The 134366-nt window shown below is 41.1% G+C and overlaps 3 protein-coding genes and 1 long non-coding RNA gene across 10 annotated transcripts in view; 3 read left to right on the top strand and 1 right to left on the bottom strand.

Moving 5' to 3' along the window:
* The window catches only part of LOC113961950 (24-hydroxycholesterol 7-alpha-hydroxylase), a 23400-nt gene extending 4761 nt beyond the window's left edge, over positions 1-18639 (top strand). The window contains exons 2-12 of one of the 3 annotated variants that reach the window (XM_027672678.1): positions 477-612; positions 1904-2078; positions 4165-4314; positions 4994-5087; positions 6492-6590; positions 8474-8564; positions 9567-9700; positions 10509-10604; positions 12529-12617; positions 16195-16282; positions 17018-18639. In XM_027672678.1, coding sequence (XP_027528479.1) covers positions 477-612; positions 1904-2078; positions 4165-4314; positions 4994-5087; positions 6492-6590; positions 8474-8564; positions 9567-9700; positions 10509-10604; positions 12529-12617; positions 16195-16282; positions 17018-17089 — 1224 coding nt within the window. In that variant the 3' untranslated portion in view covers positions 17090-18639. The remainder of the gene's footprint in view (positions 1-476; positions 613-1903; positions 2079-4164; positions 4315-4993; positions 5088-6491; positions 6591-8473; positions 8565-9566; positions 9701-10508; positions 10605-12528; positions 12618-16194; positions 16283-17017) is intronic. The other 2 variants (XM_027672681.1, XM_027672680.1) reach the window with 2 other exon arrangements.
* Positions 18640-32020: 13381 nt separating this feature from the next.
* On the top strand, positions 32021-113675 carry RCAN2 (regulator of calcineurin 2). 3 transcript variants are annotated; one of them, XM_027672652.1, is made up of 5 exons: positions 32021-32117; positions 40617-40843; positions 102379-102552; positions 105234-105405; positions 113023-113675. In XM_027672652.1, exons 2-5 carry the CDS (start codon positions 40619-40621, stop codon positions 113181-113183), a joined length of 732 nt encoding a protein of 243 aa, XP_027528453.1. In that variant the 5' UTR covers positions 32021-32117; positions 40617-40618; the 3' UTR covers positions 113184-113675. The 3 variants fall into 3 exon arrangements, with proteins under 3 accessions (XP_027528453.1, XP_027528454.1, XP_027528455.1); XM_027672653.1 differs by lacking the exon at positions 32021-32117 and adding an exon at positions 36469-36789; XM_027672654.1 differs by lacking the exons at positions 32021-32117; positions 40617-40843 and adding an exon at positions 75821-76273.
* A 6101-nt stretch (positions 113676-119776) lies between these two features.
* Positions 119777-121379, bottom strand: LOC113961944. The gene is made up of 2 exons (XR_003532410.1): positions 121249-121379; positions 119777-119976 (listed from the first exon to the last, which is right to left on the bottom strand). It is a non-coding gene; the product is annotated as an uncharacterized LOC113961944 (long non-coding RNA).
* Positions 121380-121835: 456 nt separating this feature from the next.
* Positions 121836-132892, top strand: ENPP5 (ectonucleotide pyrophosphatase/phosphodiesterase 5 (putative)). Of its 3 annotated transcripts, none has more exons than XM_027672643.1 (4): positions 121836-121893; positions 123892-124743; positions 127985-128161; positions 129502-132892. In XM_027672643.1, the coding sequence occupies exons 2-4, from the start codon at positions 123897-123899 to the stop codon at positions 129870-129872; spliced, it is 1395 nt and encodes a 464-aa protein (XP_027528444.1). In that variant the 5' UTR covers positions 121836-121893; positions 123892-123896; the 3' UTR covers positions 129873-132892. The 3 variants fall into 3 exon arrangements, with proteins under 3 accessions (XP_027528444.1, XP_027528445.1, XP_027528446.1); XM_027672644.1 differs by having other exon boundaries at positions 121838-121893; positions 123889-124743; XM_027672645.1 differs by having other exon boundaries at positions 121846-121889; positions 123889-124743.
* Positions 132893-134366: the final 1474 nt, after the last annotated feature.

The following is a 134366-nucleotide window of genomic DNA, read 5'->3' as shown; positions in this document are numbered from 1 at the left end:
AGAAAAGAGCAAGGGAGGGGAGAGGAAGGAAGGGGAAGGGAGGGGAGAGGAGAGGGACAGGAATAAAAAGATGTAGGAATGGGGATTTTTTGCTAAAAAATCGTAGACCAAAATAGTCACTATTATGGATTTTTACACTGTAGGTACTTTGCTGTGGCAGCCAAGGGATGCAGTAGATAATCCATCCCTTGGATTCTCTAAATCCAGGTAGGTTGTATTGTTTGAAATGTAATGTAATTCAAATATAAAGTGTTACTCTCAGAGAAGGAATCCCTTCTACTCTGCAAAAGGTCAGGCAGCCACAGATTGCATTCCCTTCTGGTCCCTAAGTCTACAAATTTTGGTCTGATTTGTGTTCCTCTTTGTGCAGTCCTGAGCCAAGGTGTACAGAGAGCAGAAATGATGAGCTCCTCCCCCCAACCTCTCAGCAGCACTGAGTTAACAGTGCAGTAATATAAAATCTTTGTTTGTTCCAGTATGGACCCGTGTTCACAATATTCGCTCTGGGAAAACGATTTACTTTTGTGACTGAGGAAGAAGGAACTGAAGTATTTTTTAAATCTGAAGACTTAAACTTCGAACAGGCAGTACAACAAGCTGTCAAGAATGCAGGTAACTGAGACCTGGCTCTTTTTTAAAGGAAATCAAATCTAGTTACCCAGGAACTTTAAAGTAAACTGGAAGCCCACTGGCTCTTTGATCACACCTTAAATGCTTATTGTAACCCATGACCATGCTGTGAAATGAAGGTGAAACTCAATTTCTCCATGTGGATCCAGCACTGTAAACCTGCAAAGTGATTTGGATTCAGTCACAAGGAAGCAGAGGTTTCTGATCCAAGGGCTGTTATTACTTTCATCATCAAGCAACCCAAGTTTGAGATCAGGTCCTCTTCTGTGGCTGGACACTGTACCGTGTTTGGAGTGAGTGTAGTCCTGTCACTTCATTTGCAAATCAGGTTGTAGCAGTAATTAGTTGTTACCCTGTGGTACAACAGGCATTAAAAATGGGCGAGGTATATATCCCATCCAGAGTGGCATGCTCTGTCAGCTCATGTGCTTATATCCTCACAGAATAGCACAGACAGGAATTCTTTGAGTAGTTTGGCAATTTTAGACTGTGAAATAAGAGAGAAGCAAATTGTCAGAGAGATTAAATCACAGAATCTCTGTGGCTGGAAGGCACTGTTGGAGATTGCCTGGTCCAAGTCCCTGCTCAGAGCAAAGTCAGTGACAGCAGATTGCTCAGGGCTGTGTCTAGTTGGATTTTGAATATCTCCAGGGCTGGAGACTCCTCAACCTGTTTGGGCAACCTGTTCCTGTGTTTGATCATCCTCACAATAAAAACTTCCCTGAGTCTCAGTGGAGTCTCCTTTGTTGCCATTTGTGCCTATTGCCTCCTGCCCTGAGAACAGCCTGGCCTCATCTTTCTTCCACCACCAGATATTTATCCACAGTGACAAGACCCCCCTGAGCCTTCTCCTCTCCAGACTGAAGAGTCCCAGCTCTCTCAGCCTCTCCTGAGAGGATGTGCCACTGTAGAAAGGTGACACAAACTTTTTTCTTAGGATAATTTATTTTTCATTACAGTCAGTTCTGTGGATGTGCATGCACATCTCTCTATATTCCACTGGGGGGAAATCTCTGGATTGTTGATTCTGGCATTGAAGCTTCATAAGGCACGAAGATGTTACACAGACTGGTAGAAGCAGAGGGCTCAACAAAATCTTCACTGTAAGAAGCTTCTTTAGAAAGAAGCTTACAGAGTATTTCACTCTAGGAAAATGAGGGTTAAGGCACTTAAATTACAGTCAAAAGTTAAGTGTAAAAGTTTTCACTCTATCTTTCAGTGAAAATCTACTTTGTCTACTTTCCAAAACGTTTTTGTTTCTTTTTGTATTTAGTTTCTGTTCCTGCAGAAGCATTTTATCAGAATCACGGTAACCTGTACAGCATGATGAAGGGAAAAATGAGTCCTTCCAATCTGCACATGTTCACGGGCACTTTGTGTAAGGAGCTACAAGAGCACATGGCTCAGCTGGGCATGGAGGGCACAGGCGACCTCAATGACCTGGTAAGGTAAGGGAGTTTTGCAGCACATCTCCAATGCAGGGGTGTCCTTCATGGGAGCAGAGATGTCTCTGTAAAGCAGGTGGAGCTCAGGCTCTCAAGTGTTACAAACGTTTTGTCAGGATGCTCATCACAGATTCACTGTTTCAGGTGGCTCACAGAGCAGGCAGGGTTTCATCTAAAGGTGTTTTTTCCCAGCTAGGAGAAGCATCTGAATTACCTGTTCGAAAGAAAAAGAAAACACGGCGTCTTCCAACAAACCCTGTTTCCCAGAAGATGGGATAAAAACTTCACATGTTTATAAAGAACTTAAGAACAGACAAAATGCTTGATCTTCAGCAGGTTGAAAACTTTTCATGTTTGGGCCAAGCCTAGGCCAAAACTTAACTAAATCCTCTGCAACTGACTTTGCTGCCAGAACTTCATGTAAAAAAAAAATCCCTTCACTGACAGTTTCATGTGACAACAACAGAGCTCTTAACTTCTCCTTTTTCCTGGTCATCTGGGACAACACCTATATCTTGTCTGTCCATCAGTACTAGAAGTTGAATATTCATAGAATCATAGAATAGTTTGAGTTGGAAAGGACCTTAAAGGTCATCTCATTCCAACCTCCTGCCATGGGCAGGGACACCTTCCACTAGACCAGGTTTCTCAAAGCCCCATCCAACCTGACCTTGAAGACTTCCGAGGGATAGGGCAAATATTGCCTTTGGCTTAGACCTGTTTCTAACACCAGGTTGTCTTTTGCTGACTTTTCTCCATAATACAGCTTTTACTGCAGCTAAAACACTCAGCACCTGTCACTGCAATTGCTGCAATATGGATTAACTGGGGGAAAATGTGGGGGAAAGGGGCTTTGAAACCTCCCATCCCTCCCTTTGAAACCCTCCCATTATCCCACTTGTCTCGATAATGGGGTGCAAACCCTCACATCCCATGGTGTTTCCCCACCTGTCTTCTGAGATCAAAGTCACATCTGCTTCTTGTGAAAAAATGGGCATCATTGAATTGGTGGCGACCCACACCGCTGCCTGGTGTGCTAATATTGGCTCACATTTTCCTGTAATTCCCCTCTTGAATCCATCTGTGGTCTTTTAACCTGGGATCAAGTTTCTGTGGACAGGGATAGACCTGTTGCTCTGTGCTGTACTGGCACCAGCACAGACTGTGGTCCACAAGAGTCAGCGGTGCCATGGGCCTACAAATTATACATGGAGCATCCCATCCTACTGCATCCCTGATGGGTTCTTTCCACTTCCATGGCTGTCCTGGCATTCAAATCAGCTGTTATTTGTTTAAAATTTAAAAACCCGAGTTATTTGCCAGATGATAAAATACAGAATCCATAAAAGTGATCCACAGGAAATCTGGGGGTGGGGGGTGATCTGTTCTTACAAGGCAGAGTAAAAGAATTGGAATGCAATGCTCAGGATAGCTGTTATTTAGCTGCCTCAAAACTAAATCCACAGAGCCACTAGATGGCCCCAGTTTCCTTATGATCTTTAGAAAAGCAGGACAGAGAGCTCTATTCCCCGTTTAGCAGAGGCTGGAACCCTGCAAAGACCGAACAAGGGTTTCTTGGAGCTAAGGAGTACAGGAGAAGGGTCTGAGAATGGAGCTCAGAGTTTGCAGGATAACGGAGGAACAAGCAGGGAAGGAGTAAGATGAAAACAAAAGAACATTGTCCAGCAAAGCTGCAGCCAGAGGAACGAAGTTTTGGGTGTCGGGTCCAGAAGGGTTTGTGCAATGCCTGGAAGGTTCACGTAGGCTGACCTGAAATGAGAGGGGATGTTAATGGGGAGAAGGGGACCTTGGGGCCCAGAGCTTTTCTGCCACTGCTCAAGTGACCAAAAGATAACTGATGAAGTTCAGCCACATGCAGAGGAGTAGCCTGAGGTTTATGTATCTCCAAGTCTCTGCTTAAAATCCTAAAAAAGTGTGTGAGTGTGGTGTGAGCCTTGTGCCAGCCCTTCCATACTGGCATGATGCTTGAGTCCCACCAGTGCTGGCAATTTATCATGCTGCATCCTGACCTAAAACTGCTGCCATGGCTTCCTATGGCCCCTAAGTCTTGGGGATCTTGTCCTTGCAGGCATGTCATGTATCCAGCAGTGGTGAACACTTTGTTTGGGAAAGGCATCTGCCCGACAAGTCAGAGCAAAATCAAGGAGTTTGAAGAACATTTTCAGAAGTACGATGAGGACTTTGAATACGCTTCTCAGATGCCTGAGTGCTTCCTGAGGTAACAACCTTGCTTAGGTAGGCAGGGTTCAGCTTGGACCTGCCAGGGAGCAGCAGAACAGGGCAAAGGGCAAAGGTCTGACCCTAAATGTGAGTCCCAAGCTCAGGGGGTCTCCAATGAGGTGTCCCTCTGATTTTTTCCATACCTTAGTTGTTTTCCCAGCAGACCAATCTCAGATTATGTGGCTGCACTGTTGCAGAGTTGACCTTGGGTAGAGAGACCCAATTTCTGAGGGAGGGAAGTGCTTGTAGAGCCTGTCAGTGCTCCCAGGGCCATGATATTGCCTTAAGCACCCCAAAATAGCCTTCAGAAAGAATTGAGGGTACTCTAAAAATGTGGCCTTGATTTTCTTCAGGAGGATCATACTTGAAAAGATTGGCCTAAGCAATCTGTCCAAAGCCACAATGAAAACCTGTGGTGGAAAGGTAGGAAAATGCAGGAGTCTTGCAGTCACAGGTCCTGGCTCTAGGATGAGGTCTGGCCAAGGTGAAGGTCTTGGATGTGCTGTTCTTCATGTCAGTCATCACATCAATCAGTCAGAATGACACTTGGCTATCCATCAACTGACTGCTGCCCAGGGCCTTTTGGAAAACAAACAAGGAGTCCTTCTCATGGAAAAGGAAATGCTGGTTTGTGCTGCCTCGGTTAAGTGCTTCTTGTTTGTTGCTTTTCTTTACAGGAACTGGTCTAAATCCAAAAAATGGCTTCTAAAATTATTTGAGAAAGTAGTGTTGGATGCTGAAAGGACCAACCCTTCAGACACCACATCCAAGGTAAACATCCCAGGCTAGGAAATAAGATGACTTTGTTGTATATTCTGACTGAAGCAATGGAGGGCAGGAATTATTTCAGTACTGGAAAAAATAAATCAAATATATCAACTTTTATAGCTATGCCTTCATTGTCTAGTATTGCTGTCACCTGCAGTAGGACAGATCCAGATCCACAACTTTGACTTCTACTGCTCCATTTAGTTTATTTCCAACAATTCTGAGGATTAACATCTTCCTCTGGGGAATTTTAAGCCAAGAGTTCAGAGCTATGATCCATTGCCAGCCTCCAGTATCACACTGCAGTGAGCAGTTGAAAGAGGTGAGAGAAAGACCCTTCAGTTGTTTCTCTGAGGGCACCATGCTGTGAAATCTCAAAACCTTACATGTACTATTTTTAAACCCTGGTGTAGAGTGAGTAGGTCGTCCAACAGCCAGACTAGTAGAAAATAGCAGATTACTGGATTGGAAGCCAAGTACCCTAAATATTGATTGTGTCAAAGCTGTGATAAGTTGTTCCCCTGGTTATTCTCCTCAGCTCTGGCAGGAATTCTGTCGATACAGCTGACAAATGTGACGGCAGACTGGCCTGGGAATTTTGATCTACCAAATGGTTGTAGAACAGGTCATTAAACAAAACAAGTTTTATTTAGACTTTAAAAGCTTTACATACCGCATTTTCTTTCATAAAATAAACCAGATTAATGGAAAGAAAGAGAAGGGTGGAGAGGGGATGGTGGGATGTAAGAAGGTGCACAAAGTAGGAGGCACAAACTTGGTGTCTTAGATTGGGTGGGAATCTGGAAAAAAGATCACTAATTTTTTATTTAAAGTCACCTTTTTCACCTTGTATTTAAGGAAATACTGTAAACAAAACCTGATCCTAGAACATTACACAGTTGCTATAGTTTCAAAGAATATCCACCCATTGAGGTCACTGCTTAGGTCACCAACAAAGTGCCTGAAACCAGGGAGTTTACTGATATATCAGACCATGTCTTCATAACAAGCATGAACAGAGAGAACATTTTCTTCATTTGCATTCATTCAACTGGTTCATTCCCATTTTCAGGTTCTTTAGAGGAGTAGAGCAGGAGTTAGAATAGAATTCTTCCATGTACAAGCAACAATAAGGATTGAGGGTGCCCAATTCCCTAAAAACATTAAGGAAATTGAGACCAGTGCAAGAATTCAGTAGGGATTCACGTGGTGCACTGAGTGCTTCTTGCTCTCTGCCTATGCGTGAGTCTCACTTTCTCTTAACAGCTGTCATCTCTACTTTGTGGTTGCAAAAGAACCATAACTAATATTACTTCTCTTTGATAAACTAATCCTTGAATTCTAGTAAGCCCTACCCTAAACACTTTTAATATTTTGGAAATAGCCATTATCTTTTATTTATAACAGACACTACTGCAACATCTCCTGGACAACTTGCAAGGAAAACATTTAGCTCCCAATTATGGTCTCCTCATGCTCTGGGCTGCCCAAGCAAATGCTGTCCCCGTAAGTACATCAGCTACAGAAACATCTTCTGTCTATCCTGTTCAAAAGCCTGTATTTGGGAAGCAAAGACTTTGAAGCAGAGGTCACACACACACTGCATGGATTCCAAAGAAGGGATTATCACACCCACATGCATCACTACAAATATACCCAGGCTGCAATGTCACAGAAGCAATGACAAGAAAAGCTCTTCTTGTATTTTTCCTAAATTATGTTGTTCCCTATCATAACATTTCAGGAACATAAGCCTCATAGCTATTAAGATCACAGTCTTAAGCTGTGAAGAGCATTTAACTCTGTTTTGAAGCACTGTGGCTGTGTTATAGTAAAGACTCTATTTTAGATATCCTGGTGTTACCGATTGTAAAGAATATCAAAAGCATAATATAGAGTAACTTCATCCATGTGTAAATCCTTGAGTGAATTTGTCTCTTTCATTTTGGGGGATCTGCTGTAAAAATGCCAGTGGAAGAAACGCAATGGTTTGATTCTACTTCTGTTAAGTTTTGTCCATGTTAGAAAAGGATTTGCTGGATTAATGATCCTGATATAAGTATGCTAACAAACCCAATATATCTAACACAGCTTAGGCTGACCAAAGACATTTATAGGAATTTCTCAGATGAAAAATCCGTAGCAGCAAAACCATCCTTTATTTACCATGACTACTAAGCCCTTTCCAGCACAGTTACGTCCATTACAGATGTGATGTAGAAAAACATGACAGTGAGTTATTTTTGTATGTACCCCTAATGGATATATCTATGTTTTTTGTAGATTGGATATCACTGAAATTTAGCCTAAGGGAAATTCATCCATTTCAGTGAAGTTTCTGTGGATTCATGTGTTGGTATAAGTGGGAGGCATAGCCTGCTGTCTGTTATCAGGATAACTGACATTCCTTCCACAACACTTACTCCTGTAATATTCAGCTGTAAATAGACATACAGATATTTCGCTGTTTCTCAGAATAGGCACAACCACTGTACTGGGGAATGGAATGATGGAAAAAAAGGTCTTTCACCTTCCAAGGGCATTTTTTTAAAAGCACTTTAAACTCTTTTATCTGAAACAATTCAGTTATCCCTCCTTAGCCCGTGGAGTGAAGCCACAATGTCCAAGTGCTGTACAAGAAAACTAAGCTACCAGAGTTGTTTTGCAGAAGGAGGACCTGCATCCACATCGGGCTATTTGGGAAATAACAGTAAGAGTTCTCATCCCTCACCAGCACAGATGGCCCATGACCAGATCTGTGTGCAGGCTGCATCTCCCGCTAGCTCAGCAAGAGGAGAGAGACTCCTGGCACTGCTGCCAGTCCTTCTGGTTTCATCCTACTTAAGAGGATTTTCTCCTTTCCTAAATTTCTTGATTTTCAACTTCATTGCATAATCAGTTAGCAAATTATTTCTAAAGGGGATATACTACTCCCTGTTTTGCCGTTAATTAAAACTTTTCCTGCCCGTTTTAGTGTGACTCACTATGACAATGCCCTGCAAATTATTTAACCTCATTTCTGCTAATATTAGTAGGAATTTTATTTCCATTCATGAAGCTGAAACTAATCACACACAATGATTTCGTAGTTCATTTTAACACCTAGTTATTTGAAAATAAAGAAAGGATTCTGTGCCTCAAAGCTCAAGGCCAAAGCTATATAATGTTCACTAAAGATAAGCACACAGCAGATGACTAGACATAATCTTCCAGGAGCTGAGCCCTTAGATATGGATTTACCCAGAAAGCACAGCTCCTTGTGCATCCCAACTACAACAGGCACACGTAAAAAAAAGTGAAATTTTTTTCACCTGCCTCCGTGATTTGCTACAAAGATACTGTCATTCTGTTCTGTATTCCTAAATTCAAGGGTTTCCATCTCTGTTTAGGTTGCATTTTGGACCCTTGCTTTCATACTGTCTCATCCTTCCATTTACAAGAAAGTCATGGAAGACCTGGCTTCTGTTTTTGGCAAAGCAGGTAATAAATCTGATCATGTCCTGGAGGTTAGAAATGATTTATTCTGTGTCAGCCCAGCACACAGCACACTTGGTCAGTGGCTGGGAACAATGAGTGTTGCTGCTAAGAGTGCTACTGATAATGTCGAGTCCAGCTCTTAGTTCTTTACTCAGCATATGCTCAAGAACTATTTTTAGGCAAGAACACCTTTGATGTTATCAAAAGAAGGAGGTAGAAAAAGAACTGTATGTGGTTCCTCATTCCTATCATTTAAACTTAGATTTGTATTAACCAGTGTTGTGATTTTTCCATGTACTTATGATAGCGTCAGATGAGGTTTTTCAGTTCAGCTGCTTTTCATGGTGTGATGTTCACCAGTTCCAGCTATTCTGTGGAAAAAAGCAGGCCAGGAACTGTTTTCTGTCATCAGAGGCCAATTTATCCAGCACGATTCACACCCCATGGCTAATCTCTTTCCCTCAAAAAGCAGTTACCTACTGGGAGCAGTGATTCCCATATGCAGTGCCCTGAACCATGCTTGGAGTTTCATGGAAGGCTCTTTGTTGACGTGGGTCAAAACCATATCAAGAAACATGTTAATAATTAGCCAACAAAGAAAATCACGAAGCAGTGCTTAAGCCTTTCTCCTGGCCCTGTTTCATTTGCTTGCGTTAACACAGCCCAGGAGCTCAGCCATGGCTTCTTGTCTTGGCACCTACAATCCCTGCAACTTCCATGCAGTGTCCTACCAAAGCACTGAAAAAGTCCAGAGACTCTTACCTTCCAAAATGACCTTTCTTTGGCTTCTCTTGGCCAATACCATATCTAATACAGCACCTTAGAGTTGCTACATTCTCTTCAATGGCTTTTCTTAAAACTTTGAAATATAAAGAAAAATTTTGGATGTAAAATATGTCTTGAAGTATTTTACCAACAGTTCTAAAGCAAGACATGTCAGCCTCTATCAAAACAATTATGAAATCTCATTTTTCACACTGAGTCTTCTTTCTCATGTCACAACAGGTAAAGATAAACTGGAAGTCTCTGAAGAGGACCTGAAGAAGCTCCCTTTTATTAAATGGTGCACTTTGGAAGCCATACGGCTGAGGTCTCCAGGTGCAATCACCAAGAAAGTAATAAACCCAATTAAAATTAAGGTGAGATTTGGTTGTGGGTTTTTTTCCCCAAAGGATGGTATATGACTTGTCTGGAAAGGGTTCTCCCAACAGATCTGGATAAAATTAAAGTACCAGAAATATTTCCCAGTCTCACAGATGGAGTTATTCACCATCATTAATTTATGAGTGGCTTTGCTTCTCTTGCTCACTTCAATTTTTAGTTGATTTTAGATTGAATTGAATTGAGATGGACATACTGTGCTGATGGTATGTAAAATAGTAATCAGACACAACAAATGTAGTAGAAAGGACCACAATTTAGTGACTGATAAAACTAATTTTCTGTTTGTCCTCCTCGCTGACATTCAGAAGGTGTCAGCATTCAGGAATCTGGCAAAGAAATGTTTGGGAAAAACCCACTCCCTTAAGGAAGCAGTGCTCCTGACACTTAAGAAATAACTAATGTCTGCTGTCATATAAGACCTTCTATGAATTTCTTTACATTGAATGAAATGTTCAACAAAAGATTTAGAAAAAAACCGAACAGCTCACATGCTACATCAAGAATCAGAAAAGATAGAAATAATGCTTCTTGTCTTTTGATACCTGAAAAAAACAAATTAGAACACAAACAGTCTTTTCATGGTCTCCTACTGTTTAGGTTTTATGGAAGAAAACAGCAACAGCAAGAAGAAACTTCAAACATATAATATGGCCATCAAGGATTTATCACCTCCACTTGTTCTCTCTTAGGATTTTCTGTGATGGAAGAGAAGTACCAAGGAGAGACTGTTTTGGGAGTTGACTTGTGATTTTCTCCTTTCTTAGAGTTTTTCCTTCTTTTCAGAATTTCACCATCCCTGCAGGTGACATGCTGATGTTGTCGCCCTATTGGTTGCACCGGAATCCAAAATATTTTCCAGACCCAGAAATGTTCAAACCTGTAAGTTGTCACTTCTTGGTGTGTGTATTTTGCTGTCTTTTCTCCTCTTCACTTATTTCATAACAAAAGCACACAGACAAATTTGCCCAAAGTTGAGTATGCCCCATTGACTGGAGGATGGCCTTGTACACAGAAAAGATGGGCCCACGAAGGAGGAGCCTATAAGAATAAGCAAGACTGTAAATTCAGTGACATGTTCCAGGTAATATGGTACTCCTTCATATCACTGTGATCTTGACCTCATCACTCTCTGCAACTCCCTGACAGGAGGTTGTAACCAGGTGGGGATTGGTCTTTTCTCCCAAGTAACAGCTCATAGGATAAGAGGAGATGGCCTCAAGGCATGCCAGGGCAGGTTTAGGTTGGATATTAGGAAAAATTTCTTCACTGAAAGGGTTGTCAGGCACTGGAACAGGCTGCTCAGGGAAGTAATGGAGTCACCATCCCTGGAGGGGTTAAAAGATGTGTAGATGTGGCATTTGGGGACATGGTTTAGTGTGGCCTTGGCAGTGCTGGGTTAATGGCTGGACTCAATGATGTTAAAGGTTTTTTCCAATCAAACTAATTCTATGATTCCATGATTCCAAGTACTCTCCTCTCCCTGTCAGATGATTTCTGGTAGGTATTAGCTTTACTAATTTAGTAGTTAATCTAGTTTCTTGATTATTATTCCACTGCAGGTGGCTGTGTGGGCAGGCTTGTAACTGCTCTTTTTAGCACCATCTGATATAGAACAGTTTGTCTTTTTTATAGAAATACATCAAGGAGTAATTTAAACAAAACTTCCTTTCTAGCAAACTCTTCCCAGTTTGAAATCTCTCATAACAATTCCTGCCTGTTTGAAATCTGAAGCTGAAACTCTGATGCAGCAGCTTATTTCTTTAGTAACTTTATTCCTAAAAAGCAAGCTAGCTTGTTTTTTAGAAACTCACACTTTTTTTTCCTGATGATTTCTCATCCTGAGAATAGATGAGTGCTCCTTGGCATTTGAATGACATTGTCATTCTAAATGTGTCACCTCCTTCCTCATCCCTTAGATTTTTTTCTTTCTTTTATTGAATTTTGATGCTAACAGGTTTCCTCTTCAGAAAGCTCTAAACAGCCCTAGCTGAAAAAAGAAAACCAATCTAAATCAAAGAAAGACAAAATTACATCTTCTCTGGGACAGCTTCATCAGAGTAGTTCACCACCAGAACCTTGACAGGGTGTTACTTGGCAGAGTTGTGCTGAGTTTGTGGAGGCTGGTTTGTCACTCAGCAGTCAAGAGATTTGCTTCTCTCAGTGTCACCCACCAAAACTTCAGCCTTGTCCCTTGTGTTGTTCCTTTTCTCTCAAAACAACTCAGGATGGACAAGGATCCCTCTGGGTACAGACAGAGCTGTTTTTGTTCAAAATAGTTCATTTTCTCACACACTGGCTTACACTAGATACAGCTCACGGACCTTGCATTTGTCTGTACACAGCATCTTAGAAATGTTTTTTGTGCAAGATATGCATGAGCCACTTGTGTGTCATGACACAATTTTGTGGCTGAGGCTTTCCCCAGTACTGGTTGAACATTTGCTTGGCATTTGTGTATATTTAAAAGGACAAGGTCGCATTTTTTATAGGCATTCCAATAGCTCAAGATGTAGGATTTAGGAAATGGGGATGTATAGGAAGAATGCTTTAGGGGTGATTTTGAAAACCTCACCAGCATCTTGAGGCACCTAAATATGTTTCAGATGGGACCCTCATTTCTTTCCCCGAGTCGGTGCTGACTTTTGAATGCAGACTTTAACACTAACAGGTTGAATGCAAAAAAATGGCATTAGTGCAACTTTGTATTGAGGATTAGCTGTCCAAGGTCATTTTTAGCCTGGAGAAATAAAGTTAAGCTTTATTTATATAAGGCTGATTTGGAAAAAAAAGTTTCTTCCCACAGGATCGTTGGAAAGAGGCAAATTTAGAGAAGAATGCTTTCTTGGACAGCTTTGTGGCATTTGGAGGAGGGAAGCATCAGTGTCCAGGAAGGTCAGTGAAACAGCTGGGGTTTATTTATTCCCAAATCCTGCAGAGAACAACTCTCTTGAACTGGGCTCCTCTTACACTTGGAGATAAAGTGTTTGCTTTGCTCTTTGTCAGTCTCCTAATATTTGGCATCATCTGGACCTTGTTTAAACTGATTTGAAAGTGGTTTCATTCCTGGAAAAGACAGGTTAAGTCACACTGTAAAAGCAGAATCTGAGACTAGTGTATCAAGGGATATTGCCCCTCCACCCCCTGGAAGGAAAGTCAGCCCAGCTCTGCCTCTGCTGAGGCATCTTTTCATCAAGGGAGAGTTGTCCCACTTTCAAACTTGCCAGTTTACAGACAGAGGTATTTAAGCTGCCATAAACCAGTTCTAAACAAACCAAAAGAACATTTCTCTGGTCTGAGATTCTCATTCCATCCTCTACAATGCCATTGACATCTTTGCTGATCTTGAAATATTTTAACTGGCCCCTCTGTGTTTGAATCCTGTCTTTGCATTAAGGCCCACACAATTGTATAATGGCTTAAACTGCAGATCCTGTCTCACTTCACTCCTCCAGCAATGCCAGCCTTGATGCTTCCTGCATTCCTTCTGCTGTTTTCTCTGCTGTCCCTCTTTCTGGAACAAGTCCCAGGGAGCCAGCTGCTCCTTGTTTCTGTGTTCAAACATCTCTATGCTCAATCCTCTGCCTCCAAAACCTGGTCTCCTCTAAGAAGCAAGTAACCAAGAATCCTTAAAACTAGTCATTTTATCTTGAGTCCCACGTGGAGCAAGGAATCTGGAGAGAGTTGCAGAGGATCTGCATTCTGGAATCTGCTCCCTGTAGCAGGCTGGACATGAGTGTCAGATAAACTTTGTGAAGGCATTAAAGTGGGCAGAGTGAATAAAACTGCATTCATTATTTAGGCTTACCAGAGGAAGGTGCTCACTCACTGCTGTACCTCCGTGGCTTGTACCATATTCCTGAGCTAAATATGAGCACAGCCTCATTACAGGAAGGGTGACAGCAAAATTCACAAGAGGCACCTGCAGGTACAGGGAGAGCTGCAAAACAATGTTTCTGAAAGCTGCTTGTTTGTATATCCTGACCTATTTGTTCAGGCTGTTCTCTGGACTCTGATAACATCTTTAAAATAAGTTTGTGGTTAGGAAGAAAATCATAACATTTCTACATAGACAACAGATGGAGAATATTTTTCTTGCTGACAGACAAAAAAACTCTTTAAAACCATTTGGCAGTTCACATGGTAACATACAACTTCAAGTTTTTCAGCAATAATTGTAAAAGAATAATGTGGTGGTCTTGAAAAAAAGAAAATTAAATCAACAGTTGTATCTAGATTCCAGGCTGCAGATTTCCTTGATGTGACTGAATGAAAAAATGATATTTCAACTTTAAGATGCATTTTCCTTTAATCCATTATTGAGATTTATAAATTAAATGCATGAAACATTTAATTTCTCCATTGCAAAAGTTCAACATGAAATGAAAAGTTAATGAAACTGAAAGCTAGTAAATAACTTACTTGTCAAATATTCTAGCAAACTGACATGGGAAGGGCTCCCACAAAGCCATTTCTGTGCCATCTTTTTTACCTAAAAGAAAAATGTGATGTCAGTTTGACTACTTTGGTCTAACCAGGTGATTATTGCCTGTGTGACTCTGCTTATCTTGCATGGCTCTGTCTGTTGTCTCCTGTCTTGTGGTGACTTTGTAAAACCAGTGCAACAGCTGTGATTTCCTTCTTGGGCTCCATTTACTGCAGCATCTTAATCCACAGCTGGGATCCCGGGTTCCAGCACCACCCAAATATGTAGCAGTGCACCGGGGGCAAGATTTCAGAAAGCACATCTTGGTCCAGGCCCTTTGTCACTAAATTAAATGGGAAGGCATCAGTGACTCAGGGTTTTTACAGGAAAACTGCTCTAGGACTCAGTCGTGAACATGAAAGACAGGTGGGAACTAAGGGGCTGCATTTTGCTGCAAGAGAGCTCATGGTTTCTGCTCAGTACAACAAGCCATGGAAGAGGACATGCTGGAATGCTGCAGTCTGGCATTTCACTCCTGGATTGTCCTTCTGACCACCCTCAGACACATGTGTTGCTTATTATCCTTGTATCTTAGCATCTCTGTGTGCAGAGCAGAGTAACCACAGCAGCCTGTTGGGAAAAGCACTTCAGGATCTGGTGGTAGGAAGTGCTGTGGTCAGTTGCTGGTTATATCCATGGGACAGCCTCCAGAGGGTACAGAGGTGTCAGGGCTGCGCAGTCCACCTCCGGCTGTGCTGGTGTTTGAAGGACTCTGTCCACACAGCCTTTCTACTTTCTGGGAAATCCAGATGCATTTGGGTGAATCATGGTTCACCCCTGCCAGACCAGTGAGGGGGCTCAGAGGCAGGACCTCAAGCACCAGGGGTCCAGGGCCCCGCTGTGCAAACAGGGCTGGGACTGGAAGGATCCCACCGTTGTACAGTGCTGCAGGCATGGAGTTTGGGCTAGTACATCCCACCTGATCTGGGCTAATATCCACTGAAATATCCCTGCACTGCTTTCCCCAGAGCTCAAGGTCACCAAAAGCTCACAGAGATAATTTGGGTCTGAAGCTGTGCTAAAACAAACAACCATCCTCCCACTCCAGAGCCCAGGGCAGCTTCATGTGCAGATCCTGATGGTTCTGCAGGAGTTAGCCTGGGTCTCCTGGGGCTTCTTAGCTTCTTCACACCTCCCAGGCCAACTCCAGGCTGATGCCATGCACAGTCACATGGCCTCCTCCCCTGCGAATTCCCCAATAGATGTTTCATCCAGGTTTTCCAGCATCTCTCAGATAACAGAAAATAAACTGTAGAAGAGGAAGGTAGTATTACTATTTTAACTGGGTATTTAAGACTTATGTCTAAATTCTGCAAGTGAGTAATCCCATGACCGGCCATAGGTGTATGCTGCTTAATGCAGAAAGCTTTTGTATGTATCAACCTTAAAAAGCAATAGCCTGGAGGAGTTCACCTGCAGTTATCCGAAACCTTCTCCGGCCTGACTAAGAAGGACCTTTCTGAGAGTGTTACAGAAAAAAGAAATCCTGCCCTTGGGTCTCCTACTGCATCCTAATGCTGATGCATTAAATAATAACTCCCACTGTCACCGCTCTCTGATGTCATCAGGCTCCCAGCTGTATTATATAACTTTATATAGCATGATTAGTCATATGGCCTTTTCTGTGTTTGACTGCCTTCTCACTCCTAGGAAGTTATTTCAAGTCAGGAAGCGTTAGGAGAACATAAATGTTTATACAGTGGAAAAATCCATAATGATAAGGGTCTGGTTTAAAATAGGGTGTCAGAAGGATACCGTTGGTCTAATGTTTCACCAGAAAGAAGGGGCAGCCACTACATTCGTGTTCTTTGCTGAGGAACAAAGCTGAACAAAGCTACAGCAGATTTCCCTATGGAAGACAAACTTTCAAGGAGAACTAAACCATGGAGTGTAAAATGTGTCAAAGACACCCTGTTTGTTACCTGATGATAACATATGTGTTATAGTCAGGCTGGATGGCAAATGTTTTCCTCCCTTTTCTTGCAGGTGGTTTGCAATCATGGAAATCCAGTTGTTTGTTGTTCTGTTCCTGTACAAGTATGAATTTGTGGTGTTGGATGCAGTACCAAAGGAGGTAAGAGTTCCATGCAATCATATAGCATTCCCCATCTTTATATCCTCCAGTCATCAGGCTCAGCTGAATAGCCACGATCAACTGTGGTTATGTATAATGAAATGAAATTTTGAGAGGAGTGTTATAAAACATGTAATGCATAGCTCAGTCTTTGTTTGAACTTAAAAAACCCAGAATAACTTCAGCAATTCCAGTTAGTGGAGCTGCACTGACCATACAAGAGTATTCTGTCTCATTGTTGCCTAAACATCACCAGAAATTTGATAATTGCTTTCTGCCACTCACAAAAACAGTGAATATGGAACTGGATCATTAATACTCTAAAAATGTGAAATCAGATGCAGCACTCATAGTGCTCTTCCACTCCATTTTCAGTGGTGGAAGGTAAATCATTAGGGTAAGACTGAAGGAGTAACTGTGACACGGAGAGGTTTTACCATTAAGCCAGAATGGCACAGTCTCCACTTTATTATTCTAATATTTTGAAAATATTCAAAACTATGAGAGTTTCTTAAGAGCTCATGTGTCATCCTGGCAGAGTGACTGGAATGAAAACTAATCATGAAGGCCTTCCTCAATGGCTTTGGCAAAGCCAAGAAATACTCTTGGTATTTGGTTTTGGTTCTCTAAGACCAAAGCTCCAAGAATATGTTTATATCTTAATACTAAAGCAAGATAATAAGTCCAATGACTGAACTAACTTAAATGTTCCTACTGATATTCTTCTCTCTGCAGAGCCCTTTACACTTGGTGGGGACACAGCAACCCATGGCACCATTCCGGGTCCAGTATAAATGCCGGGAATAAAAGCTGCCCAGCACTAACCTTCCTTTGCCATTCCCCCCCCACCCCGCATGGATGAACCACTGAGCTGCTTCCCTATCCTACACCTTCAGATAAGTTCTCTGCCTGAAGAGTTCTTAATTTCAACTTTCAATGCTGCACATACTCAATATTCACATATTCAATGCTGAACTGTGCTGTGCCATACCAGAATAGTGGTACCTGTGCTCTGCACCTGGTTGCCCACCTCCTAGTGCTTAAAACCCAAGCTCTCCTGCTGCATTCATAATTTGGGGGGCAGTTATTCACAGATTTTGCAAATCTGATATGCTAAGCTTGCCAACCAAACATTCAGGACAAAAAGCTGCAGTGTTTGGAAATCCTGCGTGGAAGCTGTGCTAGAATGTGCAGGTTGCTTCAAACCAAGGCCAAAGTGGTGCCTCATGCTAAGAAATCAGATTGGTAACACTGTACATCTCCCTGGTGTTGGTGTGCACAATATCCAGGACAGTCTGAGCAGAGACCACCAGATCAGATCCACAGCCTGATAAAATATCATGACTTCTGTGCCACTGCCTCTGTGGGTAGGTGAAGATCTGGCCTGCTCTGCCTGCAACAGGTGCCAACTTTTTGCAAATAAAATGCATTTGTAATGGAAAAATTGCAAGCACTTGGGTCTTGTTCCACTGGAGCCCCTAAAATTTCTACTGAGCATTACTTGTTCCACAGGATTCAGAATTGGTCCTTGCATGAATATACAATGAAAGTTTGACTGGGATGTTCAGCTCTCAGTAAAAAGTGATTGCAAAAAAAGACTGGTTGTCTAATATCTAGAACACTTTTGCTTTCCCTTTCACGTGACTTATAGAACAAATTGCACAAATCTAAGAATATTCAATCCTATAAAGAATACCTAGTAAAAGTTGTTTGATGGAGCTGTCAAGTAAGTTCAGATAACACTTTCACTGCTGTCAGATTTCATATACAATAATAGCTGGCATGTATTTTTAGTCTATTAAGTAAAGATTATTCATCATTTTAAAAGTATTTGCAAAAAAAAATCCCACACAAATAGACTTTCAACAACAGTAAAACTATGGGAATAACAAGCATAGGAAAATAACACATTGTATAATTCATTACGTAGTTGGCTTACCTTCGTTATGGATAGAACAACTTCAGTGATTTATACGGTTGGAAAATGATTCATCCGACTTCTAATTTAGCTCATTATAGTCAACTCTGCAAGAGTTGCACTCTTAACTGCTATTTCAGTGTCTCTTCCAAAACTGAAATCTATTCCCTTGGTTTTCATGCACAGTATTACCCAGAAGTGTATATATTAATTTTAAAATTTGGCAATCACCGCAATATCTGTAAGGCCAGGTGGGACAGGGCTTTGAGCAACCTGGTTTAGTGGAAGGTGTTCCTGCTCATGGCGTGGGGTTGAAATCAGATAATCTTTTTAAGGTCATTTCCAACCCAAACCGTTCTGTGATTCTATGGTTTTATGTATTTTCCAGTTTTGCAAAGTTATTTTTTTTTCCCAAATGCGCATTGTTTTTTATTTTTCTGTTTAATTGATTTTGAGGTTTGGGGGTTGGTGGGGTTTTTTTGTGGTTTGTTTTGTTTGGGGGGTTTTCGGAGATTTTTTGGTGCGTGGGTTTTTTTTGTTTGTGTTGTTTTGTTTGGTTTTGTCCCTGTGATTTGGGATTCCCCCCCCCACGAGAGATAAATCAAAAAAGCAAAATTCTATAATGGCAAACTTGACTCTAAAGGTAAAAGGTCCCAAAAGGAAGGTCAACATCGAATTGGTTAGAAGGTATCCCTGCCTATGGCAAGGGTTTGGAATGAGATGATCTTTGAGGTCCCTTCCAACCCAAACCATTCTGTGATTCTGTGATGATTTTTCTATATATTTTGCTCTCCTTTTGCACAGACCTTCACCTCGATGTGCCAGAGCAGGGAGCAGGATGAGGCCGTTGGTGCTGCTTCTGTGAGTGCTGAGTGTTTCTGAGTTGGCCAGTGGGGCCACCAGTACATACACGTTTTACACATGTGTTTGTGTATGTGCCTGCTGGGAATCCATGTGCAGCCTCACTACAGGCTGGGCCCAGAGCTGCAGCAGCCTCACTTCTGTGAGGATACAGGATTTAGCAACTCCCTAAGCAGCTGAGAATCAGACATGAAAATATCTGTCCTGAAAGGCATGACTTATTTTTATTAGAAATGTAGGCATTTGGCAGGAAAGAAATACCTATTTGTGGCAGAGAAATACCAAACAAGCAGGTAAAGAAAAGCGGGCTTGGCTCTGGGATCCCATCAGTGCCCTGTGGTGGATGACAGCTCCAGGCACTTGCTGTACTTTCCTAGGTGGAAAAAACAAGGGAGATGGATTAGTAAAGCAATGTAGTGGTCAAGTGATAGAGCTAAATGAGGTCTTCTGCCTGGAAATAATTCAGAAGCTTCTGGGGGAGGGAGAGACTTTCCCATGGGACAGGGTTAAATGGGAATTAAAAGGTCATCACGATACCCTATGCAGGAGTGGATTAACAGTATCTAAATTATTCTTCTTCAAGTGTTCATCCAATCTGCTTTTAAATACAGCAGTGCCGAAATTCCATAGGGGATCTGTCCTCTTACCCTCTCTACTGTTAGAAAGCTGTTCTACGTATCAGAAGCAGGAGTCAGAAACAGGTTTTATCCATGCCAGTACCAAAAGTGGATGAAGCAGGAGATTTTTAAGCCCACGGAGGAAAAAAAAAATACTGTATTTTGACTTATCTTTGTATTTCTACCTTCTGTATGAAGTATGGATGTTAAAGGGAATGCAGTGGGACATCCGTCAAAAAACATCTTAGAAAATGCAATTGTTTCTCCTCCAGATATGCCATAGGCCAAATCTACCTGATAAATAATTCCAACATCTAAGCCAGTGAAACAATAGTAGGAGTTGTCTTAAAGAGAGAGGAAATCTAGAATTATGAGAAATGAGCAATAAAACTCTGTTAATTCAAATTTCCTTTAACAATTTTTGAATTTTATTGTATATTAATGAAGAGTTTCAGAAAAAAAAGAAAAAAAAAACAAGGAAAAAAAAGGGAAACTATCACGTTGCAGCCAAACCTTTTTTGGCACTTTTGAAGAAAGTATAAATATTTGCCCTGAAATCATAAATTTCCCTTGGAAACATAAAACTCATGAAAACATTTTGAGTTAAAATTGTTCACCTACTGCAAGTGAATTTTCTCCAGTCAGTGCAGTGAAAAGATGACGTGCCGTATCAGCAACCACCTCTCAGAATAATCACAACTTCTTTCATGTCTTCCCTCTAATGAGCCTCCCTGAAGGCCCCTCTCATCTGCACTGAGCAGTCAAGTATTTCAAGTGGTCTCTTTCTCTTTTCTTTGCCACTGATTGCCACAGAACCCAGAAGTTTAGGCTTAGCACGTATACCTCCTCGAAATAGATGTCTGGGGACTAAAAGATAGGGCTGTGGCCATTGAGAGGTGAGCTAAAAATAATTACTTCCTGCCCAAAAGAAATTAATTCTAAGGCCCTCACTCTGTGCTGGGCTTAAGCACTGTGCCAAGCAAAACTCGACTTAAGCATGTGCTTTGCTTTAAACAAACACTTAAAATGGATTTGCAGAATAAGAATGGATTTCAATTTAAGCACAGGCTTAAGTGCTTTGCTGAGCCAGGGTCCAAATGCCTCAGTCCCTAACCTGTTGTTTACAGTTAGTCTTGGCATCTGTGCTGTAATTTTAAAGCCATATGGGGGTTAGTGGAAACGCTGAAGTGGCTTTGCTCATTTTAGGTGAAACTGGCAAACATTAAAGGATTTTAGGAAGCATTTATAGCACAAACCAGTGGGCTTTGTTGGCAGCAAGCATCTTTCCCAGTTATTTGGTATATTCTAAATGTGTGGCTCATCATATGGCAGAAAAATATTTCCTCTCAGCCAGTATGTGGTGGAAGGGGAATTAGACACAAGAAAGGCATTCAGAAGATAGCAAGCACTTAATTGCAACAACCAAGGCGAGTCTTTCATCATGTGGCCATTCTGAATGACATTGGACATGCAGCTGATTGTCACAGCGTTATTTGTTTTCTTCACTTTGATCATAAAATTACCAGGAAAGGCTTAATGGAGTTATAAATATCTTGTTTCCATGAGAGTCCTGGGAGGATAATTATAGCACTGAAGTCTTTACAAAGATAGAGCATTTATGAAATGATATTATCTGAGGACTCCAATGCATAAGGCAGGGAATTCTGCCCTCTATTCCCAACTCTCCTATTGACTCACTGGGCTCTTTGGGTGAGTCACTTCATCCCTCAGTTTCCTCACCTATACATTGGGGTAATAATGACAATTACCCGCTGCTGCAAAGCCTCTATGGCTTAAAAGTTGTAAGTATTGCTCCCACTCATCAGAGCACTCAAGCCTGGTTATGGATAGCAATGGGTGTCTGGAAGGGTTGGATAAGATATGTGCTTTCCTGAGATGTGCTCCTTGTAAGTTACATTACTTGTGGAGTTACAGTCAAAGTATTCAGGGGAAATATTTTAAATCTCTTAATTCATGCATTTTAAGAGGATGATGAACAAGCTGTACCCCCCAGTCTTTAGAAATACTTTGTTTTTAATGCAAAGCTTGGAATTTAAAGACTATGGGAAGGTTTGTTGTTGAGTAAAAATACAACGTCCTTTCATAAAACCAACCCCTGCAGAGAAGCATAACCTAGAATGTTGAGTAGCAACCACCTGTGAGTAGGTGCACCCATACTCTAACTTCCCTAGTCTGCACCAGGCTTTTACTGCTTTAGAAACTTCATACATCATCTTTCCAAGCATGCAGCTTTGAAAAAAACAAGTGAGGAAGGAGTGATGGCAAATGAGCAAACAATTGGGCCCAAGGCCCAGTGGGATACTATGTCTGAAGGGGAAAACATGGATTTTGGATATGAAAACAAAAACTTCAGTGCTGGAGAGGAGATGCTACATCCCTATTGATAGCACTGTAACTGCCCTGGCTGTGATTCCAAACGGCTGCTGATAAATTTGAGAGAGATCAGAGCTGAATCAGAAAGTTGATGGAAATGTTGCTAAGCCTGCCCAGCTTTGGAGTCCATCTGGTGAGCTTAAGAAAGAGAATGCTCAGAAATTACTTAAGCACAGCCTGAGGATACCCAAGTTCAATAATGGATGGGCCTTTGGAGCTTGCTGTGCCTTTTTTGCAGTGAACTGAAGTGAAAATGAGCAGATTCCCACCTGAAATGAGGTAAAAATGCAGATCAGGAAATTGAATTGTTTTACCAAGCACTGAAATTACATTTCTAAATTAATAGTCCTGACAACAAAATTGCCTTATTTTTCCTAAAACAGAAGCTTTTGATCTGGGGTGTGTGCATTCCTGGGGTGGAGAGAAGAGGGAAAGGCATCCTGATTACTTTTCAGGAATCTGCAAAACATAAATCAGGAAAGTCTGAAGACCTAAATTCTCTATACGGGCATTCTGCTTCCATAAAGCAACTTTTAGGTAGTCTACAAAGGCAGGAAACATCTCTTTTCTGAGGGCGTAATACTCAGATCAAATAATCACAGCTAGGCAGAGAAGCCTAAATCTAAGGAGGATCATGTTCTTTACAAAGTGTAATTAGGGAATGGAAAGATTTAGCATTCCCTTTTTCCTGGGTCCTTGCTCAGAGACAATAACCAGTGATTTCTGTGAAGATCTGACCCAAATTAAGAGCCAAGTGAGGCTCTGTGGGTCTAGTCTCAGCACTGCATGCCCAGACTCTTCTAGCTGTGGAATCTTGCACTGGTAAAGAGTGATCCAAGCTGAAGATGGGGCTCTGTCACACTTTCTCATGTCAAAGGTCTCAATTGTACACTTAACTCTTTCAAATTAAACACGAAAGTTTCACTGGGTTCCTAGTGTTGGTCTTTGTTACTGTTGACACAGATCCAGAGGCAATTTCAAGCCACTGGCCTTTTATCTGGCCTTTATTCTGAAAACCATCATTGCTCAGAAAAAGCATCATGTGTGTCTTGTTTGCTTGACACCAGAAGAAAATCAAGGGCTTTCCAGTATCACGACATGGCTCCCCAAGTGTGATTCCCAGGTTAAAATGAATAGACAAGCAGTGCAAGATACTTAGAGTTCTGCTTTTTAAATAATTCATTACAGCTGAAGATACTGCCTTTGATGCTCTTCTGTCCAAATCTTGGTATTATCATTTACTATTTTAAGCTTGTTTATAGAACTGGAATAATATACAGATAAAAAAGGATGATTACAAGGGTGTTTTCAGGCATTAAAGCTGAGGTTTGAAGTTCCTTTTTCTGAAAAAATAAACGAAAGAATGTTTTACTATCTGAAAACCTGGCAACTGGTCTTTGCTTTCTTTGCTTACCATGAACTGAAACCAAGCACCCCTTTGTTAAAAGCCAGTTTCATCCCAATGATCTGGTTTTTCCTTAAAATAATAAAAAGGCCCAAATCAGCAATAGTCTGTCCTTTGGGTGTTAAGGAACATATTCAACTGAATTTTTCTTAAAGACTCTGGCCTTGCAGCCTGGTTCAGAGGTTTGGTGGACATGCACAATTTGCACATGCGTGGGTGTGTAGGAAATGAGTTCTCTGCAGACCCACAAGCCACAAGTGATTGTTGCAATCACTAAAACATCTGCCCTGAGCTGCCACACCTGCCAGCATGGATCTGCACCTGATGAGGTACATTTATCCCTCCACATGGAGACATGCCTTTTTTGGCATCTTTGTGCAGGGGTCGAAGGTGGAAGCTGGGCAAAATGTGGGAGCTTGGGCTATCCTGCCTTCTGGACTCTGAGTATCTCAGAGCCTGGGATTGTGCTGGGCCACTGGATGTCTTGGTGGGCTGCCTGTCTGAACAGGACATCTCTAGCACAGGCCCCTTCTGCAAACAGATTTACATAATGAATTCATGGCACAGTAGTTTCTTCCCAAGGTGGCAGCCCAAGGGCACAATCTAGACTAAAGGCCATGTTTCATCTTCCCTTTCCCTTCCCCTTTCCCTTCCCACTTCCATTTACTGTTCCTGTCCTCTCTGGGAACTTCACTAGTGCCCTTTTTCCTCCCTTCTCAGCTCAGCTTACATTTTCCTTCAGGATTTTCAGGTAACCAAATATCTAAAAAGCTTAAAGCTGGAGTGCAGCACTGCGAGGCTAAGCCTGGCAGATCAGTCCCTGGGTAGGCTAAAATGCCTGGATGGACCTAGCTACTTCTTTAGGAGCCCTGTCACCCTGCTGAGAGAGCAGGAGGAAGGGGTAGAGTCTCCCCTCTGGCTGATATGGAAGAAGGACACTCTTCAGAGGTTGCTCTGCCGCAGTGACTCAGTGCTGTGGGAGCTGTGACTGCCCAAAAATATCTGTGTCACCAGGCCCGTTTCCTTTTTGCCATCTCCAGTGTTCACCTTGCACAAGGGCTGGCAGAACAAGGGCACTGGCACCATCCAGAGGCCACCTGTCAATCACTGATGTGATTTCTAGAAGATCAGGGCTATGATATATAAAAATAATAAAATAAGCATAAACCCAGATAAAGTGTGTAAGCAAAACATATCTTAATAGAAACGTTGAAGAAGTAAATTTTTACTTCTAGGCATAATTCAGGCTCAAAAATACAGTCTCAATTGTTACTTATCTGCTTGAGCTGCTTATTTTCTATTAACTGAATGTGTATGCGGTGCCATGTGCTGACTAATAACTCATCATTCACAGCCCTCTGCTTCCCATGATACTCCCATTATGCCTTCAATAGTCACCTAAAAGTGTCAGAATAATGAATGAAAATTTCAGCAACAAAGAAAAACACAAAAAGCCTCAAGATTATGGATCACACTTGAAGAGATTGAAACACATAAATTGTTTTTTTATGATCTCTCAATATAAATGAAGCTCCTTAAAATGACATTTTGGAAAGCCTTTCTGTGTCAATCTCTGTAATTGTGGATAAAGATTAATAAAAGGCAAAGAAATCTACTACAGTGGACTTCTCCATCAAATCTGTCTAGCACTGCTTCAGAACCAGGGCTCCGAAATTCTATTTCTCAACAATTAATAAACAATAATTACCACACTATTTGCTTTATAGGAGTAAATTGTGTCTTGCAGTGAATTGCACTCTGTGGTCTTCTAATTAGCACATATAAAAATAGAATTTCTAGTAGCTTTGTTTTCTTAGTTGTTTACATTCTGAAGCAAATTAATTAATATATTCATAAGCTCAGTCTGTATTTAGATACCTAAATAAGCATCTTGATTTTTTCAGAGCACCTACAACTCTGAGAGTTACACAGTGCTTCTGAAAACCAGGCCATTTATTTAGGTGTCTATATTTAGGTACATGAGTTTGAAGCGTTTGGCTGGAGGTCACATAGCTATGGCTCATTGCATTTTTTTATTTCCATTTGGGTCACAATGGGCAAGTCACTTCTAATAATTCTCATCACAAATGTAAGAAATAGCAGGATAGGTGGTAAGAATTACTTACTAAAAACTATCACCATGCTTAGCACTTCCTCAAATACATGAAGTTTCCTTCACGGTGAATTAAAGTCTGAAAAACAGAAATCAGTGCATCAGAAAAGTAAGACAGGATGTTTAGAGACTGAACTTGTGTTGTGGCTAAACTGTGCTCATATCCTGGATTTTATTTGTCTGGCATCTTTGTTATTCCCTCTATAACATTATGATCATTTGAAGAGCCAGATGTTTTAGCTTCCTGTATTGTGACTGGGTAAATCCTAGAGACCAAGTGCTTCCAGTTGCTAACACATGGCAGCAAACCACAGTTTATTCTTGAGCAATTTGAGCTGATATCATCAGTCGCACTCTTGAATTGTGGCTACACCTCCAAGACTGCTTTTGAATTTGCACAGTAGCTTGTATGGGCCTTGGCCTGAGTGAACCAGTTATGGAATAAACAGTCCAGGACTCTGCAGAGAGAAGATCACTGGGAAAAGGACACTGGGAGGAAAACACAAAATTTTAAAGAAACAAGGAAGAAACTGAAAACTTTGTCATCTCTCAGCAGCCTCACTCAAATGGGAGAATTTATACCTGGCCATAATATTTTGTATCTGAGAGAACTGTATTTGTACTTTGAGGATGTTGTTTGTAACAGAACAAAAAGTTTGCGTTCTTCTTTCTTGAACTGGAGACTGTTTTAAAAGTCAATGAATCTCATTTTCCCCCTTGATCTATCATGCATCTAGGCTGAAAAAACATCCCTCGGTTAAAAATATTCCTTAACCCGAAATGGGGACTTGTCATTTTTGTTGTGTTCAAAACTCAGGGTTGGCTGTAAGATAATAAAGTTCCGATTTGTGCGACTTCACGTTAGACAGGGAATTTTGCAATGTCAAATCCAAAAGACCTTTTTTCAGGTAACTCTCACTCTCAGAAGTGGATGGAAAATGTGAAGACTCTTTGTTCCTGTTCTCATTGCCTTAAAAGACACAAGCCTCTTGTCTGACCTCTGTCTGCCCCTGAAGACACTCAGAAACAACAGGGATATACCAGAGACAGAGTTTAGGGAGCAACAGAGCCAAATGCAGGGGTTCTCCCACTGGTTACCAGAACAGTGCCACAGGTTCTTGTAGAATCATGGCATGGTTTGGGTTGGAAGGGACCCTAAAAATCATCTTGTTCCAACCCCCCTGACACAGACAGGGACACTTTTCACTAGAACAGCTTTTTCAAAGCCCCATCCAGTTTGGCCTTGAACACTTTCAGGGATGTGGCATCCACAGCTTCTCTGGGCAACCTGTGCCAGGGCCTCACCACCCTCACAGTAAAGGATCTCTTCCCAATGTCTAATCTAAACCTGCCCTCCTTCAGCTTAAGGCCATTGTCCCTTGTCCTATCACTCCATGCCCTCATGAAAAGTCCCTCTCCAGTTCTCTTGTAGCCCTTCCAAGTTCTGGAAGCCCCCTTTAGGTACTTAATTATAGTTGCCTGACCCCAACATACTAGATTTGGAGAGGCAGCCCTGTGCACAGCTGAACCATGTGCTTCTCTGCATCTCCAAACCCCCAAAGGAAACAGCTCTGCTCCACAATCAACCTTGCTCGTGGAGTATCACATGCAAGGGCACTACAGGCACTGACATTTTACAACAAGTGAAGAATATTCTCCTTTTCTGCACCAATTTTTCATTTGTGCCATTATTACTCTTGTACCAAGAACCATGCAAAATGCTCTGTAGATAAAAAACAAAACAAAACAAAAAAACAACAAAGCAGAGAGGTGATGTTTGCTTTGCACATTTTTTTTTCTGTAGTATGATGTAGCTAAGCTGCTTTGCAGTTGCTGTACACACACAGGATGGCACTGAAGAGGTGTCGAGGCAATGTTGTCTCACTGCATTGAGTGACTGGGTGATAAATTGGCAGATGAAATTCAGCAGTGACAAGTGCAAAGTAATGTACAGGGGAAAAAATAACCCCAGCCATACATACATAGGCACTTTTTCCAGCTACCACTTTTGCTGCAGGAGATCTGGAGGCTGGAGTGGAAAGCGCTCTTAAAATGTCAGTATGGGGCTAAGAAGTGGTCAAAAAGGGGAACTGAATGTTAAGAATTAGTAGCTCCTCCCTGAGATGACAAGGAGACCACCAAAGGACTCTGTCACTCAGATGCTCAGAATTCTTCAAAGTCCCCTGGCCAGGCAGCTCTTGCCTACTCCAGATACAGCAAAATTCAAGTCATTTTAGTAGAATCAAAGTTTTAAAGAAAGCGGTGTTTTCTTGTAAAATTAGAAAGGCTAGAGAGAATGGTAATAAAGTTTCCCACTGGAAACAGAGAAAACCACATGAGCTTGAAAGAGAGACAGCTGAAGGGCAATCCAATTCAAGTCTGGAAAATAATCTTAGAATCATAGAACGGCTTGGGTTGGAAGGGACCTTAAAGATCATCCAGTTCCAACCCCCATGCCATGGATAGGGACACCTTCCACTATCCCAGGTTGCTACAAGCCTCATCCAGCCTGACCTTGAACACTTCCAGGGAAGGAGCAGCCACAGCTTCTCTGGGCAACCTGTGCCAGGGCCTCACCACCCTCACAGTAAAGAATCACTTCCTAATATCTAATCTAAACCTGCCCTCCCTCAGTTTAAGGCCATATCCCCTCATCTTATAATGATGGTGAGAAGGTCAAAATAATAAATTTACAGCCTCTATAACAAAGCAACACTTATTCAGGAATAAGACTTGAAATTGGTTTTACACAGTGAAGAATTATCCTGTCACAGCACATTGTGGAAAGAAAAACCACAAATGGGGCTCAAACTCCTAGAGAACAGGACCACTGGTAGTTACTAAGTGGAGTAGCTTGGACACAACCTTGAGTTCCAGAAATCCCTATCTCACCAGTTGCTGAAAAATTACAAGGTAAATAGGAAAAGAATACAGGGTCTATTTTTACGCTGTTTTACTAAGCATGCAGTCTTAGCTGCTGGAGACAAAACACAGAGCTAGATGGATCCAACTGAGTTTTTTATATTCTAAAAAAGTAACAGAAACAGTCAAGGGTATGATAATGCTGACAGAGTCAACATTAATTTTACTTGCTTTATCCACTCTAATCTCCAGACTGAGCCATTTGCAAAAAATCATAATCCATATCTGGCCAAAGAACGTGGGATTATCCCAGTGAGCAGAAATGTAAAAGATGAAGTATTCACTTCTTGAGCATGTACAGATGCAGATTTTGAGGCACTACTTACTTGTTTAATCTGAAAAGAAGAAACTTTGTCACCCAAGCTTCTGCAAAGGCTGCAGGACTGAAGCAGGGGGGTTGTATTTTTTGTATTTTGATGATCAGAAATCAGAGTAATATGATGGGGGGTGAAATCTTTTGGTTAGACTGCTTCAGTTGTGTTGAAATTCACCATGGCTGCTTCAGCACACTCGAGAGGCCACTTCTGCTTACAGATTAAATCTGGAGATAGGAAGCAGGTGCAGACTGAAGATAATGAGCAGCTCAGGATTTGAAGGAGATGGGCTAAGCCTGTGCTCTCAGATATCAGTAACAAACTCCCACTCAGTTCTGTGGGAGCAGGTCTGCAGCACTGCTTGCAGATCCTGTAAGTAGCAGCTGTTTCATCACCTCCTTTGGTATCCTTTCCAGCATTTCAGCTTCCTCCAGGTTTTGGCACTCTACAACTACTTGGGTTGCGGGAAGATGCCCACAGCCTTTAGGAAGCAGAGGGTGTGTGGCCCAAATAGCTCTGGGGCCCACGTGGCTAAAGGGTGAGACTCCAAGAAGGACATTGTCTCAGTTGCTCCTAATCTTTTATTTTGGCAACACCATTTTTCCATGTCTAAATAATATATTATTTTGTGACCTTTCCTAAAAGAAATTTTTAATGCTTAAAACCCTGCTATTGTTGCCATTCTCATAATTATCTAGTTTGAAGGACACTTTTCTGCAAACAGTGGAATTTAGGGTTTTTTTTCACCTTTATTTTAGCAATAATGTCTGGATGCATATAAATTCAAAGTGCTGACCTTGATATTCCTGATCTTTCCTGAACGTGGATTAGCTTGCTTTCATAACTGTAGAGATTCTTGTTTTACTGCAAGGAAAACATATGCTAGGGCAACTTAATTGTAATGAAAATACTCTTTCCAATATGAAAATTAATGAAAATTGGGGGAAGCTGCTGTGCACATGACACAGTTAAGAAGATGGGGATAAGAAGACACAAGGAAATTGTATAACATAAAATGCAGGACAGATAAAGCACAGTGGTTGCTCTTCCTACTCAGAATATTAAAATAACACATCATGCTAAGGGAATACATGTAAATGGAGACAATGTAAGATATCCTACCAGGCTTAATTCTTAAAACAAAAACTAACAAGTGGATAGTTTGATTTAAAGCCTAATTAGTTTGTATTGTTACATCTTTGGTTCCATAGCTTGCTTTCTCTTCTGCACAGTGCCTAAAGCAGTGAGATCATGGTCAGGGATTGATATTTTAGGCATAAGGACAAACCAATAAAAATAATAAAAGTTACCTATTACTATTTAAAAACAAAAGTAGAACTAAAGCAGAAAGCCTGAAAGGGGTCTACACCAGACATGCATTGAGACACAAGTCAGTCCTTAGTTAAGGGACCAGGAAGAAACTCCTCTGTTGCAAGTAGAACAATCTCCAATGCATTGCTCTTTGCTATTTGCACAGACGAGGTGGGATATGCTATTGATTTCAAACGTTACACCATTTTTTTTCTGCTATTATTGGAAAGTGCTGCTATAAATGGCACACATCTTTTTATATATTTTTAACTAATGGAGAATTATTCCTTATATAGATTTTTATTGGGTATTTAATAATTATATGGGAGTCTTCTAGTTCTCCATTACACCCTATAGATTTTCAAAGCCATCTTTACAGAAACCTCTTTCAGTTTCTGTATCACCCTATTGATTAAATCACTCTGTATTACATTCCAAAGCAAAGAGACCACAGAAAATCAGCATTAGCCTCTGACACTGAGCAGCCTCGGATGTACAGCTGGAAGAGAGAAAATAGCCCTTCCTTTAATAAAGTGTGCCTTGGGGGCATCTGAGGGCTTTCTCTTCTTTTTAAGATCATGACCAGCATCAGCTTTTTTTCCACTGTAAACATGACATTCCTTAAGAGTCCTACAAATGCACCTTCTGGCCTCGTCTGCAATGTGGAGATACAACTTAATCACCTGTTAGCCTGAAGAAGAGATGAGCAACAACTGAATCCATTCCAGATGGAGCTCACTGCAAAGGATAGCTCGTGTGTCAGTGGTCAGAGACGGGAATGTTCTGGGGAGCTCCATCCCCCAGAGCAATCAGCCCCCCTACAACATCATCCCAGGGGGCATTTGAGGGTTTGTCACTAAAACCATGGCGAGGCGTGCTGGCACTGTGCCTCCCCCACTTCTCTTTGCATCCCATCCCACCTCTCCCATCCCATCTCACCCCTCCTTGCTCCCATCCCATCCCACCCCACATCTCCCTACTCTGTCCCCCCTGACTTCACCCCATCCCACCCCACCTCACCCTCAGTGTGGAGGGGCTGACACTCTGAAGGAGGGAACCTTTGTCACGAGGACACAAATTGCTGCCTGGTTCCTACCAGTCTCTGCCCCTTTCACCTGTCCTGCACATCCCCTGTCCCCACTCACCTGTCCCTGCATAACCACTGTCCTGGCTCACTTGTCCCCTGTCCCTGCTCACCTGTCCTCTGTCCTGCTCACTGTCCCTGCACAGCCCCTGTCCTGCCTCACTTGTCCCTTGCCTCACTCACCTGTCCTCGCACATCCCTTGTCCCCGCTCACCTGTCCCCTGTCCCGCCTCACCTGTCCCTGCACAGTCCCTATGCTGGCTCCCCTGTCCTCTCTCCCCTGTCCCCGTACGGCCCCTGTCCTCGGAGGGGTCCCCTCTCACCTGTCGTCTGTTCCCAGTCCCCCCTCCCCTGTCCCCACACAGCTCCTGTTCCAACTCACCTGTCCCTTGTCCCGCTCACCTATCCCCTGTCCCCACTCGCCTGTCCCCTGTCCCGGCTCACCTGTTCCCGCACATCCCCTGTCCTTACACAGCCCCTATCCTGCCTTACCTGTCCCTTGTCCCGCTCACCTGTCCCTGCACATCCCCTGTCGCCTGCCCCTGTCCCCTCTCCCTGTCCCCTGTCCCAGTTCACTTGTCCCCGCACATCCCCTGTCCCCTGCCCCGGCTCACTTGTCCCCGCACATCCCCTGTCCCCTCACCGCCCCCTCCTCTCCCCCAGACCCGTCGCGGCGCCGCGGGACCTGAGGGGCGTAGCCGGGGCACGAAGGAGGCGGGGCCAACGCGCTCCTCGCATTCCCATTGGCGGCTCCTCCTGCCCGTCTGGGCGGGAGGCGTTGCTGATTGGGCCGGCCCGTCCTCCCCCTTGTCCCGGGCGGGCGAGCGGCGCTGTCGGCGCGGCGGGCGCGGGTCCTGTGGCAGCGACAGTGACAGCGCGGAGCGAGCGAGCCGCAGGTAAGGGCAGGGCCGCCGCCGCGGGGGCTTCCTCCTTCTCCAGCGGGGCAGCGCAGCGCTGCCCCGCCGACCTGCGTTATGCAACCGCCCCGCGGCCGCGCTCACCTCGGGGTCCCTCCACCTTCCCGCGGCTCTCGGCGCGATGCGCGGCGAGCCCGCGGTTGCCCGCGGTCGCCCCCACCTCGGGCGGTGCGTGTCCCGCTGGGATGCGGAGGAGCGCGGTGAGGAGGCAGTGGGAGCGATGGGAAGGGGGTTTGCAGCGGTGCGAACCCGGACCAGGTACTCGGGAGCTTCGAGCTGGAGCGCGCTGGGAGCCCGAATCCCTGCGGGAGACTCTGCACGGGCTGCGTTGAACTTGGCTGCGGCATCCAGGGAGGGATGACTTTCGAGTGAAAGAGGGTTGATTTAAATTAGATATTAGGAGTAAATTCTTTGCTGTGAGGGAGGTGAGGGTTAGGGTTAGGGTTAGGGTTAGGCAGAAGTTGCCCAGAGAAGTGGTGGATGCCCCATCCCTGGAAGTCCTCACGACTAGGTTGGACGGGGCTCTAAACAACCTGGTCTAGTGGAAGGGGTGCCTGCCCGTGGCAAAGGGTTGGAACTGGATGATCTTTAAAGTCCCTTCCAACCCAAACCATTCAGTGATCCCACACCAGTGTCATTTGATGCTTATATAACAGGTAGCTCTCCAAAGTTACTGGTTTGTTCAGGTTTTTTCCCCACCTCTCCTAGATTATTTTGCTACTCTTTAAAATACTGTGGTCCTTTACTGCTTGAGTTTGGAGTTTAATGAAGTTTCTTAAAAGGAAAATGTATGATAGGTTTATGCAGCTGAAAGAAATCATACAAACGAGAATTGTAGTTTAAGCAGGGATTGTGCTTTATGTCAGCTTCTGTCTTAGGCTTTCAAGTTTTGTCCTTACAAATGGTTTGCTCTTTGTTTAGCTAGTTAGGATGTCTCCTTTGTAGAAAAGGAAAACTCTTTTTCTGTGAAAATACATAATTACTGTAAAGAAACTGCTGCATTTATCCTTGCAGTAAAACTAAATTATATGGCTGCATGTCATTTCTGAACAGATGAAAGTCTGAATACTGTGAGAATATAAAACAGTGACTAAAACTGCAAACACATAACAGTAAGCAAGGACAGAAGAAGATTTTCTGTAGATGATTGGCTCTGTTGACTAGTAACTGGTGCCTTTAACAGCGAGAACTGTTCCATCCTCCTTAAAGTTCTGAGAAGTTGTCAGCTAGGTGATCTAGTTTCTGTCTTCTTCCAAATATTGTAGTGTGCATTCAGATTCAGTGGCCTGGTCTGTCATTGTGTTGAAAATGTTTGTCATTGCACTGGTGTCCTTAATGGCTTTTTTAGGTTATAAATTACTCGTGTGTGCCAGCAGGAAATCCTTTTAGAGGAAACTTTGGAATTTTATTCCAAGTCATCATGCTGCCTTGAGTCTTTTCTAGGAGTTAAAGCACTGTGAACAGCTCCTGTTGCAGGTAGTTCTGACATAGATGGGTTTTTTTCCTTTTTTTCCCCTTCTAACAGGGAAAGAGAAAGCAGGTTTTGGTAAGAATTGGGGTATGGTTATAAATTTCAGGTTACAAGCTGTTAAACGAGTGTTCCACTGACCCCTGTGTGAGGTGACAGCTCTGGCTGAAGGCCAGTGAAGCTCTAATACCCCTTATAAAACGGGCTTGCTTTAAATAGATTAGCATAGAGGCCAAGTGAAGGTAATCAGGAAGCTTGTTCTGGTTTCTTTGTGTTTGGGGAGGGCTTTTTTTGTTCTTTGAATACCTTAATGTTGCCATGGTAACGGTGGTGCCCGATTGATCGGAGCTCAGCTTCTTGGCCGTAAGAACAGCACATGAAATCTTCACACCTGGCATTGGTTGCTCCAAAGTATCACCTTCCAGTTGTGGAATGTGACTGGAGTCTTGGCTTATTTGGGCTCACCAGCATCTCCTGGCTTGTTTTCTCCAGGGTTGGAGATGCAGATGCTCAGCAAGCCCATGCCAACTGAGTCCCTTTGCTGGTCACAGGATACATCCCTGGCGTGGGAGGCACAGCTGAACCTTCTGTGCATTGTGCACATCTTGGGCTGCTTGAGCTGACCAGTCCTGCTTTAGAGGAATAAAACTGAATAGTCCCTTTGGATGTTAAAAGCTTCCAAAAATAGTTACAAAGTCTCAGCTAAATTTAATACGGCTAGAATGTCAATGGAAAGGATTAGAACATTTGGGATTTGCACCAGTTAGCATTTAGAAAAAAAAATAAATTAAAATCCTCTTCCTCATATCTGCCACTTTTGTAAGAGGAAAAGTGGAGATTGACACTGACTGTTTTTGTGTGATGCCAGCCAAATTGGAGCTAAAAGGTGAGTGGACACCTGTACTGGTGATTTTGATTCCTGGAAGGGGGATAATCGTTGCCCAGGTGGGAGACCCGGGGTGAAGGCTGAGGAGGGAAGGGGAGGGGGTGACTTTAGTCCATATTGCTTTTGAGACTGCAAAGGTTCATTAATCCTGTCATGTGAGGTCTTGTTCTGCTCTTTCTAATTAAGTAAAAAGCCTCCATTTAAGTCCATTGGAGCTTTCCACAGTAAAGAATTAGCACAATTAAAAATAATGCTCATTTCCAGTGCTCATTGTGCAGAGTGGAATGGAATTTCAGTAGGTTACTGTGTGACCTTCCCTGTTACACTCATTTCTCCTTACAAAGTCTTCAGCCTGGGTCCAGTTGACTTCAGCAGGAGTTGCATCCCTAGGCTGACACTACTGAAACTGGTGACTCTGCTGTTGTGAAGTTAGTGAATATTTTAAATAAAACCTGATTGTTTCAGTAAAATCTTACTCACTGGGTTTGATTTCCCTCTTCCCCCACTCCCCCCCACCTTTGAATTCTGGTAAAACTGGCTTTTTGGGGGTTGGGTGTTTTTTGCAGTGGGAGCCAAGATGGAATCCCTATGCTTTTCCTGGACTCTTCTAGAAGAGCAACTGCAACTTGCTTTGGGTTTTTTTTCCCAACATTTTCTTAATTCCTGCAGGTTACGGTTTCCAGGTTTGCACTCAGGACTCAATAATACTTGTAGTTTATAGCGATTATATTTAAAGCTTCTATTTGTAACATTTTGTTTGCTTTATTCTATTTTTAGTCATTTTGTTTGTCATGGCAAGCAGTGTTTAATAAAAAAAAAGTGAAGTTTCCTAGTGATTTCAAGAGATGTGTGCCTGTTTCTTGATGTCCCTCGGGGACTCTTTTTAAAAACTCTTAAGACAGGAAAATGTTCACCAAGGAAATGCCGTATTAGTTTCCATGAAAACAGTGGATAAATCTGTATGTGCTTGGTGGTATATAAGGCACTGGTCCATTCAAACACTTCATGTACTCATTTTGTTGAATGAAGATAATTTTTTTGCTGAAGAGTTTGGCTCTGCAGGGATCTAACTTCTTGGGAAGACGTACTTTCAGTTTTACACTAAGTAAGTATAATTTTTCAAATAGAAACTTCAGTGAGCTATTGCTGTTTGACAATGAATATAATTTTCTGCTGGTCTCTGCTAATTTTAATTAGAGGTGTGATGTGTCTAAAAATAGTGAGGTAACAGCATGAACACAGAGCTCCCACTTGGAATCTCTACAGATCATTTGGACACAGTGTCTACAGTGTTGAACTGACACGACCTGATCTGTTCCAGTGGTAAGGGTGTTTGCCTCACGTTTTGAGCTATCCCAAATAAGGAACCCTTGCACACCTGGACCACAGAGGAGAAATTTGAAATAACTTACATCAGTTAGGGTGTAGGGTCCTACATGTGTAGGGTCTGGAGGGGAAGGGACTGCACTCTTGGGGTTCTCTGTTCTGTGTGATGTATTTTCTGACTTGAAACTTCAGGGTCAAAACCTTACACCAAATTCAGAAATAACACAGATAATGTTTGGGTGAACTTTAAGTAAAGGGAATAAATGGATGTGGCAAGCGATCAGCATTAGCTGGAGGTTACATGAACATGGGCTCAGGCTTGATTATGCCTCAGTATCTCTGACTTCTTAAGGGATCCTGCTACAGAGTTTGCTGGTGTGATCCCAGTTCAGATCTTGGATAATTTAGCATCAGTGTTGGTGCTGGATGATGCCTTGTTGTTATTGCATTATTTTTTCATGATATTGCCTCTTCTGTTTGAAATTCTGTATGATAGCTTCTGATATCTTAAGTATTTGAAAAATTTCCTGATGTGGGAATGGAGAAGCAAATGCACAATTCAGTTTGAACTCACTGCATTTTAAAAGTAAAATAAGTATGGTTCACTCTTATGTGGATGTCTTTTTTTTTTTTTAATATAAAAGCGACCCTTAGTGGGGGAAGTTAACTTATTTTGTCAGAACCTGTTGAAAGGAGCTTTAATATAAACAGAAATGTGATCCGGTGATTGTATTACAGTTACATAAAAGATTACTTTTAATTGGGCTTATTTTATATGGAAATCCAGTTCATGGATTATAAATGATTTAGGATTAATTGTTTTAAGGGATTTGAAATGTAAATTCTTTTGTTCTAAATTAGTAGAATAATTGGAAAGAAAATATTTTTTTGCCAGAGGACTGCCTGGAGTGGCTAAGTAACTTCAAGGAAGCCACGAAACACTACTCCCAACAGAACACCTGAACCTTAAGGTGATTAACAGACAAGAAAGCATACATAGTTATGATTTTTACACACATATATATATATAAAATTTTTTGTGTGTGACATTATTAATGTGTAATATTACTTATAATGTGGAAAAAGGTAAGCTTTCTGGCTCATGACTGGCTGGGGATAACTTCTGATATGGTGATTTACGACGTTCATGCAGAGCTGTGGAAACTGGGATTATAATTTCGTGAATGCTTTAAGTAGATTTGTGCTGAAAAGTGCAATCCTGACCTTTGCTGTTGTCTGCCCATTCCCAAACTTGGCCTTGATCTTCCTGGTTGCTACAAATATTTTTGCAGTCATGGAGTGACTCAGGTCAGTTACCTACCGAATAGACCTACCTAGTGGAGTTAAACCCAAACTTTTTTTCCCTAGGCCTGGTCTTTTCTTCTGACTGAATCAGTCTGTGTGGTTGTGCCATGAATCTGAGCAGGAGATGCTTTCTCCACTAGAAAAGGCAGCATTGGGCCTTTGCCTGTGTAGGGAAGTGACTGGTGTTGGAAGTGAGCAGCCCAAGGTGTGTGACAGATGATGTTGCATCTTTTGGCAGAAGTGCTAGTTTGTCCAGTCAGAGTCTGAATTTACAGCCCTAGGGTTTAAAGTGTGCTAGCACATGTTGTTGATTCAGGTGTGTTTGTCCCCTCTGATTATTGCTGAGCTCAGGCTCATAGGCAGTTTATTTCTCTTGGGGAACATAAATGTATTTTATTAGTGAGATTTCCCTCACTAGTGGTGCTGGGCTTAATATTATGCAGTACATGGCCCTTGTATAAGACAAAGTAAACTTTCTGAAACAATTGTTATTTCATACACATGTTCTTAACTGTGCATCTCCCATCATAAATTGGGCAGAGGATATAATAATCAGTTGATTATTATATAAGTTGACTTGCTAGTGGAGGGAACACTCTCAATGTATCCGAAGTGTAGAAAAGGCATGTGCAGGAATACACACCTACCTACAAGGTGGAAAAGTGATGGTTAAAAGATGTGTGACAGTGACTTTCTTAAAAAGACTTGTCCAGTACCAAAGCCCCACCGGGTAAATCTGTCTCAATAATTGGCTGAAAAAAGAAACAGGCTTTTCCTGTTCAAGAGCTCTAGCCGAGCAAAACTACTGACATAGTATGATGTAAGTATTTACTAACTTCTAATCTTGGCTGCTGTAGTGTATGCTAATTTTGTTACTGGTTAAAAACCTGAGCTTCATGGTTGTAACTTAAAATCCTGTTCTGTTTTGTTTCTTGTCATAGTGGTTTTGCTGAATTCCTAACTTGAAAGCTTTTCTATCTAGTACCTTCCAGAAGAGGAAAAATATGGCTCTTCCAGGAGGGAAAAATAAACAACTCTTTAGTGAGGAAACCTATAGACTTTTCTGACGTCTGTTAATAGACTGAGATTATTTACTCTCTGCACACCCTAATAGCTTTGTTGTGCATTGGGAAAGGAGGTATGAAACTTGTTAGCTGCCATGAAGTTAGCTTTAGCATTCATAATCCAAATTCCTACAAGTTTTGAGTGTCAGCCTGTATGACTATCAAATAGTATCTTCCCTGACTGCAAGTCGTTTGCCTGTTGTGAATGAAATACTTCATACAGACTGACAGAAGCCTGCTCTGCCACGTAAATTATGTTTTGTAACACACTGGGTTTGAGGTTTATTTTCATAAACCTAATGACACAGGCTAGACGTGATGACAAACACACTTAGAGATGATTGTTCTTGAAGGAGATGATCTGTTATTGCTTTTTGGTAGAGAAAGTATTACATTCTGAAGTGAAATTTCTGGCTGCTGTGAGGATTTCTTTATAGTACTTCCCTGGATATGTTTACCTTGAAATGTACAGTAGTACTAGGCTTAAGAGAGTTGGTTCAAATACCAGAGGCAATGTTGTGTCATACTGAACCATCTCCTCTGTCATTTGTTTGGGTTTGGTTTTTTTCAGTTAGAATTAAGTTCCTAGACTGAGATTAGTTGGAGATAGTTGTGCTAATATCGGACTGACCTGATGAAGAAAAAATAGCATGTATTTGATAGCTGAAAAACCTGTCCTCAGGTCAACACAGTAAAAAGAGCTGGCAGTCCTGAGGCTTTCATTCTACACCTGCTTCCTCACAGCACTGCATCCTTGTTTAACCCCCTCCTTTATAATTTACATGCATGGAGTCCAGAACTAGAAAACAATTCTGGTTTTAGCTGTGTAATATACTTTACTACCTGGAGAAGGAGGACAGCTGAGATCCTGTGACCTACCAGCTCTCTGCACATCACTGTGTGCGCTATGAGTGGTGTTGGTGTCCAGCAGAGACCTCTGGAAGAGTCCTGAATTACCCTGGTGTGACCTTGTGGCTCGGACTGGATGACTTCTGCATCCCCCTTCCAGCCTTAGTGATTCTGACTAATAAATCTGTCTCTCACGTGATTTGGGAGTGTAGTGTGGACTCAGCTCCAAACTGATACTTTTAAGCATCACTTCAACTTGGTTTCTTGAGAACTTCTGTCATTAGCCCTGAGACTTCAGCAATAACAATTACTGATATTTCCATAACCTTATGTTATGGAACGATGTGCTCTGTCATCAGCCAAATATAATTTCAGAGCAGCAGCAGAGCAGGGGTGATATGAAAGACACAGCCATAGCAAATTAGCTCCATAATTTAGCTTTACTTTGCTGAGATTAAATGTAATAAGCCCATTGGGTTTAATTTTGGGCACTAGTTCTATATAGTGTGTTTGAGTTAATATTTACAGCTATTTATAGAGAATAGCAAGTATGCAAGAGAGCAAGGGCAAATCTGAAACAGATGAGCACTCTGCCTTTATGTAACTCTCTAACTCCTTGTGTTATGACAAAAAAAAAGGCAGCTAATGATTGCATATTATTATTGAAAGAAACAAATATAAGGGAATTAATTATTATCCAGTAAGCTTCTAGTCAGTTAAACAGAGCTCTATAGTGGAATTTGATGTCAAATACATAGGTACTAAGGACTGCTAAATACCTGATTTAATACTAATTAACACACTGATAATTAATTGGACTTTGACTTATTCCCCTTGGCTGGTATGTTACTTCTGTGTGTCTTAAAATTACCTTTCTATTCTGATGCATTTGGGGTAAAAGTTCCAAAAGTCAGCAAGACTTTCCTAAAAGTGCTGAGAATCATCTTAAGTCTGTGCACCCCTTAACTTTATTTGCTGCCTAATCTGATTAAGATGGGCATGGGCTAATGAGCATGGAAAAACAAGGTAAGTTCTGTACTGAAACTGCAGAAAAAATTGGCTTTATTCTTTTTTAAGAGACGTGTCTTAGTTATATTGCTTTTCGATGATTCTATTTTCATGCTGCTTTCCAACAGGGTCTTTTTTTTTTCCCCGTGAGTTGACACCTGGTATAATTTTCAAAGTTATTTTCATTTTCTTCTTGCTCAGTGCATTACACTTCCAAAGCTGGCTGCAAGCTCAAAAGCACCAGCCTGCCTTACCAGTAACAAACATGGCACTCCTAAAGCCAAATACAACATAGTATTTCCTTTGAGGGTAAAGTCTCACTTCTTGTTGTGTCCAGCAGCTTGTGCTGATATGTTCAGGTCTTTCCTGTGCTAAAAAATGAACCTAAAGCCAAGTCCCTTGGTGACACTGGTATTCAATGACCTGTGTCAGAGGTCAGTTTTTGCCTTAAAATAGTGTGAAATTTACCTTCTACAAACTAAGCCCCCAGACTAAGAATCTCTGGCTTAATTTGTAGATGTGGAACGTTTAAAAACGTAGTGTAACTGTGTGTCACTTCTCCATGCTGCCAGGGATGAGGGGAGACTCCTACTTCTTTGGAATGCGAGGCCTGGGTCACTATGGCTGCATCCCGGAGGATGGAGGACAGTTCTTACTCTACTCTATAAATGGAGACAACAGCTTGAAGAGATGTTTTGCAGAGGAAGATTTTCATGAAATAATTGATTTCAACGATCTCCCAAATTCTCTCTTCGCCTGCAACGTTCACCAGTCCGTGTTTGAAGACGAGGACAGTAAGGTACTGTGCCAGTTTCCGTGTTTTCTATGCAAGAGAAACCTATGCTTTATATTTGTTTATTGCAGTCAATGAAACAGTTTAATGGGTCTTGTGCGAAGAAACTCGATCACAAATATGACTTCTTTCTATGGTGACAGCGCCACTCTGCCATGATGTTTATTTCAAGAGCTTAAAAGCCTTTTTGTCAGCTGAGGTCAACAAAAATGTTTTTCTTTTGTTCAGATTTGCAGAATATTGCAATGCAGGTTCATGTCTTCATGGCAGCTGCAGCTGCAGTGATGGTGGTGATGGCAGAGTTAAACATGTGATGGTTGCTCCCCGTTGCTGATCACGTACCACCGTGATGGGAGGCTGCCTTTCTGTATTTATCATAGAATCAGAAAATTGTTTGGCTTGGAAAAGAGCTCTAAGATCATTGAGTCCAACCATTCTCCCAGCACTGCCAAGTCCACCACTAAACCATGTCCCCAAATGCCACATCCACACATCTTTTAAAAACCCTCAGGGATGGTGACTCAACCTCTTCCCTGGACAGCCTGTTCCAATGCCTGGTGACCCTTTCAGTGAAGAAATTTTTCCTAATATCCAATCTAAACCTCCCCTGGCATGCCTTGAGACCATTTCCTCATGTCTTATCAATTGCTAATTTGGAAAAGAGACTAGCACTCATCTCACTACAACCTCCTCTCACGTAATTGTAGAGAAACAGATAAGGTCTGAAGTATTTTGAGTTATCTGTAATACTGTGTTCTCACTATCATTCATTTTAGATTTTCCAGATAAAAAAGAAAAGAGAAACTTTATGAAAATATTTTTAACTTTGCAATTAATCTCAAACAGAACGTTGAGAACAACGTGCTCTTAAAATAATAATTAAAAAAAAACAACTTGTGTAGGAAGCATTCAGTTCCTGTTTCTTAGTCTGGTGTTCTTCCTGACTGAGACTTCAGGAATATAAAACTAATAGCTTGGGGCTTTGTTGTCTGATGAAATGAGTCTGGGCTAATTGTTATGGGCACATCTGAGACTACATGGGTATCCTGTTATGAATTTTCAATTCAGAAACAAGCTGGCAGTGGTACAGTGGGTTTTGGCTGGAACTGTCTGACATATCCAGATAAAACTACAAATTCACCGGGACCAGAGCTTGCCAGGATGGACGAGCTCTTTAGTGGTGAAATTGTCAGATGAAAGAGAAATAAAACAAAACTTCTGAGGATACAGGCTTCCTGTTAAAGGTGCCAAAAGTGGTGTCTGTGGAGGTTGCACAAGTGGAATTGTTTGGGTTTAATTTTTTTATGCATCTTTGTCTTCCATAATGATGTCTTGTGTATGTTTGAGTAATATAGATTAAAAGAATGCAAAGGTTCATACCACAGCACTAAGTAAAATATTCATATTTATATATATAAAAATCCCACACTCTAAATTACAATTTTGGAAAATAGTGCCCTATTGTATGTAAGACTTCTTGCTAATAAGCATCTTGAATTTATGTTATGCCATTTTGCAGAATTTTCTAATCATCTGTTAATGAGTTGAAGGGATCTGAAAGTCCACTTTTAAAGGAGGAAGAAAGAAGCCTGCCTAGAACTAGACAATCTCTCTTCATCCTGCAGAGATTCTATCCCCACTTGCTCCTGAGCTTTCGCTTTTGAGAGCTGCATTCTGGTATTTAGCTGATGGCTTAGTTAGGAAATGGAATGGGTGATTATGTAAGTATGTGGGATAGCAATCCCCAAAGACTTGCAGGACTTAAGGATGTGTCTTAAGAATAGCAGCTGGGTTGTGGAGGTGGATATTCTGAGCCACGTGCAGGTCTGTAAACTGTCGATGCCATGGATTGAACAGCTCTGTTTGCAGGTAAGTAGTTACTCCTGTAAGTCTATATTTATGGAGATGGGATTACCTTCAGATTTCTCATTAAATTCAACAACCTGGGGAGTTGATTATGGTTTTATTATTCCTGTAAAACATGTACTTGTGTTCCCAGTTGATTAATACCCATAATCCTTTCTATTAATAACTGTTGCTGCAAGATAAGAGCACACGTGAATTCAATATAAAATATTGTAGAGTTACTAAGCTAAACTTTAAAATCTCACACCATCATAATAAATGCTGCTAACAATCATATCTTCAATTATATATTGATCCAAAGTATATGTAAAGGTACACTAAACTTGTTGAAATGGTATACTACAGTAATGGTTTCGTCTACAGTCGTTTCATTGTGTTATTCATTCTACAGAAAGTAAAGTTTTTTGTAAGGTATCTTTGACTTTTACTCCTGGCCTGCACTTATCAGAAGACAGTGAAAGTCTAATTAGTTTGAAAGTTACAATTTAGCTATTAAATAAAGCTGGAGAAACCTGTCATTGAAAATAGTTGATTTGGTGTATGAACTTCCTACATAAATAATATTCAAAAATATAACGTTCTGAGTGGCTTTAACAACAGTCTTAATGTAGAGAATTTACACTCAGTTTTTTAAGTTAGGTTACCTGAAGTGTTTAAGAAACTGAACCATCAAGTCCAAACTTCTAACATAAATATCTAAGCAATATACTGAATAAATATAGGTTTTAAAAGCAAAGGGCTTAAATATTTTTTGTTTTAATTTGAAGACGTGTAACTCCTTTGTATCAGATATAGGGTAAATTCCAGTTTGTGCTGGAGTACAGACTTCCTGCAACCCAGAGGGAACACTTGGCTGCCCATACACCTGTGCTGTGGATAATCAGATTTACTTTGCCTGTTCTTACCAGGTCCTGTGTCAGAAATACCCTTTCACCAGTATTGTGACTCTGCAATCCCTCTTAGAAGGGATTCTGTGCTGCCTGTCAAAAGCAATGATGGCACCTGTTGAGAGCCTGAGTTTTGACCACCGTTTTCTGAAGATGAGGAATTCTTGCAGCTGAAGTGCAGGCAAAGACACGGGGTCAGGCCAGGTTTGTTTTTAATCCTGGCTGGCACCCTGAGGTCTCACCAGAGTGAGTCTGAAGAGTTGTGGGGCCTGGGATGTGGAGATGAATGTTGCCATCAGGCTCCAAGGAAGCTGCTCAGAACTCACTGCCCTTAAACACTGAAGAAAGGGGGAATATAGATTAATGCTACCTACATGTACCTGATTGTGTTACAGCAACAACATATGGTCAAAAAAAGTTTCCCTACCCTTCAGGCCTGTGTTCTTGGAAAGAAATTTGTACTTAGGTAGGAGAGTGCCCCAGATAACTGGGTCGATAACGTGGGCATTTAAGGATTTGTGCAGGATGGCTTAGCAGCTTCACTGCGATAACAGCTTTCTACTACTGAGGGGAGGTGGCTTTGCTTATCTCCACTCCCATCATGGACAGCCTGCTCCTTTCTACAGAAAATGAAATTGTACCTTCTTTAGAGTGTGTTAGAAAATATGGGGATTTTTAGTTTCTAAAAACCAGCAAAGGTGTGGAGGAGATTATCTAACAGGATAATCTATTGCAAATCTGGGATCGCATTCGGCTGCCTCCCCGTCACTGGCCTGTGTTCTGATCATTTGTTTTGGCATAAATCTGTTAGTGATAGGGGCAGATTACTTTGGGTTTTGGAGTATACAGGACTGACTTGGTTGGGTCGTGGAAGTCTTATTGTAAAGAAGCTAAAATTAAAATTACGTCTAAACCCTGGGATTTGTCGCATCTCTTGGAAAAACTGAGGGGACTGCTTACGTGGGCAAGATAGGGCAAAATTGAGACTTATTTTTGGCTGATAGTGTGACTGAATGGGAGGTGCAGCTCCTTTTAGCTTTCCTGATAAAGCTATTGTGTTGGTGAGCCAAAGGGCATGACTCTTAATAACTCCTAAGGGTGTGTTTCAGCAGTTAATTGCTACCCATAGCCCTTAAACTTTCTGCATAGTAAACCTTTTGTTGTGCTTTTGTTGTGCATATATCACTGTTTTGTAAAACCATCCTTTCTCTTCTGCGACTCGAGCTTCCTTCAGGCTGAGACTGGTAAACACACTGTCAAAGTGAAGCATCTTTGTCTCTTAAGATAGTTTCTTCAGATGCTGTAGCGCCTCGGGAAGTGCTTAAGCAAAGCTGTCATTATTAGAATATGCTTACGTGAGGGAAGGATGTGTTTCCTAAAGCTGTTTACAGGCTGTATGCTCCCTTTTTATCCCATTCTTTTGGCTCAAATTGGAAGGAGCACCGGTTAGGCTTGATAGTTTTATTTCGCATAAAGAATGATTCATCAGTTTCTGAGCATTTTAGTTATGGTGAAGCTGCCTAGGCAATGATAGCCAAAGTCCATTAAGTGCCTTTTCTTGCCAATGTAATTTAAACCAATAGGAGATATTACTGTTATTTCTGCGTGGAAAAAAATAGTGATAAACGCATGTCCAGTTCTGGATTTCTCAATCCAAGGAAGACATGGACTTACTGGGGAGAGGCTACTGAGATGAAGGAACTGGACCTGTCTGCTGTGAAGAAAGGCCAAGAAAGCTGTGCCTGTTGAGCTGGAGATGGGAAAGCTCAGGTGGATCTTACCAGTGTGTACTATGACGACCTGAAGACAGGGTGCAAAGAAGGCTGATTCAGGGTCTTTTCAGTGGTGTCAAGTGCCAGGGCCAGAGGCCACCGGCATCAGCTAAAAGACAGGAGGTTCTGTTCCCGCTGAATATCAGGAAACACTTTTTTGCCATGACAGTCACTGAGCACTGGCACAGGGTGCCCAGGGAGGTGGTACAGTCTCTCTCTCTCTCTCCACGGAGATATTCCAAAGCTGACTGGACATAGTCCTAAAGCATCTGGACTCTAAATCTCCCTGCTTGAGCCAGGGGGATGTATTGATCTCCAGAGGTCCTTTCCAACCTCCACCAGTCTGATTCATTGAACATTTGCTGAAGTGTATCCTAATTCTTCTGATGAAGAGAGTCAGTGTGTGAAGGCAAGACTGGGAATGGAGGTGATTAAAAATGCATTTCCTGAACCGTGAGCTTAATGGAGGCAGGGTGGGGAAGGAAGGAGAAAAGTCAAACTAACAAGTCAATGGAAAAGATAATCCTACTTTAATAGAAGGACTTTACTATGAAAACAGTTACTATTTTCATGAGGGATTCTTTCGCATTACAACTTTATTTACATATATTGGATGACTGGTTGCTCTTACTGCAGAAGCCTTCTTAGACTTCCTTTAACTTTTTTTTTTAAAGATGTGTTATTTAACTTGGACCTTGAAAAATATTTAAGGCTACCTCAAGTGAGTGCTGGAATATTTGTCCAAGGGTGATGCTTTAAGAGAGCTTTGTTGCTTTACATGGAAAGGCTTTTTTCCTTTATATTTGCACTCAGCTCTTTCAACAAAGCACATCTTCATGCAGCTATTTTTATTTTGAAGGTGCAGTAAAAGGCACTGGACTGCTCAGTGGTCTGCTGTGTTGTATTTAACTTTTATATGCTAATCCTGGAACTGAAACTTTCTGCTGATGCTTTGACTCTGAAGCAGATAATTGAAAGGTGTCTGTTCAGTGCTCCTTTTAAACAAAGTGGAGCCAGTGTGTCTGCTGCCATGTGTGAAATGTTTCTTTGGTTCCCTTTTCCTACAGGCTAATTCAAGAAGATGCTCTGGGAGGCTCTAGGCAGTCTTTGTGTCTGCAGGGAAAGATCTGTTCCTTTTGACTTCATTTTCAAGCATCTAGATTGTGAAGTCAGAATCTCTCTGGTCATATTACATCACTGAAGCCTCTAGGTGTTGAGTAATCATTATATTTAAAGGGTGGCACACTTCTTTTTGGTCTAATATTAGTGTTCAAGCCTGGACTCAGTGGAAGGTCACCCTAGCAAAGATGAAGTCACGCTCCAAGGCTGGAAAGGAATGCAGTCTTCATTCTGCCTTCCTGGTACACTTGCTGTTGCTTTGTTTTACTTTCAGTTTTTCTACCTTTTAAGGTTGTTGGTGGTTGATATGATAACATTATCAGAAACTGCCACTTGCAGCAGACTGTGCCTCGTGCTGTGGAATCTCTACCTGCTTTGCTTTGTCCTGCTTTATAAATGGGCTGAATGTTATTCCCTGGCATTCTGGAAAAATGGAAGTGTTTCTTTACTATATGCTGTCTATGCATCTAATAAAATGAAAATACAGAGAGCCTGCAAAGAAAAGCTGCAGGAGCAGTGTCCTTCATGAATCATATCTGCCCTCTGGGAATCCTATTTTGCACTCTTCCCTGGGTGGTGGTTTGCAGACAGCTAAGTAGTGCTTTTTTTGTATGATCATGGAAGCACTAAAATAAAGCTATAGGAGGGTGATCTTGCTCTAAGAAGTACGCAGTATAAAGTACTTTTTCCATTGCATTATTTTTTTCTGTAACAAATTTCAAATACTTTTCCTACAAACCATCTCAATGCAATACAGTATTTTGTTTGAAAGCAACTGTGACCTTCCATGCTCAGCATTTGATATCCCGTCTGATGGCTGGAGTGATAATCCTGACTTTTCAGCCTCATTATATAAATTCTCTCTACAACTGAAAAGAGCTGTTGATATTTAGCATTAAAATGGCCTTAAACTTAATAAGGGTAGATCGAGATTAGATAAGAAGAAGAAATTCTTTACTGTAAGGGTGGTGAGCCCCGGCACAGGTTGCCCAGAGAAGCTGTGGATGCCCCATCCCTGGAAGTGTTCAGGGCCAGGTTGGACAGAGCTCTCAGGAACCTGGGATAGTGGAAGGTGTCCCTGCCCATGGCAGTTGGAACTAGATGATCTTTGAGGTCCCTTCCAATCCAAACCATTCTGTGACTCTATATTTGTCATTCATAAACCTCCTTTACTTTATTTCCCATGGTACAGCTACTAGACCTTGTCAGTCAGCTCTGTATTGGCACCTGGAATGGGATGTAATGTAGCAGCTCTTCTGTGGGGCTGTTGTTCCTGTGCTTTACTCGCAGGTCAACTGTGAGTTATGTTGAGGAGCTCAGATAAGAAAAGCAGTAACTTCATGAAGCTGGACATACTGTAGGATATGAACTATCTTAACATGACTGGCAGTAAGATCCCCAAAGCATCTGTGTGTGTGGAGCTCCATAGGTCTCAAACCACGGAGTGAGATGCTGAGGTTTCACTGGAGAAAGGGCAGTAGGGAAATTAACCTTCATTGACATTTGGGATCTATTGAGTATTCATTCTGGTTTGGAGGAAGAAAATGAACTAATTTTGATTGGTGCGGTTTGCATATTCAGAATTTTAATGCATATTTATGAGGAGTTTATTAAAGGTTGCTCTTGTAGCTGTTAACAAGACAACTTGCATTTATGTATGTATATAGGGTCTGATGGTAATTTTCTCTGAGGTGATCAGCTGAATTTCTAAAGGAGCTGTAAGGAGTTGTTAGTCTAGTTTAGGCATTCCTTCCAGCTTCTCTCTTGGGTGGTTCTGGCTGTTACTGAAAGGCTTCAGCATTTCTTCCGTCTTTCTGGAAAGGTGCATAAGCCATCCCATGCAAGTAGAAGGTACAGCTGACCACAATTATCCTACTGGCATCCAGGAACTACCGAACTCCAAATATTCCTCAATTAAATCGGTGTTCAATTCCTGCTCTGAAAATGTGTTGGCCTTTTTTTTTGTTGTCGTTTTCTTTTTAAACAGCAAAACCCCCTCAACCAACCAAAAAGTAATGAGTATTTCTGGGCCTGAAAGGCCACTGCCTGTAATGTGGATGCTGTCTTCTAATTTATACAGTACTTGAGGTTATTTTCCCATCCATGCTCAGGGTGCTTGGTAGCACAAATGCCCTTGTTTTGGTGGGAGAACGTGCCTGGCAAAAGGCCAACTGTGTTAAAGGTAGGCCTGTATTCCTTACAGCTGAAATTCGAAGTAGTGCTTCAAAGCATTTAACTGTACTAGTTGTTTGTAAATTACAAAAATAAACTGATTAATGTTCTTTCCAGAACACACAAGGCAGCAGTTACTGTCTGCTTTTTAAATTTGGAAACGTATTTTTTCCTTAAGAGTAGCTATGGAAAAATTCTTCTAGTGTTGGCTTTCTGTGGCTGTGTTCTACTTTGCAGTCTAGAGGGAATGCGTTATCTCAAACCAGGGTGGGTGGGAAATCTTTCCTGGGAAAGGACCATTCAGAGTATTTCCTTTTTTTTTTTTAATCCAGGAATATAATTTTCTTATCAGTTCTACTAAAATACAGAGATTTGAATAGTGAGACATTTTAACAAAGGTGTTAGTAAATCCATGCCAAGGTTTATGAGGGCCTTCTGTTATGGCATGAGAAAACAGGCTCTGGGAGCCACTGGGAATTGCAAGGTCTTGAGTGTAAGTCAGTAAAGAATCCTTCTCTGAATCACTTCTTCCTCTGGCACAATGGACACTGTAGGATAAACTGTGGGTAAGTCTGATTAAGATATCCCTAAACACTGTACAAATTTAGATTAAGATTCCACTTTGCAGTTGTCTGTCTCCTGTAATAGGTTGAACTAAATTCCTGGACTCAAATGCCTTTTGATCTTTGAGGAAGTTAGATCTGGCCTGGAACGCTGAGGCCAGTGTGGCTTTCCTCTGAACTCCACCAGTGTTAGATGGAACTGGGAGGTCAACTGGGGACTTCTGCTGACAGAGGGGTTTTGGTGGTGGTTGTTTTTTCCCTCTGATCATCCTGCTTGAAAATACTGGAGAGTTTGACTGCGTGTATATAGAATACTGAGCCTTTCTCTTCCAGGAGGATAGTGGGATATGCTCTGTTCTGAAATGGGAAGATTTATTCTAACTGGTGAAATTTGCTACTCTTGATCAGCATTACTCCTGTTTGGCTTTTGTTTGTTTGTTTTGTTTTGTTTTTTCCCTTTTTTTTCTTGTCTGGCAATCTCAAAATGTTTTTGTAAAGTGATGTAAAGGCAAGACAATAAGACACCAGGTCACACTTGGAATAAACCAGTCATGAACTCTACAGGAACTGCCTTGCATCTAGTCGAAACTGGTGCTGGCACATTGCATATTAAAGCAAGAAGTCAACCCTCCTGGTATCTGCTGACACAAGCAAGAGCCACAGCTCTCAAAGGGAAAAGCTGCCTTTATGTAATTTATAGAAAAGTCTTTGGATGGTCCCACTAAGTAGTTCTTATCAGCAAATATCTGCTAATAATCAAACACAGTTTTGCCCTTCTTCCTCCAGCAAACTGTCACTCTGAAGTCAACAAAAATACTGTTTTCCTAGCTGATAGTAATCAAAAAGTGCAGTAAAGCCATTCTAATGTGGTTAGGGCAGCAGCTGTTCTTTATTTTAATACCATCAGAGGTCCTAATCCATCCACAAGTTCTGATATCAGTTTTCTGGCCCAAGGAAAAGGCTTCTAAATGAAGGTCACCCTTCATTAACAGTGCATAAAGACACTGTGTTTATAGAAGGGACATTCTGGCTTAATCATATTCAAAACAATAAATTTATGACTCTAATTGCCAGTTATTTAAGGAAATTTCTTAAATCTTTCATACAAAATATATGTTAAGAATACTGCACTGGTTTTACATAATTAATAAATTAATGCTTTATAGAGGTGAGTAAAAAGTAACACTTGAAGAGGAATATTGTCTTAGAAAATAAGGGGTATGGGAAGGTGATTTGAGGTAATACAGAGTGGAGGAGGGAGAGATGGCAGCTTTAAGATTGTAGCATTGATTAAGACAAAATCTGCAATAGATTTGAGCACGAAGTTGAGAGATCAGAGTTGAATCAAGGTAAAATGAATTATCAGTTACTTCTGTGCCTTTGAAAGCATGTTTGCTTCTGTGCCAGATAAATCCCTTATTTTTTTCCAGCTGATGGAAGTGTTGGGATTTGTTGCAGTAGTGCAAGGATTTTTCCACGACTGTTCTCAGATCCAATTCTTGGGCAATAGATCTGCTGATAAACTGTACCATTCCATCAGTGAGGATTTTGTTCAGGTTCTCAGTTTCCTGTGTACTATGAATGTGTGAATGGTTTTTAAAACAATGTATTTTGTAGTTTTTTTGAATTGTCTTGCTTTAATGTTATTACTTTTATGTTCTTTTCTTCTGATTTGATTGTATTTCCTGGACACTCTGCTTAAGTTACATGACTTTTGAACTGGGCTCTGAAACTTAGTAGAGAAACAGAGGCTTTGCAGATATGTTAGATGTAATGTGTATGTGTCAGAGGGATAAGAGAAACCTTCCATGTGATAGGGACTAATGAGCTGGAAGTTAAGATGACAGTAGAATGGGAAAAAGAATTTATGGTATCTCTGGCAAAAGAGTAATGAAGGCATCTCTTACACTGCAACCAGGTGCACTCAAGTTAGCATGTGTTATATTTAACTGGCCTTGCAGTGAATTTAAAGGTACTGTAAGACTGCAGCATGCAATCATTTAGAAATTTTGCAATTCAATGTTACTGGAACTAGTGTTGGGGAGAAATCTGATAGTTTCATGCCTGTGGTTCCAGTGTGTGACTGGCCTAGGAGGGAAGAACAAAACTGGAAACTTCAGAAGATGCTGAGGAAATGAGGTACCAGCCACTGACTGGTTGGTGTTGAGGCCTTGATAACAGACTGGTGTGCACTATGAGGCTGACTTAGAAAAGTCATGATGAAGTCAATGTCTCTTCTGTTTTTATTCTTCATTACTCTTTTGAATGCTGATTATTTTTCTATTTCTCAAGATATTTCTTCTTGAAAGCTTTTTGGCTTTTTTTGTTTGTTTGTTTTGTTAAACAGCTGGAGTTTGTGGTACCCCTGACTGAAAACATAGTCAGTTCACTCTGTGTTGAAGTGAAGGGAATGGGTATTTCACATGACTGAGGTTGTGTATGACTGAGTCACAGGCCTGTCTAAATCAGCCTTCTGCCAGTTTGGGAACTGGAGTAATTTTTACTTGTTTTTTCTTTAGTTCCTGGGACAGGAGTGGGAGCAGTGGGAGCACTGATACAGCACAGGCCCTGGCCCAGAGGCTACCTCCTATACAATATCAAACTTTTAATATACATTAGCAAGTTTACTTTCTTTTGGCACTGGTTGCTTTCACTTTTTAGCCTTTGTAAAGTTTTTGGATGGATTCTCCACTTTAACAAGCAAAGAGACAATTCAGGTTATATAATGATATGCTTAAATAAGTTACTTCTAGACTCTTTCAGTTCTTATGTGCTGGTGATCCTATTCCTCTAAATAAACATGCAGCTGCTTCTCACCATACAGCTTGAAGGTTTTGGTCTCAACAAGTTCCAAATTCCTTTAAATTCTGCTGCTAACACCAGGAGCTGCAGAAATATGTCGCTGAGTGGTGTTATTCTGTCCTTCCTTCCTGTGTCCTTCTGTAAATCCCTTTATCTTCTGTATCTGTAACTACAAATCTTCCTTTCATGTCTTTCTTTACCTGTAGGGTCCATTATACCTGCTGTGTGCTCTGTGATGCCGCTGCTTCTAATTGCTCCTGTTTGTCTCTCCAGTTAGAAAGGAGAAACACACAGCACAAGTGCTACAGGAGTGTTTCTTAGGAAGAAAATCTGTCTTCCTTTTTTATATTCCAGTTTCAAATGGTTTAAATAATAAAGCTTGTACTTTTAATAAGTCTTTCCCAAATAAATTGTTTTATTCATTACTGATTGTCTTCATCTATCACCCTTACAGTTCTGAATGGAAGTTTTTCTGACTCCCTGCTGGTTTATGACCTACATATAGCAGATGCAGTGTGTCCTGTGCATGTATTTAGATTCTGGAAAAATTTTGTGGAGCTGTCACTTACTGAAGCATAGTTCTGATTATCTATTCAAAGCCCTGCTGCACCATAGTCTTTCTGTTGATCTAAAATATATGATCTGATTGACGTTGTGTAGTGACAACTAAAAGCAACTGCTTAAAATACTTTGTCCAAGCTATGCCTCTGCATTTCATGTGTTTACTTCAGGTCTAGGAATTAAATCCTTATCTGTTATTTGGCAGTCTTGAAACAGAAAGAGATGGATGTAATCCTTATCGGTATCTTTACTGAAGATGAGATTTTTCTCAAACTCGTATCTCCGATTCCCAGCACAACCTTGTATTTTTCCAGCCTGTTTTTTCTCTTACTAACAGGAGAAAAAAAAGTGCTGCACAGATCTGCACTTGGTATGAGAATTAGTTTCATGTAAAAACCAACTACTTCCTGGTGGTGTAACTGAAGGTGAGAAGGAGTGGTGGAGTTTGAACACAAACATTAACAGGCACTGGATTCTCATAAAATTCTTCATAAGCTGAAAAGTCATTTGAAGACAGTGACTTCTTTAGGATTTCATGTGTTTCATGCACTGCAAATATGCAGTATACAGTTTCTGGATAGGCTGATCTCCTTGAAATATTTGGTACCTGCCTTGCTTTTTCTTCTACTTCTACATTAGCCTTCCTTACCTTATTTTTTTTTGAAAGACCTTCACCTATACTTTAGATAAGTTCTTGTAGTATGTGCACTGCTATTAACCCCAGACCTATAAAACATGAGTTGTCTCAGTATTGTGGTATTGATTTTTAAGGAAACTTTAGATTCTTATTAATGCCTTTTGTGCTTTTGAGCTTTATGGTACACCTGAGTCACTGTCTGTATGTTGGTTGTTTCTTTTTCTCTCCTTTTTTTTCTTTTGAGGTCATACCTTAGGTGTGTCTTTGGTGAGGTGAAAGGGAGTATTTGAAAATGGCATTCTCACACAGAAGCATCACTTCTGAAAACTGGAGTAAAACCAGCAATATTATTGAATTTGGGATAAAAATTATGGAAGTGAAAAACACTGTTCCACTTCTTTCTGATCTTTCCTTGCACCTGATAATCGTACAGCAAGTCACCTTGAGAGTGAAGATAAACCTTATTTATACACACTTCTACTATTTACACTGCATAAAGGAAAATCCTGTCTGGTACAGGAAAAAATTCCACACTTTCTGGGAATAATCCACTGTGTGAATTGAAGGCCATCAGGCTGTGTGTGCTCTGGTTGTACCGAGGGCCATGGGTGCCATCTGCTGACTCCTCCATGCACCACACAGCTCTTCACTGTGGGAAGAAAGAAAAGAATGTAGTTTAAGGAATGTAGTTTTAAATACCCTGCCACTCGAATATGAAATACAAAATACAAGTTTTAATCCTTGCTGGGTTTGTGCAGTATGAACAACAGTGCTCACTGTAAATGTATTTCAGTTTCATTTCAGCCCTGCAAAATAGTTCCACTGAGGAATTATTATTATTATTGTTTGCAGTTTAAAGTAGACCTAGATCTTAATTTTTGCTGTGTATTGTGGCTCAGTATCTGCACTCAGCTTCTACTCTGCACTTTATCTTCAGCATTTCTGAAGTCTTTCCTCATTCCACGTGTTATATTCCATCTATGGTATCCTGTATATAGCTAGGAAATCAGACTGAAATAATATCATCATTGTGCTTGCTTGCAAACCTGCTAAAATAGGCTCTGTTGTCTTTTGTGACCAGCAGCACTACCAGGTAAGGTGGTATAAATACGTGAGTACACCTGATTTAGTAACAAAGCTAAGAAGGGACAAACTGGAGGAGAGCAGTTTAGGGAGAACTTAGAGTAGTTAATATTAATAGCATACTTATTAAATTGGTTTTAAAGGCAACTTCTGTTTTGTCTTGCTTGTCATAGTTTTCTTTAAAACCTAAAATCAATTTATTCCTTTGGGTCACTCAGCTGAATGTTGGTGAGCATCTACTGAGAAGGAGTTCAATCCTAATAAGCATGACAGTGTGATATCTAATGCCATAGTCTTAGGCTGCTGTAAATCAAATCATGTTCTGGCAAGGGCTCCAGCACTATAATGTGAGATAATGTTTTCAGCTGAATTGTTACAATGGTCCATAACATGCTTTTGACTGAAGAAAAATAGTACTTTCCCTAACAACTGCCAGGTGTGGTTGGAGGGTCTGCATGGTCCCTGCAATCATCCCCAGTAGCCAATTACAGGGGATAAGATGAATAGTTTCCTTGAAATAATTTTATCACATGATTGTGTCGGGGCCCCAAGTGCACCAACAGGCTGCAGTCACTGTGACCAGTCCCACCTCTGTGTATTGGTCCAGGAGCTCCATTCAAGCTCAGGATGGGCCTTCATTCCTGGCCTGCTTATGTAGATCCTTGGACACACTGTAGCCTTGGACTTGCATTGCTTTCTAGTTTTGGCTCTAATCCCATCTTTCTCCTCCTGAATCCTTGGATAGACTTGGACTTGTTTCCATGGCTTTCTGTGGCCAGGGCTGTCAGTGGTTGCTGTGACCAGTGCCCTGAACAGCCCAGGCTGTTGAGATGCTGCAGACAAGCCTGGAGTTGAACTCAGTGATCCTTGTAGGTCCCTCCCAACTCAGCATATTCTGTGACCTGTGAGGGCTCTGCTGCACTGTGGTCACCTCAGCTTCCACCTAATTCTCATCCTTGGAGCAGCTTTGCTCTCCATGCTGTGGAGAGGAAGCATAACCAAATGAATATTGGTCTATTTGGGACTTGGGACCCAAATTGTGTTCACAGGTGTATCTTTCTCTCCTGACCAGGACTCCATTGCTATCCCACGTACTGTAGGTGGGATGTTGTTAGGATAAATAGAATCACAGAATCATTAAGGTTGGAAAAGACCTCTGAGATCATCAAGTCCAAACGTTAATCCAGCACTACCAACTCCACCACTAAACCATGTCCCCATGTGCCACATCCACATGCCTTTTGAACGCTTCCAGGGATGGTGATTCCACCACTTCCCTGGGCAGCCTATTTCAGTGCCTGGCAACCCTTTCAGTGAAGAAATTTTTCCTAGTATCTAATCTGAACCTTCTCTGGTGCAACTTGAGGCTATTTCCTCTCACGCTGTCACTTTTTACCTGGCAGAAAAGCCCGACTCCCACCTGAATTACAGACGCCTTTCAGGGAGTTGTAGAGAGCAAATTTATCTCAAGAATGATTTCAGGCGCTTGACATGCCTGGCTGTTACAGGGAGCCCCAGACTGATTTTTTTTTTTCTTTTTTGGTAAAGGAGGAGAAGTACTATTGCATTAAGATGGTTAAAGTCTGATCCATGTTTATGAATATTTATTGTCTTATTCGTCAAAGCCCTACTGAAGTATATAGGATTATTTGAAAGCGAGGTAATGGATAAGATGGATAAAGTTTCAGCCTGGCTTAGATGAATGGAATCAGTTAAAATATATAGTAGTAAATTATTTAAATACATTTACAGTGTGTTTTGAGCAAAATGAGAAGATTGAGTACTTGTGCTGTTCCTATCCCAGCCTTGTTAAGGAGATGGTTTTTGTTAAAAATAACTTGATAAAATACTCTAGTTTTAACTTTGTATCTTCTAATTTAAGAATATATCACTTGTCTTCTCCACTTGGCTGCTTAGGGGATGGGGAGAAATCTTTAGTATTCTTATCTTTAGGTGGGAGGAAGGATGTCCTCCAGATATGCACAGAAATACTTAACAGAGCTAATTGGTTCCTAATGGGTACAGTCACTACCTAATGCATAAAGATATTTAAAGAAATGAATGGACTGGAGAGAATGCTTCCTGAAATATTTGAATTCATCAATAGTTTTAAATGAATAAAACATAAAGAAAAAAAAGTATATTTTTCAAGCCTTGCAAACAGAAGGACTGATCTCTTTGATGTGGTTATTGATTATCTTAAGCATGTTAGGACTGTGATGCTTGTTAGTATAGCACCTAATACAATGTACTACACCCTAGAGGAATAAACACAACTAAAATGATTAATATAATGCTACCAGTGCCAGGAACAGTTTTTTGGGTAGATATGACTCATGTCCCTCTGTAATACCTTAATGATCTTGGTGATATCATTTCATATTTATACAACTTTGACTCTTCAGTGAATCCTAAGCCAGACCATTTAATTATGAACTTCCTGCTCTAAGGTAGTATTTAACAATGGTTTTAATGTGAGTAGAAAAAAAATTAGCTTAATATATTTCCATGAACTGAATGTGACAATTACTTTTTTCTGTGTTACTTTTTTCTGAGTATGTAAAGGCAGATCATAAACCTTCCTTTCAGTTTGTTTTCTTTTTATTTTGCCTATTTTTTCTGTGTTGCATGTACATATGCATGTTGTGTGTGTGCATACTTCAGGAAAATAATTCTGATTACTGAAAAAATTATATTTTATTTGCAAAATTATTTGCTATAGCTGGAATTCAATCCTGTATACATCCTATTTCTGTTGGCAATACTGGAAGAGCCTATAGGCCAACTAGGTAAAAAGGTGACTTTGCATGTTTAGAAGTCCCTATGAAGAATTACATTGTAGTTCAAAGTTTGGGTAAATGCAGTGAGGTATTTGAATGTACTTACAGTGATATTTAAGTGCCAGTCAAGGAGGAGTCGACAAGAAAATTGTCAAACAAAAAGCAAGGGACTCTTCTCTAAGCTCTTGGCAAGTATATTGTATTATTTGACTTTAAATTTGACTTCTCTCTCATTTAGGGTTTTTTCTGAGTCTACAAGCAAGCAGAGCTCCCTGTTTTTCCTCATGCAAATAATAAATAAAAACTTGTAATGAGAAGGTCTGAGAGCAATAAAGTCTGTTTTGAGTCTGAGAGTGGTAACAAGTGCCCATGTGCCTGAGCAGAATGGCAAGTGTTTTATTTGGTGCATCCACATACTGGACCAACATATGCTTTGTCCTCCCCAGCAGCGTTCCCCAAATTATCATTGCTGTCCTGAGCAATTAAGTGCCTGCATTGTATCTTCACAGGATCACAGAAATGTTGGTTGGAAGGGATCTCTGGAGGCCATCTGGTCCAGCTTCTAGCTCAAAATTCAGGACTGTTGCCAACACTAGTTGAGGTCAGCTCTGACACTTTTTTCATCAGCTCTTGAAAACCTCCATGAAACTCCACCACCTCTCTGGGCAGATGACATCTGTATTACCCTTCAAGTGAAAAAAATGTTCTGCAACTGAATTCTTTACCCCTTATTTACTATTTTACTATCATTTACATTTACAGCAAATTTGCAGCTGTCTTGTTGTCTAAGGGTGCTTAGGAAGATACTGAGCAGTCTCTGCCCTGATACTGACCCTTGTGATATTCTGCTGCTTATTTGTTGTCAAGGGGATGTTGAGCACTTCATAATTAGCGTTTCAGCCTGTCAGTTCAGCAAGTTCTCAACCCATTTTAACAGTCTGTTCATACAGCCCTTACTTCCTCAGCTCACAAATGAGATCACTGGGTCAGGATTTAGATAAGTCGGTCTTACTCAAAGCTCTTTAAAGTGCTTATGAAACAGGTGATATTTGCATTATATTTGAATGCTTGGTATTACCGTATTATTTCTTGTATCTGTGGTTTTGTTTTGTTTTTTTTTAATGTCTGGGACTGACTTACAGAGAAAACTGTTTGCCTTCTGTGAGCTACTGGACAGCCAGAGAGATGTTATTTCTTCCTTGGTAGCAACTGAGCCCTAGGAAAAGCAGGCTTCCAGAATGGGAATTAGCAGGAGAAAAAGTTGAAGAGGAAGAAACCTACAGTGCAACAGAGTTTTGGGAAGAGGTGGGAGCAGAAGCACAAGCTGCAGAGATACTGGAAAGGGACTTCTCAGGGAACTAGAGAGCATGTTGAGTTTCCTGCAGTGCAGGAAGCCACTTTGTTGCTGGATGGAAAGTCACCCGCAGGGTAACCCTTCTATCTCGGAGGATGCAGCAGGCAGGGGTAAATTTGCTTCCAACTGTGTTTCGTTTCTATTTTCTCACTGTGAGGCTTCTGCATTTTAAAATGTTCAGATTCTAGTCTTCAGTCATAGATAACTGCGACCTGTGCTACGTCAGCAGGAGCAGAGCCAGCAGGCTGGAGGAGGTGATTTATTTTATTTACTTGCGAAGCAACATCTGGGATAGCGTGTCCTGGTTTGGCCTTCTGTGTGCAAAAAAAGATGTAGACAAACTGGAGAGGACACTGAAAGGGAGCACATAACATGTGGAGAGTCTGGGTTTGTTCAGCATAAGAAAAAGAGAAAAACTCAGGAGGAACCTGGTTGTTGTCCTCTACCACAGGTATAGAGGGGAGACAGCCAGACTCTCCTTGCAGGTGCACCATTTCGTGGTTCAAATAAATCCAGTCAGAATTTCCCACATCACAACTTACAAGGAAAAACAGTTTTCACAGTGTGTAAGCACTGAATCAAGCTGCTGAAGGAGGCTGAAAAACCTCCATCCTTGAAGATATTTTGGAACTTGACTGAACAGGGCCCTGAGTAATCTGATTTAACCTGAAGGCTCTCCCTGCCTTGAGTAGGAGGTTACACTAGATGACTTCCAGAAGTCCTTTCCAAGGTAGATTATTCTGCTGGCCTATGAGACATACACTTACATGGCACTTTATTGCTGTATCTTGGAAAGTAATGTGGGTTCAGGTACATGGTTATTCTTCTGCTCTTTGACTTTTGAAGATCATTCAGCAAAGTTGTTTCTTTGTGCTGTGGTTCTCTTAGTATTAGCTTTGTAAAGCATTTAATCTTTACATCTGAACACTGACATCTGCTGAAGAAAACTGATTCACTGTGTCTGGTATCAGCCTTTTTGTTGTCTAATTGGCAAATGTAGAGCTTCCTTGTGTATGAACTGCCATAGATGGAGCATGTTTGGTTACAGGTGTCATAAAATCATGCTTTTATTTGCCCTGCTTCCTCATCCTTCTGTGCATTGTTCTTACTACAGATAAGAAGTTCTCATTCTTTGCATTCCTTCTTGCATGACTGGGAAGAGATGGAAAATAGTTGCCAGCATTCCAACACCATCCTAATCTTTCTTGCGTTGTTGATTAAATTTAATTTTTTTTCCATGTAGTGGCCAAGTACCATGGGCTGAAGTTCTTACTTCCTGACAACCTGTGCTAAAGGAAGCTATCTCTGGACTGAGGTCTTGCAAGTGTTCGTGGGCTGCATCTGCATTAGAGAACAGGACAGCAGAGCCAGGGTGGGTCTGTAGAGGGAAACAGTTGTATTTGTGTGTGGGTTTGGTATTTCAGACTACTTTTTAATCTAGTTTAAGTCCTTTGGACTGAGCATGCCCGGAATGCCTCTTCCACTTCAATTTTGTCCAAAGAAATCCAACTTGCACACTCAGCCTAATCACTGGTGTAGAACAAAGTGTGATAGGTGAGGGTTGTCAGGAGGTTTGCTTCAAAAGCACAATCCTGATCTGAACTAAATGCAAATACAGTTGCACCTATAAAATACTGTTGTTTATGTGAAATTTGTTGAAGTCAAGATTTTTCTCACCTGCCTGGGGAGACTTAAAACAGAATAATAAAGAATTCCTGGGGCCATATTAGCATGAACTTTAGTCTTGTAAATTCTCTCAAATATTTTAAAAGAAAAATAGATTGTTGATACACAAGTGACTATCCCACTACTGTGGATTATATTCTGATCTTTGTATGTCTGTGTTGTGAAGCTAGCCATCTGCAGATATTTTGTTGTGCTAGGGTGTGCTTAGCTGACTTTCAGACATGGAGAGAGAGAGTAAAAACCAGAGGGGACATAAATGCAACTAATGGAAGAGTGAAAAAAAATGTTAAATAATGGGTTTGGTTCGTTCCTTAAATTATAATGTAAAATGTTAAATATGTGCACAGTCATGCTTGACCAACCTCATGATGGTCTGTGGTGAAGATGATGACCTGAGTGGATGAGGGGAGAGAAGTAGATATTGTTATCATAACTTTAAGAATTTTGACACTGTCCCCTGTAACATCCTCATGCACAAACTAATGACATAGATGAGTAGACAGTGAAGAGGTTTGAAAAGCAGCTCAGCTGCTGAGCTGAAAGGGTTGTGAGGAGCAGCACAAAGTCCAGCAGGGGGTCAGTCATTGGTGGTGCACCCCCGGGGCTGATGCTCAGGCCAATACTATGCATCATCTTCATTAATGACTGGGATGATGGGAGCAAGTGCTCCCTCAGCAAGTTTGAAGACAACACAAAACCGTGAGGCGTGGCTGATAGACCACATGGGGTGTCCATTCAAAGTGACCTCAACAGGCTGGAGAAATGGGCCAACAAATTCAGCAAAGGGAAATGCTGAGGCCTGCCCCTGGAGAACAATATGCAGTGCACCAGGCTGTGCTGGGGATGGACTGGCTGGAAGGAAACAGCTCTGAAGTCCAGGTGGACACCAAGTCGAACATGAGCCAACAGTGCATCCTGGTGGCCAAGAGGCCAAGGACATTCTGGGCAGTATTCAGTAGGGTGGTGGCAGCAGGGTGAGGCTAAAGAGTTCAGCCTGGAGAAGAGAAGGCTCAGGGGGATTTTATCGGTATAAACAAGCATCTGATGAGGAGGAGTGAAGAAGCTGAAGCCAGACTCTTCTCAGTGTCATTCAGCGAAAGGAAATACAGTGGGCACGTATTGAAAAAAAAAAAAGGAAATTACTTTTAAGTATTAAAACATTTTTATAATAATAAATGCTTTTTTAATGTAGGGTGGTGGAGTGTTAGCACAGTTTGCCTGGAGAGACTGTGGACTCTCAGTCTTTGAAAATGCTCCAAACCTGACTGGGCATGACCCTGAGTAACCTGCTCCAGTTTGACACTGTGCAGAGCAGGGGGTTGGACTAAATGATCTCCAGACTTGCCCTCCAGTTGCAGCTATTCTCTGATTCTCACTCATCTTCCTCCCCTCATAAAAAAAGTCACAACTTCAGACTGATCATATAAAGCATTCCTAAAAAAGCTCTGTATGAAGTAGAATTTTCTTGTTAGATTCAGGAGTGTTGATGTGCTGGTATCAGACTTCTGGTTCCTGTTTGCCCACACTTGAATTTATCATTGCAGACCACTTGACTTAAAGGGATCAATCATTTGTACTGATTTAGCAGTCATTAGAATAATTTTATTACACATATTTGGGCACCTCTTTCACTGCCACTTTTTCAAGTTTTTATCAAAATTAAAATCAGGCTCTGTGGAAGTAAAATAGCTTCCACTATGTTACTACTTTGGGTTATTAACAAGCTCCTGTTAGATCTGGATTCAAGACTGTATTCCCAGTTTACTGATCAGACATAACCCACTGTTGTCTGTGCTTCAGTATCTCTTTTGGTAGGAACCCTCTTTAAGTTGCCTTGAATCATTCCTTTTTTTTCACCTGACTTGAGTCATGAGCACAAAAGCTGGAGTTGATTCAGCTTCCCGATCCCCATCTGGCTCCATAAAACCAGCTGGCCTGGTTTAATGGACACTTACATGTGCTTTGCTGACAATGTAAAAACTTGAACGACTGAAACCAAACTCCTTTTCTTTTTCTGACGTCTTTTTTGTTCTTTTATGCTGAATATGTCGCAATATCTTTGCCCTGATTCCAGGTGGCAGACCCAGACAATCAATCTAAGTTTATCTATGCTCAGCAAGTTTCAACTTTAAAAAATGCTCTTTCCCTGACTCTATGGCAGCAGGAATGTATTGGCCAGAACAGCCTCTGAGCTGAGCTGACCATGCACTTGAGTATCACGACTCCCACACTTTCTCCCTGACTATTTCATTATTCAGCACTGCTGTTGACCATCTTCCTCATGAATCGTTGTGCCCATGATTCTGATGAATTGGAAGATGCAAAATGGTGTGAAATAGGAGTGTGCTCAGGCTTCTGTTTTCCTCTCTCCAACACGATCACTCTTACGTGTTCATGCCGCTATTTTACAGTTCCATTTCAAATTTATCGCCTACTTTGCTCTGCATTTATTTCCTCCTACATGTAAAAATCTTTCAAATTACTCCTGTCTTTTTCTTTCCAGCAGCGATGCCAATCATCCTGTCCTGTTAGCATTCCCACAGACATCTTGGAGCTCATTCTTTGATGACAAGAGTGTGTTCATTTCCTATGCCACCGTCATCTTTTATCTATCTCTCCTTCAATTGTGCTGAGCATTGAGCTGAGGCGTTGGGAAGTGACATAATCATTTGTCTTTCTTTACCTGGAAGTGTTGCTGCTAAACCCTAGGATTGCAGTGGCTTTTTCCAAATGCTGGTTTGCAAAACAACTTGTGGTCCCAGTCTTGTTCTTCCTGTGCTTAGAAGACTTAAAGCTATTGAAGGTTTTGTGAGTGCTGATCTGTTCAATGGGTTATCGTGGGTTGTGTGTGGGTTGTCATTAGTATGCCAGATAAAATTACTCCTAATAATGAATTTCAATAGAAGCATGTTAATATCCTTCCCCCAGTGTGGTACTTCCACTGCTGGCACTGCAGGGATGTTCTCTTCTGCACTGAGCAGTTCCCACACCAATCCTGCCTTCTCTGCATTAAGCTATTTGCTCTGTGAAATGATTTACTGTACGTGATCCCCCCATTCATTTATCTGAAATAAACCATGTTAGACAAAATCTATTAAAGATTCTCTTCAAAAAGAGACCAACTTTAAATTTTGCTGCCTTTTTTTTAGCATTCAAGTGTATGGGTTGCAATGATCTCTTTCAAAACCCCTTCCTAACATCTCATGAATTTGTGTGGGCTTGTGCTTGCCTATTGCTCTTCTACCTTTATTGAAGAAAGCTGTGTTTATTCTTGTCCAGTCATGAGGTTTTATGACTTGGTGACACAACCCCAGAATGATGAAATTTGAGGTTGTCCAACCCCCTGCCTTTGATTTGAGGTGAAAGTTTCGGATATTTTTTATTAGAAATTATAAACAATCACTAAAACAAGAAAGCACTCAATAATGAGAGCTCAAAAGGAATGTAAGAGACAAGATGAAATGGTTAGAAAATTATTCTGCAAAACAAGGATGTAGAGGGTAAACAAGAGTCCATTTTTCTAATTTATCCATTTTCAGTAGCTTCCCAGATTGCAGCAGATTCTGTACACTGATAAATGGAGGTCTGAGATAGTGGAAAGAAAGGAGCTTGGGTTTGGTTCTCTGTTATCTGCTGTTTTGAAGGCTGAAATCTCTGTATGAGATCTGTTTGTTCTTTCTCTGAATTTAAAAGTCCACAGACTTCAGGTAATCTTTATTTATATAAGTTCTTCTGCAGCGTTCTGTTAACAAGTTCGTGTTGAAAATACCAGCACCTCTAAATTCCCGTTCAACAAAGGAAGCAATACTTCAATTCCAGACAAAGCAAATTCTGTACAACTGAATTCTCCATCAGTATAACATACAAAAAAAGTTGTGGTCTGAGAGTTATTACATATTAAAAAAATTATTCTGTTGGTTGCAGCATGCAACTATCCTGTGGATTTTAAAATCACTGAGGATACTGATTTATAAACAATGGAAAAGATATCTCTGGATTCTCTTTCTGCCTTTTTAAATTTTGCACTAAAAGTATTATTTCTTTGCTCAGTTTCTGCTCTAGAAGTAGTGCTAGAATAGTTCTTCACCTGTAATCTCTTCTGTATTTTGGGGGCAGAGGAAGTACTTTTGGTTTTGTGCATTAAGCTTGCATAAAGACTTTACTTCCGGAAATTGGTATAGTAATAAACAAACCAGTCAAAATAATTTTGTGTTTATTTTCATAAACTGAAGAGTTTATTCAGCAAATTGAAATCCATCAGTTGTAACTGGGGAATGGTTCAAGGGCATTAGAGGAAAAGTCAAAAGAGATGGACCATTAAAATTTAAACACTTTTTCCAGATCTTAAATTGGCATTTAAAGAAACCTCTCAATGCCTTGAAGATTCTCTGTGAAATGATTTTGTACTTGGTAACTACTCTGTCTTCAGGAAAAGCTTTTGTTTTCTGTGTGCTTTCAAAATACCATGAAATGTTTCCCCCATCCCTGGAAATATTCAAGGCCAGGTTGGATGAGACTTTGAGCAACCTGATCTATTGGAAGATGTCCCTGCTCGTTGCAGGGCCGTTGGACTAGATGACCTTTAAAGGTCCCTTCTGTGATTCTGTATATTTAGTAGCTTTTGAACATCTATTTTGCAGTTACTACTCCACAAATAAGTAGATATTAATATAGAAACCTGTCTGCCATCCACCTTTTCTTTTGTGTCTTTACAGGAGCAAGGCAGCAAGTTGGGACTGTCTTTATGGATGCCAGAATATGTGCCTTTATGAATGAATGTCTTTTAGTCCCTGTTGGTTTATACTGCTGCCAAAGTAGACTCAGGTTAAGCTCAGTTTAAGCCCAGTTTAAGCCCTTGTGACCTACCATGCTCCTGGTCCATGATCTTGGCTCCTAGCCTTGGCAGACTTATGGAGGTGTCTTTCTGTGCTTAGCAAGGTGCTCTCTTAATCTTTTAGATGCAAATTTTTTATTTCATGTCCATCACTACAGTGAATGTGATGTCTTGAAGACTTCAGTGGCCTTCTCTTAGGACAGCTTCACATGGGGCAGACTGCCCTGAAACAATCTGTGACTTGACACAGGAATTGTTTCATTGGAGAATTGGTTCTTTTCAAGATCTGCTCACTGTATGTGGGCTGGTACATGTCCCTTCAGAAATTTTTCTGTGTTCATTGGTGTATGTAAAACACTCTGTAAATAGCAATTAGACATTGCAATAATATTTGAAGATGCTGCAAGCACATAGACAGAACAGGAAATATATAACTCTTTCAGTTGCTCTGTCCAAAAGATAAGAAATTATTTTTTGTTCAAGTTCTAATTTAGTTATCTTAAAGGAATGTCTCTTGGCTCATGATTGTGCTCAATTACTTCCTTGTGTCCTAGAAACACACACACACTTAGATTCACTCCAACTCTAAATTACAGTATTAGCTGCAGACTGTATCCTGTCCATGAGAAGTGGTTGCTATAATTTGATATCATCCAATGTTAGAACAGTCTTTATCAGTCTCTTAAGTACTAATTTAAGGAATTGTGACATTCCCCTGTTACACACATTTTGGAGCATGAATTTCTTCTTGTTCAAGTTGATGGAACCAGTGCCATGTAATAAAGCAAAGCAGTTCCAAGTGATCCTTTGAGAGCAGGTGGTACATCCAAGGTGCCTCTTGCTTTGTGTTGTAATATTTGACCCTAAATTTATCTCTGTGGCCTGAGGAAATTGTAATGTAATTGGTGATATCTTGAGTGAACCGAAGTAGGATTTTGCTTGTCCATCTTTTGTGGAAGGATGATAATGAAGTTTTGACTGTAAAAACTCATCTTATGACTAAAGTGTATAGATACTATTTTAGAAATTCATATTAAATTACAAATTAATACTTGTGTCTCTCTATCTTTTCAATAGTGAGGAAAACCACCCTTCTACAGTAAACCCTACTTGCTTTATGTTGCAAAGGAAAAGATTTCTTTACAGAGGAAAGTGTTGAAACAAATGATGACCTGCAAAGTAATACAATCTCAAGTTCGTATTTTATGGTAAACATTGGTATGGAGCACCTTACATCAAAGGGTACAGGGTGCAGAGGAGTGGGAGGTTTTTAATAAGACATTTTTTTCCCCTTAACTGGGATACTGTGTTTTATATGAAAAGTGAGGCTGTTGGATTCACTCTTAATGGTTCAAATTTTTTGAGTGCTTCAAATTTTTTGAGTGCTTCAAATTTTTTGAGTGCTTGAGAGCTCCATTTGTAGCTTATTTGCATTGTTCTAATTTAAGTGACTAAAGAGACAATTAAGTGGTCTATAACTGTGTGATAAACTTTAATTAAAGCTATATTCATAACCATTCTATGAATTGGTTCATATAACTGGGATAGAATATTACCTTGAAATCATGGTAACAGATGACAAAAATAATTAGAAAGTTAAAGTTAAGTCATCAATAAATATTCTCAGATAATTTTGTGAGCTTACTTGTGAAGAAATATAAACATAAGTAAATATGCATTGCTTGATGATGAGGTAAAGTAAGCTGTGATAAGGCTGTGAGCAAAATTCAGAATGGCATTAACTGGGGCACAAGTGGTCAAGATCAGAAATGTAGAATTCAGTAGCAGGTAGAGTCATATTGCTCTAACAGATAGTTTTAACTGCAGTTTTTGTTAAAGACACTTCTTACTTGGATGTTTAAATCTAGCTTGGAGAAAATTACAGAAGGTGTGAACTATGGGAACAACTCCACATGAGTTTAACAGGCCTCTGTATGTCTGGACAAGCAGAAATCAAAGGCAGTTGTTGTGAGATTTAAGTTATGACTTTGTGGAATTTTTGTTAGCATTTACCGAGGTCTAGTGATTCTAACTTGGCCAGAATATCAAGTGCAGATAAGATGGATCATCCCATGGATCTGGATGACTCACTTCAGAAATACTACTTTTTTTTTTTCCCCCTGAAGACTATCAAAATTAGAATGAGTTGCAAGTTTTGTATGGAAATGTTCTTCTACTGGAAAAGGCCTTGTTTGGGGAATAGCACACATTTGGGTTCATTGTTCACAGCTCCATGTTTCAGAAGAAAGTTGATTGTTTAAATATAGATCAGTTGCTTTGAAATAAGATCAATTTTCTGTCACTCACTTGTATTTTAATGTATCCGCTATTTAATTACTGTCAATTTAATATTGACAATGCATTTACTAGAGAGTGAGCCAACGTATGGAACGACTAAATGATTTAGAACTGTATTAAATACTCACCTTCTGAGACCACACTACAGATACTTCAGGCATGAGATGCCTGTATGGGAACTAGCTCTGCTTTAAGTTTTTTCTTCTTTTATTTATTTTTTTGTTAATGTCTCTTTAGAGCTGTATCACTTCATAAAAAATATGAAAATATTAAGTAAACTGAGAAAGCAAAATATAGGAATGGACTTAGTTCTGGTCCTTTCCTGGCACAGATCCATGGAAGACTATTTCTTAAGTTCTAGCTGGGAAAATAAATCTGAGTTTTATGGAGAGCAAAAGGAAAAACTGAATTTGATCTCTTGTATCTTCACAAGGTACAAGCTCTTAAATGGCCCATCATGGTCTTTTCTTCTGTTTGTGAAATCATGAAATCAGTCTCTAGGGAGGAAATAGGATAAATCCACTTTATAAATACATTACAAATTCACTAGTATCTTATAAATAATCAGATTTCTTTTGTTTTTTTTCTGATCATGCTCTAGGGGAAACAAAAAACTTCCCTATCAGATTTTTCATTTTACTTTAGAGCCTCTGGAGAAGCTTTATATCTGAGTTCTGGTTACATATTATCTAATTTCCAACTGTCTTTTGAACGTAAATAAAAAAATAGTAGCAGAGAATTTATCAAAATGGAAGCCAGTGTCATCTGTCTGTAATGAAGACAAGAATTAATATTTGTATATGGCAAATTTTAAGTATCAACACTTAGTTTTTTTGTCTGCAGTTGGATAAGGAGACTAACAGGAGTAGAGACTGTCTGGTTTAAAGTGTTGCAACAAAATAAATACCCACCCTATAACATCAGGATAAAAGAGCAATTATGTAAGAAATCTATTATTCATTGCTTCATTATTTGCTGTCTGACTGCATGCTGTTTGACAGTGGACTTTTTTCTTTTTTTTTTTCCCTTTGAACTGGACTGCTTTTGCTGGCTTGGCAGTAAACACTGTTTTCTCTCAGCACAGCCATTAAATCTCTCACCTGCGTGTCCTGTGCAGAGCTGCAGTTGAGAGATAAGGTTGGTCTCTCTCAGCAGTGAGCATTGGTATTCCAGGCTCTCCTTTCAAGGGCATTTTGCTGTGATGAGGTGTCTGAAATGACAAGGAAAACATACAGGCATGTTAAATACCTTTGCTGGTCTGAGACAAGTAAGGGTAAATGGAAATGATTTAAAAATACATTTTGAAACTGTTAACAGAGTTCGTGGGTAACTGCAAATCACAGTTTTAGACAGGAGTATTACAGACCTATTCCAGCTGGCATCATCCATTAAATTACAACTAGTAATGGAGGGTACTTGTCCTGCCCAGCTTATACTTAAAATCCAAATAAAACAAAAAGGCACTGAGCCCTTCTGAATGTGTGTTCCTCCATGCTCTTCATCTAAGGTCACAAAGGTAATTAGTGAAGGATTGAATCCATTACTTCAGTGTCTTGTTGCTGTGCCAGCCTCTGAGCACCTCCATCTTCCCACTGGGAACTGAGAAGGTGCCTGAGATTCTGGACTTTCCTGCAGAGCTCAGAGCACTGGCCTGGCATCGATTAGAAATTTACCTGGGAAAATCTGTTTTACATGTGCTTATTAACATTGTCATGTGTTTACTAGCAGGTATCACAAATCCTGTCTGGCTGTTGAAGAAATTGAGGCACAATGGTAACTTAATATGTAGGATTCAGTTCAGGATCAATTAAATGAAATTAAATTTAAGTGCCAGTTCATACATATATCCATATGCACTACATGCTTCTGCTGTAGTTGCTGGAAATCTTGTTGGCATTTGGAAGTTAAGAGAGCAATTCAGCCCTTCCTAAACTGCACAGCAAGTGCCTGGTCAGCAAAATGCCTCTTTGGGAGTCCATAGAATGTACTGAACAAGGAGTGTATTGAACAGTTGCCCAAATACTAAATGCTAATTTAAAAGTCTTGAAGAACCTCCTGGGGCCCTCTGGCTGGTGGTTCAGAAGGGAAGGGTTTTCCAGAAGTCCTTGATCACGTTTGTCAAGCCCGTGCATGTGGCTTGGTTACCCAATAGCATCTCCCATTGCACTGGCTATCCATGCTGGAGCAATGGAATCAATTCCCAGTTCTGTTGCTTATACTGGCAGTGTATATACCAGGATGTTTAGTTCTCTTAATTTAAAACTGAAACCTGTGCAATTTATCAATGATACTGTGCAGATAGGCTGCAAATAAATTTAGCTTACGCTGCAGGGTTATGATCCTCCTCTCTTATCAGGGATTCGTGTGTGTGTTGTGTATTCTGTAGGTGGCCATCAGTTCACCAAATGAATCAAGGGCATCCTGACTTCTGAACTGCAGCAGTTCATTTTACCAGAGAGAGAGGGCTTTGTAGTGTGGAACCATAACAGTTCTTTTTTGTGTGTGTGGATCTGGCACAGATTTGTAACCATTTTGAGTAGACAGAAGACACACCTATGGATTTCCACCCCCTCACATCTCCCCACGTATACTTGGAAGCAAAGGACTATGAATGGTACAGTTAAAATAACTGAGCAATTCTGACTCACAGTTGAAACTTGTATATAGCTAAATGAGACAGCAAAGTGATGTGAGCTAAATGACACAGTTGTTTATGCAGTCACTGAAGTATTCTCACTGCATATGTGGGTCCTTGAGTTGCTTGATATTCTCTTTATTGAAGAAGGAGAAATCCTTCATAATGTTAATGGTTTGTTTTGTTCTCTTAGACGCTCAGATTCTGAAATCTGTAAGTGTGACTAACAGAAATTGTTGTCCACAGAAAAGCAAAGTATCACTTACAGAAAAGTTACTTTTCCAAAAATCAAGGCCAGACAAGGCATTTTCCAAGCTCTAAAGTCTCTGCATGCATGAGGAATTTATTGATTCTAGGATTACTCTAAATTTAATTAAACTTCTGCTTTCTTTTCTAGTCTGGACAAAATTCTGTGTCTTTAAAAGTCTTCAAACCATAGGACTGATTGTTATGAGAAGGGGTTAATTAGAGCCCTTTTCTTTCCACAATTAATGCCACTTTGAGATTTGTAGAAACTTTAGTTTAGGGATCAAACTCATCTTGGAAAAATCAGTGGTTTTGTAGCTGTTGGCTAGTTCATTGTTCCTTATTTACTGCAAATGCCAGTTAAATTTGCTGTCTAAAAGATATATTCCCAAACAGTTTGATGGTCATTCTGTTTGGGAATTGAGAGTGGGAATATTATTTCCAGGTAGCAGTGAATTCATCTAGCATGGAGATGCTGGTTTATAGCATCAAGTAATGTATTTTATCTCATTTACTTTCACATCTCCCTTAACTTTGGATGCATCTCTCTGAATTATGTCCTGCAAGTGCCAACTTTTCAACCTTTAATATGTGCCAAGTGTAAGTTGCACCACAGATAGAGATGAGCAAAACTCCTGTCCTCAGATCCCAGTTCTTGGCCCAGATTCCCCTGCTCTGCTGTGTTGCTGGTGTGTTCCTCTGGCTGGATTTATCTGGTACTTCCATCCTTTCGGGGGTAATCTACTGTAGCAAGAGCCAGTGCTCACTGTCATAAGAAAAAAAATGCTTGTTCATTTTCCTTCCATGGCTGAGCTGAACCCTACCCAGTCTTCAGCATTCCATTTTCTTTTAAGTCTTTGTGAAACACCTCTTTGAAGGAGCTAACTTTGCTCCTGAAGAATGTGCCTGGTTGGCCTTTCTTATCTTCTGCTGCAGACAGAGAAACTGGAAGAACTGTCATTTCTTTCTGGGCTTTTTTCCCTGGGCTTTTTTTTGGGCCTGCCTCTTATGTCACTAAATTTTTATATGGTTTTAAAAGTGTTTATAATTCCGTTAAAATTATTTTTAATTGTAAATTATATTTTTAAATTTTGTAGATTATTTGTAAATTTGTACATTGTATTTGTAAAAATAAGTTCCTAGCAACAGGTAGGAACATGGTTTAAATACTGTTGACTTGTGTAGCAGGCTGAATGAGATCAATAAAGATGCACATCATTAAAAACATTTGAATCAGCCATAATGTGAATCTATTTGCAGTGTTCCATTCAGGCCTCGCAGGGTCATTGATGTGGGATTACTTTTTATTTTTCTGGATTTTTACATTCGCTTAATGTGGTTTGCACCTGCAAGCAGAGCTGCTACAGAAATAACCCCTCTAGTACTAGTAATAATGAGCACAAGCTTCATCCAGTGAGCAAAAAAATCATGCTTGCTTCTTAATTTAGCTGCTGGTTTTGGTTGCAACATGGCTGATGTTACTGTGAGGTCCAGAGCCAGTGAAGTTTCCCTAAGGCTAAATCAGTAGTAGTTTGTTTGCAAAATGAAGGTTGGGATTTTGCAAAAGTTGTTTTGATGACTTGACAGTTGAGCTTGAAAAGTCTTAAGTCCGTGATTCTACTTATATGTACTGAGCTGAGACACAGCCATAAGTACAGCAGAAAAACAATTCCAGGTTGTAGACTAGGACTGTGTTATCTCAGGCTCTGTACAAATCCAGAACACAAGATTGTCCCTGTCTGGAACAACATGGCTTATTTTCCTTCTGACTGGGGAAGCTTTCTGTCTTTTTAAAGGCTGATCCAAGTATAAGATATGATCATCAAGTGTTAATCATCAGTCTAGTGATGCTATGGAGTTACTTTGGGGCTTGTGAAGGAACAATACCACCTGGAATATAACTCTTGAGTTCTAGAACCTGTCTGATGCCTATACCTGTAACTGTGAAAACTTGGTATTTCCATTCTCAGCCTAGTTATACAAGTGGGTCTCAATTGCTCCTGAATTCACATCCCCAAAATAACCACACATAGTGAGCAGTGCCCATTTAATTCCCTGCACCATGAAATGAATTGAGAAGCTTCTGAGTGACTGTTCAAAACTCTCTACTTTCCATTCTCAGAATTAGTGATTGTGGTCTTAAAGCCACTGTAAAATTGCTAGGGGATGGCAGGGGTGTTGTATACTTTTGGATGCACTCACATTTGCATTCTAGTTCAAATTGTTTTCTTTGGAAAGATGTTCCACCTCTGGTGCTTTGACTCACGTCACAGAGCACTCTGCATGTTGTTCCTTCAGATGAACCTACACCAAAGGCTGCCTCCAGGGCTGCTTCCACTGTGCTGCTGCTGGCTTCCGGTCTACAGGGCTTACTAGAGCCAGCCTGAAAGAATCACTCTTGAAATAGGTGGAGTGTTGATGTCAGGTCCTCAGCACCAACTGTTTTACTTGGGAAAAAAATCTGCTTGTGCTGGTCAGTATTTATTAGTTATATATATTGCCTAGCCTTTAGCTTTCAGCTGAAGCTTTTTGGTGTATACATGATCTACAAATCCTCTGGCTTAGCACCTGCCAACAAGGCTTTCCTTGGATGCATGTTAGTGCAAAAGCTGTGATTAGTAGCAGTTTGTGATCTGGAGAACCTACTCAATGAGTATCAGTAATATGCTGAAGTGTATGTGTGTCTATATCAATTTCTGTTTATTAAATCTGATACTTTAAAATATGCATGAAATATGGCTTTGTTTTTTCTTGGGAGTTTAGTGAACTGAATTTGGCCAGACCATCTAGAGCCAGAGTTACGAATTTTTTTTGAAAGAAATTGAGATGCTTTTTCTTTAAATTTGTTTGAAAAACAGATCTCCTGAACTGTAGAAATAAGTCAGTTTTAATCAATTTTTAATTGTCCAATATTATTTTTTGTTAACATTAGATGAGGCTATAAGCAGTTGTAGAATGCCCTGAAAAAAATTTCACATAGGACTATGTCTTGATTTCAAATGAGAAGCGAGCAGTAACAAATAGAATATGACATATATTGAAAGATGTAAGTTGAAGTACTCAAGAGCTTTGTAGAGTTCTTCTGTAAGGTAATCTTTGTTTTTGAGAAGCAAAAACAACTAGGTTATCTTTTGTAAAGAGCTCACTAAAATACCCTGGTGAGCTAAAGTGGTTTTTAAGGGGAAGAATTAGGTTATGCTTTGGAATAGGCAAGAATAAGCAAAAAATGACAGTAATTGTGGTCTCAGTAAGGTTTCCTTACTCATATGGAGTGGAAAAATTGTGATGATTCTCTTTTGAAAGGAGATGAATAGTAGAAGTACAGGAATAATCATGAAGTGGAACAGGTCAGTTTGCACATCAGGTACCAGATTTTGTAAGAAGATTAAGGCTATTGAAATTTATAGGTGACAGTTTTAAAAGTGAAAAAAAGGAAAGAAATTGTTATGGAACTATCCAGTGTAGCTCTATATTGTAAGATCTTTTTTCCATCAATGTGGAACCACACTCAGGCTGGATATCGCTTTCACTGTCGATGCCTTTACAGACCTTAGTGACCAGCATTGTCTAATTCTTGATCTTTTCCTTTTTAAAATGTTTGTTATGTTTTTGTCTTGTGGGTCCATTTCTGCTAAAACTTTCAGTAGGCTCAGATGCGTATGACTCATCTTTGCTTTCAGTGTTTCCTCCCAGCTCTTTGATAACTACTTACTACATTCTCAGTTTTCTGGTGCCTTGATTTTTCCATTGCTGTCTGCATAGACCTTCACTCAGGCATCTTTATGGCTTTTTCCTCTGTTATCACATATATATTATATTTGAATATATGAATAAAAGTTCCTCTAAACATGCATAAAAATATTAACTTCAGATTCTTTCTAAAAGGTGGTTTTCTATGGTTTATGAGAAATCTTGACAGTGATTAAGTAACCAGTGTACAAAGCAATTGATAATAATACACAATATTGATTCGTTTACTGCCTTGTGCTGCCATTTCTGTTGGTTGGTATAGTCTGGCTCTGTAAAATCTTTAGTGCTGGGATATATGTTTCTAACCTGGGTTTGGATCTTAGTTTGTGATTACTGCTGAGGAGATTACTATAAATGTAAGTTAAAAAGTGGGAAAATGATTTAATAGAACTTCGAAAACAATGTTCTGATAAGACATCTTGGCTTTTCTGTATCAGCTTCTAACCTCACCGCCTGCTGGCAGGGATAAAGAGTGTGTAACTGGTCAGAGGGTGGCCTGTCATCAGCTAATCTGGAATTCCCAGCTCTTAACAAATTTGCAGTGCTGGCAGAAGAGTAAGGCAAGAAACTGGGTTGGCTGGAGGCTCATCTGGAGCTGCGTCTGCTTTTAGATCTCTGAATGCACAGTCTTGGTGCAAAAAACTTCATGTATTTTCCCTGTATGTCTTCATTTTGAATTTCATCAAGGGTATGGCAGTTTGCAACCTGAACTGACTGTGGCTCAACGGATGTGACTGAGGGAGTTTTAGACAAACCTGGTTTAAGTGTCAGTAGCAAACTATGTGCAGCATCACAGAACGGGGTACAAGCTGCAACACCAGAATCAAAGAGTGGTTTGGTTGGAAGGGACCTTAAAGACCATCTTGTTCCAACCTCCTGCCATGGGCAAGACTAGAATAGGTTGCTCCAAGCCTCACCCAGCCTGGCCTTGAACACTTCCAGGGATGGAAGTGTCGCCAGCTTTTCTTGGCAACCTGTGCCACTGTCTCACCACCCTCACTGTAAAGAATTTCTCCCTAACACCAAATATATATGTTATAAGTATATCTGTCAATGAAATGGAGTTAAACAGAGCAGTCTCTTACACTGAGCTATCAGCTGTTCCTAGGTTCATATCAGTAGTTACATGTTTTAATTCTGCCTGTTAATCTGATTTATCCATAAATGTCAATTCGAGGCCTACAAAAATTATGAGTAATTGTGGATCACAAGAATGAAACGATAGAGGAGAAATAATGGTGCCAGTCTGGGATAAAGATCACTTCAGAAGTCCCAAATTTGTAGATATTTTACTTCTGTAATTAAAAAAATAAACTTGCAAAGAATAAACAGACTCCTGAGTCAGCAGGTGTGAAGCATCTTCACTTTACTCATATCTGTTTCTTTCAGTTGAACACTGTTATATTTGTGAAGGGTTAACCCCAAGGATGGATGGTATAGAGGCTGCCTAGTGCAGAGCCCTAATTTCAAGGAAATTTTCATGTTCTGTTCTTTGAAGGGGTATTGACTTCCAAATCACACACCGACATGCCTCTTGATCTTCCTGGGGATGAGTCATAGTGCAACGTGTATGTCGAAGCGCTGGGATCAAATTTGCAGTGTGTTGATCACTCCTGATGATAGGACTAGATGTTCTCTAATCCCGTGTGTGGGGTTATGGAGCGTGCCTTATTAAAAAAGAAGACTTAAAGCTATTAAAAGCAGAATGCTGAGGTTTTTGTTGATTTAGTTTTTTTTTTCATTAGTGCCCTGCTCTAGATTTTAGAGTACAATAAAGTAACGAATCCTACCTTGAGCTTGGTGGCTTTAAATGCTGGGTTAATTTACACTCAGAGCGGAGCTTTTAGTGTCAGGCGATCTTTTTTTTTTTGCCAACATAAGCACTCAGCTGAAACAACAGCTATGACTCAGTTGACAGTGAACGCTGCATGAATTGATTTAGTCCGAGTTCAGATTTAGCACATAATCATGTTCAATTTGATCCACCGTGCTGCCTAGAGATAAAAGGGGTTGAAAAAATAGATTTAGCTTATGTCAGTCTTTGTGGTGATGTCATTGCCATGAGAGATGGAATAGCGCTGTTACTATGCTGTGCCTGCTCAGTTGGTGGGTGTACGGGGGAAAGGCAAGGAGCAACTCAGTTTAGTGCAAAGAGCTCGTGCCGGAAGCTTGCAGTCATTGAGACAGAATTTTGGACTGTTCAATTGCAGTACTGAACTGAAGATTTTTTTTTTATTTATTTATTTTTTCCTTCCAACCGTTTGTTACTCTGAGCTTGCCTAACTCTGTGTTCAAAGGCGGGGGATGCCAGCCCGTAGCATGGACTGTGATGTTTCCACTCTGGTTGCCTGTGGGGTTGATGTGGAGATTTTTGCCAACCAAGAGGTTAAGGTATGAGCCTTCAGTTCTTTTGTTACAGATGCTTCTTAGAAAAGCCTTTGGGAGCAATAGGCACTTGTATGTAGCCATTCAGAATAAGGAGGCAGATGAGATTCTGCTGCAGTAGTAAAAGACTCGCAGTTTAAAAAAAATCTGTTAATTAGGAGAGAGAAATATGGGAGAGGAATTGTGCCTGCTTTTTACTGTGTTTTGATAAGCTGAAAGAATAGGCTGGTGTTTACTCTTTAATGATATAAGAAATGGGTTATATAACTGACATCTGTGCATATGCATGTTTCATATTCATAAAAAATCTTTCATTGTTAATTTTGTCAAGTTATTTTTAGTCCAGTGTCACTTTTTAGATCAGTCTTGCCATAAATGTTATTTTTCAGTGTTGATAACCTTCAGATATTTTTACCCAGTTCAACAGTAGCTGTTTCTTTCCTTCAGATTCAAATCATGAGTGCAGGTATAAATTTTTGCAAAGGGTTAAAAGTTTGTAGCAAGTGTTTTGGTGCAACTGCAATGTAACAGAACACAAAAAGTTGTGCGTCTTGCATATCATATGATTACTTGATAAACAGTGCTTAAATCTAAGGCTGGACTCATAGTCTCTTAATTAGACAAATGCTGTAGAAAAGTTATTGTGTGTAATTGCTTATGTTGAAATCAATTATCTTTTTCATTTATTCTCATATTACTGCAAGAAAATCACTGCAAATTAAGTTTGAAAGAGGAATTTTAAGTATGCTTTTCACAGATCATCTGAAAGAGCTCACAGGCGTAATACAGTGTTATTCAGCAGTTTATTTAAAGGACAAAGGTACAGAGAAAATTAGTTTCTAATCTGATTGTTCTTAGTATTGAAAGAATGGAACAGGGTAAAAAGGATTTACAAATTGGAGGTCAAACTTTGAATCTCTGTTCTGTTTGATTCTGAATCAAACATTGAAGCCAGTGGAAATATCTGGAAATAAAACTACTTTGATTTGCAAGAGGTTATGATGATTTTTATTTCCCTGTTAGTTTTTTACCAGGTGAGGTCATGTATAGTTTGTACAAATGCTTTTGTGTTGGCAGCAAGAGATTCTTCTTAATTTAAGAAGCTTTTCCCTAGCAGTTTCATACTGGATTTAGAGATGAAATAGTGAGTAATTCAGAGGAATGATTCAGATGAGCAGTTTTGCCTGCACTGAGACATGTTTCCTGTATTATTTTGAAGTAGTAAAATGTTCATCTGCTTATTCATTTTTTTCTTCTTTTTTTTTTTAAACATATTTTTTAACATATAGGATTTACACTTGCATTGGTATGAACTCATATCTGGATCAACTGTCTTTTAGTATATGGTGCACGTTCAGTGTAAGACTATGCAAAGAAATTAAAGTTGTAGTGAGCTTCTTGTATCTTATTCATATTTCAGTCGCGATGAAAAAGCAAAATTTTGGCTTCTATAAATCAGCAGAAAGCATTCCATTGAGTTGGGCAAGACTTTGATTAGCCTTATTTAAGCTGCAGCATCTGGAAAGTGTGGGCCAGGAACATGAGATAAAAGAGAACAAAAGGGTTACAGAAACATTGCAGTTGCAGGAATTGCAATCCCTTTCATGTTACTTGGACTTCCTGTACCTTGCTTGCTCTGGTTAAAACTGCTGGGTTTTATGGTTTTTTTTTTTCCTTATGTCTGAATTAAAATGTTGATTGCAAAGACTTTGGGTATATTTACAGTGGGGACTGCACTGCAGACTGCACTGCAGCTCAGAAATGCTAAGTCTACTTCGAAGTTGCCTGGCTTAGATGCTGCCAGCAGTGTGTCCTGCGTGACCCAGAGCTCACTGCAGGCTCATTTTCACCCAGTTGTCACCAAACTGCTGCCTAAGCCTGGCCAGCTCTGTGCTCATCCCCAGGCTCTCCACACAGCAGCCAGCAGTGTGGGCATCCTCTCTGTGAAAGTTTCAGTGCTACTGATAGTTTAAAGGTGGAGAGACCTACTGCTCTCGGATCACTCCCAGGAGATCTGCAGGGAAAAAAGAGGATTTTTTTTTGTGCGTCTGCAAGAGGGGTTCACTTCAAGGTCAGGTTTTTTGTTGTGACAGTATGGTCCAGACAGCATAAAAATGTTTATGTGACTTTGATAGGATGGAGAACATCAAGCTTTAGGGTTAAAATGGGAAGAGGCTGTTTCTGAGAAGCGATGGGGATGGAAGTTGAAGTTAAAAGAGCAAAGGAAAGCACAGAAATCCTGCCTTCTCCCCTGCCCTGTTCTCCCATGAGTATCCACTCCTCTGTCCAGCCCTTGTGCAGGTCAGCAAGAAGGCACAAGTAGCATTGACAGCTGAAGTCTAGGCTATTGTCCCTTCCATTTTCTTGTCCAATAAAGCTTTTCACGTAGGGGGAAGTTTTTTAGTAGGGAACCTTCTGGCTGTGTGAAGGGAACATTCCTTCAGTGGTGGAACAGATATTAAAGATTTTACGATACATGTGGTGCTTGGGGAGATTTGCTCAAATGAACTCTTAGTCCTGTAGAAGTAGTTCTCCGATATCAGCAAGGACCGTGTTTAGGGTTTAGGATATGCTTACAGCATATCTCACTTTATTCCTGTTTAGGTTCAGAACTGACATGAGGGTTGGGAGAAGGATACTGTCTGCAGTGAGACATTGTTCTCCCATGAGGCTTGGAAGAAGGATGCTGACTGCAGGGAGCCACAACTCTCCTGTGAAGCTTGGGAGAAGGATGTTGGCTGCAGGGAGCCATCTCTTTGCCACTTGTGGTGTGTGGTTTGGCCGCTCCTGGGAGATGGAAGGGGGTGCCAGGCCTGCAGTGGCAGAGCTCAGTGTGTTCAGGCTCTGGAGCAGCAGCTCTTGCTGCAGGTGGCGATGAGGACTCCTTGAAGTTGCCAATTCTCAAGAGCACTGACCCTTCAGTGCTGGGCAGTTCTTACACAAAGCTGACACTGGGCACGGGGCTTGGAGCTCTCCAGCTTATTGCTGCTTTTCCACCTATGGAGGCGACCTTGTTGTAGGCACTGTGCTCTTAGCATCTGGCAGTCAGGCTTGGAAACACTCTTTTTTCCATTTGGCCTCTGGAACAGGGGAGCAATTGCTTAGTACTGAAGGCAAAGCTTTTTAGTTGCTGCATTTGGAGAGTCTCATCCTTTCAACAAACAAAGGTTTGTATGGCTGCCCTGGAAATGGCAGCTGGCTCACAGCACTGGCACTGTTGGTTTGCCATCCATGAACCCGTCCAACCAGCCTCTCAGTTTTGATCAGCTGCTGCTTTGAATTGTCCTTTATAATCCAAAAATTGGGTCAGGCTAATCAACATGTTACTGACTGTACAGCGCCTGTAGATCAGGAACTGGTGAAGTTGAGAAAGTAACCACAGAAGTCATGAAGTGCAGTTCTGCTTTGAAGTTCACCTGGATAATTAAAATTCTTCTTTCAGTGCCTCTAGATGATAATTTTATGTAATGATCTTTGTTATATAAGCAATTAGTTAATGAATGTCTTGTTTATTTCTAATAGAGAATTCCAGACATCACTGGCACAGTGGCAGAGAATTTAAACTCATGCTTCTTACTCTAAGCAACATGTTCTTATATGAATAATTCTACATATTCTCTCTTCAGTTATGCTCACATGCACCATTCTCCTCAGAAGCAAGGAAGGACTGGGACAACTTGGCACTAATGATCACATTTTTATCTGAAGACAGTAATGTAAAGTAATGTGCATGGGGCCATTATCTTAATGCAGGAAAATACGACGTGGACATCAGCCAGGCAGCAAAGGGAAATAGTAGAAATAGTTTCACTGTTTTGACTGTATAGCTTTGGAGCATTTATCCCATTGGAGCAGGATCTCTGACAATCTGTGAACTCATTACTCAGTTCCAACGCTCCAGCAAACACCCTGCTAATAGGAATTGTTTGCGATGGATGGGTTGGAGGTCAGTCACTGCCCTGCAGTTGCCTTTGAGAGGTTTAGTAGACTAAACTTCTGAGGTCTGGAGGGCAAAAGCACGCTAGATGCTTGTGGTTTTTGCTTTCCACTTCAATTCTCTGCTTGTACAAGTGGCTCATTTACAAAGATGTTCTGAGGTTTAAAGTTTAAGTGCTCTAAGATTAGAGTCAAGTGAAAAAAGCTGGAGGAAAAGGAGTGTACTGCCCCTTTAGATGCTGCCAGCTGTCCAGTGGCAGAAAGCTTGACTTGCTGGGAGAGTTTCTGGGTTTCTTTGTTTAAATTCTTCTCCTCAGCCACATGAGCTTGGTTTGTGGGAAGAGACAGTTGCACAGTCATAAGACTCCACAGACAGGCTATAAGGAGGGAACCAAACAACAGCATGACTACCAAAAATACCCTGATGGCTAGAAAGGTCTGCTTTATAACTTCTGTTGGCATTTTCTGTCATTGGCAGTTATTTCTATTTGCAGATAAGATTGTGTCTGTGAAATCTGCAGGATCCAATAGTTCTGCTGGAGAAAAAGACATATATGTCTTTTGATTTCTGCTTACTGTCTGTCTTCATCTAGAGTAAGCAATAAAGAGGAGCTTCCCAGATGCCATAGTGCTGTTTCCAGCACAGTGACCTTGCTGTGGGCTTCAGTGTCAGCCCTCAGAGAGACTCTGAGCCAGCAAACCTGGGGCTCACTGAGGTGCTGCTGATAACCTGTGTTACAGACATAGGTTAGGCTTTACTTTTGTCCTTCTAACAGCCCCTTGTGAAGGCAGCTAAACTCTTTAAGAAGTTTCTAAATAAGTGAAGCAGTGGTAAGACACATAAGGGTCATGATGTGCCCTTTGGGGTTACCTTCAATTACTTGTATTTGCTTTTCCCTTGACTCAGAAGAAGGGAGTGCTGCTGTTTCACCAGAGGTCAGTGGCAGCTGCAGGTTCTTATACAGCTGTGAATATGGACAAGCTTTCTGTTTCTCCTTCTTAACCCTTTTAATGCTAACAGGGAACAGCAGTTTTGTATTCTCTCTGACCCTCCTTTCTGTTGGAAGACACATGAAGATATTTCCCCTTCATAAGGATAACTAGACAATGAGCAATTTCTCAAATGAAAATAAATAACAGCTAGAATGCGTTGGTAGAAAGTGCAGCATTAATCCAAGGCAGGTAATACAGTAAGATGAACCTTGTAATTATGCTGATAAATAGCCCAGCCTATGTGAGGAGCAATGAAGAGATGATGATTTTCTTCAGCAGATTTGAAGAATTAATCAGTGCAGCTAAAGATTGAGGCACTTGTAATACAGATACAAGTGTGATGCTGATTTGTCATTGATTAATTACTTTGGCTGGAATTCCCAGAAGAACCTAGAGAGGTGAAGTATCCAAATTCTTTGTTTTTCTCAAAAGAAAATAAAATCTAGGACATGTTTTCAGGTCTATAGTGATCTAGTCTTATTCTCCTCTGAAGGTGCTGTACATGTGCACTGTTTTGTCTCAGATTTTACTGATGCTGTTTGCTGCTGCTTAGCATGACTAAGCTTTGATGCTGAGTGAAGTTGCAGGTTTTGAGGCAGAGGTCTGCACTAACCTTGTATGTATCTTTAATATTTTTTTTGTTCATAGACTAATGTATATGCTTTATGGTTGGACAGTTCTTCCCTTAATATTTTCTAGGGGTGATTCTACCAAAAGCCTTAAATAATCTACTGTGCTGAACAGCCTGTTTGCTTTGGAAGATGTTATCTAATCGTGTGCTGGCGTGCAGACAACCATGACAGTGTGGTCTTGAGCAGAGAATTCTTCCTTGGCAATGAGATCCTAAAGAAGAGGACTACCACAGTTTATCAAACACTTGACTAACACACAGGCTGCCAAGGTCCAGAAACTGGCCAAGCAAAGCTTCCAGTCAGTGCTCAGTTGCTGGAAGAGTGTGTGTTTTCCATCCCCATATTTACAGTGGTACCAGCTTTGTGTGCAAGAGCCTTTTGTGAAAATTTCCCCCATTAATATGACTAAGTGTCAATAAGCACCTTCTCCTTGTAAATGCCAGCAGAATTAAAATTTTCCCCTTGGGAGATTTCTGAGACTGTACTGTCCAACTCTCCTTGAAGTAACTGTATTTATTGACTTCTGTTGTTGAGTCTTGACTCTTGTTTTTGTTGTAGGTCATACAGATGAGCCTCACTTGCTGCCAGTGTGAGGCATGACAACTTAGCTGCTCTCTGCACTAACTGCAATATAGGGTATTGCACATTTAATTTTTTTGGGCCAAATAGTAAACTTCTCCCCTTTTTTTCCCTCATTACCATTGCTTCTAAAATGCACATGCAGCCATTGAGTTTGGCTCCAATCTGTGTTCCATCTAGAATTCAGGTTGATTTTTGCTTTGTTCATGTCAATTCCTGAAAGCACAGAGCACCTTCTCATAACATCAGTGTTCTCGTGATGTGTTTAATTGTCCCCATGTGGAATTTCTCTTGTTGCTGAATCAAGGAGAAGCCTCTGGTTGTAGCAGCTCTGATGGAGTAAACAGCCCCATTGTCCTTGCAGAAAGAGAAACCAGCTGGATGGGCTGGGTGCTGCAGCAGCATCTCCATGGCAGTGTGTCTGTTCTGTACACCTGGAGTTGCTGAAAAACCTCAAAGTGGTGTTATAGATAAAAGGTTCCAAGTATTCTCACTTGCAGATGGAGAATTAAGGAACTGGGAAATAAGTTTTCTGATTAGGAGACTGGATTGGAATGTATCAGAGCTGGTGTGATTAGTAGGCCTTGGTTTTAACAATCAGGTTCTGTAGATGTTCAGTCTCAAATGTTATTGAGCAGCTGATGTTTTCCAGAGAGCAAGGAGCTTTGCTTACTTAATAGCTGGCTTTGGTTGGGGTTTTTTTGTTGTTGTTATTTGTTTGGTTTTTCAACTGGTCCAAACTTGCTACTTTTCAGAATCTGCATTAGATTCTGGCAGCATCTAGATGGAGAGACTGACTTTATCTTGCAGGATGGCTTCATATTTAGCAAGAGCAATATTCTGCAGCATGGAAGAGCCTCCAGTTTTGCAGCACCAGATACTCCCATCTGTTGAAATAATAGTCACTGAGCTGAGAAACCCAATGAACCTGTTGTGCTCAGAGCAGTAGCAAGAGGCAGCTGTACAGGGGAATTTCTGCAGCTCAGTTTGTCACTCACAGAAGAATCTCTCCTGTAGTGAGTAATATGCTGGCCATGAAAAGGTGGAGGTGATTCATACAACTGAATCATGCAGCATGACTTCTGCTGTGTTATACTCATGACTTGGCCAGAGAAGGGGTAACCTTGCAGAAATCTCACTTGTTCTTTTATTCATGTGGGTCAGATGTGCTGGTGTGAGGCAGATGAACAAGTTATGGTAAAAAAAGCTGCTAATTTTCTCAATAAAAGAAATGCCATTTATGGAGGAGATAAGAAGATTATTGTTTTATTAGCTGTACAAATCTTATGCAGACTTTACCAACCTCAAGTTTCATCATCCTTTGCTGTGTATTCTCTTGCCCGATGATAAGGTTCATTCAGTTTTGGCTACTTTTCCATATTTCTTAGAGAAAACCAATAACTAAACCACTAAGAATAAAAGGTTTTTAATTGTCTAAATAATTAGACCTATACTGGGAAATTTGTTTTAACCACCACTTCTCTGTGGCTGTTGTTTTGGTGTGGTTCCTTGTTGGTTGTGTTGGGGGTGATGTGGTATGTGTTGTGCTTTGTTTGGGGGATTATTATTTTATTTGCTAGTGCTGATGAAAAAAACAAAAACAAAACCCACCCACCATCAGAAATAGCCTTTCTCCCTCAAAGAGGAACATTTATTTAAGAGAAGCAAATATCTTTAAGGGACAGGTCAGAGGTGGAAGTCCTCCAAGCTGTGGTTTTAACCTGAAGGAGGAGGAAAGAAGTTGTTTAAGCAAAATGTGGCTGAAATGAGGAAGGGGAGCATAGGGTTTCAGAGGATGGAAGTTACTGTGAAATGCCTCTGTGGTGGAAGACCAAGAGTGAAGAAAACCCTTGTGGAGGATGGGGAAGGGAAGGCAGGTTGTGGCAGGACTTCTGAGCGAGAGGGTGACAATGGCAGGGAAGTCAGGATGGAGGGAGAGTTGATGAAAACAAGAATAATCAATGGAAGACCAAGGTGGGAACAGATGACTTTGACTTCTCATGCTGTAGTGGAATTATTTAAGGGCAGAAGATGACACAAGATGCCAAAAAAACCCATTGATAGTCTAAAAAAGGAAGACTTCGTGACAAAGCTTTCACCAGGCAGGTGTTAGCATCATTAAAACCTTAGTTAAATTAATCTTGACAGCTTTCTACTTTCTTGAAAGCATCTTCCACCTACAGGTAACAAAATCCCTTTATGAACTGTTACTCTGGGCTGCTGCTGCTCTTCTTTCAACACCCTCCTCAAAATTTTTTGCTGTTAAATGTCTCACAAGGAATTAAATGATTGAACATGGATAGACTAAGCTACATATGCATGAATGGGACAGAAAATATTTTGGAAAGCTTACCAAAAAAATCAAATCTATTTTTTTAATATATCTTATTCCTACCTTCTCTGTCTTTCTTTCTGCATCATCCTTCTGGAATGCAAGAAGGAATTGTGTGTTTTCCCATGTTGTTTTTGTTCAGTGTAGTAGATGATATTAGAAATAAATAATAATTTTTAAACTGTTGAAAGTAAGTGATACAGTAAGATGTGATATATCAAATAATAAAAATTGTCTTTGTGCATTTTTTTGCAAATGGAGGTAGGTATTTAATTTGATTTTCTATTTTGATTTTATCAATTAAAGAAGAAATTAATAGTGGGAAGTACTGCTGTTGAAAATTATTTTGAAGTAAGCTTTTGAAATAAAGTCTGAGATCAGATGAACAAGGAAAACTTGTTTTGAAAAGACATTTTGAGCAACCTTATAGAGCTGGTAAATAGTTTCTCCTAAGAAGATTATCTGGGAGACCAAGAAGTACATGAGAATTAGCAGCTAAGGAGGCACTTTTGAATGCATAATGGAGATTATCTATCCTGATGCAAAGGACAGATGGGATGTACATTAAGAAACTATTAGAGCTAGATCAGATACTCCTTTTGCTTTACAGCAGTTTAAGGATTCATCTATATATATATATATATATATATATATATACACACATACATAAATCAAGTGTGCAAAATCACAAAATAAATTTCAATTAGCAGAGGTTTTAAATAAGAACAAGGAAAGTTTTGTGATATATAAAAATTAAGAGAAAAAACAATGTGCAAATCCATGAACAACAAGATACATAATGTGGGGGGAGTTATGATGTGACTGATTTCATGTGTGTTATATAAAGGGCTTGAAAGATAATCAGCTACATTAATAGAAAAAAACCCCAACCCCAGCAGTGGCCAGAGCAAAGAAAAACTGCTAAAAATACATCAGTAAGACATTTATTTAAGTGTAAAGGACCTGCTAAAATCTACCTAAGAATGCTTAAGGATGTAGTTGAAATAATTTTTTACTATATGAAATTATCTTTGAGAATTCATAGGTTATAAAGAGACTGCTGAGGATGGGAGATGGAAAGAAAGAAATAGCATTTGTGTTTAAAAGGTTGACGAGGAGAAAGGCCTGGATAATTACAGGTTATTTTTATCTGACTTGAATTTTGGAAATAAGTTTGTAAGTTCTTTGGAAGTAATTAGGCCTGGATTGTCTAGACCAAATCATGTGAAACCAATATACCTTCTTTGTTTGACAGGGCAGCAGGATAAGTGTGATAAAAGAGATGTGGAATGTAGATATTTTGACTGAAACTTTCACACTGTTCAAATGATTTCCATAAGTAATCTACATTCTAAATATAATTTCCATAAGATGGGTGCATAGTTGTTTACAGGATGTCTAAACCAGAACCAGTTCATTCTCAAATGGTGAAGACATTTAAGTAGATAAACTCACATGTTTCTTCCTGGAACCAGGTTGAGAATAATGACAGTAGTCAACAGAGAAAAACCTTAAAAACTGTGTGGATGACACTGTTCTGGTGGGTCAGGGTCAAAATTCTGAACAACCTTTAACTGAGCAACAGGATGAAATTTAGTGCAAAAGAGAACACCTGAAAAGAAATCAAAGTCACAGCTCTATAAAGAAATCCTCATGTGTAAGCAGTTGTGTGATGCACGTATCTCGAGTTCTAGTGAATTGCAGTGGGTAACAGTCAGCAGTATCGTACTTCTGTAATCAAAACAAATGTAGAATCACTGCATAGTTTGGGTTCAAAGTGACCTTCAAATATCATCTCTTTCCAACCCCTTGCCATGGGGGGGCCTGGTCCACTAGACCAGGTTGCTCCAAGCCCCATCCAAGCCTTGAACACTTCCAGGGATAGAGCATCCACAGCTTCTCTGGGCAACCTGTGCCAGGGCCTCACCACTCTCAATGTAAAAAATTTCTTCCTTAGGTCCAATCTAAACCTGCCCTCTTTAGTTTGAAAACCATTGCCCCTTGTCTGTCACTACAGGCCCTGGTAAAAGGTCTCTCTCCATCTCTCTTCTATATCCTCCTTAAGTATTCAAACACTGCAATAGGGTTTCTCCGTAGCTTTCTCTTCTCCAGGCTGAACAGCCCCAAGTCTCAGCCTTTCCTCACAGGAGAGCTGCTCCAGCCCTCTGATGCCTTGTGGCCTCCTCTGGACTTGCTCCAACAGGTCCATGTCTGTGTCTTGTGCTGAGAACTCCAGAACTAGATGCAGGACTCCAGGTGGGTCTCAGTGGAGAGGAGTAGAGGGGGATCACCACTTCCCTCAACCTGTTAGCTCCTCCTTTTATACAGCCCAGGATACAATTCCCTGTATGTAATTTATGGACACACAGAAGTCAGTGCCTGTCACTTATTTTCTCTCTTTGGCACAGTGATGCTGGGCCACCACAGCTGGTTTTCAGTGTGCTCTAAAGGAAGGCAGATGACTGGAGAGGACATGGCAAAGCTGCAAGAACATTACAAGCTGGGCTAAGAGGCCAGGCTGGCAGCATTTATGCTCTTCTGTCACAGCTAGTTATTGGTGTGAGGGGTTATTCCACTTTTTGAAGTTGTTGCAGAGCCTGGATTTGTGAAATAAAAATCTAGTCCCTCTTAGTGTTTGGATAGTGGTTTGCAAGAGACAGCTGCTTTCTGACTGTTGTCAAGCTGAGCAAAAGCCATGGATATTGTTGTGGTGTTCTTGAGCATGTTGATGCTGTTGAGTGGCAGTTCATTAGTTTGGGTTCTGTGCTAATGTGGCCACTGGACAGTTTAAGTCAGTTTAAGTATGTTTGCTGTTGCACGTGAGCTCTTTATCTCTGCCAACTGATCAGACTTTTCAGATGCACCTTTTTTTTTTTGTCTAAAAATGAGATTTCACGTTGCGATCTTGTTTCCAGAGCCTAAGAAGAAAACCGCTGAAGTGTGAAATGTAGTACCTTTATCTTTAGAAACAGCTGATTATATTAGAGGAACTCCAGGGCTGTGTGACCAGCCAGCTTTCTGCAGGCAACTGCTAGTCCTTGAACCAGAATCTGAGAATCGTTGAACTAAAAAGAATTCTTATTAATCAAGACAGCTGGGAGTAAAGCCAAATGTTGGGCCATAACAGTAATAAGTATGCTGCTTATGTTAGACAGAAGTAAATAATTGGTGTACTTAAAATTTTAGAGGTTTGGGAAGTTGATGCATTTTTGCCTGATTTTTTAAATAAATGGATAAAGAGGAAAGATGTTTAGGTATCTACTTCATGCTTTTGTAGCAGATAACTAGACTGAAGCTGTTGAAAAAGTGTAGTGATGTAAGCTACCTGCCCACAATTTTGACTCCCAAGATAGTGATATTTTTGGGGGTAGGGGAAAGAGCTTGGCATACAGGAGCAGTCACGAAACAGGGCATTACTCAATGCATACTGCATCCTAGAAAACAGTACACAGTATTTTTTCATGTCATTGGCTCCGTTTGCTAACATTTCTGCTTAAGCTTTAGCTATATTATATAGTTTTATAGTTTATGTATTTTATAGTGAAACAGAAGCAGAGCAAAGGACATTAACAATTTCAGAAAGAACAGTCTTGGATAAGGAGAATTTACTTTGGAAATAAGTAATTGGTGTAAGTATGGTAAAATGATGCTTAAGGGGAGCGTACACTTGTGTGTAAAATGAAGTATGTGGCTGATAATGGGTGCAGATTGGTACCTAATAAACTACTCCATTTTAATGGTTTGGGTTGGAAGGGACATTGAAGACCATCTCATTCCAAACCCTGCCATGGGCAGGGACACCTTCCACCAGACCAGGTTGCTCCAAGCCCCGTCCAACCTGGGTTTGAACAGTTCCAGGGATGGGGCATCCACAGCTTCTCTGGGCAACCTGTGCCAGGGCCTCACCACCCTCACAGCAAAGAATTTCTTTCTTATGTCCAACCAAACCTGCCCTCTTTCTGTTGAGACCACTCATCTATGGGAAGGTACCCTTGTTGATTTATTCTCCCCTAAATGTTTAACATAGAATTTGAGGTTTGTATGTAGAAAGTCCAGTTCTGTTGTGCTTCTAACTTGAGTATCCCTTAAAGAGCGTCTGGACTCTGCTGAGGGACTTGTGGGATGAACGTGTTTACTTTTAGTTGATAATTTGCCCTTCTTAATTAAATACTAGTATCCCATACTGATTAAGTACACAGTTTTCAATTTCAGTTGAAAAGTGTAAACTCTATTCTTAAGGCTACAACTGATGCTGCTTCTGCTGTGCAGTGATGTGCAGCTGGGTGCAGGCACAATCCATGTATCAGGCTGAGTGGTCTGGGAGACCTTCTGGCATTTGAAGATGAAACCATAGCAGTGAGCAGGTTATTAAAATTGCTTCCCATTATTTTGACTGACTAATTCCCCCAAAATGGGCAGTCCCACTTCTTCTCCTGTCATTTAGAATCTATTTGCACAAAACTTTAGTGCTTTGAAAATCTCATTGACCTCAAAGTCAGACTCTTTGAGTCTACACTGTGTCAGGGAAGGTTTAGCTTGGATATAAGGAAAAGGCGGGTGACTGGGCTCTGGAACAGGCTCCCCAGGGCAGTGGTCACAGCACCAAGCCTGACAGAGTTCAAGAAGTTTTTGGACAATGCTCTCAGGCACATGGTGCGACTCTTGGGGGTGTCCTGTGCAGGGCCAAGAGTTGGACTTTGATGATCCTTGCAGGTCCCTTCCAGCTCTGGGTATTATCTGATTCTATATGTCTGTCTCCAGCATGACACGCTGGCACAAGGGCATTCACAAGACACCTTTCTGTGACACACAGGCAGTGTGAAACTGCCACAGGGCAGGAAACTCTATGGGATACTAATAATTTTTATGTGTCCTACTTATTTTAAAAAAACATGTTCATAAAAAGAAGAAAATCTCCTTTTGGTACCACTCTGCTTGCCAGTCACAGGACTTGTGCCTTCTTACTGACTGCTCTGGATCTGTGGAGAGCAGCTTCAGTTTCATAATGCCAGTCCAGTATCTTTTTAATATCATGCTGTTACTGATATATTTTTCACATCAGGAAATGAAAATGATTTTGATGAAGAGCAGTTCTAGTTTTAGCTCTAAGATAGGATTAGTCTACTTTCCAATTCTTGTTTCTAAACAAAATCCGTGCCAACTGGAAATTATCCAGTTGGTTGAAAAATGACATGGGAGCAGTTCGGTCAGGAATATTTGCTTTTTTACCCTGGGGTTTCTTCCATCTGCCTAATAAAACAATTATATCACTGTAAGACTGAAATTCCCTTGTCCTTGTCCTGCCTGGAAGTGGATGGTACTAGTGGCTGTTGAGGCAGATGGAAACCATTGCCTCTTTTTCTGCCCTTCTGTAGCAGAGCCTGGGTCTGTCATCCCATCAACCCCTTTTTGGGTGCTTGGAAGCTGCTTAACAAGTCCACACAAACCTTCTCTTCTAGCCTACACAAGCCCAGTTTTCTGCAGTGTGCTAAATTCTTGGTTTCATTAGGTACTATAACACTATAAAGTTCTAGAGGCTAATTAAGCATTTTGGTATATATTGGAAATGAAAATACACTGTTGAAATCTTTTTCATTAGGTAGGTAAACCATTGTATAGCATTTCTTTTGGTATTTCAGTATCTGTGCACTTTGGGATCCTTGTGTCCTCTAAAGATTGTGACCTCTGACAGGGGAGAAAACAGCCTCTCCAAGTGTAAAAGTATTTTCAGCACAATTTTTTCCCCTAAAATTTGTTCAAACTGGAAAGCATTGTCTGTTTTTTGTAGGACAATGCTGAGCTGGGGATTCCAGTGACAATACAGAAGCAGCATTGGAGGGAAGAGTGTCTCATCTCTGTTTATGCAGATGCTTTCCATCCATTTTCTGCCGTGATCTGCAAAATCAAATTCACAGTTAAACTTTTCAGAGTGATAACAGCATTAAGAGGAATTATGCCCAGCAGATTATAGCTCATCTGAGGGCAGGGCACCAAATCAGTGAATGTGGGAGAATGAGAAACTTGCAGTCTTTTAGAACTCTCTCACTGCAATGTATAAATATAATCATTTTATTCTGTGGAAGTTCTGACATTTGAATTTAGGAGGAACAGACTGTTTATGATGAATGTGGATTTTCACTGACAAGCTACAGAAGGAGAGAGGCTCCATCTCTCTGATCACCTTCATGGCTGCATCTGGACCTGCTCTAACAGGTCCATGTCCTTTTTACGTTGAGGGCCCCAGAGCAGGAGGCAGCACTCCAGGTGGGATCTCACTAGAGCGGAGCAGAGGGGCAGAATCCACTCCCTCACCCTCCTGCCCTCACTGCTCTTGGTGCATCCCAGGACACAGTTGCCTTTATGGGCTGCAAGTGAACGTTGATGGTTCATGTCAAGCATGATATTTGTCAACATGATGTCAATATCCCTCTGTTTGCCACATTTGTAAACGGAACGTTTCTTTCGGTTTTTGCTCTTTTCCAGCCCAATGATGATTTTTTTCCTAGTTCTCTTTTTTCTTCCTCCTTACATGTTTATTTCTGATACTTTTGTGTAAACCATTAAGCCCGAAATGCTATTTACAGTTTGCTACAGACTTGACTGGAGGCAGTGTATTCCTGCCCTTCGTGTATCTTCATTGTACAAAGAGGCTTCATCCAGTCTCAGGCTGTAACTCCTAGGAGCTGCTCAGATGTACAGACAACAGACCTGCTTGAGTAATTTGCAAATGAAGTGTAAGACAGCAAATGACAGATGGTTGAGACAGACTGGCAAGAGTAAGAAACAGTCAAACAGTACAACCAGAGCATGGTCACGGCACTGCTGGTTGTGCCCACTGACTGTGGGCTGCAGTGGCAGGGAGGAAGGCAAGAGAGGATGATGAGAGGGTGTCAGATATGGGTGGGTCAGTAGGTTCCCTTTTACCATTTTGCCATGCTTAAATAACATTTATGGAGCAGCATGAGATTAGATTCTATTCCACTCTCCTACTTGCCTTTTTTTTTTTTCATAGTCACTTTCAAAATTGTCAGTGTCCTTTCCAAATCCAGACAAGTCTGTATTTTTAGTCCTGTTCGTGCAGTTTGTGGTGTCGGGGAGAGGGAAGGGAAAAAGCATTCCCCATGACTGATGAGAAACAGCTGAAATGCTATAAATGTTGATCACTGTAGGCAAAATAGTAAATCAGGAATGGGCAAGGCAAGCATTTTATTTGTTTAAACTGTCCCATGGCTTGTTCTTGTTTATTTTACTAGTTTAACTGGGTTGACAGAGTCATGGAATGAATAGTATGTATTTTATGGTTGTTTTACAACATTGCATCTCCAAGAGTATAAATAAAACACAGTTTCTCAGCTCTTAGTGTTCCCTTTGTGATATTTCATTCTTACATTTAGCATTTTGCACACTGACGTCCTGATACTGCGTCACTGACAACAACAGAGGTGTCCCCTGACACTTCAACAGCTTGGTAAAATAGTGAAGAGCAGTGTTAGAAGAAGATGGATATTTATGTAGCTTTTCTTATGGCTCCAAAGTTTATACAGTTAATATGAGGAAGAAATTCTTTGATCTGAGGCTGGTGAGGCCTTGGCACAGGTTGCCCAGGGAAGTTGTAGCTCCCCCATCCCTGGAAGTGTTCAAGGCCAGGTTGGAAGGGGCTTGGAGCAACCTGGGACAGTGGAAGGTATCCTTGTCCATGGCAGGGGGTTGGAATGAGATAGTCTTTAAGATCCCTTCCAACCCAAACTGTTCTATGATTCTTTGAATATGAATAATTTTCACATAGCTTCTCCTAGTGAATAACTTCAATCCTAGTTTCCTGCACAAGTTTGACCACCAGTCCCTTATTTATTACTGTCCCTAGACTTCAGTTTGTTGCAGTGGTTTGCTTTTTTTTCTTTTCCATGAGTACCAGCTAACTGTTTTTATGAGAGATACCAGCTTGCATCTCCATTAGCATTTTGAGTCTGAGCTGGGGATTCCATGAGGAAAATTTCCTGTTGCTCTTCATTAAGTGTACTTTTTGCTCACATGGCAGAGCAGTTCATGAACTGGACGCCTTTTAGATGAAATGAATATAGAAGATGCACTTTAATAGCGTGCCTGATATGCTCCAACAGCTAATGGGCATTCAGTCTATGGCACCTGATCAGAAAGTCTTCAGCATCAACTGTTTTGCTGTAGAGATCTGCTCCTGGAACACCCTTACTAATATAAATGTAGCAGCTTTTAGTAAAAACTTAATTAAGGTTGTTTTATTTCCTCATTTTGTTTGCTACATTAAGATAATAAGAACTTAGAAACATATACACAGGAATTGGATCCTTTTGCTACCAGTTAATTGTTGGGCTTAAACGTTTGCAGCAACAAAGCAAAATCGATAGCGAGTATTGTACTATGTACATTTGTAAATCCAATAGAGATGAGCTCCTTGGAGATCACTACATACATTATCTACTAAGTTATTGTTTGAAATCTTAAAGCAAACAAAAATAGGCTTTTTTGTTTTTTTTCAGGGCAGTCTGAATACTGTCTTCATGTCTTTATTATCATTATTTTTATCATTCTCAAGCCAAAATGTAAGGCTGCTACTTGGAAAACAAATTGCATTAAATCCCCCCCAAACCTATTCCTTCTCTTTTTTTCACTGCCAAATATTTTTTTTTGCAAAAAGAGAAAAAAAAAAAAAAAAGAAACTGTTGAGTGATGTTGCACAAAATGGTAGCCAGGAATCAAAAGTAGCTTCTCAGGGAACAAAGAATGATGTCTCTACAGAACACTCCCTAGCACTGGGGGCAAAACTAATGGATCTGGTAATAGAATGTGCACTTGGCCAGCCTGTTTGAAAGAGCACTTCCAGTGTTTCAGGGAGCTCATACAGCATCTGGAAGTGGAGTACTTCAGATATAGTGTGCTCAGAAAAGCTAAGGCTGGTGATACAGTAAAATAACAGTGCTCCTATAAAGAAGGAATGTAAAGTGTGGGTTTTTCTTTTAGCTCAATCGTTGGGTGTGAAATTGAATTGAGAAGTCTCCAAACTATATTAAATCACCCCCTTGGCATTGCCACAGGAACAATTTATTTCATCTTGAAGGAGCCTTTGGTTTCCAGATCAGCGGAGCTAAGCAGGAGGAACGTGCGTCACATTGAGGTAAACAGGGATGTGAGCTGGTTAAAAACAGAAAAGGCAACGCAGCAAAATTCTGTGCCCCTGACATTTGTCAGCCTCTTCCGAAATGTGAATGCCATTTCCATTAAGCTTTGGGGCAGATATTATCTCTGTACCTTTTGTTGTGCCGATGACTTGGAAGCTGAACATAAATGTATTTGGTTCAGCTGATTTTTCAAGAGGGAAATCTGTGTTGTTTTGTTCACCAGGAAGTTTGCTGTGCCATTGCAATGCTGTCATGCTTTGGTGGGCATGTAATGCAGGAGGGCTGGTAGTGAGGGTTGGCTCTTGCTGCTTTAGTCCCAGTGTGAGATTGGACTAGAGAACTTCCAGCTTCTGACCTACTTTTGTCATCACAACTTTTTGAGGGATAACAAATTACAAATGTCTTCACAACACTATGTAACGTCTGTTATACTTTTCTCAAAGTCTGTCTCTGGAACAAGACACTGAATCTGTAAGCAGTAAGCATTATATCAAATATTTCTACTGTCAGAATGATTTTGGCACAACGTGAAGGCAAAACCCTTGACGCTTCCTTCAGGGTCTAAAAGTTCTATGCAGATGCCTCCAAACAGCCCCAGTGAGGGTAACATGGCAGGATGTGTGAACCATGGAGCAGGGCTGCGTGCTGACATGTTTTGTGGCCAGTGTGGGTCTCTTTAGGGTTCGTTCCCTGCAAAGTGCAGAGCAACAAAGCCATTTAGGGTCACATCTGGAATACAAACTGCGCATCCCTTACATGGTAAAGCTTAAAGGTACTAGGATCCCCTTTATCATGATTGCAACAGTACAAGCAAATTGGCCTTAATTTAACCAAAAAGGGCAAGTTCTAATAAATTTTAACCCGCCCCTCTCAAAGTCCAATCGTAACATTTATTTTGGCTTTACTGTTTTATTTCATCTTTGGCTCACAATTTACCTGACCTTCATCCCTTGAAAACAAGAGAAAGCCAAGCACGGAGCAACAAACTGAACAGACCAGGGTAGCAAACCTGGGTTGGTTTGTTCGTATCCTGAGACAATTGTTCAATTTTGGAAGATGCTAATTATTGCCATGTTTAATGTAAAATAAACCCAAGTTATTTTTAATCCTATCTTAATGCTCTCCTCTACCTTAAGGATGAGATAAGCAGAGCTTTTCACTGAGTTCCAATGTGAGGAACACACTTTTAGACAGTACAGTGGTCATTGGAGAAGACTTTGTAATTCTGATTACATGGCAAAATACCCTGGTTTTCTCCCCTTTCAAAATGTCTCACGCCTAGAAATGTTGCCATCTTGAAATGTACCCTGGCAAATGATAGGTGGAAGGACATATTTTTCTGTTACTGTTTCCAGCTATGGGATTGTATGAGGGATTCCCTTTGGTAGTAGAAGAAACTTCCTGCAAACCAACATTCAAACACTAGTATTCAGTCTGAATATTTTATTCAAATAATACCCTGTCCCACTCGTAAGTAGGGAAGTAGGAAGATCCCACACTTCCAGCTACAGCTACCTCCAGTGAAAGGTAAAATAAAAAGCTACAACCTGGAGACCTGTGCCTTAAGAGGATCTCTGAATGGTAAATTTGTATTTTATTCTTCTACCATTTCTTAAAGGCAATAGGACAATAGAAACTCTTTACTCATCATCATCAGATTAAAATATTTTCTCTATTTACAGCGCTCCTGGAATTTTAACTGAGAATCAATAGTGATTTTTCACATGCTCTTCCAGAATTTGCCAATAAGTTTCACCTTCTTTGGAAGGAGAGAATTTGATCATTGATGAAGCTGTTGTTTACACTGGTGACTTCTGGGAGTTCCTGCCGTTTAAGGCATTTTCACTTATGAGTTGTATCAAGCTGCTTCTTGTTTTGTGTGGCTCATGAAATAATTGTTACAAGCGCTTGAGATGAACCCAGGTCTTTAAAGTTCTGATTAGACAAATCAGAGTCCCTTTTTCTTTTCCTCTTGTCTCTTTTCTCCATTCACCACAGACATGCATGCTGCTCTCCTCTAATCTTTCCTTCCTTCCTTCCTATCCTTTTCATAAATGTAATTAGCCTTTTTTCTACTTCTGGGCCAATGGCATTTTGAAATGTTATGGGTCTAGTGCTAAATAACCTCCTCAATTTAAGCCTAAATCTTTTAGCTGTCAGTCTTAGTTGCATGGCAATGCTGTTCATTACTTTAATTCAGATAATCCCTTTTCCCTGACATAGTTTACTGATTTCCTTGTACTTGGATGTGTCAGGAAACGCATGATACCTTAGTTTCTGTTTCCCAAGGCAAGCTGATAGAATCATAGAATGGTTTGAGTTGGATGGGACCTTAAAGATCATCTTGTTCCAATCCCCTGCCATAGGCAGGGACATCTTCCACTAGACCAGTTTGCTCAGGGCCCTGTCCACCCTGTCCTTGAACACTTCCAGGAATGGGGATCATCTACCTTCACCTCCTGTGACAGGTTCACAACTTCTCTGATCATCCTTGCAGTCATTTGTTGCTCTTCCAGCGTGCCTCTATCTTCCTTAATCCAGGATGAGCAGAGCCATACACAATATCCAGGCTAGGTCATTACAGTACCCTTCATATGACATTTACATATCCCAGTCGTGAAGTAGCTTCCAGCTGATATTTTCTAGGCTTCTTTTTTTGGTTTTCTTTTTTAAAATGTGTGTCACTTTAGTGACTCCTTTTTACCCCCAGAAGTAACCAGGGTGCCCATCCTCTTTGCTATAAACAGAGAATGAATCTGCTGGTAGATTGTTTTTGTTATGAGACTCTAAACTGCTTGGCCTCCATGTGTTCTATCAAATTCCATCTTTCTTCTTGTGCTGCACAAGAAATCTGCAGTGTTGCAACCAGAGTGGCTATGTGGAAACAGATGTATTCAACTCTGAGAGATGAGTTTATGTCTTATAGGAATATTTATATCCACTGCAGAACTAATTTCAGGAAAAACATGTTTCATAATTGTAAATTATGTCTCCTTCCCTATTGTAGTTAGTTCCTTGGAGTATCTTTTAATAAATGAACAGGAAAAATCAAAATAGGAAAAGTGCTTGCTTTGTTTGCTTGCAAAACTCTAGGAAAAACATTAGACTAAAGTTTTAAATCACAGCCATCTCCTAAATCAAATGTGTAACAAGGGTGATAATGAGTGCAAACACACTGAATAATAAAATGTAATTTAGGTTCTGAATTCTAGGGCTCTAATCCAAAGCTCGCTGATGTCTGTGGGAAGGCTTCCATTGATTTGAATTAGGCCTTGGCTTTTGTCCTGGATGAACACAATACCAGTGGAGCTATTCATGAAAGAAATGTTTGGAAATAAATCACAGGAACTTGCTGTGTCAGAACCCAATTCACTTGCTAATTCTGGCAGTCATGTTTTACAATGCTCGTTTTGTCGATACTTTGTCACAGTCCCTCACATGAACTAACTAAATTCCATCTTAAAAAAAAATCATTTGCTGCCGCTGCTGCAATGGAAGGTTGTTTCTGGATCATTACTCTGATGTTTAAAACTTTCTTTAACTTCTAGCCTGAACCTATTTATGCTGACTGTTTCCACTTGTTTTATGCCAACAGTTTTCTAGTTTCTACTCTACACAGTGTCCTTTGTCCTGACTCTGAACAGTTCTGGTAAACTACTGATGACTGTCTCATCTCCTCTCAGGCTTTGCTTTGTTTTGCTAAATATGGCAAGCATTTTCATTTCTTATTCAGTGAGTTGTTCATTCATAGAATCATGGAATGGTTAAAGTTGGAAAAGACTTCTAAGACTAAGACTTCTAAAAGAGTTCAACCATTAATCCAGCACTGCCATGTTCATCACAAAACCACGTACCCAAGTGCCACATCCACATGTTTTCTGAACACTTTTATGGATGGTGATTCCATCACTTCCCTGGGAAGGCTGTTGCAATGCTCGAAAACCCGTTCCATTAATAAATTCTTCCTAATAAAACCTCCCCTGGCACAACTTGAGGCCATTTCCTCTTGTCATATTGTTTGTTATCTGGGAGAAGAGACTGATCCCCACCTGGCTACACCCTCCTCTCAGGGAGCTGTAGAGAGAAATAAGGTCCCCCCTGAGCCTCCTTTTCTCCAGGATGAGCCCACCCCCCCTGCCCCGAGCTCCCTGCAACCTTTATCTGAATCTATTCCCGTTTGCCTTAATCTGCTTGGGATATTGCCAACAAACCCTGCATTTTTAATGAGGTGCAATAGTGCTCTATATAATGCTGTTAATACTTTCCTTGCTTTCCTGGAAATACTTTTCCAGATATATCCAGTATCTTTTTTGCCTCCTTATGGCTACAATTCACTGATCACCTACGTGGGGTTGGTCAAGGTGAGCTCTCATTTAGTGGCAGAAATAGTTTTTAGTCCAGGAGAGCACAGGTTTGCCCTTGTCCTCAGAGGCTTTTAGCTCATGTCTGTCACTCCAGTCCTCATTTCTTCCTTGCATTTGTCCTCGGCATTGGCTGTCGTAAATGATAACCATCAAGCTTGAGTAATCAGCAGCCTTAATTAGTATGGTCCTATTTTGTGATAATTTTGTTAATTTAGAAAAAAGAAAAAGAAATTTCAGAAACTGCTAGAGGTGGTGAGTGAGGGTGATGGGAGCTGACAGAAGGTGACAGGAAAGAAAGAACTGGGGAAAGGTGCCCAGTGTTAGGCACAGGAATGAGATGAAGAGGGGGCGCGGAGCTCACGAGGGAGAAGTGAGAACTTGATCAAATGAAGGCTCCTCACATTTTCCAGAGCATTAATTGAGCCTCATGGAGACATACTTGGGATGGATGAAGACACTCCAAAATCCCAGAAATAAATTATTAACTCATGACTTTCTGCATTTTGACTTTTTAAGAGTAACATCACTGCTGCTTAACTTTGGACGTCCCTTTTTTTTCATGAGTTTTCAAAGTGCTCTGAAAGTTTAAAGACTTATTTTCTAAAAGCATTTTAAAAGTACTGAATCCTAAAAGCACTTTAAAAGTCCCAAATTGAGAAGATTATGAGTCTTGAATAATTAATTCACAAAACTTGAAAGGGAGAGAATTTGCTTAGGTCTTTAAAATGTATATGATAAATTTTCTTATAGATTGGAATGACTATGAAAGACTTTTATCCAGATAAGTACATTCAGCACTTATTAGAAGTCACAGGCAATAGCAATTAAGGCATAAGGCGTTTCCTGGGAATTAATGTGAAGCTGGGAGGAGTTGGGATGGCTTGAGATGCAGCTGAGGGCCATTAAATTCAGTTGATGATTAATGACCTCTGCTGAGGTCATTATTATTATCAGCTGAAAATGTAGAAAAATCCAGATGTATGGCTCTTTTTAATAGGAGTTGCAGTTTCAGTCGGTGCAGTAGAATTGTCCCCACTGTGGATAGACTACCCTATTAATATCAAATAGAGGCTTGATTTTCTTCCTCCCCACGGCATTTTTAGGAGTGTTAATCAAAGGTGGATCTCTAAAGCTGTGCCAGTATCAAATTGAAAAGTAAGCAGAATAAAGTCCATAGTGCTTTACAGTTCTCCCAGTGTGGCAGTGGCATCCAGCACTTAATCAGCTTTTTTTTAGAGATACTCCATCTATCCCTTTCAGTGCCTAATGAGAAAGAGTTTCAGGATTGCCCAGGAACGTGCACAGAAGATTCCTTGTGCTCCCTATTCTTGGACCCACATTTGAAATTGTGTCCTACCTTCTTTTGCATTATGACTCCAACCAAGATCTGGGTTCTGGGTTGTGTTACAAAGAGGGTGGGCACACAGCACTGGCTGATGCAGGCAAATACTGCTGCATCCATACAGGGAGGATCTCTTTCCTAATAAATAGTCGCTCATAACAGATACTTCCAAGTGTTCAGACAAGTCTATGCATGGTTTCTTCCATGGTTGGTGAAACTTTTTTTTTTAAATATGATGAATGATTTCATTATTGACTTGTAGGGAAAGTGAGAGCTATTACAGAGGACTAGATATATAAATATAAATACCTTGATATCTCTCATAGAATCATAGAAGTGTGTAGGTTGGAGAAGCCTTTAAGATCATCAAGTCCAACTATTAACCCAGCACTGCCAAGTCTCCCACTAAACCATGTCTATATAGGTATTAAAGCTTGTTTACTTCAAGATGCTTTTTCAAAATGTACTGAAGAAGTCTGAAATAGGTAACATAGGTGTCATAGAGACATAAGTTTTAATTAGTGACTTTAATTTGGACTATGTTTCTGAATGCTGTGTGAGTCTTACTTTACACGGATGCTGGGCTCCTGTCCCTTTCTCTCCCTTCCCCCAGCCCATTTAGCCTGGTCATTGTGAAGGTTGTAGCATCAAATTTCCAAGCAGGACAGGACTGAAATGGCTGGTGCTTTTGGCTGACCTTTATACAAATGCCACTGGATGAAGACTTCTGCTCAGGAAAATGGAATTTTTCAAAAATGTCAGCAAAGCAGACAAAAGGCATAACTCAGGTGGGAAATGTTGACAATTTGTACATTAGGTGGTATGACTAGACCCACTTGTACAAACCTAACAGCATCACACTGTTTTGGGGATAGCTGTGTACCTTTAGTCACCCTCAGCCAAACCACAGAGCTCTCGCCTCTCTTTTTTCTTTCCTTTTTCTTTTTTTATTCCTCCAAAGTGTCTCCTGCGGTGAGAGGAAGAGGTGAGTGAGGTCAGGCAGAATGAAATGAAAATCATGAAAGCTTAATAGACCACAGGGAGGTTCCTTTGAAAGGGTGCCAGAGATAGAATATCAGTTATGGGGAAGAAGACCACAGAGTTGGCAGTGAATGAAAGGAGATCTGGTACATGTGCATTGGTGTATCACAATCTTTGCCATGGCACTGGTCTGTTTTCCCAGTTAACTCTTTAACAAATGTCTCAGGCTGACAGTAGTTATTCCCCCAGTGCCATTAGTGCTCCCTGATGCAGCTGCACTGTGCTTCAGGATACATTTTTTTCTGAGTTCTGAATTCTTTGTTTTGCTTGTAAGCTCAACAGATGAGAACTGAAGTATTGATGAGATTACATAAATTGCATTTTCTTTTTTATCTTCTGCAGTCTTTACCAGTTATTCACTCTAAGGATAAGAAATTGTTTTCCTGGATGAGAAGAAAAGAAGTCATATTTTAAAACATGTAAAACCATACTGACTTGCGGAGATAGCAAAGAAAACATAGAATCACAGAATGGTTTGCATTGGAAGGGACATTAGAGATCATCTAGTTTCAACCCTGCTGCCATGGGCAAGGACACCTTCCACTAGACCAGGTTGCTCCAAGCCCCATCCAGCCTGGCCTTGAACACGTCCTGGGATGGGGCAACCACATCAGGTTATTGTAATTACACAAACCCCTGACATAATAGCCCTCAGTGTATGAAATGGTGTTGCAAATCATCTCAGACACTGGATTTTTCAGGATAATGTGATCTTAAGAGAAAGGGCTTTGCTCTGGCTGATTGTCCATCTTCTAAGACTTCAAATCTTGGTTGCAGTAATTTAAATGCTTGGAATTGATGTGCAACTCAGTGGATGACAGTCTGAAATCTGGGTAAATGCAAAGGCTGGACTAAATGATAACTGCCCCCCCTTTCATATTTTATGAATCTGTACTTGTGTGAATGAAAAGACCTGTGCAAGTGCCAGAATTGATTTAAGGATTTTGCTTTTATTTGATGGTGTGGAACTAGTCCTCTGCATGCTCACAGCTTACAGAGAAATCACAGAGGGTCTGAGCCTCTAAGGTCTCAACGTACCTTGAATTTCTGTTCATCTCCAGGTCCATGGATGTGGTACAGTTCAGACCTTTCTTTTACAATGTTGAAATATCCACATTTTTTGTCACATGGTTTTGAAAGTGTTTCTACAGCCTGAAATTTGTGTTTGGGACAGGTCACTGTTTTCAGTTACCCAATTTGTTTCACAGATGCTACAGGAACTCTCAAGGAATGATTGTGTTTCTGCACTAAGTATTTAAATGACAAAACATCCAGAACAAACATATGCAATACAAAATGACACTGCAGTGCTGATGTGGATGTAACCCTCAGTTCCAGCCTTTCTCTGCTGACTCCATTGTAATTCAGCACAATGGTTGCTTCTGTAGAGATGAGCCCACAGTTGTCTGGTGTTTTCAGTCATGTGCCCTTTTCAGCTTCATTTCATGTGTCACTGTGGCAGTTTTGCTCAACTTCTATAAGAAGTTCAATAGCTGTTGGGTTCTCAATTTTCAGTCTTCTTCCCCCAAACTTTTGCAGAGTCCAGCACTACCAGACCAGTGCTTTCCTCAATTTGTTTTCACAGAGCCTTTTTTACTCTATGGACACCTGCCCCCAAAGGCCACAGTCTGAAATCTCCTGTTGAAGTGGTTGTCAAGTTTCAGATTCTCCTTTGACACAGACTGATGTGACAGAGCACAAAATTAATCCTCAGTATTGTTTCTTTTTAATTTGCAGGAGAAATTCGAAGGCTTGTTCCGTGCCTATGATGACTGTGTGACATTCCAGCTGTTCAAAAGCTTCAGGCGTGTGCGGATAAATTTTAGCAGTCCCAAATCAGCTGCTCGTGCCAGAATAGAGCTGCATGAAACACAGTTCAGAGGGAAGAAGTTAAAGTTGTATTTTGCACAGGTAATGAAGTCTGGAGTCTACTTCTGTCAGTGAAGAGCTTTTATAGAAATATTGTGCAGTAACACCGAATAAAAGTAATAAAGGTTTCTCCCATGCCCAATCTCTCTGCTGAAAGATTACTCAAACCTCTTTATGTTGACTGAACTGTACCTGCCCTGAGGGTCTGCAGTAAATTTAAAGGGCCACTTAGGACTAAAGTTGCTTATTCAACACGCAGAATTACATAGCTTAGAGGTGATTTACAACAGTGGGTGTTGTCTGTGGGTAACTCTCTAAACCAACCATAAAAAAAGTGCTAATGTAAAGAATCCAAATGAGTAACAATTAAAAAAAAAGCTGGATTACTTATTTGACTGCAACCCTGAGCCACAGTCAGGCTTCCTCCTGCCTTTTGGGTTTTTTTCCTTACTGAATACATGAATTACAAATATTGAATTCTCTAGAAAGAATTTATTAAGTTCAAGTAAAAGGAAGAAGGTAGGGGAAGAACAACACTCTCAGCCTGGGGCTATAGGTGATTATATCCATCTACTGGAAGTGTCAGGTGGGGGTTCAGTTCTCCTTGGACAAGAGAGAGAGAACACAGACCTCCCACAGCCTGAGTGGGTAACAGGCCCCAGCCAGCATATAGAAAGGTGAGGGAGGTTGAGAACACAACCACTGCCTCTTCTGAATGCATTTCAATGAATTGCTGTTGCCACTGTGGCATGTGAGATACCCACTAGTGTCTATGAGCAATGTAAGCATGCTTTGGGCTGCCAGATTGGCCCTTCAGAGGTCTGAGATTAAGAGCTGACTCATTTGAAGGTATCAGGCAAACCCAAGGGGCTGTTAAATTGTGATCCTCTTCATCCTGGTCAAAATAGGAGCTGTTTTGAGCCTCGGCAGGAGAAGAGTTCAGAAGATCTTACAGTTGGATTTACATGTTGAGAATCCGCCTCAATCCCATTTTATATGCCTTAATCTCCTCGATCTGGGTCTGTTTTTTTTTTTTCTGAGAGGTTTCAAAACTTGCAGTTAAGCAGATCTAAGAACCATTTCACTCTTACTGCACAATCAAGAGGTTAATTGGAAACTTGGGATAACAAGAAAAAGAAAAATGTGCACAATAGTGATTAGTCTCCCTATCTAAGCAGATTTCCTGCAGAGCCATTCTGGCATCTGCACTGTGCTCTCCAGTACACTCAGTCTTAAGAGAGCTTATTAGTCATGTCCAGGGATGAAGATGTGGAAGCAGCACAGTGTCTGGGGTAGTGGATGGCCTGAGCCAGGCTGAAGAACCACTTCCAGACCTAGAAGTTCTGGGCAATATGGAGCTGAGAGACCCAGTCTGGCTCTTTGCAAACCCATTCCAGTATGGCACGATTGTCAGCACCCTGATGCATTTGCTGTCATGGAAATGCAGTTTGTTGTTCTGGGCTCAAGGTGGTTGTAACCTTGCTCAGGTATGGCTGTAGTATAATTCATTTATGCTGAGGCTTCTTTAACAGAAAAGAAAAGATCAGGAATTAAACTAGATAATTTAAGTTGGAAATAAGACGAGAATATTCAGTTGCAAATTACTAAGGAACATGATAGATTCCTTTATCACTTCAACTAAAGAAATTAAATATTTAGAAACCTTTCTAAAGTTACTTATAAGGCCTTGATGCAGGAGTTACTAATTTCTTGTGTAATGTCTGTTTTTATTTAGGCATTTAGACCAGGAGATCATAACAGTATCTTTTCAGCCTCAAAAATCTCTGAACTAGCAGCTGTGGATACCAAAGCTTTGTACTTATCCTCAGAGAAGGTATACAATAGGCACAAACAGTGTAGCTTTGCTGATGTAACAGCCCTCCGCTGTGCATTTACTGCAGAGGCACCATCTGTAAGGCTGAGATGAAATTCATCTCCAGGCCTTCTCTGCTGAGACTGACGCTGAAACCCTGCCTGGGTGGCATTTGGGATTAGAAGTGTATGGTTTGAGTAATCATTCCATTTAGCCATCCTGTGTGGATGAAAAGCTGGACATGACCTGGCAGTGTGCACTGGCAGCCCAGAAAGCCAACTGTGTCCTGGGCTGTATAAAGGGAACAGTGACCAGCAGGAAGAGGGAGGTGATTCTCCCCCTCTACTCTGCATTTGTGAGACCCACCTGGAGTGCTGCATCCAGCTCTGGGGTCCTCAGCACAGGAAGGACCGGGGCTTGTTGGAGCAGGTCCGGAGGAGGGACACAAGGGTGATCACAGGGCTGAAGTACCTCTGCTATGGAAACAGGCTAAAAGAGCTGTGGTCATTCAGCCAGGAGAAGAGAAGGCTCCAGGGAGACCTTATTGTGGCCTTTCAGTACTTGAAGGTGGCCTGTGAGAAAGATGGAGACAAACCTTTTATTGCAATAGGATAAGGGGGAGTAGTTTTGAATTGAAAGAGGGCAGATTTAGACTAGATGGAAGGAAAAGGTCTTTTACAATAAGAGTGGTGAAACACTGGCACATATTACTCAGAGAAGTGGTGGATGTCCCATCCCTGGAAACAGTCAAGGTCAGGTTGGACAGGGCTCTGAGCAAACTGATCTAGTTGTAGATGTGCCTGCTCATTGCAGGAGGGTTGGACGAGATGATCTTTAAAGGTCCGTTCCAACCCAAACCATTCTGTGATTCTACCCTGTACTAAACAATGTCTTTTGTTATGCTTTAAAGATTCAGACCTCTGAGACAGATGGAGACAAGCTTCATTTGGCACCACCACAGCCTGCAAAACAGTTTCTCATCTCACCTCCAGCCTCCCCACCTGTAGGGTGGCAACCAATAGATGATGCAACACCTGTCATCAACTACGACCTCCTTTATGCAGTTTCCAAGCTTGGACCAGGTAAGCTTGTGGCCCTTGGGTGAAAATGTGTCAGAAAAAGAAGACAAGAAATGTCAGCATAGATAATAGCTGTAGAGGGAGTTGGCATAAAGTCTATAAGTCACATTAAAGCTTTGGATTTAAGTTGATGGATGTCAACTGTTTCTTTTCTTCAGAATGAGTTTTGCCATATGTATGTACAGAATTGAATGTTACCTGCAGCTCATGAGTGCTGTTGGGTTGAACAGCAGATCAAAGCTTGCTTACAGAATTTATTGTGCTGGGGTTTGTGCTTAGATGAGACAATTGATGGTTTAGGTGGAGGCAGGACAAATGTTTTGCTGTGAACTTGAGGAGTTCTTAAATGACATCTGCTTGGTACTGCATTCCAAGATGCAGATACCTCATCAAATGTTTAGGCATTACAGCACCTCCACTGGAGTGGAGAATGTCTCACGTTAACAAGTTTGTCAAGAGAAAACTACCCTTCCCCAGTCCCAGCAGGATTGCTTTGTTAGGAATGCTCATTTTCTGCTGAAAACTGCATGCAGGTAGAATGGGATAAGTTGTAGCCTCTGTTAACATAGAACAGATGTCAATGGGTAATGCAGACAGGCTTTCTTCCATCTTCCTGTCTTCAGCTGATGCCAGTAATTGAAGATAGCTGGGATTTTCAAACAGCGCTTTCCCTTAGAAAATGCTCATCTGATAAAACCAAAAGTTTTCATAGGAGAGGGTTACTTTTGATTTAATTAAGTCACCTTTACAAATGGTTTTCTTTCAAAGCTGTTAAAGCATCCTCTTTTAAAAATTTCAAAATGGAAAAGGTTCCAGTTTCAGGTCTAAGCAAATAATCTAATTTACGTTCATAAACCACAAGGAAAAAATAGCTTATTAAATTATGTTCATACCAAAATAAAACACTTCAGATCCAATCTAATAACAATTGGAGGGGTGAGCTCATGAAAATTTAGCAGTTTATTTTTGAAATTGTTGTGGGATGAGAGAATTGTTTTCTCCCCAGCGGTACAGGAGATGCTGCTTGCTCGCTCTGAGAGCAACTTCCACTTGCAGACATCTTATCACTGGGGCTCTTGTGCAACTGCACCAGAGTAACCCAGAGCTGGAGTGCGTGGGGTGCAGGAAGATGTTTCATAAGGTTCACTGGATTATCTCCTATCTTTTTCACTTGGGATCCTTCACAGTGGGAAAATAAATATCAGGAGAGCATCAGAGATTCCTGTGGTTTATTCCTCTTCAGCAGGAAAGCCCATAGAAAAAGGCAGTGAAGTGTAATGCTTCGTACTATACAGCATATTATTATTTCCAGAATTGATACTTTGCTTCTAAACTGCTGAATAAAAGAAAAACAAAAACCTTTTTTTTCTTCCTTTTGATGCAGCAATGTTATAAATGGAAACATGTAAACGAATTCCCGAGCTAGCTGGGTAATAAATCAATTCCTGTTCTGGAGCACTGGAATGTGAAATATCACTCATTGTCCCACACACTGGGACAGCTTTGCGTGAAGGTCAAATTCACCCGGATTTAAGGAGCCTGAAGGGAGCAATATGAAAAGTCACTGTGTGCTCTCTTCTTTCTATTTTTAGCACTCGTTAGAGGGATCAATTTTAGTTAACTGCAGCGGCGGGTTTAAAATAGTGTTGCTGTTCTCGGTTTGTACATTTACTATGTTTAGAATTTCATTGAAAAACAAATCCCACCGACACTCATTTCTTGGTATCGCAGCAGTAAGACATACTGCTGGGAATCAAATAGCACTGGTAGCCGCAGCAAAGGGAGATTTTTTTTCCATTCACAAACACAATTAAAAAATGTAACTATGGCTTATCAGCTATCGAAAAACACTGGCACAGTTGTTTACAGAACTGTGAATGTTAGAGCCTGACTTCCAGATCTTTAACTCGTGAGAAATCTTTGCTATGTTAAATCTAGCGATTTGGTAAAATAAATATCTAAGGACCAGGAAAACTCATGTGAGCTTGTAAACAGTGAATAGTGTCTTTGTATGTCCTCGGCACAAGGTGAGTTTTACTGACCTACTTCGCTGGGAATGCAAGATGCACCACTTGGACACAATCCGTTCCCATTCCATGAATACAGGTCACCTCCTGTCACAGTATGCTGCCATAATCATCATAGCCACAAAATTAGAGACCAAAACTCTCCCTGGCTGCAAAACATTGGAAGATTTGCTCCAGAATATAATGCATATGTAGGTGAGTTAAAAGATTTGCTGTGTGCCCTCCTTTTTCAAGCTCAGTTTTGGGACAGGTGTTTTTGCTGCAGCAGTGACCGACTGGCATCTCAGGGATCTAAGGGAACAGGTTTCTTCCTGCTGTACTCAAAAGGAAGCTGGGTTTTGGTGCTTTCACTTTAAATTGAGATCAGTGAGGGTGCATTTACTCTTAGGCAAGATCGTGGCATATTTAATTAAGATCCTGGTTGATTGATGTATATTCTCACTTTCTGCAGATGCAGAAATTAGGCTTTAAATGAGGCATGAACGGAATGCTGTAGACCAGTCATAGCCAGGAACTGTGACTGTGCTTGGTGCTGACCACCAGCCTATAAGTTTTTCAGTATATTGCAAATAAAGAAGTGTGCGATCGTTAATCAGTTTGATGGAAAATGATCCCACTGTCAAGAGAACTTCCAGATTTGAAATGCTAGTATAGACTCAAAGACATTGTGCTGAGCTGGGGTGGTTGGCTGGCTGTTTGCCTGGCAGGTCCAGGTTGTATCCTTGCCTGGCCTGACTTGGACCTAACCTTTTCCTACAGGAATGCTTGCAACCTACCAAGCTGTTGTGTAGTCTAGGTCCTCATGTCTTTTCCATAACATTTTATAAGGTCTTAGTTTCATCCCACTGAGGAAGACCAGAAATAATTTTATATGAGAAATGCTTGTAGGGGGAGGAAGGGGGAATCTCCAAGTCCAAACTGTATCTACAGCAGAGCTGTTCCTCTCAAAGGAAAGGCATCTGTTTCCTCTGCCAATTATTACTACAGTGATCTACAAACCATCCTCTTGGCATGAGAATATGCCTTTTCTTTTCTGGAAAGCAGTCTTACCCTCTCCCTATCCACTCCTCAACCTCCCCATATCTGTCCTCCTTTCCCCATTGCCTCTTTCAAATGTGTCATCCCAATTTCTTCACAAAAGATTGCCCTGTACTACCTTACTTTCTAATTCTGCACTGCAAAATGCCTTTCTCCAGGTGCCACCCTGGACTCTCCTTGCCAACCTCAATTTCTGCCTGCTGCCCACATGAATTCCCCTTGTCCCATGACTCATTCACAGATCACGGCTCCACTGATGAGATTTTGCACTATACAATAACACACAATACAGGTCAGGGTGCTGAGCACTTTGTCTGCTCCATACACTCCCCGGTGTGATTTTGCACTCTCTCAGTTGCCACTCACCTCCACAGCTTCAGGCACTGTTGGAAAACCAGTGCAGGCTGGGCACTATCTCTAGTAGTCCATATAGACAGGTCTGTACCAGTTTTGGTTCTCTCCACATTTCCCAGCCCCTCATCAGCATTCCAGCAGGCTTTGCACCTCAAGCTACACTCCAGGTCATGTAAAATACATTTTTCACATTACAAAAGCACCATTCTGAAGTGTCACAGATGGTGGCTCTTGGGGCCACAGTAGTGGCTCTTGGGACACAAAGGAGACCTGGCAGCTGTCTGTGCCACTTGGCTGTTGGGTCTGGGTTTCATTTTTATCTCTGAGCAATTCAGAAGTAGCTGTTCCTGCCATGCTCTAGTTGGGCTTCTTGAGGAGGATACATAGCTCTTGCCCCTGCTCCACCCTGTGTTTGGCTCACCTTTCTTCAGGGAAGGGGAAAACGGGAGAGAGCAGGACCCTGCCCAGGAAGTGCCACACACAGGGATTTCAAACCATGTCTCGCGCAGCAAATTTTCTGTCCCCAGGTGTTTTCAAAGTCTCATGTTTGTTCTCACTAATTCAAAGGAAATCCTAAAAATACTTTATATGATTCCCAGAGAGGATTAAAAGGGGATGGAGGGGCAAACAAATGGTGATAGATAGGAGGTCTGCCCTTCCTCTCCCTGCTATTCTGTGGCTGCTTCTGCCCTTCCCTCCCCTTATCGGGAGCAGGGTACAGGGGAGCTGGTGGGTGGAGGAAACTTTTCCTCTGGTCAGGAGAGAAGGGTGCCCTGTTCCTGTAGCGACATCAGTTATGGGCTTCCAGGGAGCAGCTCCTCCATTTTGCACGTGACACATCCATGATGTAGAGGTATTTTGTGGGATGGGCTGTAGCTCTTCCATCATAAACGTGCACCTGGACAAAGGACTGCATGTTATTTGCACCCAAGTATTTGTAACATACTTGGATGAAGGGACTATAAGTGGAAGGTATTTTTATGATGTTAATGCCACATTTAATGTGGAATGGGCAGCTCTGAACCCATTAACCTTTGCTCATGAGTCTGAATCAGGGATGAGGTAGCTATGCAGTATTATTACCATTTGTTCATTATTCATTAGGTATATGAGCGTCGCCCTTGCTGGACAAAAGAGCCTCATTAGACAGGAGCTGCACCATCAATGAAAGGTCACAGTATTGATTCACAAAGGGATAGAAAATCCCATGCCATTATTTTTAATTCTGAAATGCCATAAGTCATTTTTGTGCTGTTCCTGTGGTCATCTTGCTTGTGTCACCTGAGGCTGCGGGTTTGCTCATGGTTCATGTGGTCACCAAAGGTTCACCCAGTGACATAAAAGTAGCTGTGCTTTTTGTTGAATGGGGAAACTTCAAATTCTTATTGTTTTTCTTACGTGAAGCAAATGAATAGAGGAGCATCAATGCTTTTTTCAAGGTTTGTCAGAAACATTTTCTGACAAATCTGTGTGGTGGAGCTTAAGGGAAGCTTAATTCTTCCCTGCTTTACATCCTGAAGGCAGGCATTAGATGTGCAAGTATATTTGATAAATTTTGTGGTATTTTTCTGAGTAAATTTATGTGAGTTACCATTGCTATCTCATCTTATGTAAATATTTAAACTAATTTTTAAAGGATAGAGATAGGCCAAAGGTTGCTGAAGGAGAAAGACCCCTGTCCCCAGGAATCCTTTGGGTTAGCCTCCTGGAGTTCTTTGGATGAGTGGGACTAGCAGGAGCGTGGGGCAGTGAAGGACCTGAGAACACAAAGGAGGCCACATCAGAGACAGCTGGATGAGATCACTGGACAAATGCTGGACTGGTATTAGCTACAGAAGTTGGTGACTTTTAACTATGCTGACTCGACTTGCTACTCATAGCTTGGGACAAGGTAGATCTTTTAAACATGACTCAATGGCAGTGACTCAACCATTGCTTCAGTAGTTGAACTGCTGCAAATTTAACTCATTTATTTTATTATGCTGGAGGTGTTGTTTAAGAGGAAAGAAAAAAAATGTAGAAAAAGCAGAAGGGAAGGGCTAATCTGGCTGTATCTATCAGATTTTTATTTTGTATTTACCACTTCAGTGTATTTTTGCAAACAATAGTTACATTCTGGAACAAGATACAGCTGTACAAAAGTCCCAGAGTTACTGTTGCCCTGTTCCTAGCTCATCCATGAAAAGGTTTTGTGCCATTTGAGCCAGAGTTCTGCAGGCATGAATAATCCTGAGTACAGAACAGAGTCTGCAGCTCATTTATGCTCAGAAATAACTGTATGCCTTAAAAACCTAATTTACAAGTGCATCACATTTTGGTTTGCAAAGTGACATTAATTGCTGCTGCAGTTATGCGTGCCAGAGGCATCTGAATATTTTTTCCTCGTGTCTGTACTTATTTCCACTGTTCTTTTTCAGCAGAAAGGGTCCTTCTGGGAAGGATTTGAGCAGTAAAAGAATGTGGCATTTGAACCGGGATTATTACCTTTTAAGAGGGCAGTGAATCTGATTTACTTGGCGGTGCTGGTGTAGGAGGACAAGCCCGGTGCTGCGTGTTTGTGGCACTGCAGAGCTGCCTGTCGCTGACAGTGACCAATGCAGCCCTCGGTGCTGGATGGCAGCATTGACGTCAGCCCAGAGCTGAGAAATTAGCTGAAGCCCGCAGGGAAAATGGGCAAAGAAAAACCATATAATTTCTCAATGCAGCACAACCGAGCTATTTCTCTTTTTTATATTTTAGCCTATCAGCAAGACCTGTAATGCTTTGCTCAATTTGGATTCAGAGGAAAGGTTGCCAAAAATAGAGCAGTTAAATGTCAACATTAATGGTATCACAGCAGTAAAATATTTCTCACAGCAAGATGCTTGACTTATAGCTATTATTCACTAGTTGCCTCCTATTTTTTAGGCAAAAATACATCATGTCCTCTAGTCTCAAGCCACTCAGGCTTATTTGGACCAGGAATTTGCCAGCACAAACAGCACATGAGCACAGTCGCAGAACTGTGTGTGCTAGTTCAGGGACAAACCTGCAACCCCTTCCTCACATGAACGACTCTGCCACAAAGTAGCTAACAAATAAATATCCAAATTAGTACCACGAGCAAACTATAGGTGCTTTGAGGCAGGAACTGCCGTTTGCTTCCATCATACAACACCTGGCACTGCCGGGTTCTGCTTGTGCGACAGCATTTAGGAGTCGCTGCGCCACAAACAGAAGTCAGCTGGGTGTACTGGTACCTCACCTTTCACATCTCTGAACATTTTGCAGGGAATGTTTTTTTTTCTTTAAAGTCTTAAATTAATTCCTTGCAATTTAATCACCAATACCTACTCGTGTCCCTTGTACAATCCAAAACACATGTAGTGCCAGCAGGCTGAATGCAGGACTGAAAGTCCTATGTCTGATCCTTTGTTTGCTTGTGGACTCTGGCAGGAAACCACCCAAGCCATGTTCATCTTCCTTGCAGAACTACTGAGTGGAGACTTAAACAAGGAATGTAGATAGTTACAAAATGTAATGTACTGTTTAAGATTTAGCCTGCTAGTGAGCATTGACAGACTGTGCTCTGATCTCATCTGCAGAGACACAATTTGTTACAGCCCCAGCTAAAGAGCTTTGAAACTCAAAATCCATCTGGAGCAGAGATGCGGTTTTTTTTTTATTTCTGGAGAAATTAGATCAAGTGTTGAAGTCTCTCTGAGGGCAACAAGTTGCAGAATCCAGTGGACTTTAAGGGTGACTGGAGCCACCCTAAACTGAAGGAAAACAACAACAACAATAAAGAACAGCCCCAACCCAAAAGGTGTGACATGACTTCACACCAAAGGTTTGATATGTTGAGTTCCAGTTCCTCTTCTTAACCATGAACTTCTGTGTTCTTTCTCTTCTTCCTACTTTGTGGGTTTATTTCACTGCTGTCGGCACCAGTATTGGTGCAAAGCACCATTATAGACACCAGAGTGCCTGTATTTTATCGTGCCTTACAGACCAATGCACATTGCCCCCGGGGCAGGATCCTCAGGAGCTGTAGTGACAGCTGACAGAGTCCAGCCTTGCTGGCCCTCACCTGTATTTAGGAGCAGCACACACTCACCTACCCTATCCAGGTGCAGGACTGTTCTGCAGTCCAGGAGTGCCACAGCCTGTGTTGCTACCCAGACTGCCCAGCTTTTGATATTTTGTTTTTCTCTGCTTCCAGGAGAGAAATACGAGCTGCACGCGGGAACAGAGTCCACTCCCAGTGTGGTAGTGCACGTCTGCGACAGCGACATGGAAGAAGACGAGGACCCAAAGAATTCTCCAAAGCCAAAAATCATTCAAACTCGACGCCCTGGTCTGCCGCCGCCTGTATCTAACTGAGCCTCTCCGGCAGAAGCAGCGCTTCTCTCCTCCAGCACAGCTCTTGGTTTTTGTTTGCTTTGTTCTGTTCAAAGGCAGCCATTGCCTTCTGAGTACCGGGACATTAAGGTCATTGAAACCCCTTCACAGTAATCAAGCCTATGTAACAAAAGGGCTAGGAAAAAGATCTTTGTACATGTAACCATATCACACCAACTAATAGATCTGGCTGGAAAGGGCAAAACAAGGCTGAAGAAACAAAGGAGGGTTTCAGTCTAAAGATCTTTTCACAGCTATAATTTGCATGCTGAAACACCACTACCAGAGAGATCGTTCAGGGTGGAAATTAGGCTGATATCAGGCTTGATATTCAAACTCCCAGGATACTTGCTACTGCCCTTCATCAAGCAGCCTGCTCCTCTGCCCTCCTCACTTCCCAGCAGAGATTTTTTTTCCCTTTTTCTTTTATTTTTTTAAATGGGGGTATGTGTGTTGTTTTTAATCTACTAGCAGCTTGGTGGCCTTTTCATCCCCCTGGAATTTTCTGTGAGGAACACTATCTTTGCAATATTTTTAGAAACAGCAGAAAGCCACCCTCTTCCACCAGCAGCTGTAGAGAACACTGGTTTGTCATTGTGGCAGGGATGTGAGACAGAGCTCTCTGGGCTCAGGGGAGAGGCAGCAGCTTGCTGGAGGGTCTGGTGTCTGTCAGTCCTTCTCTCTGAGGAGGAGGGAGCCAGAATATCAACAGGGATTGTCGGTTTATCTTCCATCAAGGTATGAGTGGTACTTCTCTCTGAGTCTGAGGAAGAGAAGCTGACTGACTGCTCATTTAAGATGGGATTCCTTGCCCTCTGTCATAGCTGTAAGTTTCAGTAATGATACAGGCTGAATGCTTTCCTAGTGGTGTGGTGAATAGCTGTCAGTAATTACGTGTACATCTCTAATATTCAGCCCTTTTCCCTTCCCACTTCCTGTGCTTCAAAGCCCTTTTTGAGCTGTACTCAGTTTGGGTTTGTGGAGGTGAGGAGAGGTTAGTTGGAGTTCTTTTGTTGTTTTTTTTCTTCTCTTTTTTTAGGCCAAAGAAAACAGGACCATAATTACACACTTGAAATTAGACTGCATGCAACTGAAACCCCTTTTTTCACTCTGTCCTGCATGTTTCTTTCACTTGCAATATATACTGGGTTACAAAAACTGTTCTGTGTTTGCATCATGGCTGACAGCAGACAGATCCCGGATTCCCTGTCTGGCAGATCTTCCATGATGATTTATTTTTTTAATGCGTACTTGTCATTTTGAGAACATATTTTCTAGACATTTGAGCTCAGATTTTGCATATATTTAAGCATGCGCTTAATTTATGCACATGAGTAGTTCTACTGAAATTAATACTGCAGATGTGTAAGGTACGGTGGGATTTTTAAGCTAATTAGCTGCGGCTGTACTCCCCAAAGTGACTCTGAAATGGCACAGCGAGATTCCACAGTTTAAAATCCTTTGCAGGTTAAAATAAGTAAATATATCTTGGAAGTTCATTCTAGGATCTGAAAAGTCAGCTTAGGTTCTGTAATCAAGATTTTTTGTCATAAAACCTAATGATCTGGTTTCTGAGGGAGGGTTCCATCGCGCCCTTAATTAGCAGCAAGGCTACAAAGCTTCAGCAGGGTCAAGTTCCCCTTGCTGTGGTCTTGGCTCAGCGGCACTTCCAGGACAACAGGAGTGTTGCTCTGTCAGTGAAGACAGGAGATGGCATTCCCAATGTGCATGGTGAGGATGTTCTGAGAATGAGAACTTGTCATTCTCATATAGTTCATTCTCTGACCACCACAGCCCCCTGATATTCCTGATGAGATGCAGTGCTTTACTTAGCATATATCTATAATGTGATACTTGTTACTGCATTATGGACATCGTGGTGTGTGTGTTACATTCATAGAAGCACATTAACTACAGCAGAGACTGAACAGAAAATGGGGCTTTAATATCCTCATGATGACTGTGTAAAGTTTTCTTAAAGTAACTCCTTAGAGGTTTCACTTCAATTATTTTTTCAGTGATGTATTTAGAATTGGTTCAAGTAAACAAATTGTCACTCACAGCCCTGAGACTGTACCCTGATGTTCTTGTTGAAAACACCATCATAGGCCGCACAAGGTATTTCAGGAGTAACACCACTGGCTTTTTTGAGAACATACAGAACACTGAGGTACTTGGGGTTTAGGCAAGTATAAACAGGGACAGTAAGATTTAAACACATAAGTGATCAGAGATCATCACCAAAGTGATACGCTGGGGTTTTTTACAGGCAAGACTGTTGGAGGCTGAATCTTGTCCTTGTATCCATGCTCTCAAACTTTGAAGAGACTTGGTTCTGAACACAAGGACTTTGGCCTCAAATGATGTAAAACTATACTGCAAATTAAATCACTGGACCTTAAATGTTCTTTCCTCAAAGTGCATTTTCAGACAGATTTAAAATCAGGCCCTGTTTGCTGACTACTCTGGGCTGTGTAAGGCTGTGTAGTGCTACCCAGGAGGCAGTGGGACACGGCTCATTGCTTAAAGCACAGAAATAGAAACACAACTGCAAACCTGAAAATTCAAAGCAGCCTGTTGTAACTATGGTCAAAGCTTATATATCACCTGTATATGATAAAATAATGGTCATCAGAAGGAAAATGTTTCACGTGTTATGAAATAATGTCCTTATCATCAAAGTCACAGCATTTGGGACTCTTGAGAGAAGCTGGTATTTTGCTAGAGGCTAGTTTTTGCCTGGCATGAAAGGAAGGCTTCTTTCAAAAAATGCTGACCATCTGGAAGGGGAACTGTCCTATTTAATTCAGTAAATCAGAGGCAAAGCCCCTACTTTCCCATTGGGAATCTGCTTTTCTGTAGCATCTCTGAGCTCAGTTGCTCTGACTTGCACTTCTCACAGGTGTCAGTAAATTCTCCTATGTCTTAACCCTGAAAGAATGTTACATTACAGCTCCTGAGGCACAGTGACACAGCTGACATCCTTTTAATTTCCTTCCCAAAGCAGGAGCCAGTGGAAGCAGCTGGCGGCAATGCCCTGGGGCTTCTGTTGGGTGGACAGCGCTCCTGCTGCTCCTTGGAAATTAAAAGAAGGAAATCAGGGGAGTACAGTTGCTGTTTCTGCTGCCTGCTTGTCCTTTCTGACCTCTTCAGATATGAAATTGAAATTTTAATTACTTCCTCAGTACAGGTTAAAGCATGAAAACATTTCCAGTGCATGGAGAAGGGGTATTTTGAAATCTCTTGTTTTGAAAGAGAACAACAAAGAATTTCTGTGGCCTTGATTTTTGACATTAAAACAAGGTAGTACAAACCCCCATTCCTAACATACGCAGACACACTCCAGTACACTTTGGTTTTGGCAAGAAAACATGGCAAGATCATCCCTTCCTCAACTATAACAAGACACCAGACATAATTACTGTAAAGTGCTTTATATTATAAAAATTCTCCCCATGGATAAACTGTGTAGCATTTATTTGATCCTGAATTGGGTGGGAGGGGTGGGTTAGTTATATTTTGGTCTTTTCCCCCCTCCCTCCCATTCAGCAACACTGAAAAAGCTTTTTGCAAAAAGGCAGACTGTTGTTTGTACTGAGGAATGGACTGAACCACCTCACAAGATGTAATTCCAGTGGTTTGTCTGAGCACTGCCACAGATGCCATGAGCGTTTCCATTGCATTGTACATACTTTTGAAATATTCTATTTAGTCATTTTATAGGACTATTAAAAAGCTACTGCCTAATTAATCACTTTTACACTTGTATAATTCAGAGCTTAGTTTAAAATAATAAATATGGCAAACAGTATTTTTGTGTTCTGCTTGCATTGGCGTTTGGAAAAGCAACAGTTAAAGAGTTAAACTATATCATTAAACTGAGTAGTGTGGTGTATACCCCTGGTAGAATTGAAAATGCTTAAATGTGTGACATAGGCCAAACTCCGTTTCAGTAGAAATTAGAGGAAAAGCAGTTGGCAGGATATGCCATGTTCCATTTTAAGCTGCTGCAGTTTCAGAGTCATGTGAACTTGCTCTGGTTTGCTGTGGATTTGGCTCAATATACACAAGAAAAACTGTAGCACAGTCCCTGGTGAACAAAAGCATGTCCCTGACCTGATGTCGTTCTCACCATGCTTTTACAATCATGGGTGATGCAGTGGGCATGAGTGCTTGGACAAGGAACATGGCATCCAGCTGCCAGCCAGGCTGGGGAAAGTTCTAATAACATTTGTTGTTATAAAAATTGAAATTAATTGTTTGTTGTCTCTTGCATCAGTTTGTACTGGATCTTGCAAAGGACTGGAAACTGGGAGATGACTTTGCTGATAACTGTCCTGTGAAATTCTTACATTGGATTTGGAAAAATTTTTTTTTTTCTGTGTGCCTGGCATAAAAGACTTAGTTTCTCAAAGGATGATTGTTCATGATTACAAAAATTAGATCTGCTCAAGAAATCTTGTTGGAGATGTAAACTATGAGCTCTTTGATTCCTTTGGAAAACACAGGCCTTAACCACTGTGTTTTATTAGAAAAAAGTAGTAATAGTGAACTTGTGGAGTACTTTAGAGGTGAAATGTAGGAGGCCTGGTTTATTCTTCACTTTGAGCACCAAACAAGCTTTCCCTACTACAGTGAGGTTCTCCATCCAACCCAGCTGAAATGCTGTGTTACTGACATGCCAGTTGTGGCTCTTCCATCTTACTTGGCACTGGATGCAGCACTGGGAAATGAGCTTCAGAGCTTCAGCTGTGAATGACAGAGAGCTGTGTGTCCCAGAGGATTGTAGGCTGATTATGGTTACAGTGCTTTCAGATCCTCTAAAGAACCTTTACTGAATTTATTATTGGTCCTCCTTTAGTGGCAAACATTTTACCACTTAACTTTTAGCTGCTTCAGGCTTTCTCTCACATACCAGTATGGATTTAAGACCTTTGCATTTCCTTGCTTCCTCTCTGCCTAAGAAATGACATTTAGTTCAGTTTTACCAAAAATCAAAACCAGGTATGGACTGAAGTCCCAGCTAGACCCTCATTTATACTCACCCTCACACAAAGCTCTTGAATAACTTGTTATGCTAGCAAAAAAAAAAACCAACCAACAAAAACAAAACAAAAAACACCCCAGAAAAAATCCAAACATGGCTTTTCCTGGTTTAGCCCATCTTCTAGGGGAGCACAGCAGCTTACAATATTCCAGCCTCCTCTTAAAAGGAGATGTTTTTCTAACATGAGCTGTGCTCTTTTTTTAAGTACATGTAAACTGCAACATTCAGGGGTAAAATGACCAGGGAGGAAATGTTGTAAAAGCTCTTTCCCACAGGTCTATTTGAACTGTGGAGTATATTTGCTTTGGCTTGGAAGGGAGGGAAGCTGGCACTGTTAGAGGCAGAACAGCAGCAGCACTCCCGTAGGATGGGCAGGAACCTCGAATGCCTCCACTGCAGAGATGCTCAGAAAACTTTAAAAACCAAACCAGCCTGAATTCTCTCTCCCCTTCTGTCAGTTTGTTCAGTCACTACACAGAGGTTCTGAGGCTGCAGCAAGAGTCATCTTAATACAAGAATATGTCCTGGTGCAGCAAAAGCCTAGATCGGGGTTGTTTATTAGTGAGATTCTTACTGGAGTCAGGCTGGGAAAGCTGTGAGGTGTGAGCTGTCTCAAACGAAAAATAAAGCTATTCAGAACCTTAAGGCAGACTTGAAGATTCAGATCCATGTAACTGAGAGCTGTATTAAGGGCCCATTTGGGTCAGGGGTTTCCTCACATCAGTAAGAGTATCCAGCAAGAAGGATTAAACTTCTCTATTATTCTCACCAGAAAATCAGCCTTGGTTTAACAAATTATTGTAACTGATCGTTTATCTAGTGCGAGGAAGTTGTGTCTACATTAGTGTCACACAGATGTGTTCTCTTCACTGTTGGGTTAATGAAGGTAAATGTTTTGAATCCATTTTAGAGCAGAGTTCTTGTTCAGAAACTTCTGAAAGAAATGTCATCTGTAACGACTGACGGATCCTTAAGTGTCAGTTTGGCAAGTTGTCCTAATGTGGGTAGCTGCAGAAATATTTCGTGTATGTTGTTGTAGATTTAAAAGCATTACTCATGGTTTCATTCGAGTGTCTGCACTTCTGACACGGATGTGACATATCTGTATATATTATAAATCAATACTATTTTTAACCACATATTTTGTACAAATATTCACATTAGCTCTGTACTTCAATGAAAATCTACTATGGTATTAAACATTTTGGTGGAATTAGCAAACGCCTTGTCCGTGCTTTGTTTTCATTTTCTAATGGTGTTAAGCAGCTGAGCCATTTCTGGCATCCAAGACAAATATCATTTCCAGCTATTTAGAGCAGTTCCTTAAATCCAGGTACACCTGTACCCTCTAGTGACTGATCCCAGCCACTGCAGAGGCAGCTCCCCACACGTCCAAAATCAAACCCGAAACAACAGTAAATGTGAGCACAATTTTTCCTAGCTAATGAGAGTAACACTGTGGGACAGCACATTGCTGTTGAGGGACACCCAACTTGAGATTTCAATACACACAGGTGGAGTTCTTTAATTACTTTTATTTTTACAGCTTTCTCCAAAGCTTTTGGTACAGGTCACGACCAGGAATCAGATCATGAACTTTGTGCTACCCATGTGGTCCAGCTCAGTTTCCAACTGTACAACAGCCACATCTGCACAGCCTACTAACCACAGCAGCAATGTACATCTCTAGTCTTGTTCTAGTCTCAGGCTCACACCTGTAACAGAACCCTAATGAAGGAGGAAAAAAAAGACATTAAGAAAACGACTAAAAGAACCTTGTCCTCTACAATTCCTAGAGCAGGGTGAGGGGGAGGAAGGTTTCGCATATACATGTATGTATATATACACACACATACATACATATTTACCAGATAGGCATGCCAGCTATAAAGTGATTAATAAGGTGCATGTGACCAATACATCTGTTCTAGAACAAGCAGCAGTCACAAGTATTGAGGCCCTGTTGCTGAGAACACAGCTGTGCTGGGCAGGACACGTCTCAAGGATGAAGGACCACCGCCTCCCTAAGATCTTGCTTTATAGTGAACTTGCCACCGGCTGCCGCAAGAGAGGAGCCCCAAAGAAAAGATACAAGGACTCCCTGAAACAACATCTCAGCCTTGGCCATATTGATCAACATAACTGGTCTACTCTGGTCTCCAATCGGGAGGCCTGGAGACACACCATCCATAAAGCTGCTGATGCTTTTGAGAAAGCACGCAGGATCACCCTTGAGGAGAAAAGTCAACGCAGAAAGAATCGAGCCTTGCAGAACATACCATCTAAGGAATCTTTCTGCTGTGCCTTTTGCAACCGGACATGCCTATCTCATATTGGCCTTTTTAGCCACCAACGCACTTGCAACAAACGTGGGTAGAGCCCTTCCCAAATCTTCGTTCGCGAAGCCTGGCCATGATGATGTTCCCATGCATCATTAAGAGGATACTGGTTTTGTACACTGCCGTGAAGTGGGGTGAGGTTTATGTTCATAGAGGGCATAGGCTGTGGACCCATACATGGCACAGATCCTCAACTAGGAAAGGTGGGAATGGGAAACCCAGTTTGGATTTTTATCTCATTCAGCAGTTCAATTTATCATGAGATGAAGAGGGATAAACTCATTTTGCTCTTCATTCCAGGGCATGGCTGTGGGTCTGAACACCAGAATGTGGGAAAAAGTATCTGCCAGGGAAAAAATGCTTATAACCCAGCCAGCCCTGCCTGGGCCCTATTTCTATATAATTTCTATTTAATTTACAATATGAAGCAACACCCTTACAACCTGCCCCTCTTGACACCTGCAGAAGGGCTGTTCCAGCGAGCCCCGCTCCCACCTCATCATGGAGGGCAAACACTGTCCTGAGGTCACCTCACACCCTGGGGGTGCTGGTCAGCAGTGGCTGAACAGGAGCCAGCATGTGCCCAGGTGGCCAAGAAGGCCAATGGCACCTGGCCTGTGTCAGCAATAGTGTGGCAGCAGGACCAGGGCAGGGATTCTACCTCTTTACTCGGCACTGCTGAGGGACCTAAAATCCTGTGTCCGGTTCTGGGCCCCACACTTCAGGAAGGACATTGAGGTGCTGGTGCGTGTCCAGAGAAGGGCAATGGAGCTGGGGAAGGGTCTGGAGTGCACGTCCATGTGAGGAGCAGCTGAAGGAGCTCAGCCTGGAGAAGAGGAGGCTGGGGGGGACCATGTCACTGTCTACAGCTCCCTGACAGGAGGGCGTAGCCAGGTGAGGGTCGGTCTCCCAGGAAACAAGCGACGGAACAAGAGGACACAACTTCAAACTGTGCCGAGGGGGTTCAGGCTGGACATCAGGAAAAATTTCTTCACAAAAAGGGTGATTAGACATCGGAACGGGCTGCCAAAGGAGGTGGTGCAGAGACGGTGTTTAAGGAACACTTAGTGCCATAGCCTAGCTGACATGGTGGCGTTCGGTCACAGACTGCACTCGATGATCTCACAGCCCTTCTCAAGCTAATTAACTCTGCGGCTCCGTGACCCCCTCACGGCCGGACCCGCCTCACGCCCGGCACCGCCCCGCGCGCGCTGAGTGACGGCCCCGGCGGCCACTCCCGGCGCCGCCGCCGCCGCTGCGCCCGGGGCGGTGCCGGAGCCCGACCCGCTGCTCCGCGGGCCCGCAGGTAACGGGGGGAGCGGCCCCGGAGAGGGGGGTGCTGGTGGTGGTGGGGTGGGGGTTCCTGGCGTCCTCCAGCCCGGCTCTGACACGAGGTTCTGGGGGCTGCCGAGCGGGGAGCGGCGGCCTGGGCTCGGCATTCGCGAGTGCTGAGCTCCGGCGGCCGCCGAACGCGGCCCGCGGTGTCTGTCCGTCCGTGTGGCAGCTCCTGACATGGGCAGACTGGTGGCTTTGTCCCCCCAGAGCCCCTCGGGTCCCCAGGGCTTTGTGCTGCGGAGTTCAGGAGAGACCCGCGTCAGTAGATGGGTTTAGGTTGTATCCAGGGAAGACCGGTATGGGAAGACCGGTATAGGAAGGCCTTGGGGAAAAAAAAATAACAACAAACCACCCATCATTTATTATCTACTAAAAGCGTGCAATTGAGGAATTAGAATAATAGAATCATAGGTCACATTGAGATCGTTAACTGTATAAAGTTCAGAAGTAAAGACTTGATTTCGCTTGAGAGGACTTAAATCCGTATTTGTCACTCCCAAAGGGAAATTGAAGGGCTACATTTAATTTGGCAGATGGGGTTCAGATGGACACAGCAGCATGTTCTCCCTTCCTTCCTTCATATTCAACTGGAAGAAATCCCCCGTCGGGAGAAACTGTAGCCTTTGTGTCTGTGTTTTTTGCTGAAAGGGGAATTATGTCTCCGAAGCATCAGTGTATTCTTAACAGAACTCAAGGCCCGGATTTTAATTTTGGGAGGCACGCAAGCTTGGTGTAACATTTGACTGCCTGCAGTTCTTAAAACTTAGAATCACAGAATGCTTTGGTTTGGAAGGGACCATAAAGCTCATCTAGTTTCAACCTCCTGCCATAGGAAGGGACACCTTCCACTAGAACAGGTTGCTCCAAGTCCTTTCCAGCCTGGCTGAGAACAATTCCAGGGATGGGGCAACCACAACCTCTCTGGGCAGTCAGCAGTGCTTGTCCTGTTTTCAAGTGTAAATGTATATATGAGAGAGAGATTGAGGAGAATCAGAGGAACTGGGGAATTGGAGTGGTAAAACTTCCCATGGAATATATCTTGTATTCTACCGGAATGACAGATCCTATTCCGTCACTGCAATGGTATTCAGATGCTTGTTACAGTATAACTTTTTATATTAACTAGGATAGTTTTGTACTCTGAATATAAAGAGGATTTTATTTGTTGCAAAATCACTGTTTTCCAGCTGAATTTCGGTAGTGACTTGTCTCAGAGGATTGCTGAAAAATGGGAACCTAAAGGGAACTGTGTGGAGTATCGGTGCAAGATTGGATTGAGGAATATTGTGGTTAAATGATGCTGTTGAGCAAGAAGTGGGGAATATAAGCATGAAATTTTAGGTCAGTTACAGACAGGGAAGTCCCATGTGAGGATTCTTACAGGGATCTTGCTTTGAGAAGATAACTGAGTTTTGAACAAGAAAGTGTTTGGGAAGGGCAGAAGGAAACTGGAGCAGGGGAGCACAACCCAATACAATGTGAAATTATGTGTCCTATTATGTCATGCTGTTAATTAAGGAATTCCAGTCATAGGTAGGAATAGTCAATACCCTTGAGTCGTATGAACAGAATTAGAATCACAGAATGGTTTGGGTTGGAAGGGATTTTAAAGGCCCTCTAGTTCCAACACCGTGCCATGGGCAGGGACACCTTCCACTAGACCAGGTTGCTCCAAGTCCTGTCCAACCTGGCTGAGAACAATTCCAGGGATGGGACATCCACAGCTTCTCTGGGCAACCTGTGCCAGAGTATCACCACCCTCACAGTAAAGAATTTCTCCCTAATATCTGATCTAACCCTGCCCTCTGTCAGTTTAAAGCCATTCCCCCTTGTCCTGCCAGTCTATGCTCTTGTAAAATATATTAGATATAAATCCATAAGGAATATTTTAGCTACTCATTCTTAAAACTAAGTTATGACTTTGACAAAACATGTTAATACAAACAAACCTTCTGTCTCTGCTCAGCAGATGCCATGTTGCCTGAGAAGATACCTTCCAGAATAGCCATGAGCTGTTATTGGAAAGTCCTGGGAATTTTATTACTATTTCTTCAAAGTGTGCTGTCTCTCCAGCCCAGAGTGCTGCTGGTATCTTTTGATGGATTTCGATGGGATTACATCTATAAAGTCTCAACTCCCAATTTCTATTATGCCATGGAGAACGGGGTTCATGTCAAGCAGGTCACCAATGTTTTCGTAACGAAAACGTACCCCAACCATTACACCCTGGTGACTGGTCTCTACGCAGAGAGCCACGGCATCGTCGCTAATGAGATGTACGATCCTGTTCTGAATGAAACCTTCTCTCTGACCAAAATGAATACCTATAACCCCAAGTTCTGGGAAGAGGCCAGCCCAATATGGATAACGAACCAGAGGAAAGGACACAAATCCGGCGCAGCCATGTGGCCTGGAACAGACGTGAAAATACACGGAGTCTTGCCCACACATTATATGCCCTACAATGAAACCGTTCCCTTTGAAGAGAGAGTTGCCAAGCTCATTGAGTGGTTTACATCAGAAGAACCCATAAACTTTGGTCTCCTGTACTGGGAACAGCCTGATAAGTTGGGACATTTTCTGGGCCCAGACAACCCACTTATGGGACCAGTAATTCGTGATATTGACAACAAACTGGGATATCTCATCTCCAAGCTGAAGGCGGCGAAGCTGTGGGGTGTGATAAATGTCATAATCACCAGTGATCACGGGATGTCAGAGTTGTCCTCAGAGAGGGTCATTGAGCTTGATCAGTATGTGGACAGAGAGCTCTATAAAGTCATTGACCATTCTCCTGCAGTAGCCATTTTGCCAAAAGAAGGTAGGAGCTACAGCAGTAAAATTGTCTGAAGAGATACTTGAGTATCCAAACTTTATAGACATCATTCCCTAACTGAAGTGGTGGTAGCAGCACTGATGCCAGTAGGACATCAGCCTTGAACAAGGAGTACTTGCAGGATCACTTCTTTATTCTTTTTGCTAGCTCAGTCAAAAGCCTGGATTAATTTTCTGAGATGAAAAGGGAGCAAATGTATCTTTTGTTGACTAATGTTGCCAAAGATCCTTCAGTTTTTGTGAGAAGTAGGATAATATAATGCCATTATCAAGACTGAATGGTGTTCTAGATAGATAACAACCTGAATGTTACATATCTTGCCTTTCATCAAGGTGCTGAAGCCATAGTGGAAGAATTATATTTCCAGCTCAAACAGAGTTAAACTGAGACCAGATGGGGAGCTTTGATAAAAAGAAAGCTTGTGTTGGCTATTTGATTAGCTGCCAGCTATTGTAGTTCACTAGTTTTTTTCCCCTGTTATGCTGAACAGCCAGCCACTTATATTCATACTGTTTTTATTGTGATGATGAGCAAGAATATTGTTGGAATCAAAATCTGAAGTCTGGTTGCAGTCATTGAAGGGTTGCTGAAGTGTCAGCTGATGTTTAGTGTCACTAATGCAGAGGTGCTGCTCTTTATTTTGATGATCAAGTGCTATAACTCTTTGGTGCAAATGTGTTAACCTGGAAAATAGCAACCCTGTCCACACAAAAAAAATGCTGATTTGGAAGTTGAGTTTTAAGGTGACCTTCTGAAAAGGAGTTTTTTAAGAATTCTGTAAAATTGGCATCACTAATGGATAGCACTCTGTATTAAATGTCCCAGTAGGGAGAGTATGTTGCAGACTTTTATGTGCAAACAAATGTCTCTTGTCATTTTTAGTTTGAGGAATACTTCAGACCTAATTGTCCAAACTGGGATCATTGCTGCCTGAGCACACTCGGGTGCTTGTAGCTGGGTGCTCTTTCCCTCAGTAGTGATAAAAAAGCCAAGTTTGGGAGCTCCATCCTCATAGAGACAACATGGTTGAGTAGGACGTTCTCATTAGCAAATAAAAAAACTGTAAAAGTAAACTTTGGTGCTGAAACGTCCTTAATGCAGTAAATGAGAACTTGAAGACATGTAACTTGATTCTCCTGTCAGCTAAATGCTGAGAAGAAACAGTATCTAGGCAGCAATTAGATGACAGAATAGTAAAAAAGCCATTTCAGTGGATTTCAGAAATAACTTGGATTTGGTTTTGGCCAGAGATTCAGGTATTTATTACTTTACCAGTAAACAAGAATTGAGTTTTGAGCACAGCTAAAATTCCTTCCTTCTGTGTTAGCAGCTATGATTTTTATTATAAAACAATGAGCTTCACTGTCAGTTAAGCTATGAACTGACATACACATAAGTACATAACACTGATTCTTCACCTGTTTGTTATTCCATTTGTCTTGCTTAAGCCAAGAGAATGGTAAAACTTAGTGAGACATTGGGGAAAAGTTTGAATGCTTAAAAATGCAGCAATTTCTTTTAGTTTAACTGGCTGCATATTTCTTCCCCGAGAGATGGATTAAAGCCATTATTTAATCATGCTGGTGTATTACAGTGTGTAGGGAGCTAATAACATGTTCACAAGGTACCTGTAGCACAGCTGCTGATGCTGGCTTTTTTTCTTGCATTTGATATAAATAATTAAAATAATTAATTTAGTGTAAAATCATAGTTTGCTGTATTTGGGGCTTCTCCTCCCTGCCATCCCATATAGAAAAGTGGCATAACAATATTAACTTTATTACTAGTATAGTCCTAGAAATGCTACATTGGAGTCCCTTGTTGCTGTAACTGTATCATATCTGCATTTTTGCTGTCTCATCTTGACCTCTATTGTGTTTTTCAAGTTTGTTTTTATGCCAGTTTGAGATAAGAAACATTATACATTAATGTATTTCCAGTTTTCCTTCACAATTTCTGTACTGGATTCTAGGAACTGAGGGGGAAAATGAACACGTTTTCTTTAGAGACATTGGGCACCTCCTCCCAACCTTTTTTCCCTGAGGTATATTCCAAACTCCACGTAGGCTGTAAATGGTCACTGAGATGGGCCTGCAGACACACTGTGCCCTCAGCTGCCCCACTGGATTGGGCACAAAGTGCTCAGCTGAGGGATTTGGTATTTCCCATAAGTGTGTTGTATGCACTGCATAGCCCTCAGTAGGAATCTTTCCTCAAATGGAGGGGGAGGATTGAAGAAATTTGCTCAGGTGCCAATTCCTGAACTTTAGTGCTTCTGTCTCTGTGTTCTGGTTCCTCCTGTCTGTGCACTGATGTTCCAGCTTGTCCAACTGGTTGTGGCTCTTAAGTGACTTTTACTGGAAAGACAAGCTCAGAAACGGGAAATAAGCAAATAAAGAATTGGGGGTGGGAAATGCTTATTTATTCAGTGGTAGTACAGGGCTTGAGGGTTTGCACTCACTGTGACTAAGGAAGGGAAAGGAGCAGGCACTGGGAATACAGAGGAGTAGCTCGTGCTGTTGGCTGTTATTGAATACAGTTGGCTGACAGTTCTAGACCAAAAGTTCCACCTTCATCTGCCATTCCAGCCTGTCCCTTGGTGTGCTTGTCATGTGTTCCCTGCTCGGGATGATTCAGCAATGCCAAGAAAAAAAGTGGCTTCTCTCTTTCCCCTTTTAAAGGAAAGCAGCTAACAATGAGACTGCTTTGAAATAAAAAAAAATTAATAAAAAGTGTCACTTGTCATCACAGCCAACTGGGGGACAGACAGAATATGGCCTGAATGCCCTTATTACCTCATGAACAGGTTTAGGAGCTATCTTCTTGCTTTCAGGCTTTGCATGGAGCTAGGAGAGGTTGGTTTCTTTTCCATGGGATTTAACTGAATGCCTTCTAGCTCATTCCTGTGAGAAGCTGACTTTCTGGCAACTATGAAATGAGGGATTTTTCTAAAATTAGCAGGGCATTTACTGCTTGGGAACAGGCTGTGAAGTCTGGTGTCAGGTGGGATCTTACCGTGAATGATCCTCTGGATTTCTCACAGTAACATATGTGCACACATTGTCTCCTACAGCTATAATTAACTTCATGAATTATATTAAATTCACTTCACTGAGGAAGTGCATTTTGTCCTCTTCTTTCAGCTGTATTTAAACTACTGATTAGTTCAGTAAACATATTGGTATGTTTAATTTTTGTCTTTTGTCTCTTTTTTTTTTATTTGAAGGCAAACTGGATGAAGTATATGAAGCTTTGGCCAACGCTCATCCCAACATGACTGTATATAAAAAGGAGCAGATTCCAGATAGATTGCATTACAAACACAACAGTAAAGTTCAGCCCATTTTAGCAGTGGCTGATAAAGGATGGGAAATTGTACATAATAAGTCTGATATTTTTCTGGGTAAGTATCTTGTCTTTATGGTGGTTTGCTGTATCTTCCTAGTCAGGAACGTTACGTGGTACTTTCTCTCCCAGTCTCAACCTATGTTCATTTTTTATTTTTCTTTAAGGCTGGGAGGGAAAACTGAAGTGTGTAGAATTTCTGTTTTTTTTCCCCTGGTGGGATAGGAAGCACCCTACCATTAGGGGAGGAGAATCCCCACTTAGTGTTTCTTTAAACATTAGACTTTCTGAGATAAGATCAGTCACATGTTTTAGTGGCCTCATACTTGAGGTCTTTCAGGATGTAGCAAACTGCCAAGCACTTCCTGAGAGATTAAGAAAGAAAGTTGTAACTGAATTTGTTGAGTAGAGGGTGAATAGGGTTGTTTTATCAAGTAGTACTTATTTACTGGAGAAGGTTGGGTTGGAAACAAAAATGTTTTCTGAAAGTCCTCAGCTTTTGTGCGTGCTACACTTACAGTAACCTTGCTCTATTGCTACAAAGAGTCTTGGGATATTTTGTTTCTGCACACCAGTGTTTTTCACTTGTCTTAGAGGATAAAATGCATTCTAGGTGATATGGAGGAATAAAAACCCCAAGACTTTTAAGTTCCTCACTTCGGGGTTTTGAGATTTATTACAGGTAGAATGGAGACAATAAACTGTAACTTTTTGGTTACACAGGAGGAAAAATACAGGTGTCATATGGTCGGCGTTTAAGTTTCTTAATTGAAAACCTTCTAAACTTTGCTGCAGGTTATGACTCTGAAGAGCGTCACCTGCAAGACGTAACAAGTTTGTCAGTAGGTGCTGAGAGCAGCTTCTCATGCCTGTGTGTTCTACATGTTCAGAGTTTTTAGTGCCCCTGTTGGGAAGGGGCCCTGGAGACCCAGTAGTGAGGTCTTTGCCTTGTTGATGAGTTGATAGTGCACAAAATTGGACAAAGCGTCAAACTTGGAGTCAAACGGACAATCTGTCTCTACATTTTTTTTTTATTTTTCTCTGAGAGATCTGGGCCTGTTGCAAAGTTGGAGTTTTTCCTTGAGAAAAATCAAGGAAAGTTGGCTATAGGTAGTGTGTCATTGACAGTGGTTACTGCCATGTGAGCTTACCTTTTTTTTTAGCTCTTTTTATTTTTTTTCGAATAGTGCTTTCCATTGTTGTTTTTTTTAAAGCCATTTTCTCTTTGTAGTTCTGAGACTTCGTATTTGCCAGGAGACAAATGGATCAAAAGAATTCTTCTAAACCTTTGCAAGAATAACTGATGGCTGTGCCTTTTCTGCATTCTGCTAATTCTAGGAAAGGGTTGCTTGTTTTGCAACTTCAGAATACTGACCTTTCTCTATCTTTTATTTCAAGTTGGTAACCACGGGTATGACAACATCATACCAGAAATGCATCCCATTTTTGTGGCAGTTGGGCCTGCTTTCAGAAAGAATGCCACCAAAGAAGGCATGAACGCTACAGACTTGTACCCCTTGCTGTGTCATCTGCTTCGTATTGACCCTCTGCCAAACAACGGCTCCTTCAACTCTGTGAAAGACATCCTTGCTGAAGTTCCTGGAGCCTTTGGAGCAGACACCTGTTCCACAGTCATAGGAGTCTTCTTGGGCAGCTTGCTTGTTCTGGTTTTTACTGCAGTTTTTGTTAAGCATTTTGTCCTTGCCCAAGCAAATTCCATGCACATCCTACACACTGAAGTTGCCCAGCCACTGCTGCAAGATCATTAACACTTGGGATTATTTCCTGTCTGAAGCTTGAAATAAGCTTATACAGAGAAAATAAGTAATAAGAGATGGATCAGCATAAATATCTGGAGTAAAAGGAGGTGGATGCTGATCCATTGGTACTCTGGGGCACGTACAGACCAGGGATGCAGAGAAAGAGCATGTTCCTGTTTCACCCTGCAGCCACTTCATCTTCCAGGCGTCAAAGATATTGTAGGTAAACCTGGAAAGCTGTTTATGTATGTAGACATGTAGTGACAAGAGACCTCAAATACCTTATTATAGCTATTTTTAGATAAATAACATCAGCTGAGGTGCATTTCACAGACTATTAAATGGTGATTTCATTTCCCACCCTCTTTTTTTTTTTTTTTGTTGCTCGAGAGGTTTTTTGAGTCTCTTTGATTCTAACAAGTCACTGAATGGGACTAAACTTCTTTGTTTTTTTTTTAACTTCCCTGCCCAAGGAAGCTCTTGGTCACCATTACAGACAGCTTGGTGAGTTAAATCCTGTGGAAAACAACACTATTATTCAGCTAGGTCATGAGTGCTAAGTCTCTACATTTAAAATTAGGCATATTTCTTCAAACTACTCTTGTAGCTCCAGAATATGAATCTAAGTGGTATTGCCTTTAGCAATCACTATTAAACTGCTTGATTCTTAATTTAAAAAAAATATTACTTCGGTAAATACAGGTCTTTACCATTTTAAGTATGATTTTAAGTAAACTTAGGTCTTCACTTTTTCTATTTCCTGTACGCTGGACTAAATTTTCTAGAAGTTCCATCCAGCTGGCAGGATAAAGACACTTACAAGCACCACATCTGTATATCCAAATGGAGTCTTCTATATTTCTGTGATAAGAAGGTTCTTTCAGACTAAGGGAGATCAATCAGTTAAGGAACATGGATGTTCAGGCTGGTTTCAGAGTTCTGTTCCTGGGTGTTCATCTGATCTGTTATCAGAGTCTTCGTTAGTGTGAGTTTGACTTGTGTCTTGTGCTTTATCTGCTATGCCTGGTGGGCCTTAGAATTGGATAAGCAGGATTTGAGTTGCAATTTATGGAGCAGCCATATAAATCTTAAGCCATATACGCTCTTAAAACTGAACAAGCACACTTTAATATTAAAAAAAAAAAAGGTGTAAGACTAAAGTTTGTTCTTCCAGAGGAAAGCCTCTGTCAGGGAAAAATATTAATTCTGAGTCAACAAAGGTACATATTATTCTGATCCTTTTGTGTGTGGCAATAAATCTTCTTGCTAATGTAGTTGTGGGATTTTTTTGTGAGCTCACTTAAATGGTAGGTGAGAAGCTGCTGACTAAGGTTTGTGTGAAAAACATGGTCTGAAGTGAGAAAAGTTGTCTCATTGTCAGTTTTCCCCTTCTCCCTCTGTGAGATAGTATTTCTCATCACTTTGATGCTGAGTACGATGCCTGAAGGAGAAAGAAATATTTAAAATTCATGCAGAAATAGCAAACTGAGTATTTTTAAGTGCAATTTATAGCTGTATCCACAGCCCCCAGCAGAGGGCAAGGATGGGAACACCTCGGCTTTGGTTGTGCTCTGCCGAGGAAACAGTGTGACTGACAGTCAGTACTGCAAGGGAAGGGTTTGGAGTACAAAACTCGTTTTGCTGAACTAAATTCCAGACTTAATGAAGATCTGTTGGGTTCCTCTGTGGTGGCAGGGACATTTGCTTAGCACCAACCCCAACCTGTCTTGCAGACAGATGTGGATGTTTCCAGAGGCCACACCTGGGTGCAGCAAATGCTTGAGAGGGAAGGCAGTGAAATAATCCAACTTAAGGGATATGCTGAAAGTTTAGCTGTAATGGCAGCATTAGGAAGGCAGGAAACATGCAGATCTGTTGGGAGACAGCTCTCAGTTTGGGAGATATATGTGAAATCTTGTGAACTTATATGACTCAGTGCTGTTGCTATGCTGTGAACTGTCTTGTTTTCCTGTATTGCCATTTTCTTAAGAAAACACTGAAGGAAAAGGTCTGTAAAGCTGATTCTTAGTGTAGCTGGCCATTAGCTATGCCTTAGTGTGTGTTTAAGGAAAGATCTACAGGCTTGGATAAGGCAATAACAGTGGCAATTGGAGATGCCATAACCCTCTCTTGTAGCTACTGTGATTATGCACTTTGGAACATGCTGCTTTAATAGAAATTCTTCTTACTGCAGCAATTTCATAGCAGTAATCATGGCAGATGTGAAAATAACTGGGTTGTAATCTCAGAGTTGTTCATTAAACCCCTGCTTTAATTGTGGCAGGTGTAGTTCTCTCATCAGCCAAAGTAACTGTTGATTTTAAGGAGGGGCCAGAGTTGGTCAGTGTTGTTCAGTCATCCTGGATTTAGATTTACCTGCCCAAATGTGCAACAAGGGAAGAGCAGTAAGTTTCCCGTGACAAAGGCTTTGGGAACAATAATACTCAAAATAATTTGGGGACATGGATGTGAGAATTGTGTGTGTCATTGTTCTGTATTGCACTGTGAGGCCCTTCTTTGAGGAGGGTAAAATAAAACTTTGTAAAAAAACCGAAGGGAATCTTGTAGCATTTGGGTATTTCAGTTTAGGGCTAAACACTTCCTTTGTTCTTTGGAGTATTTGCAGGTACCTTTTGGGTAGTTCCTTGTTAGTGTATTTGCCCAGCTGGTGTCAAACACTGTTTTAAGTTGTTGGGTGTGAGCTTAATGAAATTGAAAGCACATATGATGAAAGCACAGCAATTTTTTATCTGATGTGATATTTTGTCAGACTATCTTTTTGGGTGGGGAGGACATGGGATTTGGTTTCTGTGTATATGATACTTTCTATGATGTGCAAACAAGTTTATTGGAAACTGGATTTGAGAACACTGTGTACTGCTTGTAACTTAAGCTTGGAAACCAAGAGTGATGCATGATGTAGTGTTTCATTACTGACCTGTGAAGCATACAGATGTCAAATGTTTTCTTTGTTTCTTCGTGTTTGGAACTGTAGGAGTTGAAATACATCTTTGCTGTAGTCCTACCAAGCATGGAGTGCTGGCTTCATTTAAAAACGCTTCTGGGAAACAAACTTGAAGGGGGGGAGTGACTGGGGGAGAATGGCCTTAACTCCTGCATCCCAAATATTTCTTGGACTCTGCATAGTGTATGCCTTTATTAAGAATAACTGGAAGTATGATAGAACTTAGGAATTTTAAGTGACAGTTCTTTTATAATAGATCTCATTTCCCCTCTTGCTGCTGTATATAGTAAAATCAGCTACCAGTTACCAATGGTGGAAATACAGTTTCTTTTACCAAAAAAATCTTCCAGACTTTCTTGGTAAAGAGCTGCAGTAATGCTGCTACAAGAAATGCAGTCTCAAGAAAAATAATAATTAAAAAAGGCAGAAAAATCAGATTCATAAAATTGTTTAGGTTGGTAAAGACTTCTACAATAAGGGTCCAGCCATTAACCCAGCACTGCCAAGCCTGTTGTAGGATGAAGGGTTGTGCAGCCTGACTTTTGAAACAATCATAGAATGGTTTGGGTTGGTTTCAACTGCCCCCCTGTCATGGGCAGGGACCTGTCAGAAGTGTGAACAACACAAGCTCAATGTGGAAGAAGAACAAATGCGCAGTAGTTGGGTCCTGCTGTTTTGTAAAATGCAAATTTAACAGGGTTACTTCCCAGTCTTCTTCCCTGCTTAAATAATGGCAAAGGATTCTGTGTTGACCATACCTGTGCTGCTGTACAAACCTTTCATGGCATGTTTGTCCTACAGTAAAAGTGGTGTAAACATTTATTAGATGGTAGGCTACAAAAATTGTTGGAAGCACATGAAAATGAAAAATCCAGTAGTGCTATCAGCCTTTCCATAATGAAATCCTAATCTGAATCCTATTAACAAACCTCCATTACTGGTTTTTTTGCAATAAAAAATGCTACCATGCATGTTAGAGCAAACATCTGTCCCTGTGGCCTTATCCTTGGAGATACATGATGTTGGTTTATTTTCATAGGCAGTGTGTAGGCAGCAAGTTAAACTTGCCCCTGAAACCAGTGTTTCAGAGCTGTAGTTGAAGTCAGCTCAATTCTGGAACTGTTTCCTTGATGCTAATGGCCAAATAAGCACAGAACCCTAGAGGGGTGGATGTTTTAGGGCTTCTGTACCCAGTGTTGAGTTCCCTTATGGAGATAGTCAACATAATGAAACAGGAGCTTTCACTGCAGGGCAGTGGCTACAAATATCCCTCCTATCCCCTTCTAAACTTCACTGCCAGTTTAAGCATTAGGAATGTCCTCTGAATTAACATGCCCTGTGTGAACATTGCTGAGTTGTGTCTATTTAGCAAGTCATTACTTGTTGCCACAAACTATCACCCCTTTATCGCAGCTCTGAGGAAGCAGAAGCCACAACTTTGTTGGTCTTATTCTGAATTGGCTGTTGGGAAGAAAATCAGCCACCAGCTTTCATAAGAAACAGAACACAAACTGTAATGAGGCAGTTGAAGTATTTTG

Source organism: Neopelma chrysocephalum, unplaced genomic scaffold, assembly GCF_003984885.1.
Source record: "Neopelma chrysocephalum unplaced genomic scaffold, ASM398488v2 Primary Assembly neopelma1_97517, whole genome shotgun sequence".
Taxonomy (NCBI): Eukaryota; Metazoa; Chordata; class Aves; order Passeriformes; family Pipridae; genus Neopelma; species Neopelma chrysocephalum.
This window is presented reverse-complemented; position numbering and strand designations above follow the sequence as displayed.

Excerpts from the sequence above, each read along its gene's own strand:
- RCAN2 (XM_027672652.1), top strand. The coding sequence starts at position 40,619 with ATGAGGGGAGACTCCTACTTCTTTGGAATGCGAGGCCTGGGTCACTAT. Across the intron at positions 102,553-105,233 it reads TAAAGTTGTATTTTGCACAG|ATTCAGACCTCTGAGACAGA; the intron begins GTAATGAAGTCT and ends TATGCTTTAAAG. Across the intron at positions 105,406-113,022 it reads AGTTTCCAAGCTTGGACCAG|GAGAGAAATACGAGCTGCAC; the intron begins GTAAGCTTGTGG and ends CTCTGCTTCCAG.
- ENPP5 (XM_027672643.1), top strand. The coding sequence starts at position 123,897 with ATGTTGCCTGAGAAGATACCTTCCAGAATAGCCATGAGCTGTTATTGG. Across the intron at positions 124,744-127,984 it reads AGCCATTTTGCCAAAAGAAG|GCAAACTGGATGAAGTATAT; the intron begins GTAGGAGCTACA and ends TTTTATTTGAAG. Across the intron at positions 128,162-129,501 it reads TAAGTCTGATATTTTTCTGG|TTGGTAACCACGGGTATGAC; the intron begins GTAAGTATCTTG and ends TTTTATTTCAAG.